This window comes from Ambystoma mexicanum, chromosome 6p (genome assembly GCF_040938575.1).
Source record: "Ambystoma mexicanum isolate Mex_15411 chromosome 6p, UKY_AmexF1_1, whole genome shotgun sequence".
In the NCBI taxonomy this organism is placed as follows: domain Eukaryota; kingdom Metazoa; phylum Chordata; class Amphibia; order Caudata; family Ambystomatidae; genus Ambystoma; species Ambystoma mexicanum.
The window spans coordinates 1076400171-1076544349 of NC_090935.1; the positions used below are offsets into that span (position 1 = coordinate 1076400171).

Sequence of the window (144179 nt, forward strand, 5' to 3'; positions counted from 1 at the left end):
TGAGGCCCTTAGTCTCCTAGGGGTCCGTAGTGTTTACTTTGAAAGAATTAGAGTGTTCAAAGCAGACTGGTTGCCTGAATATTTCAGCTAGGAATAATGGAATAGGACTTTGATTCAATTTAGTTGTTTTTCGGAATTGAGGCTATGATTAAGCGGGTGCACCAGGGGCATTTGTATTTTGCTGCTAAAGGTAACATTCTTAGATTGGCGCAAGCTGAACCAATAGAAAAGTATTAGTTAGGAATGTTTTTATCAATCAATAATTAAAGTTAAATGTTTGAAGACAATCAGATACTGTCACAGTTCCGACCATAAACGATGCTGACTACCGATTCGTCAGAGTTATTCCCATGACCCGTCAAGAGCTACTAGGAAACCAAAGTCTTTGGGTTCAGGGGGAACAAATGGATCAGCATGTGTCTACTCTTTGTAGACAGGTGCATGTAACCCACTGAAACCCGTTCCTAATAGGGATTGGGATTGTAATTATTTGCAAGAGTGAGGAATTCCCAGTAAGTGTGGGTCATAAACTATGGAAGGATCATTACTGGCAGAGCAGCTGGAGGGAGAGGAGAGGGCCTGAACTTGGTTGCATCACAGACATGCACACCTAGCTTAACCTGCTGGGAGAACCTCTGCCCCACACAAGCACAAGAAATAGAGGACCCGATCAGTGCCTGCTCTGAGCAAAGGCTTGATGAGGCCCCGGCCATCAGGAATGTCCCAAGTGGGGACAGCTGGGAGCTTAGGGAACCTTGGCTGTTCTCAAAGAAAACCCCATCAGGCAGATTGGGCCCGGTACACAGGGTGAGCTCTTAGAAATGGCAGAGTTAGGCCTACTCATGGGCAGGCATTGAGGTCCGTCCACCCACAACTAGGGCAGCGGGTACATTTTGCTTGTCTCCAGATATCTAGTGCACAGCTCATTTGACCAGGCTTGGGATGGAAGACTATAGCGATCCCACTCAACCTCCTAATGCCTCTATACCTCCTCTCCATCCTATGGTGGCTGGGAGTGGGATGAGTGGCTTCTGAAGGTCGGAGTCGGCCGGCAGCAGTGTTGCATGCCTCCATTGCCATGATAAGCCTCTTGCACTGCAGCAGATGGTGGGGAGCTGCCTTGGCTGAGCACCTTGAAACCTTTTTTTGAAACTCTGATGATCTCGGCTGACCCCCAAGTGGGGAAGCTAAATGGGGCACTGGGCCTTATCACCATGAGGGTGGGGCAGGATGAATGGCCTCCTGCAGTCTCTCTTCCCTCAGAAGGTCAGGCTGATGTCTGAAAGTTGCCTGTGACTCTTGGTGGTGGATCAATAAAGAACATAGCTCGCTGTGAGAATTAGTGTGAATTGCAGGACATATTGATCATCACACTTTGAAAGCACCTTGTATCTTCAGGTTCCTACTAATAATAATAATAATAATAATAAATCATAATAAGGAAAATAATAGGAAAACTCCTGTCTGGGGGTTGTTTGAACATCAGTGGCCTGGGGAAACCTCCCTTGGCACGGCTAGGGCCATTGCAGGGACCCTGTTCCCTTTGTCCCCCTAACGTTATACCCTGCTCAGCACTGATGTAGGATCCTTGGACCTGGCATGAAGGTTAGTTGCCAGTGCGCATCTGGCCCCTTCAGGGTTCATTTCTTGTGTGGCTGTGCACCGCAGTCATCTCCGGGTCAGATGGGAAGGCCCCAGGGTCAGGTGGCTCTCAGCTCCAGTGGAGAGTGTTAGAGCCCTGTGGGAGCAGTTTTGCCAAGTTCGCAGGGATGAGGGAGATAGACTGCTGCCGTGCTCTCCTCCAGCAACCGTCCCAGTTCCTCTCGTTTGTCACCAGGGCAGGAACCTGGGATGGGTCTCCTGCTCCCATTGCAACTGTCAACTGGGGTAGACTGTCCTCAGTCCATGTGATGATGTTGCAATCCATGCGGTTTGACCCACGAAGGGTGCAGGGCTCTGCAGTGATGTTGGTTACCCACCCGACTATACGGTTAGTATAGCTCAGTGGCAAAGTGCTCATCTTAGAAGCAATGAGATGCAGAGTAACCCAGGTTCGAATCCCGGGTCCTCACTAAGAAACGTCTTTGGTATTAAGCGTGTTATAAAAAAACAATTATAATAATTTTGAAACACAAACCAAGGTGTCTAAAACATGCAGGAGTTGGAGGTCCAAAAGCAACCCAGTAGCATAATGAAGATCAGGGCTAGGGTGCGCTGGCTGAGGTTGGATCCCATCATGGCTGGTGCACCAAAAGCCCATCTCAGGCCAGAAAGATGATGATCTATGCCTGGGCAGGGTGAAGCAAGAGGAAACTCTGGTGGAGGTCTGTAGCTGTCCTGACATGCAAATAGGTCATCCAACCTGGGTTTGCGCGAAACACTAACTGTATCTTCTTGTAGCTGGTTCCCTCCAAAAGTTCCCTCAGGTTTGCTGGTGCTTGGATACCCATGTTTTATCTGCTAAAGCAAATTATTAGAGGTTTTGGGGCCGAAAGGATATCAACCTATTCTCAAACTTTTAATGGGTAGGAAGACCAACTTCCTTGCGTGGCACTGGGCATCGAAAGCGAGTGCCCAGTGGACCACAATTGATAAGCAGAACTGGTGCTGCGGTGTGAACTGAATGCCGGGTTATGACGCCCAATGCCGACGCTTATCAGACCCCAGAAAATGGGTTTGGTTGATATAGAGATCAGGACGCTGGATATGGAAGTTGGAATCCACTAAAGAGTTTGTACCGACTCACCAGTCGAATCAACTAGTACTGAAACTGGATGTTGCTGGTTTGTCAAACCCATAGACTGGCCATCGCTGGCACTGAGAGTTGCAGTGATAAATAGGAGTGCCATTTGTGGTCATGGCGTCCCCCTGGAGAGGCCCAGAGATCTCCCAAGGGCTAGGCTCTAATGCCGCTAGGCCAGCGCCCCAGGGACCACTGTCTGCTGCAACCTCCTTCCTCCAGCCATGGGCACCCTACAACTGATGTTGGTGCGAGGGGCACCCTGCCCTACCTGCCAAGTATCTCAGTTCCAAGCATGACACCTCGAGCCAGTCCTGGTATGTGCTTCCAATTGCATGCTGTAATTTGTAGTTTTGTTTTTCCCATTATAAGGATGGGCCTACAATACCCTGTTACAGTGCAATACATAAAAATAAATAGGGCAGGCTCAAAGAGTCCTGCATGGAACTGAGAAACTTGGCAACTATTCATGCCCAACATGTTTTAGTGGTTTGCTTCTTAATTCATATTTGTAGGGGTACAGAGTTAAAGGTGATTTCTACACTTAACTCAATGTGTTGGTGATTACCTCAATTTGCTTTATAACATGCCACTTTAAAAATCAGTAACCAGGGAAATGATTGCTGATTTGAAGTGTTGTGTAATCCCTTCTGTGTAAAAATAATGTTTTCGTTTTTGTTGATGGTTGCTGTGATAAAGCCATTGGAATCAGGCAATGCATCAAAACTAGCCGGCGTTGGTGTGTTATGAAAATGTACTATACGTCTCTTATTGTCTGTTGTTTCTCTCTAAACTGTCCTTGTTGATGAGTATGAATTTTACATTTGCTATATAGAATGTCTTTTAGTTGTTAATATAAATGATACATTTTTTACACAGACATACCTGTGAATGTGTTTCTCTCTCATTTTCTCTTTCAGCTTTTATGTATGTTTTCCATTTTATTTGTGTTTGTGTTTGTATTGATATTCATTGATACTTTCAGCAAAGCGTGGATCATAAAATGGAGCAGTATAAACAATTTATTACATTGACGGAGTAACAAAGAATGCAGGTACAAGGCCAGGAGTCAGACAAAGAAGACAGAAGATGGGTTGTAAGGGTTCTACGTTAAAAGATCGTACTGGAAAAGCCCCCTGCAAACCCTGCAGCCCATAATGCTGAGCTAGGCGAGTGGGGGACACCCACACAACCCCTTATCCCCTTGTTTGGCATTATGGGCTATGTTTTTTTTACAGAGTCAAATGCGCAATAACAGCACATTTGGCTTTTTATTTACAAGCTTTTGGTACAATACCGTTTTAAGTTGAGCCTGAAAAATAGGGTAAGTAGTAATCAAGTGGATAGCAAGGGGCAAAGAATTCCAGTCAAGGGAGCCCAACAGAGAGAAAGAACAGAGGCGAGAGGAAGTACATGGAGGTTTGGGAACAACACAAGAGAAAGTGGATTGTGAGTGGAGAGAGCGAGAGGGGAAGCAAAGGGAGATTATAGAAGAAAGTTGAGAGGGGGCAAGCGCCTGAATGCATTTAAAGACAACAGATAGAACATTAAACAGTGTTTAACCTTTTCACATTTTTTTTTTTTTGTTTGGAATAGTTGTGTGTTCAAGATAGGGCCAATGTAGTGTCAGTAAGCACATTGGATGACAAAGCTCGAGAGTAAGGAAAAGACTTGAAAATAACACAGCAGAGACTGGATGAAGTCACAACTGAATAGAAGAGTGTGTTCATTACATAAATCACCTGTTTTGACCTTTAACAAGCAATAAATACTATTATATCATATTATAAATATCATGGTTAAGCATGATGCAGTATTGGAAGATTTCTTCAATATGGTGAATCCCATGGAAAGTTTGCTGACACAGTTCCTGCGGAAGGTTCGAAACGGGGTGTCTCAGCTGGTACAAGGTCACATTCCTTTGTATTTTTGTCATCTGATATCATCCAGCAAATGATGGATCAGATCACACAAAGAGAGGTAGAAACAAGTCAGGAGAAAATTGCATTTGACATGGGAAGTGTGATTCCCCTGTATATAGATGTGGAACGGATGGATATGGGGTTTCTGTTGAGCATTCCATATACCACCCCGAACTAATTTATTAGATTAAGTTGGTGAAAAATGTGGGTTTCTGGCAGAGTGACAAATATGTCAAAATTGTAATTCCTGAAGTGGTCGTTTTTCAAACTTGGCGGTTTGATTTATATCTAGTCCCAAAATTAGAAACCTGTGTAAAATTCCAAGAGCAGAATTACAAATGCCATAGGAAGGAATTTGTGCCTATTGCAACTAGTGCAATTTGTGGATTGCAGGTGGATCAGGGTGCTGCCAAAGGGTGTGCAGTATCTATAAGTAACCTGAAGAGTTAGCACATGCCAAATTGATAAAAAAACAGGTGGCTGGTTAATACTCTGCGATGAATTATACAGTTACCCATCTTACTCACGGGTCATTTTTTGTCAAACCATAACAATGCAATGTTTTCTACATGACAAAACCCAAAGATACTATGGTTACATTCTAGGGACCAACATTATTTCATGGTGATGGGGAGTTGTGCGAAGGTAAAGTGGGAAACATTGTGTTGTTTCCAAGAAATACGTTTCCTCTAGATCCTGACATTGAGCATTTATTGAGGCATAAAAATGTACATGCAATCAGGATGGGCATCCACCAAAATAATATCACAGTGAGTGATTTGCAACTGACAGACTAGTATGTTCATGTATGGGGAACCTGGCAATGGACAAAAATAATATGGTGGATAGTGCTTACGATAAAATTGCATCCTGTGTATTTTGGATTGACGGACATTGAAAGGATAAAGACACAGTTTATTTTTAGCCAGGTTTGGTGCTTCTTCAGAGTTCCATGTTTAAGCAGTGTCCTCCGCAGAACATGGGGGGTGATGTAGGGAAGTTGTGCTATGTTCTCTTTAGGGTAATATATGGGTTATTAACATGAATAACTGACATGTTACTATCAAGGGTGGTAGTTGTAGCATTAGGAATTGAAATAGGGGTGATTGTGAAACAAACAACTGATGTAGGGGTTAGATGTGTGGCCTGCAGGCCTTAACATTCTAACATGGTGTGGTAGGTGCATGAACAAATTCACTGGGTGTAACTTGCCAGCGAAGAGTGAAAACTTAATTTTCAGGCAAGTTTCTGTGAGGTTGCAATATGGGGCATTGAAGCTTAGAGTGTGTGAAATGCTTATTGTTTTGAGCGGAAAAGAGGAAGGAAAGAATTGTGTTACATTATCAGGTGATGTGCTGAATGCTGTTCAAAGGTTGTTTCTGGAAAATTACACAAGATGGGTGAACCGAGGAAGGGCTGGATGCTTCTCAAAGGATCTGTCACTTAATAAAATTGGGAGTGACACAAGAAAGGGGCTGGTTTGAAGGAGGTGACATTGATAGATAGGTGAGTAAAAATTCTCAGAATCTATATGTGAGATACAATACTGGGCTGGATTCTGGAGAAAGGTTTATAATGGGCTGTGAGCTGGAAGGCCGGCTTTTGCATTGGGTTTTTTGCCTGGGATTTTGCTGCATGGCTTGTGACCTGCTTTGGGCTGTTATGGAGTCCATGGCTGGGTGCTGGCCAACTGAGACTTTAAAACTGGCTGAGATTTAACAAGCCATAATTTCAAGCAAGGTCTAGTGCTGTTAGTTTCGGAGTTTTGAAAAAGATCTGGGGTTACCAAAAAGCATTTGCGAGATGCTGTTCACATGGAGTGAGAAAACCTATACGGCCCATTCTGCTCTGAGCCGAGAGGTCTTGTATTTGACAGGAGCTGACTCTATCTGTGTACAGCTGGCAGTTTGACAGACGTGGTGCGCTGGGATCCTGGCAGCTGGATGGAAGATGAGTGCGGCAGCTGCCGAGTGAAGCTCAAACTGCACACAGGCCTGAAGGGCTAGGGTCCCAAGAGTCTCAAGTGGAGTACAGACGAATGTTACCAGGGACCAATGTAACTGGAATCTCTTGCAGGGGTAATTTGCCATGGTGTCAAAATGACACGAAAAAAGGCATAGCTGCCTTTATCCCTAAGGTACCCATGGATCAAGGTAGTTTCCTGAATGAAAATTGGTTATGGGGATTGTTCTGCTATGCAGGAGAATGAATTATCTCTAATCTCATAGTAACTCCACCTTAGTTAAAGGGGTAAATGGGACTTCAAGCTTTATCTAAAATGCATTTACTTTCATAATCAACTAAAGGTTTTACCAGGGAGGCTCCTAATTTCATCCCCAATCTATTGATATTGAAATGGAGGGAAGCAACTAAGGGTTTCATACCGTCTTGCACACATTATCAATTAATGTCAGTTAGGGTTTTTTTTTCAGAATCCAAAAAATATTGTTATTGTGGAATTGTTTTTGTTTTTTCTTCTCTCCAACACCATGCACTGATGAAATTATGTTTTACTTGTTGGTACATATCACCAATGTGAAAGTTTGAAATGGGTGTCTCCTCTTGCTATGAAGTTTAAATCTTTTCAGATAAAAATATAAATGTGTGAGCCTGTGTGCTGGTTTGTTATTGTGTGGCCTGTTCAATTTATGGTATACAGTGTTACAAGATTCCGGTGTGCCAGGCGCAGTACTAAGGCTGTATGGTGTTTAGCCTAGCCTCGGGTGAAATATTGCAAAAAGGAAGGTTTCAGGGAATATATCTTACAGAAGTCATCACTTATGTGAGCCATTTGGATTACATCAATCAAAAACAGCGGACTCACTGGCCACTGTGATGCATGGCAAAAATAAAAAAAATCGGGACACGGCTGATAGGGTAGTGCAGCTGTAAAGTCATTTGGTCTTGGTCAGTGTTAAGCAGAGGATACTGGTAAGGGATTCTACTGAATACTCTCACACAGAACATGGAGTAGCGTGGGGGCAACAAGTGAGAATCTCCTGAATGTTGGGATCAATTGATGTGGGGAGTCAGTGAAAATGTAAGGTCATGTATGACGTTGGTTATATGGGAATGAACTGAGAGTTACATTTCGAGTATAAGGCAATTATTTGCGAATGTGTGAGATCCTACTGACAGGCATTAGGACACGGATGTCAAGAATGAGTCATGGTAGACTGCATCAGCAAAGTAGGCACTATTTAATATCCTTTTGACATGGCTTCAGGGTGGTGTGCATGCAGTATATGCAACTGATATGGCATAGCATGATGTATCCTCCATATCTCTTACTTAAACCCTTGTTGCTTATTTCATATTCTCTTCCCCCTTCTTTTACTCCACTACAGTGCCTGCAATTAATCATAGTGTATCATAGGGACTATAAAAACAATCAATACAATGTGATCATACATTATTGGACGGCCCCTTTAATGGACATATGTCTGGTACTTTTCAAGATCTGCCCTTTAAGTAAACAAGCTTTGAAAGTCACTTTTAAAAATAGAACAATGCCTGGCGTTTCACTGTATGAACACTGTCTAGTAAATCCTAGCGAACATTGTACCAGACTGATCCATTATAAAAACAAATCACTGTAAAAAACAATGTACTCTACAAATACCACATTTTGGAAGCCACTGCCAGTAGAAATGGACAGTAGGTGTTTTCAAGAAGTGAGTTATTTTCAATGCTGCAGGCTTCAGATCCCCGTGAAATGGAAGTGAGAGCAGAGTGTCCCAACTCCTTTTGCCTCCCTCAGATGCTCTCCACATTGAACACCATGACTGTCAATGACACAAGTCCACAGCGAAGGAAGTTCCAGGCACTTCAGGGTGCTAGTCAAACCCCTTCAACTAGGAAAGAGAAGATGTCACGGGTGATGTTGAGTCCGCTCATTCCATTTTGAAGACTGTAACCCTACTTTTGGGTCTTTTAGTTCTTCTCTGTCAGGTTGTTTACTTAGTATGAGTCTTGATTTTCTGCATATAGTCCTTCTCGGGTCCCAGTGAATGCTCTTTTCCTGAGCTCTGTTCTGCTCGCTGTTCTGGGTGCTCTTCAGCATTGGAATGCTTCTGATGTACATCGACCTTGTGAGATTCTTCCCTCAGTGTTTCTTCCCTCAGTGAAACCTGACAGTGTTTTTGGTACATAGTCATTCACTCAGCCTTCAATGTTCTGCCATCGTTCATCATGATGAAACAGTTGGTGGCTCATTTTATCTGTCTGAGAGGAGCTGCACTTTCACTGTGAGTCGGTTCTTCTGTGGAAGCTTAATCTTCAGAAACTCATCTTCCTTGGAACAGTGATCAGTACTGGACTTTCTCATTTCAAATATTTCTTTCGGGTGGTGTTGCCCTTTCTTCTCTCTCTCTCCTAGCCTGATTCGACAGATTCTGAGACACTTTCCTTCTGTCCATCATCCATGGTGGAGACACAGTGTTTTTGGGTAGGTAGTGAACCATAAAGGCTTAACGCGCATTGTGCTCTTTGGCGTAAGGCAATGAATCTCAATGGCATTGTGTACTTTTACCATGTGTATAATCCTGCATTGTGAGGTGCTTGGCCCATATTTGCGGGTTAATTCATGGAAACCAGCTTGTTCCCTGTCAGAGGTAAAGGGCAACTCTTCTATGAGTGATGATGCTTTATTAAATCAATGTTCTTATTTTGTTTGATTTAAATGTCACTATATTGTCCCTTAGTGGTGTTGAGCGGATGCTTTCCCTTTGACATACTTAATTAAATATCCTGTTTGCTTTCCTGTTGGAGTTATCTTCCACACATGTGACTTTTATCTACTTAGACATGTAGTGCACAAGGACAACTGTGTACCTCTCCTCTCTCCTTAACTACACAGGACCAATGAGGTCAATTCCAATCTTACTTCCCATGCCACAGATTTCAAACGTGTAGGTCTCTTAGCTAGCCTACTACAGCTCTCTCAATAGGCATGATACTTAATAATGTGTCAATCTATATTATATCTGCATCCATTTGAAGCCTTTACTACAGCTCACTCATCCTTTACTTTGTTAAGGACATGCTTGTATGCCCCTCAGGTCCCTGGTACATAAGCCTGTTCCTGATATCTGTATGGAGCACACAATTGTGTTTGTTATCAGGTGCTCCAATTAATAATATAGTTTAGGCCCAAACCTGATATAACTCTTTAACTCAAGTGGTACGTTTCCTCGCAGGCCGCTAATTTCTCACATATTGTTTTATTTTGTACTATATTTCAGTACAGAAATTAATGTTCTGCTCTATTTAGGAGTGAAGAGAAGATACTTTTATCTCCACTGTTGCATTTTTGTGTGCTTACACCAGTTATTAATAATCTGAAAAAAAGTGTCTATTTTGGCTCCTAGAGGGGTGATTGGCATACACAATCAGCCTCGTTTTTCTGCCATGAGGATATGTATTCCATGATTGTTAGGGAGATTTCTCACACAGGTGCTAAATTCCCTCTACCTTAGAGCCCTCCAGCTCTTTTGCTATATGTTGGGGCTTTGAACTTTTCATTTTCAATGTGTTTTACTTTTGTGTTCTTTGGTTATGGAGTTTTAAAACAACTCCATAGACATCATCTTTTTCTGTGTGTCACACAGCACCTTCAGTGAAGTGGCACAGGGGTGTCTTTCAGACTTCCCAAGGTTTAAATACCTTCTCTGGGACTGACTACTGTCTCCCAGAGCGTGTAAAGTTGAATTGGCTTTACTAGTCTCTTTGCCATTTCTTTTAGGAAAGGTCCTTCTTGTGTTTGGCTCTATGTGCCAAACCAGGTTTGGTCCCTTTGTTCATTGGTCTTTGGCAGGCTTCAGTGCTGAAGCCCTCCTCTGGTGCCTGAGCGTCTGGGGTGGACAGGATGTGAGGGAGGTGCATGAAACTCCCTGTGCTTAGTCTCCTAGAATGTTAGTGCATATGTCATATGCAACACGTGACTGGTACACGTGATTCACTGGGGATGTTTGCTGATGCACATCTGATATCCGGAAACCTGCGCACACGGCTCCTGACACCGTGAGGGATGTTTTCACTCTAGCAAGCAAGTAAGTACCTGCCACGGCACCGTTAGAACGAGTGCGCGGCAGCTGCCCCCTTTTTGAGTACACATCTCTGCCGTTTCTCGCGGCCGCTCGGAAACATAAGTAGGTTTTTTCCAACATATCTACTATGCGTTATAAGATGTAAATAGTCCCTATAAAAGATGTAATGGGCCGTTCACTTTGGCACCGTTGCATTGGACTTTACGATTTGACTCTTCAAGACACCATCTGATTCCATCAGGTCTGAGTACAATTGTTATAAGGGTCAAAATGGCACAAACACGGGCACCGGCAAGATTTAGCTTGGAGCTTTTACTTTGACTTTTACTGTGCTTGATCTTATATGTAGGCGTCCCCCTCAGGAGACCATAGACACACGCCGATACATATAGAGCTTTGAGTTATCCTTTGAGTATCCTAACCCTGGACATATAATTATGTTTGAAAATGGAGGGGATCTACACCTACCCATGCCATCTCTATAGTGACTCTACTCTTTGTCTTCACAGTAACAATACCATGAGGTTGCCACTGAACGCACGCAGACAGCAGTTTGGTCTTTCACCAGATTTTGCCATCTAACCTGACACACGGCAGATGGAAGGTCAGTACACTACTACATCTGTTCTACTTGTGACACTTCCATCTACATATAAGAATAAAAACGTATATGTTGGTAGCCTTGTGTGTGTGTGTTTTTCTACCATTTGAGCTGTTTCTCACCATTTGAGCTAAATATGTATTATGTGGATGTCTCTGACCCTCACAGAAATATATAGAGATACATAATCTACACTGTATTCTCTAAGCAATTGAGCCTGGAGCAGTGATTGAGGAGTGACTATGGATTATCTGTGTTTGTCCGTAGGTTCTTCTCTTGAACTTCCCTGTATATGGCGATAAGAAGCGGGGTAAAGTATATACCCTGTGGCAAGACTGGTCATCTATTGCTTGACATTACCAGTATTGTTTAGAAGACTGTCCTGAAGAAAGTGGTCTCACTTAGGTTTATAACACTGAAACCGGTAGACAGTGGTTGTGACATGGTGGAGGCAAAAACCAAACCTACGTACACCGTGAACAACCTTTGTGTGTTTTTTAACTTTCCCACACTCTGTCTAATACTTAGCATTTTTCAGACAGATGTTGTGGGTCGTTATATGTTTGTCTTCGTCTAAAAAGCTCACCCAGACAGGGAATACCTGTTACATTCCTTTCTTAGCACTCCGTCTGAGGCTCGAGCCATTAGTTCTTAATTTCGAGCTACCCTAGGACTGTTCAGCCTGTCTATGGGATATTAAAACATTATGTACCCAAAGTAGAAGGTTTACTCTTTTGCCTTAGGTGTTATCTCTTTTAACACTCATTTGCCCATATCCACCCATTAGGAACCAGTGACCTGGGACAGACAGGAGTATAACAATTCTTGGATTGTTATTTTTTCTTCAAAAATGATTTCTCTTTATCCTCTTTTCCTGTCCCTTTTAGATAAGGAGCCCATCAGCGCTTTCTAGGGCCTATTCCCCTTAGGACTAGGCAGGGATAGTGATTTATTCTATCTATCCTTCTGTCTTCAATACTTACTCTGTAACTCCCTGGTCACTGTGTTTCTGAGACCTTCTGGTAGAGGGAATCCTTACTGCATTTTTAAGAATCATACACAGTTGTGTGTTGCCCTCCTTTTTGTGTTAATCCACCAGCCTGTCAGGGCATCACCCTGTATACTGTATTCTCCGTGCCCCTTGTTTTGTGTCTACCTTTCTAATGGCGACAGCCGTGGGCCTTACGGGTTGATTCAGTCCCCAGAATATATACTTTAGGGATACCACCCTGATGTTGGTTTCAGTGATCCGTTTTGATACATCCATAGTTACACATTGATATAGACACAAACATATGCACACTGGTCCGGTGAATATTTAATACTAGACCTGAAGAGCATACATCTTGCCAAAAAGACATGGCAGATGTAACCATAGACATGATGACAGAATCGAACTTCCTGGCATATGCAGAAGATCTAGTTGAGACAATCCTGGCGGCACCATCACTAATAGGAGGGGTCCCAGTAGCACAAGTAGTGAGCAACAATGATGATTGGGATGAACTAGAAGGCCTTAGAAAAAAACGTATAGGAACAGAAATGCACCTCCTACTTATGACTGAGTATTTGCGAGCACAGGCAGCACCAGATGGCCTAATTATCCGTATAGAACCCCAGATATTTCTGGACCAAATCCAGTTCTGTAAAGACTGGAGTTGTATAGCCAACAAATGTACCAGGGACTGGTTAATTTTAATAATTAACACAGCAAAAACAGTGTCCCTAAAATGAATGGCAGAGATAGAACTTAAAATTGACCACCTAAAATCTACAGCTATTTTGCATACATTTAAGAAGAAATTAGAAGACCTGGATGCCTGCCATAAAGGAATTTAAGGAGATTAATCTCATGAAAAAATACAAAAACAAAAAAAAGATATTGTATTGTTCACCCATGAGCGTACTTACCCATATGTTCTTGACAGTCATTATGATGATATTCCCCAAAATCAACAATAACAATCATTTAATCAAACACGAAAATGGCGCCAGCCAAGAAGAAACCAGAAGTACAATACACCTACAGCCTGGATTTTCTCAAGTGGAAGTTCCGAAGACGATGTCAGATCTAGCACGTCAGGAGGGCACGAATGCAGCAACTCCCGAAACCGATAACAATCGGGAGACAGACAGTCCAATTTCAGGATCAGTACAACCAAAGAGGACAGGATAACACAAGGAAGCCTTTTTTCGGCCAAGGTGGCAGAGGGAGAGGCCAAAACAGAGGACACAATAAAGACTTTGACAGAGTCACAAGGGGCAGGGGGAGAGGATTACAGTAGATTTACTAGTGATTAACCTCTCGGCAAACCCGCTTACCATAAGTGAAATCAAGTTCTTACAAAAAGGGCTAAGTTTGGTGCCTACGGCATGACATGATGCATTTCAAACGAGAATTGATCTAGCGAAACTCATGAGGAAAATCCGACTACGACAACATTTTGGTGAACATGATGCTGAACATGATCTCAATAGACAGAAGGACACCAATGCACTCCACCCAAAATCGACTTTCTACCCACAGAACATATCTGCTGAATCCATCACCTTCGAAAAGGCTATCATGAAAAAAATCGAAAGTATGGAGGAAATTGAAGAAACTACTTTCCAGAACATCTCAAAGGAAGACTGTCAAGCCCTATGGGAATTAAATAACAACAAGGAAGTTATAATAAAACCAGGTTCCATTGTGGTTATGAACATCAATGATTCCGAACACATGGTGACCAAACTTCTTGACAATAGGACCCATTACCAAATTCTAACCTGCGACCCCACTGAAACTCTGCACACTCTGATTACTGGGATCGTGGAACAAGCAGCGTGTCAAGGCCATATCAGTACCCAAGAAGCAGCATTTTTTTGCACAAGATTCCTCAAAATTCCGGCTTTCTATGCACTACCAAAAGTGCACAAGTGAACTCTACCTCCACCGGGATGCCCTATTGTGGCAGGGATACAATCAATCCTGGAGCCACTATCTGAATTCGTGGATTTCTTCCTAAAAACCAGAAGTTCCTAAAATGCGGTCTTACCTCAAAGACACTTATGAGTACTCTAAAGATGGTTAATAACTTACCTTTTGACCCGGAGACACACTATCTAGTAACCCTCGATACCTTGGACATGCCTAGCCAATTAATTTTCCAGTTAACAGAAATAGCACTCACAAGGAACTTTTTCCTTTATAAAGATACCTTTTCCAGCAGTGTTATGGAACTGCAATGAGGGCTACTTTCGCCCTTCCTTGGCCAATATCTACGTTTCTCACTTCAAATAGAAATACATATACCCTGTTACCAATCCATTTCTGACTAAGATCACAGTATGGACTCGGTATATTGATGATATTTTTACAATGTTCACAGGCGACTCAATCACCCTTGACAAATTTATGGTGTGGTTGAATTCTAGAAATAGATACCTGAAATATACCCACTACACCCCAAACAGACAATACAATACGACAGTATTCAGAAAACCCACAGACTGTAACTCACTCGTGAAATACTCAAGTTTCGACCCCAAAACTCTCCGCAACATTGCATTTTGGACAATTTTTACAGTACAGGAGAAACTGCTCTAGATTACAGGAATATGGCACCCAATCACAAATACTCAAAGAACGTCTACTTGAGAGAGGATACCCGAACAAGTTAATCAGGTAAGCAAGAAAATATGCCAGGAATATCCCATGAGATATCACCTTTGTAAAGGACCGGAGGGGGGTGTCTGTACTTCAGATCTCTATACGGTAGAGGAGAGGCACAGAGGACCCCAGCCAAGATTCTCTATTATTGGTAACGTAGTCGAGCAATCAAGGCCTAGCATCCCAGGAAGGTGATGCAGGCTGGTTCTTAAGTACAGTGTAGTCCCCAAGCACCCACAAAGGAATGTCCGCACACTGTATCGGTTAAAACACAGTCTTTATATAATTAATATTCAAGGTTATGTACACTATCACAATAACACAATTTGTGCTCAGAAAATCAACAATGGTAAATAGATACAGTTCTGCAGTGGTACCACAAATATTATCAGATCTCAATAAAGTGCATCAACTATACTGTCAAAATGTCACAAAGATCAATAAAGAGGAAACCAGCAGTAGAGAGAGGAAGGAAAGCAAGATGGTTGAACAATTGGCAGAATACTGATCACCGCCGTTAAACACAGCTCTGTGTGTAGATCCCACCACCTGGGCAACCTGTAGAATAAAGATACAAGCCCATTCCATATATTGTTCACACTAGACTTCCCAATAGTTCTGCAACCCCAAAGTACCTGGCGTTGTAGCATTCCTCGTTGGGGAATTGAAGGCCCCTCTTGAGTGCCCTCCCTTTAAGGCAGGAGTCACGGGTCGTCGAACTTCCAACGGAGAACAGGATGAGCTACGATGGTGAAGTGGCAGCTTCGTTCCTAGTCGTGCTCATTGACGGGGAAGCGTAAACGTCCTGCAAGGAAGAGGTATGCGGGGCACCTCAGTGTCGATAGTTCTGGACCGCAAAGAGTTTGAAGAACTGTGGCCAAGCAATGACGTTGAGTCGTCAGCGTCTCTGTGGTCTTTGGGTGACGGGAAACCCACCGGCGGATGCTCCTCGGCGTGTCGATGGTCAGGCCTTCTCCAGCAGGATACAGCAGCCACGATGTGGATGAGAGCCTCCTTGGATTCGAAAGTTCTTAGGCAAACGGGAGCGCTGTGGCTCCAGTCGGCGACAGCAGTCGTCGACAGTGGCAGACAAAAGTACGGGCGCTTCTCCTTGGGATTCCGCAGCAGTCCCCATCTCAGGTCGGCAGCCTGTCGAAGGTCTATCTACCAGGGTGCTTTGGCAAAGATCAGCTGGTGCACGATGGTCCCTCTTAGCTCGGGAAGAGTGTGCCTTACCAGGTCCTCTCTGGGTCAGTCCTTGGAGACACAGCAGCTTTCAGATTGTGGCGGAGAGCAACAGCAATTCTTCTCATCCAGCAGGGCTTCAAGGTAAAGCTTCAGTTACTCCAGTTACTCGTCGTAGTGGACTTCAGCTTCTGAACACAATTCCTAGCAGCAAGAGGTCCCTAGATATACTGTTGATCTCCCATTCATTCCGCTGGGTCATACTCAAGTATCCAATCAAGGATAAGGGCATTCATGCAGGCAGGTAGCCAATCAGGCACACAGTGCATTCAGGCCATTCACTTCTCTCCAGACACTCACAACAAGTTATGTGTATTGGGACAAGTACCATGCCATTCAACACTCCACACTGCATTCATACCAGTTTCGGGCAGGGCTGTCTCAGTCATTGTGGCAAACACCAGATACTAGACACCCACAACATAGAATGCATATTCGTCATACACTCCATTCACCCAGGTCCCACCCACAGGCGTACCCACAACATACGGTTGTTGGGAAGGCTACAGCCAGTCTGGTCAGTACTTCCCCACACTACCATATATGGAACTTCCACCCAACGGCCAGTCAGGGGGATGGGACAGAGTCAGGGCTTCCGGGGACTTCGGGAAGATCAAAGCAACAGGCGATGAAAGGCAAGAGGCCACGGGAGCCATCTTGTCTCCATCATGAATCTACCGATTCCAATGACAGGGCCTGGGCATCCCAAAATGGAGGACGCCCAGGGCACCAGTCAATTCAGCACAGAGCTGCCACCAGCCCGTACCCTTCTCCGTGGGCCACACAAAGGTGCCCAAAAACATACACTAGGGGCACAAGGTTGTACCCCTACCCATGGGTGCCATTAGGATATCCCATGGGTCTGTTCACCAAAACCAAAGGAGAGAGCTGCACCGCCAGGAGTCCCACATGAACTCCTGCACAGAAAACATGACAGAACACATGGTAAAAAGCAGTAAAGGACAAGGATACGGAGGCTCTGTCCCTCCGATGCATTTCCAGCATCACAACCTTACAACAAAAAAAAGGACCAGAAGGACAGAAAACCATCACTGCAGTTTCTGGATACTCCACTAAAATCAATATGCTCAAAAGGGAATCCTCAAACTATGGCCGATCTTGAACGTGGGGGCTGTCAATCTCCCATGACCTAGGTTTGCAATAAGAAAAAGGAAGAACATTCGAGACACCCTAGTTCACTCCTATCAAGAACCGAGTGACAGCATGCAACAAACCACAATATGGGACACTAGGCCCACAGTTGGACACTCCCCCTGTGGGCATTGTAATGTGTGTACCTTCACCACACGTACCAACATTTTGTATTTGGGCCTACATACAGTATGGAGACAAAACTCGTTAACAAATTGCAATATGGCAAACGTTATATACATGATTAAATGCCCCTGCAACTTCATCTATAGAGGGATGACCAGCAGACCAGTAAAAAAACAAATACAAGAACACATGTCTTGTATAAGGACAAAATGAGAAAATGCCCCTCTCGTGGAACATTTCCTACAAGAAAGACATACAACACAGGACATAAAATGGAATATTGTGGAAAGGGTAAAATGCCAAAGGAGAGGAGGAGACGTTGCTAGCATGCTGTTGAAATGTGAGCAGAATTGGATTTTCCGCCTTAAAACAGATCATCGGGGACTTAACGAGACCATCCCGTGGCAAGCTCTGTCAGTTATAGAATAAAATCCCCCACCTCGCCTGATATACAAGACAGACTTCATCTGAGAGGGTACCCTACCTTTACACATGGGGCCAATGCATAACATCTACTAAAATCCACCGACACATGAGACAATAAATAATCAACTTCGCAATTTGGCATAGCAAAGTTCCTTAACAGTGTGTGTGCTTTTCAACCTGACCTCATAAGCATATGTAGTAACATGAGACTACCTTAAATATATTAAAACATATTTAAAATATTCACAACAAAATATTTTCTGTACAGATGTCCTTCCCACTAATATTTCTATGTGAAAGGTGTATCGTATTTTTATGCTAGCCTGAAGATTTCCATCACTTTTGTGGCATTCATGTGGTTTAACTGTATTGCCTGACCTGCATGGCCTACCATGGACCCATTAGGCAGAATGAGTTCAGACAGCATTTCCCTTTCCCTTTCAGACAGAACGTTAGCGCGTATGTCATACGCAACACGTGACTGGTACACGTGATTCACTGGGGATGTTTGCTGATGCATATCTGATATCCGAAAACCTGCGCACACGACTCCTGACACCATGAGGGATGTTTTCACCCTAGCAAGCAAGTAAGTACCTGCCGCGGCACCGTTAGAACAAGTGTGCAGCGTCTGCCCCCTTTTTAAGTACACATCTCTGCCGTTTCTTGCGGCCGCTCAGAAACATAAGTAGGTGTTTTCCAACATATCTACTATGTATTATAAGATGTAAATAGTCACTATAAAAGATGTAATGGGCCGTTAACGTTGGCACCGTTGCATTGGACTTTACTATTTAACTCTTCAAGACACCACCTGATTCCATCAGGACTGAGTATTATTGTTATAAGGGTCAGAATGGCACAAACATGGGCACCAGCAAGTTTTAGCTTGGAGCTTTTACGCTGACTTTTACTGTGCTTGATCTTATATGTAGGCATCCCCCTTAGGAGACCATAGACACACGCCAATACATATAGGGCCTCATTACACGGTAGGCGGTAACCATGGCGCTATTAGCGCCATGGTTGCTGCCAGTATTTTACTGTGTCCGCCTTGGTGGATGGCGGAATTACCGCCCTACTCCAAGGTGAGCGGGGGCGGTAATTCCCCATTCACCAAGGCCCTTCCCCATTCCCATGTTTGCCCCCATAGGGCATAATGGGAATGGGGAGGGCGCTAATTACGGTACCGCAAATTGCGGTACCGTAATTAGCACCAAGGTCCTTTTGCAGGTTCGTTTTTTAACGCCTGCTAAAAGCAGGCGTTAAAGTACCAACCCGCAAAGGGACCTCGTAATGAGGCGGTAAGGGTTAACGGTCACCGGTACCCTTACCGGTGACCATTAACCCTTACCGCCTACCATGTAATGAAGCCCATAGACTTTTGAGATATCCATTTGAGTATCCTTACCCTGGACATATAATTATGTTTAAAGATGGCGGCGATCTACACCTACCCATGCCATCTCTATAGTGACTCTACTCCTTGTCTTCACAGTAACAATACCGTGAGGTTGACACTGAACGCACCCAGACAGCAGTCCGGTCTTTCCCCAGATTTTGCCATCTAACCTGACACATGGCATATGGAAGGTCAGTACACTATTACATCTGTTCTACTTGTGACACTTCTGTCTACATATAAGATAGAATAAGAACTTATATGTTGGTAGCCTTGTTTGTGTGTTTTTTTCTACCAGTTGAGCTGTTTCTCACCATTTGAGCTAAATATGTATTATATGGACGTCTCTCACCCTCACTGAACCATACAGAGATACATAATCTGAACTGTATTCTCTAAACAATTGAGCCTGGAGCAGTGATTGAGGAGTGACTATGGATTATCTTTGTCCGTTGAACTTCCCTGTGTATGGCAATAAGAAGCGGGGTAAAGTATACACCCTGTGGCAAGACTGGTGATCTATTGCTTGACATTACCAGTGTTTTTTAAAAGACTGTCCTGAAGAAAGTGGTCTCACTAAAGTTTATACCACTGAAACCGGTAGACAGTGGTTGTGACATGGTGGAGACAAAAACCAAACCTACCTACACCGTGAACAACCTTTGTGTGTTTTTTAACTTTCCCACACTCTGTCTAATACATTTTTCAGATGGATGTTGTGGGTCGTTATTTGTTTGTCTTCATCTAAAAAGCTCACGCAGACAAGGAGTGCCTGTTATATTCCTTTCTTAGCACTCCGTCTGAGGCTCAAGCCATTAGTTCTTAATTTCGAGCTGTGCAGCCTGTCTACAGGATATTAAAACATTATGTACCCAAAGTATAAGGTTGACTCTTTTGCCTTAGATGTTATCTCTTTTAACACTCATTCGCCCATATCTACCCATTAGGATACCAGTGACCTGGGACAGACAGGAGTATAACAATTCTTTGTTATTTTTTCTACAAAAATGATTTCTCTTTATCCTCTTTTCATGTCCCTTTTAGATAAGTGGCCCATCAGCGCTTTATAGGGAATCTTCCCCTTGGGACTAGGCGGGTATAGTGAGTTATTCTATCTATCCTTCTATCTTCAATAGTTACCCTGTAACTCCCTGGTCACTGTGTTTCTGAGACCTTCTAGTAGAAGGAATCCTCACCGAATTTTTAAGAATCACACTCAGTTATGTGTTGCCCTCCTTTTTGCATCACCCTGTATACTGTATTTTCAGTGCCCCTTGTTTTGTGACAAATCTCCTAAGAGACCCGAATTCAGTCTGGCATGATTGGCCGGCTGGCTGCCCAGCAAGGACAGCCACCCTGATGTGTGAGTGACAGCCAGGCTGGAAAGAATGGGGGAAAACTGTTTAAAAGCAGGTCTCTGGGAGTTGGAAAGCAGAGTCGACCACTGGAACGAAAGAACCGAAGACGAGATGAAGAAAGAAGACTGCTACAACTCCTGCACGACCAGTGAAGACCTGCTGCAGGTCCGAATTGCCTCAAACTCCATCAACAGAGAAGGTTAAGTTCTTCCCTTGAGTTTGGTGGGAACAACCAACTCGCAAGCCACCTGGACACCGTCCCCATCTGGTTGAATTTTCAACAAAGTGTTGTTGAAAACCGGATAGCCAGAGGGAAGGAAACCAGCTCGTGGACTTTAAGGCACTCACACCTTAAACCAACGTCTTGCTAAACTTTTGGCCTCATACCTGGCAAGTGCAGGAACCTCTCAACGTCCTCCTTCTTGTCCCCATGACTGAAGCTCAGGAACAGCGAGATCTGCTCGAACTGCCAGGAACAACTGCCTCAGCTACAGCTCTTCTTCAATACAAAGGTAATGTGCAAAAGCGGCCCGGAAATCTTTTCGGCCATTGCGAAAGTTTGTGGAAACGTTCTCAACCTAGAAGGCTTGTCCTTCCCTAACCATTTGTCAAACTTTTCACCTAGCCAAATCCTCCTAAACTCTGTGGCAAAGACTTAACCGTTTACTACCAGAACTGCGCTATCCTATACAAAGACTCTGAACCATTTACTTTGGCCCAGGCCTATGAACTGAATGGCTGGTTGTAGTTTACTAAAACCCTTTGCCCTGCCTATGCAAGTATTTGTGCTGTCTATTCTGATAACCTTGTCTTTTTACCACTTTTTAAAGTATCTGAAGGGCCATTTTGCTCCCACTTTGGGGGAGCTAAACTTGTTCATTTACTTATGGGTTATGTATTGGTGCTTTATTAGTGTGTAATATTGAGCTGCTCTTGCTAGTGTAATATTTTCAAACTGACGGTGTAAATAAATGTCTATTCTTCTACCAAGAAACCTTTAGTAAGTGTTTGTTTGAATCACTGTAATTGTTGGTCCTTTGGGTAACTTGTTCTACTGCTCACTTTACTCTTGACATAGGTCTGGCTGCTCAGCCATCGCTACCACTTTACTGTGTAGTACAGGCTTGTACCAAAGATGAAACTGTACTTACACTTGTAGTCTTAATTGTGTGTAGTGTTCCCAAAGGGGCAAAAAAGGTAGCAGGCACCCCTCTCTCGAAAGAACACGGCATGATAACCTGTTCAGTGGTTATTAAACACTTTGAGAGTTTGAAGCCATCTGCTTTTTGCTCACTGTACCTTTCACAGATGGGAAATATCCATTTGCATATCAGTCTTTGTCCCACCCACATGGGCAGTCCAGCACTGAAATGCTATGGCAATTCCTCTCTGAACAAGAGTACCAACAGCAACCCCATACACGTGTTTCAGCCTTGTTGGGCCTCATCAGTGAGGTGAAGCTGTGCCTCTCTGAGCACAGTGAGCAGGGAGTCCATATCTGGTTGCCCCCACGTAACTTAGGGTGACCAACCCCAAGTTCCTTCCAAGAAAGCAAAAAAGGGTAGTGCACATGTTTCTAACACTGGTGTACAGTGGTGAGGATAAATTATAAGTGTTACATTTAGAGTGCTACTTTTGCCTTTGTTCAAATAATCCCCACAAGGCTAAGCAACACTAGAGAAACAATTGTTTTATCATGACTGATATGGAAAGCTACAGATAGGAGACCCTAGCCACTTTAACAGTTGATCAATTGAGAGATATGTGTAAAGCTAGGAATCTCACTGTAAAAGGCAAGAATGTTGATTTGATGGAAAAGTTGTTAGAATACCAAAGTCTGAGGAGTGGGTCTGAAACCCCCACCTCTGCGGCAAATGTGGAAAATGTTGATGAGGATGATAATATGTTAGAGCCCAGCTCTAATGTTATGGATGAGTTAGATGAGGCAGAAGAGTTTCATAATGTAGGCCCTGTCTTACCTCTACCTGCTCATAGGCCTCAACCTTTGACCACAGGGACCCCATCAGGTCCAACATTAAATCCTGAATGTGTCTCTTTAGAACAAACGAGACTTGAGTTAGAGTTTAAAAGCATCCTTGGTCAAACTGAAAGCAAACATCAAGAACTTACACTCAGAGAAATGGACTTGAACCATGCACTTGAAATGAAAATGTTGTCTCTTGAAACTGGTTCTCTCCCAGAGTCTTCTAGGTCTTCCAGTCCTAAGAGGCCTTGCATGCCCAAAGATGCAGTAGGTATGTATGAGGTTAAGCTTGATATTTTGGATTTGTTGGCTGCTTTTGAATATAACCATGGGATTCAAGACATTACAGGGAATCAACTGATTCCTTGGCTTTTTTCTAGGCTACTGCCTGTTGCAACTGATGTGGTGATGGAGTTGGGGGATAAAGACAGAAAGGAGTATGAAACCGTGAAGCTAGCTTTGATAGTTAGATTTGGGACGACCCCTTCTCAGTATCTGAAAAGGGTTAGTGCCCTCAAAAAGCATGATGATACCCCTTGGGCTACCTGGGTGTACGAATGTTTGAAAAACTTAGGTGGTTGGGTTAAGGATTACAGAGTTAACACTTATGAAGGTATGAGAAATCTGTTTATGTTGGAAACCATTTTTGATGCCTGCTCTCCTGAGCTGAGACAGCACTTGGCTGACTCTAAGGAATTAGATCCAAAAAAGTTAGCTTGAGCAGCTGACTCATGGGTAGCCAACAGGGCCACTCAAAAGGATTCTGAGGCAACTCCCAAAAAGGATGGGGGGAAGCAGCACAAAGGTGAGAACACAGATAAATCTAAATCCATCCAACCAGAAGAGGCCCTCAAACATTACCAGGGTAAGCCCCATGGGAAACCAAATAGGGCTAGTGAATCCTCTGGTGCCCAACCAGAGGGAGGTCAGCAGAAACCCCCATTCCAGAAGGCATTTGTTAAATGCCATGTCCGGGGGTGAACTGACCATGTGAAAGGAGATCCCAGATGCAAGGGTAAACCTGCAGGGATCAGCACTGCCTCCTTAGCCTTTTCCCCAGAGGAAGAAGTACAAATGGCTGGTGCCCACTTTCAACTATTTGCTGAAGCACCCTTCGGTCTTCAGGCCACTGTATCCTTAGAGTGCATGGGTCTGGGTAAGAAACAGAATATGGATGTGTACAACTCCATTCCAGAAAACACTAGAGGGTATTATATGGACAGTGTTCTTGTCAATGGCCAGGATACTCCTGCCAGGAGAGACACTGGGGCCAGCAGAACAGTAGTGGATGAAAGCTTTTTCAAGCCTGGGGATGTTGCTAAGGCACCCAAAGGTCCCACTAAATTCTCTGGAGGCCCTGTCCAGTTGGTTCCAATTCTACCAGCTCTCATTCAGTTTAATAATATGACAGTGAGGATTCCTGTCAGTGTCCAGAATGAGGTGCCTGGGAGTTTTCTGTTGGGGTATGATTTAAAAACTCTAGGAGTAGTATCCAGTACACCCAGGCCATCCAGTGAGAGAAAACAGAACCTAACCAAATTGGCTAGAGAGGAAACCAGGTGAGACCATTCTGAGCCTGTGGGAACCTCTACAGAGAACCCAACTACAAGCCCTGGTGTTAATAGGTTGACCTCTAACCCAGGCAAATCTGAGGCAAGTATAGTAGGGAATTGGGAGCCCCAACCAAGCTCCATCATTGCCCATCCGATTGTAAAGTCTTTGACCCCCCTGCTTCTGAGGAAGAGGTGGATAGACAAATTGAACCCCTCTCTAGGCCTGTGAGAACTGGTAATTCTCAAAGCTGGTGGAAAACCAGGAAAAATAGGTCTAACACCTTAAGACTGTTGGAACCTCTACTGAAGACTCAATGTAAATCCTAGTATTAGGAGGAAAACTTCTAAAATAGGTAAGGTCAGACCTCAGAGGAAGTGGCAGCATGCACCTTGCTTTAACACAGCCCCTCCAACCAAGATACATGAGACCCAACCTGCTCTTGTGAGAGATGTGGTGAGGAACCATGGAGGCCCCTCTAGATCTAAGGGATTCCTTTTTTAAGGACCCCTTGAAAAAGCCTATTGTAGGTTCAGAGGTTGTTACAACTTCTGAGGGACTTTGAGATCAAATCCTCTATGCCTTAAAAAAGAGAGATGTACCACAACAGGTTTGTAGGTCTTATAGCTTACCAAGGAAAACCACTGATAGAATGTTTTATAGCAAGGGTTACAAAAGGTTGCTGGTGTACTCAGCAGGCCATTTAACCGACTTGCAACAGGAGATCTATCCTGGTGGGGATTAGATCCTCCTGTCCCTTAGTAAGGGGGGACGAGTGTTAGGGAGATTTCTCACACAAGTGTTAAATTCCCTCTACCTTACACCGTCCCCATCTGGTCGAATTTTCTACAGTGTGCTGTTGAAAACCGGATAGCTAGAGGGAAGGAAATCAGCTTGTGGACTTTAAGGCACTCACACTTTAAACCAACATCTTGGTAACCTTTGGGCCTCATCCCTGGGCAGTGCAGGACCCTCCCGACTTCCTTCTTCTTATCACCATGACTGAAGTTCAGGAACAGCAAGATCTGCTCGAACTGCCAGGAACAACTGCCTCAGCTACAGCTCTTCTTCAATACAAAGGTACTGTGCAAACGCGGTCTGGAAATCTTTTCGGCTCTTGTGAAAGTTCATGGAAACTTTATCAACTTCGAAGGCTTGTCCTTCCCTGAACATTTGTCAAACTTTTCGCCTAGCAATATTCATCTAAACTCTGTCGCAAAGACTTAGGGCCTCATTACGACCCAGGCGGTAAGTTACCGCCTGGGTCGTATCCTTCCCACCATGGTGTAAACTACGTTTACACCATGGTGGATGGCGGATTTACCGCCCCATTCCAAGGTGAGTGGGGCGGTAAATCCCCATTTCCCATTTTACCCTTCCCCATTCCCATTTTTGCCCCATAGGGCATAATGGGAGTGGGGAAGGCGCTAATTACGCCACCGTAAATTACGGTGGCGTAATTAGCACCATGGTCCCCTAGCGCCATGGATTTTAACGCCTGCAAAAAGCAGGCGTTAAACTCACCATGGCGCAAAGGGACCTCGGAATCAGGCGTTAAGGGTCGGCGCCGTTTACGGCGCCGTTAACCCCTTAACGCCTGATTCGTAATGAGGCCCTTAACCATTTACTACCAGATCTGTGCTATCCTATAGAAAGACTTTGAACTATTGACTTTGGCCCAGGCCTATTAACTGAATTGCACGTTGTAGTTTACTGAAACCCTTTTCCCTGCCTATGCAAGTATTTGTGCTGTCTATTCTTATAACTTTGTCTTTTTACCCATTTTTAAAGTATCTGAAGTGCCATTTTGCTCCCACTTCAGGGGAGCTAAACTTGTTCATTTACTTATTGGTTGTGTATTGGTGTTTTATTAGTGTGTGATATTGGGCCTCATTCTGAGGCTGGCAGTAAGGGGTTAACGGCACCAGTAAGGGTGCCGTTAACCCCTTACCACCGCATTACGAGGTCCTTTAGCGGGTCCCGCTTAGGGCGGCTGTTTTTACCAGGCGCCCTTAGTGGGAGCCGCTAAAGGACCAGGGAGCTAATAACGGGCCCATTATTAACGGGCCCATTGTTAGCTCCCTCCCCATTCCCATTGCGCCCTATGGGGGCTCAAATAGGAAAGTGGTTGGGTAATTTGAATGAGGAATTACCGGGTCCTCCAAGGTTGGAATGGCAGGGTAATTCCTCATTCAAGGAGCCTGGACCCGAGTTTGGAGGCTACCATGCCGCAAATAGCGGCATGGCTACCTCCAAACTCGTAATGAGGCCCATTGAGCTACTCTTGCTAGTGTAATGTTTTCAAACTGACTGTGTAAATACATGTATATTCTTTTACCAAGAAACCTTGAGTGTTTGTTTGAATCACTGTAATTGTTGGTCCTTTGTGTAACTTGTTCTACTGCTCACTTTACTCTTGACATAAGTCTGGCTGCTCAGCCATCGCTACCACTTTACTGTGTAGTACAGGCTTGTACCAAAGGTGAAATTGTACTTACACTTGTAGTCTTAATTGTGTGTAGTGTTCGCAAAGGGTACTGCACATGATTCTGCCTAACAATGATGTACTTGAATTATTGGATGTTGGAGGCTAATCAAACTTTGTGCATTGTTTCATGAGTTTCTAAGACTTAAGATATCCACCCTTCATTTCTGATTAGACCATAATCTGAAATCTTTACCACACTTGTTTGTCCTGAAATGAAAATGTGCCCATGTGTGAGCAAGCATCTACCTGTCGCAATGTCGCATTAGTGTTGCAGTTCTTCGAACAATGAGGACCACGTTGCTCATCACTTGCCTGTGTTTTTGCATATGTGTATACACCTTTCACACTTGCATCTACCATGGGTTCCTCCTCAAATTCCATGTTTAAGGAACCCAAAAAGAGTGGCATTGCAATCTCAGTCTTGTTCCTGGTTAGGCCTAATCGAATTAAGCAAATTTCCTCAATGGAGCCATCAGGAACAACGTTTTTGCGCAATTCCTCAACAGTCTTTACATAACATCATTCCGCGAGTCACCTGAATGCCTCAAAGAGTTTGTTGTTCAGGGATTTTGAGGCCTCTTGTATGCTCCTCAGCGAGCTGTTTTTAGGCTTCACGTGCTCTTCTAAAATGAGTATTCCTGCAAGGCTAGCAGTTTTTTTTTTTAGGAACTTGAACTTTTCTCAGTTTAAGTGGACCACACATTTCACTAGAATTTGCAGGACTTTTACAATGGCCTAATTATGGTGACTCTCACGTTAAATTAGGATATCATTTCGGAAGTATTTTACATTCCTCATTCCTTTTAAAGTTAAGGTCATCAGCCTTTGATAGAATAATCTAAAACGGTGGGAATTACCCAGTGTGCTGCACGGCTAAGAGCTATTTGTGAGAGTAATTGCGAGTCACACTTGAGGCAGTTGGATGTGTTTCCCTGGCACACCATTAGAAGATAATAAAAACACAAACACACAGGGTCTCACTGGGTGCCTCGTTCCAAAAATGTAAGATCATGTACTCATGATTTTCCAAGTATTGGAAAATGTTTTGGACAAAATAATTAATCCTTTGAATTACAAAACAATTCATCTGACATATCTCCTAATGTATACATGATATGTTAGTCAATTGTGGTTCAGCAAAATAAATCCAAGGTACACATAGTCAGTCTAAAATGACTGGTTCAGCAATTATATACAAAGGGCACATGTATATAGCCTGCCAAATACATGATATTTGTTGGACAGTACTGTTTAACTAGGCTGAACACATATGTCCTTTGGATATTACTGTTTAACTACAGTCACAGTTGATTGACTATATATGCCTTTGGATGTATTTTTGTTGAACTGCAGTTTACCAACATATCATGCATTTATCGGGCTATTTACTTGTACCCTCTGCATATAATTGCTAAACCACAGTCATCTTAGGCTGACTATATGTAGCTTGGATTTATTAAGGAAGGGTGGTAACTTTTACTTCACTGATCTGATTTTATGAGCATATCCTTTAAGCACCCCAATAAAGGACATAAAATGTTTTCTGGTTTCTCCTTAAGATTCACTATATTGACTCCCATTACGTGCTTGTTTGGGGTCATGTTTTATAAAGAAGCCAACCCAGTATTGGGTGTTTTGTCCGATATATACACTTTTTCCATGGTTCACAAGCTTGTATGTCTGAGTCTGGTGCATCACAGGAATTCCTATGAAGCTTCTTTTTCACCCTTTGCAGTTCCCTCCTACCACCAAATTCCAAATGATTGCCTGGCATTTGATACAAAGGTTGACACCAGAATCCAACACCTGGTGTTTTTCCCATTCACTCGGATGTCTCAGTATGGTTTGGTTTGGGTTGCTCTAACACACTAAATACTTCCTGTTCTGGAGAGACTTTGTTTTAGTCAGATACATTTTCTTTGTCTAAGTCTTCCTATACTTGTTTACAGGCCCTTCCATTGCAGGCTTTGGTTACGGGCCCATCTTCTGACACGTGGTGGACTTCTTACCACTTTCTTGGCATTCCTTGTTGCTCTCCATGTGCAAGTGACTGCTGCATCAATATAACACTATGTGTGTTCTGTTAATTGGTCTGATTCCTTGGCCTTTTCAAGCCTTTAGGAACTTCTCCTGTGTGGTAGCTGCAAGGTCGTTTTTTTGGGGGGCTGTCCTGTCTACCTTTCCGGCTCTGTATGGATGCTTCCTCCATGATCTGGGCCAGTGAAAAGAATCTCTTCAAGGGTTCGCTTTTTGCTCTGAAACAGGTTCAACTGCATGTTTTTCAATTGCATCCCACCAAAATTCGGTATTTTATCATGACATGTTATTATCATCAATTCTAACTCTGCTGTTAGAAAGTCATGATGGACTCACCTGGTACTTGTAAACTCCTATGAAATCAGTGTCAGTGCCTCAAATATTTGAGCTCAACCTCTTCAACAGCCTTTGCACGGCTTTCGGTATTTGTAAGTGATCTCTATGTTATTTTCAGTGGGTCATATCAGGAGTATTTGCCTAACCTCCATTCCTGCCCATTCAATAAAAGGGCTACTTTATTTTTTCTTCGGATATCTTGCAACTCTGATCCATCCAAATATCCTTCAAAGCTGCCGTCCCACCACAGCCATGGAGTTGACTGTCCTTATAGGAGGGGTAGGGAGGCAGGAGATGGCTATCGATGCTGCTCTGATGGGAGCTGTGGATCGTCCCTGTCCCAAGCAAATGATCCTTATTGGCATGGGTGGAGCCACCCACAGAAAACATTGAGGGTTTGCGCAAAGCATTGCATGTATTATTGTATTATTGTGTTGCATGCGCTAGCACCATTCATGTATCTGTCATCGGGGCTCTATTTTCCAGTAAAGCATATGTGAAAAGGCCTTTCTTTCACCCTTTGTCTTGTGCTCTCCTCTCCATGCTGCCCCCAAAAATCAGCTATGGCAATAGTTCACAGGAAGCACAATTTACCGACACCTCCAGAGGCTTCTCACTCACACAGACACACACACACACGTACACCCACATGCATGCACACACAGACTTACTTTCTCTCTCAATCTTCCCCTCTTTTCCTCTCGCCCTCTCTCTAATGGGGTGTGCCCCATAATTGCTCATCAAAAACGTTTCACAATAATCAATTTCCTCTTTGAAAAAAAAAATATCTCCCATTTGATTAAACAAAAGTGTGCTACGTCTCTTTAAACAAACTGACAAACACGCACACAAGCAGCCGATTACAAAAACAGTTGACATACGGTGACTTTAGTCAATAAAAAAAGCTGTTCAGTAAAATCAGCCTGACTATTTGAATGTAGCAAAGAGTATGGTATCTTCTCTTTGTGTCATCTACTATATGGTGTCCTTCAAACTGGCTGAGCGGGATATAAGAGACAGGGATTCCCCGCGTTCCCGTTATTTATGAGGGTTGTGCATGTACTTGCCCCTACATCACATGTTTTCCTTACGTCAGACTGGCTGTCACCGTTCTACAACAGTATACATTAAACCAAGATGTGTTTAAATGCAATGTGAGGTTTACAAAGTTTTTCTTTCGGCATACCTTTCTTAAAACTTCACATTAAGGAACTGTTCTTTTTGGGGTAGAAGCCGGGTTGTATTTTGCTTCGATTCCTATCAAGGTGAGAAAGAAGCACGCCTCCCTCCCCTGCTCCCCTGTCTGCTGGTTATTTCTCCACTCTGTTGATGTCATATCCTGGAGTGATTGTGTTGTTCTAGCTGTCACGCTCAGGGGCAGAACTCCCTTTGTTTATGCCTATGTGCTTTGAATTAGCAATTAGTGTCAGGGAATTAAATAAGTAGCTTCAGAAACGCGATTAAAAGCGAGACATTAAAATAAGGCAAGCAGACGTTCTATGCCACCCTTGCTTTAAAAATCGATCCAAGGGGACTAAGTGACTATAACAAATGGAATATTTGCGGCCGATGTCGTACATGTTCTTCGTTCATTTTCATTATGGTGGAATAGCCTTTGCAGTAATGCTAGAACCACATGGATTTGTAGTGCGCATGTTGACTGCTTCAATGCTTCAATGAGGCCACAACATCTGACTGTGACAACATGACTTCTGCCCCGCAGTAGTACAAGGATGAGTAGTGGCTAAACCGCCTACTCACTTGTACACTTCTACAAAGCAACAGTGATCCCAATCACAAAGATGAAACAGGTACAGTTAAGAGACACAGCTCATTCCTCTAGGGAGGTAACAAGGCCAGGGGGAAAACTGTAATCTCAAGAGGGCTGGGAATTTGATCCATTAGCTACCCAAGCAGCACAATATAACAGTCCAAAATGAAAGGAACGTCCAATTGAGTGTTTATCAAAATATATACACATTTAATTAAACACACCATCTGTAATAATAACTAAATAAGAAACACTGTACACAACTCAACCCTGTTGAAAGAACAGCAAATATGCAAAGGTAGAAAGATGCAGCACTATGGGTAATGATGCAGGGTGAAAAGGGCAAAAATTACTCACAGTGATTTAAAAAAGGATATGGTCTAGCGTGAAAAGGGATGAATGGTGCCGTAGCCAGACTATAGGGCCTAAGGATGGACCAAAGGGTATGTTTCTAGTCAATAGTACCTTTCGCTGGTCTTAGTTGTTCAACAATGGTGAACCAGGACTCTAGGTGCCGTTTCTGCAGTTTGATTCGGCTCAAATGTGACAGTCAAGATGTTCCAGATGGGAAGCAGTGTGGAACAGAGGTTAAGCCAATGTTTTTTGCGCTTCAATCAATGCTTAAAGAAGAGCAAATCGTGAGGTCCACCAGGGTCGGTTCAACAGTTGGTTTGGCAGCGAAAATGTTGGTGACTGAATCCGCTGTTCTGTGACATCGATTCAATGAGTGGCTCGATGAAGTGCAGATTGGGAGAACCACCAGGGTCGGTTCTACAGTTGGTCTGATGGTACAGGTGCTGGTGATTAGATGCATATTTCAAGTTGGTCGGTTCAATGTGGTGGTTGATGGTTGCTGTTTGGTGAGGCAACCACGGTCAGTTTGACTGCCAATGTATATCTGCAGCTAAGATGCTGGCAGTTCAAAAGGCGATTAAAATGTGGAGGGTACACCAATGGACTTCAAGTTCGAGCTGAAACAATGACCCGCTCAGCTAGTGCAGTGTGCAAGTGAATGGATCAGGATGCATGAGATAGTGTCCCACAGACTGGTGAGGTGCCAAAGGCATCTCCAAAGGGTCATGTTGTTTCAAACAGAGTCGAATGGGGTCAAATCACAACTTGCAGTGGTTCATCAGTGAAAACAAAAGAATCCTGGCTTTCTTGGCTCTTCGGTGCAGTGAGTCGCACTCTGTGGTCTCAGGGTCAAATGTAGTCCTTTTTCTCAGGAGGCTGGTGCACACATCATTCACCACAATGGGGTCCTATGTAGCAGTGTGGTTGGCAGAGAAGCAACTCTTGTTCCAGCAGCAGGTCACACATAATGTACCCTGGATATGGGTAAGGAGCAGAGCTTGCCTCTGCCTTAAACTCTCAGTATTCACCTCACCGTCGCAGGGCTTGGGATAGTCAACTCTCTCAACAGAGTTCCAATGAATTCTTCCTCAGGTTTCTGTTAAAGAGTGAATCAAGGAAGGAGTGAGATACCCTTTTTCTCAAAGGAAAAGGTCCACGGTTGATGAGACTAAAGCATTCCTGCTTTAGGGGATGAATCCCTGTCCTTGAGACAAGTGGTTTGCCTTCTTATATCATGCACAAAGTGCTTTGTGTTAAAGGAAGCGGAGGGGTGAGGATAGAAAACATATATGGAGAGAAAACAAGATGGTGGAATCTTTATCCAATGCTGAGCTCAATCTGTACTAACACCTCCTCTTTCCCTTGCCTATACCCCTCCCAACCTTCTGCAAATAATTACAGAAGCAAGGTTTGGACCCTTAAATAAGGCTTGATATGGACCACTCGCTGTGACATACTGCCTATATAAGTGATGAGACCACCCCTTTAATTGAATTAGCTTTGAATATCAGAAGAAGAAAGTTTTACTCTGATCTTTTTTGTGGTAGTTTGTTCAAAGGATTATGTCTTAAAGACTCCAATGAGGGAGCAAGATCCTACACTCACCCATCCCTGGGGGAATATTTGGGGTGACCTTCTGCTGCAATAAGGCTTGCATGCTACAACATAGTACCCAGGACTCTGCATGCTAGGAGATGCAGCCCTGCAAGTGCTCTTTGGCAACCTTCCCAGCAGGGACGTGCAGAATAAGGACTAACCCTTTGAGAACCTGGCCTGTGTCTCACATCAACCCAGGGACAAAAGACCATCTCTGAGCTCTGGTTCCCACCTTGAACCGTTTGTAGGTTACACAGAAATGTACATTCCTTTCCTGTCCGAAGCTTCTGTGTGCCAAGTGCAGTTGCCAATTAATTAATCTCACTGTGTATTGGACTCAATCGACTTGCTCACCCACCCAATCAGCGCCTCCTGAAGCTCCCATACTACTAGATCTACACTGTCACATACACAGAAAACAACTGAAAAGTATCTTTAGTGGTTTTGTCCCCTGGCATGCTTTTATGTTCTGCATTGATATTTAAGACCCCACTATTACATTTCTAAAAGTCATATACTTGAGCACTGTTACAGAGCCACTTGTTTTCTACCCGTCTCTTTAGACATAGCATACCCCCTTTGCATTCCAAAGTCTGCATAGACTTTGTATTCCTTTACAGTGGTGAGATGCTTGTATTTTTAATATTATTGATGTTTTCTATGTTTAATAGAACCTTAATTAGAAATGTCCTTTTTGTAGGACTAATAATACTATGTTTGTTTGGAGGCTTGCTTGCTAGCACACGCCCCCTTGTGAAAAATAAAGCCTGCATTCAAACCCTGCCAGCTTAATGAGGAAAAGTATGATGCAAAATTACAGACAGTCTGCTAAAGTTATGTGCATCCAAGCTACTTTCTGAGAGGAAGGGCTCTTCTGATTTGTCTGTGCTGCAAAAACCCAGAAGGTCCAGACCAAACGAACTCTTTTTGCACACTAATGAAAAGAGTGGCCTAGAGTACGTATGTCTACTGAGGGGTACAGATGAAAGGCAAGGAGACTATGCAGTTGCACTGCAACAACCAGCCCCCCCCCCACCGAGTTCCCAATTCCAGAGGGAGCAGACCCATTAGCTTCAGAACTCCCTACTCTTACAGGAGAGGAACCTTAGTTGGCCCAAGCAGACCAAACCTCAGTCCTTGGGGGTGCGCCTGTTTTGACTTAGTTTCTTTCAACAGGAGGCTCAGATCAGGCTGCCTTTCACCATGTCCCAAAAGAACAGCCTGTCATGATGGATCTGTGCATACAGAATGTCCATTGGTGGGGGGACAGCACAGCACTGGATGTGGTGAGTGGAAAGGAGAGGAATCTTGTCCTGTTGGCGAGGTACCCCTGCAACCAGAGCATCTCAAGGCTTCTGCCTCAAAGGGTTCCAATGATCTAGGGAGATCCCTGGACAATCTGAGTGCAAATCTTGTGCTCCACCCAATTGATCTATGTTGCTCCTGCAGAGGGAACTGACTCTTGACATCTCTGTGGAGAGGGCAGTGAACTAGAGGATGTTACTCTCATATTGGTCCCTAAGCTGTTTGACTTTGAGCCGACAGAGAGCTCAGGAGATGCCTGCACCAGCCTCAGAGGGGTCTCTTATGGGTCAAGTTTGGCTACCAGAAATCTGGACAGACCAGCTGTTCTTTTGGCCTCAATGCTGAGACAGCAGACATTAACCAAAATAGGAGTCTCTCCTGAAGAGACCCCTTCAGATGGACTTCTACTTCTGAGGATCCTACCTGTGCTTGCTCAGTTGCAGTCATCAGGGTCCCCGGATCAGACGGATTCAGCCAAACAATATAAGAGCATGATGTCCTGGCAGGGATTTGCCCACAAATAAATATCCATACCCAGGGTGCCACCTCTAAAGTGGAGAAGGTGGTCAAGGAAGAAGGACAATTATGCCTTTTGGCTCAGGGTAATTTTCCAGAAACATGGAGGCTATTGTCTCAACTCATCCCGGTGATCACTGGCTGAGAGACACACAATGACTCTCTGAGTGTGATGGGTCAGATGATGTCTAGCCCCATTCCGGAGAAAGACTGGGTTAATCCAGTTGGGACATTATGCCCCTGTATAGGGAATCTACCCTTGACCTCTCTGAGGGGAGCCAGGACAGCAGCCCACAGAGTGCTACCCTCAAGTATATCTGCAGGTTTGTCGACCTTGGAACAAAATTGTGGTCTAAGAATGGTTGAACAAGAGAGTGCAAATCCCAGTTTCATAGAGACTATTTGTGAATCTAGATGGGCTAGCAGCAATTGGAATGAGAACACAGTTTCTTGGCCTCTCATATTAGAGGCAGGCCATTGATCTAGTAGTAAATTCCCATAGAAAGAATTCTGGGATGGATGTGGTAAGTCCCAGAAATGAATACCTATCACATACGGCTATGAACAGTCTCTTGAGATTTCCAAGAGGTGGGTAGTGCCTTTCATGGTTCCCATGGTTAACATCATAGGAACTGGAGATAACTCAGTGAAGGACAGGAATTGCTTAACCTTACTTAGCAGAGCATGTTACATGCCCATTGGGGTGATTCAGAAGGGCTGCTGTACTGTGATCATTCAGAAGAGAGGATGATCAGTGACTCAGAAGGGACATATGGTGGAGGGACAATCGCCCCCACACACACAGTGATAGTGCTCTTTACCCAAGTGAGTGGTGAAACAGAGAACACAAAGGGCTATGAGGTAATTCACTCAGCCAGGGCAATAGTGGATCCACCAAGAGGGTGTAGAGTAGGATTGTATCCTTTCAGTTCAATGCTATATATAAAACTAGACCAACTCCCAGCTAGATTGATCAATGTTCTTTAGTCTTAGGCTTGGAAAGAGTGGCTACACCAGCTGATGGCGGTCCCTAAGCAAAGACTGGACCCAGAAGTCACAAGAAGATACTTTGACCCACACTCTAGATGACCATGTACTGGCCACTATGGGTCGCCAGTCTACTTTATCTCCTAGTGGTAAGGAATTCTGCAAAAGGATACCAGCCTTGAACACTCTTTTCCTGAGCTTCCTATCACAGCATGTGATGGTCGGACACCATCCATCTGGTTTGGATGGAGTACTGTTCAAGGTCTGTCCCCAGCTTGAACCCCAGGTTGGGAAGACAGGATGAAGATGGTGAAGACATGTCACAATACCACTGAGAAAAGGAAGATGGCAAACGTATTGATTGAAGGATGCACTTGAATCACCACAGAATATACTGTACTGACAACCAGAGTCCCAGGATTACCCAGAGAAAGTTTTACCTACTAACTGTGCAGCGTGTGGTGTTGTGGTGATTGCAGTTTGCCTGGGAGAGCCAGAGCCCAACATAGTTATCATGGATGGGGAAAAGGGACATGCATGGCACATGCAACTGTCCAGATTCTTTCTATGGCTCAGTAGGGATTTCATGCTTGCACAGGGAAGAAGATATTACAGTACAGATGACTCTCCAACGTCATGTCACTGATTTGAGCAGACTGACCTACTAGTGGGTTAGCTCTGCGTTTTTCAGCTTGGGGACATGTTGCAGATTTCGAGCTGCTAGGGGGAATTACATTGATTTTCTTAAACCTTCAGGAGCTCTAGTAAATATAACTCTGCCGTGATCGGCTAAATGGACCCATTTTCTGACAGTGTTCTGGGTTTTAAAAACAGGTGTTGAAGGGTTTGTACCCAGATAACCCTTCTGGCCATTGGGTGCATAATTGAACTTACCAACATCAAAAAATGGACACTATATGTATACTTTCTGTTGAACATCAGTAATTTGCATGTCAGCAGCTGTTAAGCCACACAGTTCCAGCATACAATTGTACACATATGGAAATGGGCAGATAGACAAAGTAACATTTGTACATGTAGGTTTCCTTTTAAAAGCATAATTGACTAAGAAATCTCTACCACACAGAGGTCGAAGTGGGCAGGAGCGGTCGGGAGCAGTGCTCCTATACTTTTTATTTTTCAGTTTCACTGTTCCTATACTTTTATTTTAAAAAGAAGCCGTTCCGGAACGGTTTAGTTTTAAAATAAAAGTGTAGGAAGAAGTTGAAGCTTGCACTTCAGTGAACTGCACTGAACATTCCCTTAAATAATAGGTGTGCTTTTTTTGGGGGTTTGGACTGTGTGTGAGAGGGGGCGCAGTGATGGGGGTTGTGGAGAGTGGGGTAGACTGGCAGGGAACATAGCTCCACTACTTTGTTTCGTACACTTCGACCACTACTACCACATAATAAACCTGTTGACCAACTCACCTTATTAATCCAGTTTTCTAATGTGGTCGAAGGTCTGGTGTGGAATCACAAACAATCTGGTAATCTTTAATTCATACTTAGAAGCACTGCTGTGACAATTTTTGAAGTGCCACCGAAACTATCATCACAAAGATTAGTAAACCCCATATTGGTTTCGAAATGTGCTACAGAAGTGTTCAAAGTCGACAATTTGGATTGTAGATTGATCCTACTTCAGGACGAGGCCCATCAAACCTGACATGTATAGCATCAACATTATTCTAAAGTTTGCACCGACTATTTTTTGGAATAAACACAGGAACACCTTTTTAAAGTAAACAAGCAGTTTTCAGTTGGAGACTGATTTCATTGGAAAAAATAACCATAAAGCAATATCTGTTTTTTGATACTGTGGCCTATGGAAAGCTACAGTTATACTGGCCTAAGCATATTGATGAAATGGTATTGTCAGATTATATTCTAGTGAATTCTTCTCTTTTCAAAATTGGTGTATCAGCCTATCTGGGTTTGGGTCTCTTTGAGACAAATTGATTTCTGGCATGTAGAGGCCAACGCGCATGCTCAGCCCTCACACTTATACAAACCAAGGGCAAAAAACAATCATAAAGGTAAAACAGGCACAGTTAAGAGATATACCTCCTTCGTCTTTTGAGGTAACATGGGCAGCGGAAAGTCTATAGTCTCAATGTGGTTCAGTAGCAACCCAAACACTGAAGTGTAGCATCCAAAATTAAGGAATGTTCCATCAAGTTTCTATAATAATATGTACTTTAATCAAACACACTACTAATAATTGAAAAGAAAATACTGTAACAACCCACCCTTGTAGAAAGAACACAGAATTTGCAAAGATACAATACATGAAGCACTCTGGGTAAGAGACAGAGGAAGAACAGGCAATTCAAAGACCACAATGATCAATAAGGATATTTCTTGAGGTTGCAAATGGGATTAAAATTACCTAGCCAGTCTCTAGTGCCCAACGATGGACCGGGAAGCAGATACTAGTCAATAATACCTTTGAAAATGCCTTGGGATTTTGATGGCTTCGAACCAGGATTCTCTGTGTTTTTGTGGATTTTGTTTGGTTGAGGATTCTGCAGTCATGATGGTCCAGCAGAAAGCTGGTGTTGAGACAGGCTCAAATGGAAGGTAGCTGAGGTCTTGAAGCATCTACTTGAGCTGTGTTAATTTGGTGGTCACCAGTTTCAGTTGTCAGTTGATGTGCAATGGCAGTCCAGAAGATGCCAGGATGCACATTGGATACAGAGGCTCGGATGTCTCTGTTTTGGAGTGTGGTGAACCAGAAGAAGGTGTTAAGCTAAGATGTAACATGTTCAAGGTAGTTGATTTAAATATTAAGAAAAGTGCTTATGTAGCTCTACCGCTATGAGGGAAATTCCCTGTCTAACAAACTAAAATGAATGGTGTTCATGAAATGTCCAAAATAAAGAGTCCTTCGTCCAAACTCTATATAATATCTGTCCCTATGACTTAGAAAAAAACAGAACAAAAATTTGAACCAGAGCAAATATCCTGTAACTTTGCGTTTTGTTTGGCCCTGTTAAAGGGATCGCTTCTCAAGGGATGGTTTGAAAAGTTCTTCAGTTTGTTACAATGCAGTCTTCCAATCCCTCTACATGCTTTGAATGGCCAGTCTTACATGTGTATACAGTTCAGCCACATTGCCTTTCTTGCATGGGAAAAGTGTCTCTTCAATGCAATGCCGCCATTTTCTACTTGATGTTGGAAAATGTTCCTTTCTTTTGTTTGGGCAGGTGAACCCTCCTAGTACTCACTGTACCTGTACCCTTTGCTTCCCTTGCTCGGCCCTGCGCAACAACTAGAGTACATCTCTTGTGGGGATCAGGGCTCTGATCTCTCTGCTGTGGACACTTTTTTTCAAATGTTTCCGTAATTGCTATAAAATCAATTTGAGAAAATAATGTAACAAAAGAAACCTCCTACAATGTTTAACTGGTAAGTAATTGGACATGCAAGGCTGTGTAGTACCAGTACTACCATATTCAATTTGAATATTGAATATCATTTTCAGGCTACCTTCGGCCACCTCTTCTCCATCTCTCATCTCTGACTGTCGGTCTGCTATCCAGGAGTGGTGTGCCGTCAATTATCTCTGCCTTAATGGCAGCAAGACCGAGATTCTCCTCATCGGCACACCCGCTCCCTCCTTTCCTGTCACTCTCTGGCCGGCCTCTCTTGGCCCTCTTCCTGCACCCACCTGCGAAGATAAAAACCTCAGGGTCATCTTCAACTCCACACTCTCCTTCTCTCCTTACATCTCCGATGTCTCTAAGAAGTCACACTACCAGCTGCACCTTCTCAGAGGTATTCTTCCTTTCCTTTCCTTCCTCCAGAAGCTCAATGTCTCCAGAGCTCTAGATCTCTCTAGGCTGGACTACTGCAAAAGCGTCTTTCTATAAATCTGCCTGCTTCTACCCTCTGCCCTCTGCAACTCATCCAGAACAGGACTGCGAGACTTGTCCTTGACCTCAAGCCCAGGGATTGTATCTCTCCAGGACTGACATTTCTTCACTGGCTCCCAGTGGCTGCGAGGATTAAGTTCAAATCATCTGCATTGTCCACAAGGCCTTCTGGAGCCTGGGGCCTCAATACCTTCAACTCTCTCTTCCTAAATATCTTCCTTCTCGAGCTCTTCGCTCATCCGCTTCCAACTCCCTCAGGGCCAGTTGCTTCTCCAAGCAACAAGTTGGTGGCAGATCTCTTTCTTCGGCTTGGGCCTCCCTCTGGAACAGCCTCCCTACCTCCCTTAAACTTGAGGAGAAACATCTTCGGTTCTGGAAGCACCTCAAAACCTTCCTCTTTGCTTCTGCTTTCTCTCCTCCTCTCCCCTGCTGAATTCCTGTCTGAAACTGTACTGGTTACCTGGCCACCCTTTGATCTCAGGCCCAGGTCCCCTCCCCTGCCAGTTACACACCTGCACTGCCTGCCTGGCAACCCCCACACTTGGGGACTGTTTTCTGTATCCCTACAGTCCCCCACCTGCATTTGACACCTGATGTCTGCACTTACCCTTGCACTTGCCACCAGCTGGCCCTACTTCTCTTATTGTTTTTATTTATTCTATTATTCTATGTACTGCACTGTCCCCACCCTCTCCCACTACGCACTGATCCTCTTCCCCCTTCCCGTGCACTTGCGCAATCTGAATGACACTTGGCCTAGTAAGATCACTGTCTCTGTTTTCCCTCTGTTCCCCCTCCCTTGCCAACTCGTGCCTTGAAACACTTGTCTAAAAGTGCGTTATAAATGCCATATCATATCATATATTCCAAACTAGCCTGTGCAGTGCTTAAATCAATAATTTCATCTGAAAGGCTCAAATATAAAAGTTGCCTTTTGTCCAATATTTCTAACATCACCCTCCTGGCTTGCTCATTAAAATTAGAAACTGTGATTTTCTCCAATTTGGAGCAAATAATATTTGTTCCTAGAGAAACATATAGCAGAGGAGTCCTCAATGTCTTCCTTAAGATCGAGCCAAAATATAATATGCACTTTTAAGATATACTAATACAAATCCATTAACAAGGGTTCCAGTTCTATTTATGCCACTTGTGTGCCTGCCTTATACCAAATAGCTTTCTCAGAAGACTCCCTTCAGGAGATTGCAATTTCTCTTTATCAAACCATCCTCACACTGAGGCACTATATGCTACCCTGGAAAGGAACTTCACATTAAAATTTGAATGAAAGGGACCCCAGATTAACCACCAAAATGTGAATTTCAATTTCCACGGCTTTAATGCTAAGGTGCACAAAGTGCTTTTTCAAGTCAATGTAGTACCAAAGACCACACACAAATATGGATAAACAGACTAATCATCCAGTAGTTTATTATTGATATAGCAATATGATGAGATCTTTGAAAAATCTAACGACAGAATTTCATTTTTTATGCAGTTGTTAACCTATCCCTATCCAAATAGGCAGTTAAGACATTAATCAACCATTGGAGACCTAAGGTATTCTGAGACCATATTACAGTATGATCCCAAATGTACTTAAAGGTATCTCTACCCTAGCTAATTTTGGCAGTTGGAGTTCAGCTGTAGTTAAAGTTGATAGCTTATCCAATACATGAAAATACATTAAGAGTGGTACTAATGTACAGCCTTGTACTGTACGGATGTGTGTGAAATACAGATCTAGAAAATTGATCAATATTTCCTAGTCACACTTTTGACCAAGTTAGAATGCAACAACTTCATCATATGTAGTAGTTCTCGATTAATTGCCCAATTATGAAATGTATACCATAAATGTTTTTCAATCTACTGTGTGTGGTAAGTCAGTCATAAGAGAGCGATGAGAAGACATGTTTCAAGTGTGTTTATTATAGAAACGCAAAGAAAACCTGACCTAGTCCTATGTCTATGATGAGATTCTGTATCTTCAAGAAAATAACAAACAAGTGCTTGTCAGGGTGTCTCCATTCTATCCTATGCTAATCCTAACACTAAAAACTAAACAATATAATTAGTCTCAATAAGTTACCTGCACTATATGTATGGCTCAAGATGGCCTATTTCTGACCTCTGCCCAGTTCTCTCTTTGGTTCTTCTCTTTACCTCAGGTCCCGGTCTGTTAACAAAAACATCTTCAAAGAACAGTCTAGGTACTTCTGTTTTTGTTCCTGAACAAGACGTGGCTCTGGGTCTCCTGGAAAATTGTCCCAAGTATTTCCCCAAAACTTGTGTTTAGTTAACACTGATAGGTGTTCCACCTTTGTATTAACTTGCTCTTCAAAGTAAGTCTCTATTTCTGGTGAATACAATGCTTTTGCATTTGCTGTGGACATTGCTGTGGACATTGAAACTGCTGCTGGAAAGTCCTTTCCCTTTAATCTGTCTCCACCCCATGCAAGCATATACCAGCACCTGGCGATCGAAGCGCCATCATGGGAGTGGGTGCACAGTTAACCTGCGGTACTAGCGGGGAAAGCTTTGCATTTGCTGTAGACATTGCTGTGGACATTGAAACTGCTGTTGGGAAGTCCTTTCCCTTTAATCTGTCTCTGCCCCCTGCAAGCATATATAAGCCCCCGGGGCGCTAAGCGCCGGCACACGAGTTGGCGCAGAGTTAACTGAAGTTAACTCGGAGGGACGAGAGGACGTGAGAATGGCAGCTACTGGCCCGCAAACGAGAAATCAACTGAAAAGATGTCCAGCTTCATTGTGCAGTTCAGTCAATGCGCCAAAAGAGCAATGGAACCAGAACCAGAAATGTATTGTTTGCAGATTTGGACATAAACATTGAGCGGACAGTTACTACGTATGTGGATGTGAATGATACTGACAGATCGAGACACTGTGCGGATAAAATATTGAAATTGGGAGGGGAACTTGTGGTCCATACCTCCAGACCACCTGGCAGTCTCGATATTACAAAAAACTCTTGGGGCTTCAGCCTCAATATTCCCATAGAAAACGAGGGCCATGTGGAGAATTGGCCCGGAAATGAACCTGTGTAAATGGTAGTAGATTCGCACCTGAGAGTCCCTTTGCCGACGAATCACAACTTCACACCAAATGTTACATCTTCAATCGTAGTTCCATGCCTAAATTTGACAAGTGTCACCGAGACTAGTGTCGATACTATCTTGACTGCTGCTGTAACGGAAAGTGCGGGAAAACTTGATCAAGAATCCCATAATGAAGGACGAACGACGGAGAGGAATAAACAAGATCTCGGTCTGACTAATGTCATAACCCCAGCAACTGCTAATATCACACAGCCCACTGCCTGAATGCCTATGGATTAAACAGAAAAGAAATGGTTTACTGCCACCTGCCATTGACGGCAGCAAGAATCTTGGAAAGAAGAGCGGGGACAAGAGCGGCGAGATTGTCACTCGATATTGCAGAGATTGAAGATCTAATGCATAACCATCAGCAGAGAACTGCAGTGTTTCGATCTCCCCAACAAAATGAGTGCAGGTTGAAACCTCACAAATTGTCATCAATCACCACACCCACCACTTGCATTTACAAGGCAACATTTTTACCGCTGGACAAGAATGCTTGAGTTAATTGTAAGCAACAACAGCTAACAAAGTTCCCATTTCAGACATCTCATGAATCCTGCCTAATGTCATCCAGTGCTCAAAAGACAAATGAGACTGTATCCACTTTTATACCCACAGATTTACTTACGTTTCAGCAAACAAGTTTGCTGACTTCCCCTAATGAACTGCCCGCTGAAGATAAATCAATCTGGAAAGATTAATCTACACAGCAAGCAGTAAATGGGAAATAAATGAGAGAATGGCTCCCCTCTCCAACAGTTATGATGGATCTACAGAACACTGTGATGGTGACATTGGCTATTTCCTTAGCACCATTCATTAAGCTATATGAGGCAATTAACGATGCAATGAAGGACCAGGTGACCCTTCTAGCCATGGTGCACTCGAAACAGATATATCTAGAGACATTTGCAACAAAAATTCAATCTTGCCTAGATAGTGAGGTCGAATTGACGGCACAATGGCAAGCTAGACTCTTTGACCTGTCAAGAGGAGAACAGGCAAAGAAGAAAACCTTGATGAATGTGATTCTAGGTATGATGAATGCACTACATTATGAAAACCCAATGCTCCTATTCAGACCCTGCTTCAGATTCAACCTATGGGAGACACCAACCTACTTCTATCCAACACAACAACATCACATAGTCACGAAGTCTTGCAATCTAGGACAAACTCCATCCAGAAACAGTGTATTACTTACTCCCAGACAACTGTTAAAGATGTTAATACTAGATTGATCATACCTCCAATGCCTGAAACATTACAATCAGTTGACATCTCTGAACAGCAGTCTATATTAGATGAGACTTTATTTGACTCACTCTGAGAGTCTGAAACACACACAGATGTTAGACAGGGTGTGCTCTTGAACTCCTTAGTCGTAACTGACACTGCTGCGATCTCGTTACAACAGAGGGTGCTAGGGGAGGAGTCAACGGCTGCAGTGAAGAAACAGTATGTCACTATTTTCAGGATAAGAACCTCTAATAACAAAGGCGTGGAAACATTACCAAAGAAAACAAAAAATCAACCTAGAGGCCCGAAGGCAAAGCCTAAGAAGAGAATCAACCAATTACAGCCAAACCAATGGCAGGGAACAAGAAGGAGAATCCTGTATTTATATTCCAAGAAGAAAATCCTAATAAGAATAAAATCAGTGAAGAGGAAACAGAACAGACAGCGATTATTATGAATCAATCTGTTTATCCATCAGAAGAAGAAGATGAGGAAGAATTGACCTTGTCAAGAATTCAACCTCTGTTGAAGTAATCTCAGATGACGACTTATAACTATCAACTAGACTACCGCCTCCTCCATCACAAGATGCCACGGTCGTTGATGTGCTAGCAGCTTCTACTGAAAAAGTTGTTCTTACCGTGGATCAAAAGCATTGGAAATCCCTTGACAAAAATTAAACAAGTGGATAAGAAAATGGAAAATAAAGTCTTAAAAGATCCAAACTTCATCCTACCAAACTTTGATTAATCGAGACCTGCACGGTTACCCTGCACAGTAGTCATTGAAAGTATTCTCAGAGCATCAGATGGCCTGATCCATAACCAAGCTTATGTACTGAAGCTTTTGCAGTTCATCCCAGAACTGAAACATGTAGCATTAAGAGAAATCAAAATTATTCAGTTTGTGCAAGAAAAAATTAATTATTGAGTAATTATCCATCTTTTTTCAACTGCGGTGAAAGCAGCTATTCTCAATCAGAGTGAAGCCTACCATTGGGATTTGATGTAAGCCAGACGTTATCAGCTAAAGGATTACACCTGACTTTAGCACTAACTAAAGAACCAACGAGACAGTTGAGGGAGGCCCCCCCCTCCGACAGAAAACTGGTAGACACCCAAATGATTAAATTTATTTAAGGCGTTCTATCAGTGAACTTTGACAATGGAGACCACATATCTGTAGAGTATTGATGATGTTGGAAAATACAATTACTAGTGGAAATCTGAATTATACCAACACTAATGCAAAGCAAAGGAGACCTGCAATGCACACAGACTTGCAACCAGGAATTCATAAGGATTCGCCTCTGAAGCTGTTTTGCTGGAATACTCAAGGATTCAGCCATTTGGTTACAGAACGCAATGAAGTACTGCAGTTGTTTGACGTCATTTGCCTGCAAGAAACTTGGATTCAGTCTCTACCTGCTTGTGATGGGTATATTGCCTACTTAAATGCTGTACGCAGAGGAAAAATTGTGAGACCTTCTTCCGGTTCATTGTGGTGAAGTCTGCTCGAATTTCGAAGTACAAGAGCAGCTAAATCCCAATCCTTTCATCCAAATACTGGTAATTTGGACAACAGCAGTAAATAAGGAAGGGTAAACACATCTGGATATCTGTAATCTATATTGGAACCCAGCTAGAATTACCAACACCTTATTTATCAAGACAGTACTCACAATAACTGATGACCTACAGCTAAGTTACAAGAATCTCCAACTGATTATATGTGACAATTTAAACATTCATATGTTTGACAACACTGAGAGTTTGATACCCAACCAGATGCTACCCACAAAAATCAAACTGTGGGTCAAGGAACTCCAAGCAAGATCAATATTTTTGATGAATGGACAGCTTCCGGAAGATATCCCCTGATTACTACTTGGCAGAAAAGAAACTCGTTATCCTACTTGGATTATATATTTTCCTCTGAAAATCTAATTGTGGAATCCCTTACTCTGCAAGTTCTCCTAACCCCAAAAAGTGACCACAGCTAACTGGCACTAACTTGGAAAAGGAACCAGGGTGGTCTGACTATGAATACGTTTCCGATATTATGGCTTATTAACAACCAAAATAGACTCTGAATACATTCCTCAGATGTACATTTACGACTACAAAGTTCTTAAACTGTACCAAAAGCGGATCTGATAGACTGGATTATGGATAGATCTTGATTCCCTCTAAAATTGCAGAATCTAAAAGACCCATGACCATTCACAAGTCTGATCAGGCCTACAACACTGAATTGGTATCTCAAAGAAAAAGATATCGAGCAGATCTGAGAAAATAAAAATGAGATAAAAGGAGAGATAGATTGAGCCTCAACCTGAAAAGAAAACAACAATATAAAAATTGGCTCTGTATGTCTAAGGCTCATCGACTTCAATTAGATGCTGAGATGATGTTAAAAAAGCTGGCCAACCAAAACACCTGTGAACTTTGGGCGCTGCGGAATAATCAGCAAAATACATCTTTATCACTTACCACAGCTGTCCCTGAATCAGTCTGGGTCACTCATTTCTTTGCACTATATGCAAAGAGCTTTAATTGGGAAACATCTCAAGACGACCACATAGCCATGAAATGGAACATCAAATGGGTTTGAGATGACATTTTGACGTTAATTAGACAACTTAATACATCACAGGCCCCCGGGCCCGATGGACTATCTAACAGCTCATTGAAGCTACATCCGGAAGCCTTGTACTGATTTCTGTGTTTCTCTTTTTACCACCATTACAGAAACAAATCATATCCCATTTTTCTGGAAAAATGTTGTCCTGATTCCCAACTTTAAAGAAGGTGATAGAACCTCCCCTAGCAATTATCATCCGATTGCCTTATTGGACCCGTTGGGAAAACGTTTTGCTGCAATTCTTCACCGGCAACTATCATTGTGGACAAAACCGAACATCAGAGATGACCCTCGGCAGACCGGCTTTGTTAAGGGAGCAGGAACAACCATCAGTCTGATGCTACTTAAGGTACTAAAGCTGGAAGCCTTGGAAGCTAAAACTAGGATCTATGCAGTGTTTATAGACCTCAAGCTTGCTTTCGATAGTGTGGACGGCAAACTTTTATGGCACAAAAAAGTGAAATGAAAGTGTAAGTGTCCTGCAGACCTTGTTGCGGCTATACAGGCTCAAAATACAGACACGTCCATTCAGGTGAGACTTTCGTCCCAAGGCGCTCTAGCAAAGAAAATTAAAACGTGGAATGGCCTAAAACAGGGATGCCCTCTTGTGGTCACTTTCTTCAATTCATATATATATATACCTGACTTGACCACTGCTCAAGGAGATATAAGAACATATCCACCAATTCTAAATGGCACAGCTGTACCCAGGATGGTCTATGCAGACAATCTCATCCTTTTGGACAAAACACTGATCGGTCTGCAATGGAGCCTAAATGTTCTACTTACATATTTCCAAGAAAATGGTTTAACAGTCAACTCCACAAAGACTCCGATCATGTCCTTTCTTAATCTACAAGGCCAAATCAAAGAGAAATGTTCCTTGTTTCTGGGATCCACAAAACTAAAGCAACTTAATATAATAAAGTATCTAGGAGTCTGGAACAACTCTTCTATTCATGATCTGGAATAGGAGAATGCTCTACGGATAAAAGTTGAGTTTTTAGCTCGCCAAGGTTTGGTTTTACACAAAAAGTATGGAAAATTCTCTCTGCACCCAGTACTAATTTTTTTAACACCAAAAAGTGATCCTTATTTTATTATTTGGTGCTGAGGCAGCTCTAAACCTATGGAAGATTTGGGATATATTAGAAGGAACATTTTGGAAGAAAGTTCTCGCAGTGCTTAAACCCTTTCCAATAGCTCGGATCAGGTTTGAGCTTGCCATCCAATCAATCCACTCAATAGTGCTATGGAAAGCCATTGACTTCTACCGAAAAATTCTCTCAGATGATTTTATTTTACTACTAATCATTCTGAGAGCGAATCCATCTAAGCAGCAAAATGGAATTCTGAACCTTTGGAAGGCTAGATGCTCAGAGTGAATTGAAGCTCTGGATTCAACTGAAGAAAAGTTAATATCAAATCCTACATTGATAAAAAAAAAACAATGCTTCAATTGGATAGAGACTCAGAAGATCAAGTCAAGCTACAAACTCTCCTTAAACTGCACGACTGAATTGCGAGCAATACATCAACTTTCATCTTATTTGCTCAGATTCCCTTGCCCAAAGTTTAGAGACTTATTCTTGTGTCTACCATTGAATCTCTTGTCTACAAGAGAAGTACTAGTGCATCGGAATCAACCAAATGACAAATCCATTTGTTGTTGATTTTGCCTCACCCTTAACCAACAAGAATCTCTGTGCCATTTTTTGATGGATTGCAACGCTCTCTTACAATTTAGGCTTAAGTATCGAGATGTATTTCAATTGGAAGCAGTAACTCTGACTGCAGATGAGCGTTGGACTTCGCTATTTTTGGGCGAACAAAAACCTTTTATTTTTAGGATCTCGCTATTTTGGCTGGAATTAGCCACTTTAAAGGAGTTTGCAATCTAGTACATTTTAAATACTGTAAGACTATCTGTGATAAATTTGGAATGTTTATGTTGAAACTAAGTAAAAGATTTGTAATTAAAAATTAAAAATACTTGTCACTTTTAGTTATGTTTGAACTATCTAGCCCTTCCAGCCTTCAGCTTTCTGGCTTGCCTCCCCTTCTTGGGATATTGCTACTTCTAACCCCTTTGCAGGTTATTTTCTGTTTCAGCCCCTACTAGGCCTTTTGTGGTATTAACCTCTTGCGGGTTTCATTATTGTCCTTCACTCACCTGTAAGGGATTCTCATACTGGGCCCCTCATGGGTTTTTTGATTCTCAATTGAACTGGAGCTCTAAGCCCTTTAAGAAGAGGTAGCAATACCCTTGAGATGGATGGGGATTCAGAATTTATTCAAGCAACAATAATCGAAACGACTCAGGTAGTTGGCAAAAGTATAACTGTTTTAACTGTATAACTGTTTTAATATCAATTATCTAAAACAGGGAACACAACGGACATCAACAGACGTCACAGCATAAGAAAGCTCAATGCATCTAGAAATAAAACTGTCTTTTATAACAAAAAATCATCATAGGTGACGTTAACCAATCTATTACTAACATCATCCTACGTGGAAAACTAAAAAAACCTAGCAACAAGTGTGATAGGGTCTGAGGGAATATCTAAGTATATGATCCATACTTGTGTAAGGCAGTGTAAGAAAGTGATTTGTTTCTTAACATCAGGTGGGGCAACTAAGTCCTCCCCATAAACAGGTCACTATGAACGTCACCAAATACACAACGTCCTATTGGCTACACAAACTAAAGGACCCTTGGTCATGCGGTCCCCTACCATTGGTTGGCACTCTAACCTCCGCCAGTACTTTTCCACCTATGATAGCAGCATGCAGGCTGAGCTTCCAGGTGCTGGTGAGCTAGTCTTAAGCATAGCTTTCCACAAATTAGCATATTCATTGATCATCACCTCAGTGGTCTGCTGTCAATTAGGACTTTGAACTTGTCCTTCTGAGTGTTCTTAGCTCTGGAGAATTCAGGGGAGTGAAGGCACGCTCTGCCCTCTTGCGTAGGTGTGACCATCATGCTCATCTAACTTCATCCATCCACGTGACTGAAGACCTGAAAATTGAGCCTCTTGTGTATTAAAATACTATTTTCTAATAAACCTCTGACGTCGTCCTTGTTTTTTTCATGCCTCCTGAACAGGGGTTTCGTTTTTTCACACGATTTGTATCCAATGTCTACTCAGTCCAGCCAGATAAGACCTTGGCTTCTTGGCTTGGCTTCACTTTGTAATTCATTTGTTTTCTCACTGTGACACACTGAAAAAGAGGCCTTCCTCTTTTAGCTCAGCTCTGCTATAGTTTGTAGTGAAAACATCCAATCTTTACTCACTTATGCATATATGTATATGTTGGCGCATGTGGCAATCTATTCACTGTTAAGCTAACATCAAAAATACTTTGTCTGCTTGCATTTCTGTTGCATCTGTACACGTGTAAAGTAAATTGATATCTTCATCCATTTTGTAGCATAGGTTTCTACATCTTGATCCCAAGATGCCACTTACCTTCGATCCTTTCTAGATGATGTATACAATATCAGCATTCTTTAGTCTGCATCTCTTCTATGTATGTCAGTTTTGATTCTGGTGACGTCACCATTCATCTTGGCCATTCATTTGTTCTGCTTCTTCCAGGATTTCATCCAAATTGCCATCATACTTTCTTGTATGCAGGTATGGTTTTCTCAATGGGAACCTTGCTTTCATGATTCTCCTTGGTATCAGTATTTTCATTGGTACCGCACATGTCTCACACTCTGGTTCCCAACAGATAGGCAAGATGGGCGAGGCAATTGAGGTGGGGGTACTTAGCTCCTTCCCTACACAATGTTCTCCCCTTCCCAGGGCACATGTAACACCTTGCAGATGTTTCAGCTTTGACCTCTCCTAGGCCTTTCAAGGTAAGCACTTCACAGGCTCTTCAGCCAATTTGGTGCAGATTTTTAATATAAGCTAATATTACTTTTTGGGAGGGTTTCACCCCCGCCAAATTCCCATGAAAATCAATCTTCCAGCATCCCTCATCCTTTAAATAGGGGTTTTCACCCCTGAACAATGCTTTCTTCCTTAGGCCCCTCCCCGCCATTACCATTCCTACCCATACCCACCCTCCCCTCACAGACAGACACATGCACAATTACAAAGAGAAACACACACCGAAATGCAGAAACACACACTGTTACTTGCCCACCCGCCCCCATTCCATGCAAAAAACACTCCACCACACAAACACACTTACCTGCTCCCCAGCCTCCCCGCAAGGCTACAAACATCCCCTCTCAACACACACACATATATTAATGCACACTGTGATGAATCAAATTCCGGGGCACCAGTGGTCCAGGAATGAATATCGGTTTCTAAACCATCAATCAATCCCGCAGCTCTAGTACACCAGAAGGGATCTGAACAGATTGGAATACAAGTAAATTGGAAGACCTCCTTGTCCAATTTTGGTAACGTGAACGGAACAACAGGCTTATCTCGGCAAGGACGTGGATCGTTGGTTAGTCGCAGCACAGCGAAAATACAATTATTAACCAATAATAAAAGGGACTGTCCAGTCAAGGTTGTATACAAATATTTACTTTATTATTGCTACAACAGACAGTTCTAGCACTCTACAATTACAACCCGCACTGTAAAGGAACACAAAGGACAGACAGTTTCTCAAAGGAAAGGGATGCACTCTGGATACTGACAGGAGGGTAGTTGATAAAGTAATTAGTGTTATAGTTAAAGATTATTTGGTTTCAACTCTAAAGGGGCAATGTGCCATAATTGTCTCTAGGGGCTTTTAGAGAAGGGCCAGCGGGGCAGAACCACAAAGTATCTGGTGCTGAAGAAGTTATTGGTGCTTGACAGCGTCGAGGCAGTTCCATGGTGTTTCTCTGCCCATGAGACAGAGTTACTGGTGGAAGACAGCTGCGGGTACCAGGCGTCAGGCAGTTCGGCAAACAAGGCTGGGCGGACGTCTGCAGGCTGTCCAGCACAGTGGCTCAGGGCCAAGAATCGTTGTCTCTGTGCTGTTTGGCGGATCTGGAATGCTGGTTGAGGTGTCTCGGATGGCTCTGATGACTATGGGTTGACAACAGTCAGCGGTGCAGCCAGATGCGGTTTGAGGACTTGACTGTTTCAAAATTGTCCTTAAAAAGATGGATGCTGGATAATGCTTGAGTGGCACTCAGCCTAGTTTCTTTGCAGGGCTTGTGTCCTTTCAAGGCAGACAGCCCAAAGTTCAGGAGGGTGTTATCCGGCAACAGCCTTGTCCTTTGTCCGTAGACTCTCCTTGCTGTCAGAGCCTACCAGAGTACGCTGTGTGCTGGCTGGGTACTGGTTCTGGAGTGGTGGACAGGTCCTCTGAGTCCGGTATCTCCCTCCCTTCCCTGGGAGATGTTTAGGGGAGCTTGCTTCCATCTTGGAACTACTGGCCTTCCTCCACTGGCAGAAGGTGGTAGGTAAACTGTACGTTTAGCTCGGTTCCAAATTAGTTCTTTTGAAGTCTTCAGGTGATCTGATCAATGAGGGGCTCAGCCCTATTTTAAAGCCAAACGGGCCCCAGTGATTTGGTGCAGGCAAAGCCCACCTTAATGAACCAATCCTGGGTCCTCACCACCAATCTTCAGTGAAGCTTCAGGTCAGAATCAGAGTGCTTGGCGACAGACAGGGGAAGGATGACAACATATATTTCTAAATCCCACCCATCTTCCTGTCTGCTGTACATCAAAGTGTCTCCATAATTATCTGAGTTTTATGTTGCGCTTGGTCATAACATGGGCCTCCTTTGAAGTAGGGGGTTGCAGGCAGATGTTTGTCTCCTAAAATGCACATGCTTCCCTGCTCTGAAAGGAGTGGTTCCAGACAGGACATGCACTGCCATTTCATACCAAGGGGGGGTGTCAGTACCAAGTGGATACATTGCATTACAAGGCGGTGTTGGTCTCTGGTCTCCATTGTCACTTCCTGCACCCTGGCCTTCCCTGAGGCCTGCTAATTACCATTCTTCAGTATTCGCCGCCACCAGCAAGGTGTAACAATGGAGATGCTAATCCATAGTGCCTTGAAATGCTAATGCATCTGCCCACGGACACAACCTTTTAATATACCCACAGCTGTCAGGTGTCATCTACACGTGACAGGCGAGGGCAGCGCTGGTAAGCTTTGTCCTCTCAGAGTACATGATGATTTTTCTGCTGTGCGGTGAGCGTAGAAAATGTGTGCGGGAATGGCCCCACATATTTTCTGGAGGTTGATCCCCCATCATTCAGAAGAATGGCAAGATGTTTGATTAACCGAGGTGGATGTTCCCTCAGGAAATCCTGTTTGAAAGAAGTTATCACATGTTGTCTTCGCCTCACTGCTCCTGATGAAGCAGCAAACACTTTCAAAAAGTTTTTCTGTATATGTAAAAATGCTTTTATTCAGGATAGCCTTAAGCTCCATTTCTACTCACTGAGCATGTATAATGGCACACAAGAACAAACTAGGGATAGGACCCAGTAAAGGAAGGGACAGATAGAACTCTCTCTGTCCTTTTCTGGCCTACTACAGAGTTGCTTGATGACAGGCCCAGTCATTCTCGCTGTTTTCAGTAGAACACATAGCAAATCAGTGGTCTTTTCTACAGTGTGATAGATGAGCACTGTTTAGTTTAGTTTAGTTTAGTTTTATTTATTTGTATGGTGCTCCAAGCCTTTAGGCATCTGGGCACATGTCTTACATAGAAGGTTACAGATGGTACAGTGACTTGAATAAAGTTTACACAGATTGCAAAGAGTACATTTTAGTGAGAAAGAAGAACAGAAATTTACAGAATTTACATAATTACAGGATACATTTATTACACATTACAAAATAAAGATTTGACTGAGATATAATAAAAAATACAGAGTTTACAGGCAAGTCATACGGCAGAATGGTATCTAGGATTCTTGGGCAAGGAGCCAAGTTTTGACGTTCCTTCTGAATGGGTGGTAGGCATGTTCAGTTCTTAGTGGTGAGGGTAGAGTGTTCCATAATTTGGCTGCAAGGACGGGGAAGCTACTCGCTCCTGCCTTTTGTAGTTTGAAACAGGGGACTTTGAGGCAATGTGCTTGCACCGATCTCATAGGGCGGTCTGAGGAATTACGTGCAATGTTCTTGGTCAGGTATCTGGGTGCTAGGTTAGCGAGACATTTGCTGGTAACTAAAAGGGTTTTGAAGGTGATCCTTTGCTTGACCGATAGCCAATTCAGATTGCGTCTTACCTCAGATATATGTTGAGATCTGGGAATATTTAGTGCCACCCTAATGGCATTATTTTGCAGAACTTGCATCTTTATCAAGTCCTGTTGACTGGTTCCAAAGTAGAGTGTGTTACAGTAATCTAGCTTGGAAAGTACTAGAGCTCTAGCTATAGAGATGCATTTGGGTGTAGAAAGATACGGTCTGCAGGCTGTAAATTAACTTGCATGTCTATGGTGTAGAGGAGGCCGATGCATTAACCTGTCTTGATAGGTTTAGAGATGAGTCGATGTAGATGCTAAACATTTCACATCTTTAGAAACCTTGCTAGAGTTACCATCAATATTAAATGCATCAAATTGTTTGTCTAGTTTGTTGAGTTTGAGCTTAGAGCCTAAAAGGAGAAGCTCTGTCTTTTTGCCATTGAGACAGAGTCCATGTTTAACCATCCAGGCTTGAATGATACTGTAGATGTCGTTAAGTACTTTGGCATCCGTGACATAGGCCCTCATTACGACCCTGGCGGAGTGGGTTTACGCCAGCGTTATTCGCGGCGGACCCGTCCGCCCTACTACGAGTTCCCGTAGCGCCATGGAACGTTTTCCGCCTGGTTTTTCCGGGCGGAGAAATCCATGGCGCTACGGGACCTTGATGTTAATTACGCCACCGTATTTTGCGGTGGCGCAATTAACGCCTTCCCCACTCCCATTATACCCTATGGGGCAAAAATGGGAATGGGGAAGGGTAAAATGGGGAATGGGGATTTACCGCCCCGCCAAGGTCGGCATGGGGCGGAAAATCCGCCAACCTCCATGGCGCTATCGGCAGCTTTCCGCCGTGCTCCGCGGTGCATTTAGCACCGCGATTTCCGCCAGGGTCGTAATGAGGGCCATAGTCTCCAGTGACAGGTATGATTATCTGGGTGTCATCTGAGTAATTAGTGTATGTGACACCCAGATAGTCCAAGTCATCAAACAGATGCTTTGTAAATACATTGTATAGGGTGGGAGACATGCAGGAGCCTTGGGGAACACTGCACGTGACTGGTGCAGGGCTGGCCGAGGCTGATGGAGAAAAAGCTCTCATTGATCTATTGTTGAGGAATGACTGGATCCACGTGGTGGCTCTATCGGAAAAGAGTGCTGCTGAAGTTAGGTGCGAGCAGAGGACTTTATAGTCTACTAAGTGGAACGCTGCCAAAAAATCTAGAAGTAGAAGGAGGGCAAGTTTGTCTTTGTCTTTTAACTCCTCAATTTGAGTCTTTAAGTAAATTAGGGCCGTCTCGGTACCGTGCCTTGACCTGAATCCTGATTGTCTAAGGCCAAGGAAGTTGTTTGTTACTAAATGCTCTTGAATCTGCAGATAAGCAGCTGTTTCAATAATTTTCAGAAGAAATTGGACAGTAGTGATACGTCTATAGTTCGTGGGATATTGGGGTCTAGATTTGGCTTCTTAAGTAGCGGGAGGACCTATGCGTCTTTAGGGTTGTTAGGCACTATGCCTGTTTCAAAGGAGGTGTTGATTAGGGAGGTGATGAAGGGCACCAATTCTTTGGCTGCATCCTTGGTGATAGGCTCAGGGCAGATGTCTCCCTGGCATCTTGAGGGGATTATGTCCTCTACCTTTTTGGTAGTGAGAGGTGAGAAGTTGAAGAGTTTCAGAGTTTTGTGAGCGGCATAGAGGTTGTGTATTTGGAGGCAGCATCCAGGATTAAACTTTTTTGGACTCCATTTTATTTTATAGCATGGTTATTTTGTTCATTAATGCTGACTGTATGTAAGTGCACCATGTGGTGTCTTTAGTGCAAGTAACTGACAGTGGTGCCGGGGATTCCAACTCTCTGTGTATATTAAAGAGTTCTTTAGTATTTGATTTAGCTTGAATGATACAGGTATTGTAGGTTTCTTTTTTAGATTAAAGGATTTCTTCTTTGTAATTCAGGGAGGCTATTAGAAAGTTATCTAACTGTTGGATGACTTTTCCAAAGAACTTATGTGTTTCTTTTAGATTTGCACAATGATCTAAAGTGTGGCATGAACCACACGTTTAGATGAACAAGGGGTTTGGCCTTAAACAGTTTGAGGGGGGCAATTGTGTTTATGGCGTTGAGTACAGTCTGGTTAAACAAGTCCACTAGGCGCTTAGGGTCTGAGTGTTTAGTATCAGTGACATTAATAATCGGTTGAAGTAGTGGAAGCAGCTTTTCCACTGTTATATTGCAAATGTTCCTAGTTTGAGTGGGGGGGGTGAGGTTGTGGGAATTGTTCTTATTGCCTTCATCCTTTATCGTGAATGATATCAAGTGATGTTCTGTCCAGGCACATGATGAGTTGGATAGGATGGTAATATTGCAATTGAGGTCAGCTAGCCAGTCTAAGGTCCTACCTTTGTTGTGAGTGGGTTCTGAGATGCGGTGTATGAAGCATAGTTCAGTGTTTGAGCTAGCAAGGGTTGACGATTTAGTGTCTTTTGCATCTTGCAACCAAATGTTGAGGTCCCCAAGTAAGATAATTTGTGAGCCAGGCTTAGTGTTGTTTGAGAGGAGAAGAGTAATATCTTCTTCAAATGTGGAAACAGGCCCAGGTGGTCTGTATACGAGGTGGATAGTAGTAGTACGGGAGGCAGAGATAGGTAGTTTGACGGACAATAGTTCAGCTGATGTAAGTGTTTAGTAAGGCAGAGGCCTATAGCCTAGTGCAGTTTTTGAGATGAAGGCGATGCCTCCACCTTTTGCCTGATTAGAATCTCTATCAAGTCTGATGACGAAGTACTTCTCTGGGATAGCGAGTGAGAGAGGGGGCCCTGCTGCAGCATGAAGCCATGTCTCGGTGACTGCTAGGAAGTCAAGTTCGAGTGAAGTTATAGTATCGCCAATGTCAAGGGCATGAACTGGTAGAGATATAGCATTAAGAATATTAGGTGGGTTGTTGGTTTTGATGGGGGGTGGCATGGTCAAAGAGGTTTGATTTGTAGATAAAGGCTGAGAAAGTCTAGAGCCTAACCTTTCATTTCTTTTTTTCAGTAAGCAGGGTTGGTTCAGTGTGGGTTTCATGGTGAACTTTTTAATCCATAGGTCTGGTGAGTTGAGATAAGGATTGTTTAGGCACACTGATATGTTAGAAGAAGGTTTGGAAGCTGCTAGAAGGCATTGGGCAAGAATGGGGTAGGTGGTATGCCAACTGGAGAAGGTCACCTCATAGGCGCAGCTAGCAGGGTGTTGGGAGTACTGAACATGACGCTCTTGTTGATAGAAGGCAGCTGGTGGTGATACCTAGTATCTCTGGGGGTCATGGTAGGGTGGATAAGTGAGCTCAGCACAATGTGAAGGTTGGTGGGAGTGAACTGGAGCATAAGCATAGTTTCCTATTCAGGATGTTGAACTGAAGATCAAGGAACTAAGGCAGATTTGCAGAGGATCAGGTGAGATGAAACATTCAAAGTTAGCAATGAGTTGAATTGGGTCTGAGGTAGTATTGCCCGTTGGGACAAAATTTGGTAACAAAATTTGGCTAAAGTGCAACAATCAGCACTGGTACAGAATTAGGCCTGGTGCGATTTTCCCAGTTAGGGTGAGGAAAGGTAAAGTGGCATTTTAACGTTAGCACAGTGTTGGCATGAAGGTAACATTCATATTAGCAGAGCGTTGGCCTAGATGCAGGTTTCCTAATTGGGCCACATTTTGTTACAATGAAAGAATCAGCATTGGTACAGAATTAGGCTTGGTGCCATTTCGCTGATAGAGCAAAGTTCAGTAAAACTGTACTCATTCTCCCTCATCCCTCAAGACATACACAATCACTCACAAACATTACACATACTTGGTGAATGCAAATGGTTCTATGGTTTGCTTCCCCCCCTCCTTTTTGTGTTACCGCATAGTGCATGGGCATGACCCGATAGTACTTGCTAAGCAACTCACACCCGTTGTATATTTTCTAGCCTTAAGCTCCTCCATTTTGTTTCATGCAAAATTTCCTTTTTAGGGCTAAAAATAATATGGTCACTGCACAAGAGTGTTAAGTCACATATAAATGTGTTTACAAAGAAATTAGCTCATTGTTTATACAGCCTTAAATCTTGCACAGTACGGACCAAGCATGATAAATATATTCACGTCTGCAGCTTTTAATTGCATGGGTCTCACAAATGCACGTAATAATAATAAGAATAGTTTGTGACACAGGAGATGATCTGTTCTGTTCAGTTCTGTTCTGTTCTGTTTGTACCAGCAAAGGGTTATCCTAAAGAAACTGTAAAACATGCCGCTTCAGAGTAACTGTTGGTCATGAAAACAAAAGATAATGTTGGTAGGAATGTCTCCTTTCAGTAAGAACAGTTTGTTGTCTTGTAAGGTCAGATAGCTAGAATGTACAAGCATGAAATCACTGACAAATGTATGTTTTCACAGAAAACCCTAAACGTATCAGGGACATCGCACTCGCAGCAGAACTCATGTAAACTGGGGGGGCATAAAAGGCTGTGATTTTCTTTCTGTAAATTGCTCCTTCTCCACAGCTATTGTTGTGTAAGAACCTGGGTCTGCTTGAAGCAAATAAACTCTGTTGTTTATACTCATCTCTGTGTTTGCTGGTCTTAACTTGTTTGCAGTACAGTTACCCGATTTTGGTTTTACATATCTTGAGCAAAATATGTCTTTTCCAAGAATCACTTGAGCCATCAGTACACATTTAAATACTTTATGAAGGGTATTATCCCATATCCAGGGTTCATTGTGACAAGTATCATTTGAAAGACCACTTGAACCTGGTGCCCTTGATGGCTTTACAATTTTTATTATTTCTGTATTTTTCAGCAGGCATATGGGTAATCCAGGTTCTTTCTGGATGACTACATCTCAATTAGAAAATCTTCCACACGACTGTTGGGATGTGCTTTTTTACCCTCTGTGCTGGAGATGCTCAAATCTCAAGTTTCATCCAGACCAAAATGACTCTCTTTAAGTCACTGTTTTAATTATGTTATTAATGTGGATGTTTTTGTGGGCCATTGAGTTTAGTGTTGCATATCCCAATTTTAGTTTTTTTATCTCCTTATGGTCTGATAGTCTGCCTGTGCTCCTCTGGTCCTCCATCCCTACTTCAACTTATATTTGTACTAAGATTGCACTCATCCACAGGTTATACTTGATAGGCTGGTGACTGTGGCCTGGATCACTTGACGCGATCATCATGTTCAGTCCCTGGACATGTCCACCTGTGTCTCTTCATCTAGCAAGCTGCCCCTCAAACGTCTGCATCTACATGTTCCCCCAAAACACTGTGTAAGAACTCCGCTGGCATCTTAAATTTAGCCAGTTACTTAATTCAGCCATCTTGCCATGCCCATGAGCTTAGTATCAAACCTAGGCCTCTTACAACATATTTTATTGCAGTTTACTTTTCCTGCCAGAAAATATCTTCAGTGGCTCATCGTTATTTGACTCTTATGGCTCTTTCATGTTACGAAGTGTGTGTTCTCCTGGTCAGCTCCTCCTCTTTAGTGGCATAGTAAAGAATGATATTGTAATTCTATTAGCACTGATATTATATTATATGTTCACAGACACCTCAAATTCTTTAGGCTTATCTGGTCATGGCGATTCACTCAGGATATAAAAAAGGTTTTCAGGAGTATCAAATGTACCACAATCCATTTGGGTGGAGTCGCCATCATCTTTATAAAAGCCTTGTCCCCAGTGATCGAAGTGGAAAGTAGTGGAACTGTTGAGTTTCTTGAAAAAGGGTGTTATTGCAGGAGAGTTGGTAGGGGCGTGCCTCAATCATGCAGAAATGTTTTTCTGGTGTTTTTTTGGTTGCCTTTCACTTTGGGGCTTGTGTGTAAACAATTAGACATCTCAAACCTTGATGCATTTTTGGCTACATTGGATGTCACTGGAACATATTTTCTCCAAAGCAGATTTGTTGGCATGTCGGAACAACAAGACATTCCTAAAGGTACAGGGTAGTCTAGAAGCAGGCCTGTTGGACTAGGATAGATCAAATCATGTGCTTATCCTGCATTAGTAAAAAGGAGAGCAAAAAGAGCATCGCATATCTGTTTTCTCTTGACCCACCCTTCTCCCCATTATATATATCTTTGTTGGGAAGCTGGGTAGAACAGGGATGCCATTCCATGTTTCTCTCAAAAAAGAGTCAGATATTATCATCCCTGTTGTCCCAGAGCCCATCCAGGCCCCTGGCAGGGGGATCAAAAGGGCATTTAATGGAACTACCCAGTAAATTATATTTTTATCAAATGAAGATAATGCCCAGAAAACGGGGCAGGTTCCTGGGCGTGTGATGACATAGGCGAATAATGTGTACCTGGGCATAAGAGCAATAACTGGGAAATTGTACAGCACATACTTGGCCAATGTCTGTCAAATGGCAATACACATAGCAATAACTGACAAATGGTTTCAGTAGCTGGACATTTGATGCCAAAAACGGGCATAGGTTGTAAATTCAAGAGAAATATGGTATCCAGTGATATGAACGGAAACCATAACACCGAATCGCATCGAAAGTGATTCAATATGCTTTTTAAAAGCACACTTTCCCCAAATATTCCACAACTGAAGTTTGATTATATAATTGCTTCCGTCCTAAAATATATTGGGGAGGGTGTTTAGTGTCTTAAAACAATAAAATAAAACACATTGAATTACTTTCCATGTGATTCGGTGTTATGGTTTTCCTTAATATCACATGTATCCGAGAAATATGTGTGAATACCTGCCAATTGGTGAGTCAGTACCTAAGATGATAAAACACTGGAAAATGGCGTACCTTGGGATGCAAATATAAATGCTGATAAAAGGTGTGAATACCCAAGCATGATGCAAATATCTGGCACGATGTGCACCTCTGCATATTATTACGATACCTGGCAAATGTTGCGAGGAGCTGGGCATACAATGCTAACATAAGGCACATGGTGGCAAAGCCTTGGATATGGTGTGAGTGCCTGGGTTCGTTATTGTAATGCCTAGCAAAATGGCGCGAGTAGCTGGGTGCTTGAAAGCAAATTGTATGAGTCTACCTAGCTCCATAACCCTGCAATGATGACATGATGACACGAGTACCTTGCCCTACAATGTCAATACAGGGGTTATGATGGCATGACTTGTCACATGATGTGAATACTTAAGGATATTGTGGCACTACCTAGCTAATGCTTTCTGTCCCATTGCCTTGTGAATGCAATGGGTGTCATTTCATATCAAATGCTTAATGGTAACACAAATAAACCGTGTTGTTGTTGAAGTAGTGCGACTCTTGGTTAAAGGTTTGCAAACTCCCTGTTCATCACACTGTGAGTGAAGGGCTATTTTCTAATCAGATCTATTTTTTTAACACAAAAATGAACATGTTTTTGCAATTGGTCTTGCCTCAACTCAAAATGTTTTTAAATAATTATTTCAGATTTTCAAACGTGGGGCTTTATCACGGATGGTGTAAAATGATGTATTTCCCTAAAAAGTTATATTTTAATATTGGGCAAGCAATTGTCAACCATAAAGAAACTCCTGAGTGTTGCTGAATAATAGCACAGCCATCCGTTCTGCAGGTTGTCTCTCATGGTACCCACATCAGCTCTGGAGGCAGCTGAGCTAATGCTTATGTATCAGGTTGTATACCTACAGAGCAGTACGAAATGGTCAAACTAGTTATTTGAAAAAAAAAGAAAAAAACTGTGAATTGATAGTATTGGATCCTGCAGTGTATCAGACTAAAAAAAAACAAAAAAACATTACACAGAAGTAGTGCAAATGCTCATGAACAAAGGGTGGGTACAGTACTTTATAGTGAGTGGGCAGCAGTGTGTTAATATGGATAGGCAGCTGTAGCCTAGAGTTTACAAAGTTCACTTTGATGCTGCCATTTAATAAGGCAGGTGACAAATATCATTTTTGATCAGCACTTGCAATAACACAAAGTACTTTATGCTATCATGGCACGCAGTGAGCTTTAGTGTGGGTCCCGTGAGCATGGTAAGAATGTTCCCGTTTCCAAAATGCTTACGACCAAAGGGTTTACAAATATTCACAAAATCATGAATGTAAACATATTTAAAATCTTGCATCATTTGTGTGTAAGACTGCAGCTATAAAGGCTGGTTTCAATCCTCCTTAACATTAGAGGAAAAGAAAACGGTATGATTTGCTCTTATTGACCAGAGCTAGAATTTTCCAAGGCCATGTGTGTTCAGCCTATCCAGTATTGTTTTTATCCCCTTTGGATTCTGGGACTTGTATTATTTTCTTTAGCATTTGAAATGTAGGAAAACTACAAGTACCAGAATTCGAAACAAAAACAGGACCCAGTGGTCGTCTCAGTATGAACACGGGAAACATGAGAGCTCTGAGTCACCCCACTTGAATGAATGGTGGCAGGCAGTATTTTATCTTGGGCCTTCTGAAGCTAAAATTCTAACTACCACTAGATATCAGCATTTCAGGAGACAAGGGCTTTTAACATGCATTGTTTGCAACGATTACACAGAGGAAACCGTGGAATGGAAGGCAGTTAGCTCACCTGCCCTACTAAAGAGAGTTTGGCTGGCACCAATGCTAGGGCAGTTAGATCACAGCAAATCTGTGCAGATAGGAAAAGGAGAGAGTGTCAAAATGTCAAACATCAGGAAAGTGAAACGAAGCTGACAGGGACGGCATCAAAAGCCGTTCTGGGCTCTTAGTTCCAAAATGTTCAGCCAAGTAACTTTGGTGAAGAAAAACACAGGAAGATGACTCACCTACACTCATGCTGACATCCCAAGGGCAACCTGGTGGATGAGCTTTCCATCGTCAAAGCATGCTCGTGGAAAGGCATCTGTGCACCTAATGGGCACGTGCATTGTCTCCATCATCTAGTGCATAAAGCGCAGGCGTCTAGGCTGCAACATCCTGACCATCAACAGACACAGCACAACGAGGTGTCAGATTTGACTACTTCCTACACTTTTATTTTTAAAAGTAACCAATTCACCAACAAGAACTTCTTTTTAAGGAATGCCCCCTAATTGACAACACTTGTTCATCGGATTGCAACATCTGGCCTAACACCAAACTAAATCTAGTAGTGCAACCCAATAGGGATCTCCCTCCCATAGGCTCTCTAGGAATAAAACCTAATCTTATAAAACCTGCCTCAAATTAATTTGACAAACTCTGCTTGGTTGCTCCTCATAGGGTGAGAGTATTAGGACCTCTGAAGCACCCTAGGAAGGCCAAATAGAAGATTTACAGAAGTTTGAGGAATACATTGTTATCCTTCCCGAAACTGCAGAAGACCCAGTCATAATTAGGGACACTCAACCCAATACTAGAATGTCCACATTAGACACCCTACTGGAACGGCAAGTGGCTCACAAGACCCAGGCAGATACTTGGTTTTAAACTGGGTTAGAATTAATCATTTCTGCCCAACAAAGACCTATTCTCCCTCATGGAGTATTACAACCAAAAAAAGATGGGGAAGACTGGAATCTTTTTCCTTAATTTAGAAAGACACACTCAACAGATTCTCTGGAGGATGACTTAAAAACAAGTTGCTTGGCTCCTGTTCTTAAGGGAGAATCGCAGACGTCTTAGCAGATCCTGAACCCCCTTGGGACCGCATCAGTCATTGAAATTAAACTGCGTCTTGTCAGATAGGAAGGTCAAACCAAAAACCTTTACAGAAAAAAATATGGAGAGCTCTGTTTGAATCAAGGAGACACTCCAGTGGAATTGGGAACACAAGTACAAAACACTTTGGGCCTCATCACGAGTTGGGCTGTATTCCCGGCTGTAACACCGCCGACTGTAATAGCCCTAGCACAGACCGGCCCAGTGGTATTACCAAGGGATCACGGGTTGGCCCTTAACGGTAAATCCCCATTCCTGATTGGGTCCATTGGATCCAATGGGGAATTTTCGGTGCTAATACTGCGGGCTAATACAGCCGGCTGTAATACCACCAAAAACAGGGATTTTCACCTCCAGAAAAAACCTGGAGGTAAAACAGCCGATTTAGCGCCCAACTTGTGATAGGGCCAGCCCTTAAATGCAGTGGTAATACCGTTACACCGCATTTAAGGGCTACAGCCCTACTCCTGATGAGGCCCTTTGTCATTATGGGTAGGCAAGTAAACCTTAAACAAGCATCTGCAAACCATAGCCTTAGAGCGTTCATTAATTCCCTACCACCCTTTCTACAAAAAGCTATTCGCCATCTAAATAAACCAACCATGACTATAGCTACTGAAACCGTGCAAAACTTTGCGGAAGCCAATAAGCAATTGAGGATAATACATAAAGGGGAGGAGAATTTAAAAGACCCAGACATCTTTCCTCACAGTTATTAGTGGAAAGTGGAACTACACATGAAAGAATTCAAGAACATCTATACAAGGAAGGACTAAAGGAGCCCAAAAATCCTGAGGAAAGAAAACAACCCATTCCCAAAGAACGGGGGGAAGACTAAAGCTGAGGATGGGAGAAGTACTAGGATTCCCATGATTGGTTGTGTCTCCTATGGTCAGAAGGGACGTATATCATGACAATGTTCCTCCAACAGGAGGGACAAACACATGGAAATCGGGTGCATGACAGGACGGAACGGGAGGAATTAAGATACCCAGACAAGGAATTTCTAGAAACCCAGAGCAATTTGTGAAACCACCCCTTTTAAGGCTCATGCGTTTGTCCCTATAAACAGCACACCTGTCAGGGTATTGGTTGACTCTGGCAGCAGGCAAACGTCTGTTAGAGCTGACCTAATCCAGCCAAATGAATTAGGAACTAGAAGACCTGTAAGGGTTGTGTGTGCACTCTAGGACCAAGACAACTATCATCAAACCCCAGTGACTATACAAATCAGAGGACAGAGAACTTTTAAAGATTCCGCTATTATTTCTGGGTTACCGGAAGAGACCATAATCAGCACTGATTTGCCAAACTTCAAAAACCTTAAAGAGGCGGTCAACCATTCTCCAGACAGATAGTCCCCTGTAGACCTGTGGGAAGAAGGAGACGTTTTACCAATTAGTCTGTCTGGACTTGGAAGAATGTTAAAACCCCAACTTCCAAAACCAAAGGTGAAACATACTTTTTAAGGGGAAGGGTATGTTATGAATCTAGAAATGTCATCACTCCCTCCCTGGGGAAACTCTCTCCCAATATGGCCAGGGGAAGACAGCCACTACCTGATCCTGAACCTGCGGTTGGCTGTCTGAGGGAGATCCAAAGGGGCAGAGACAACCCTTATGGGATGAAAGTAGATTCACTGGTAGGAACATGGTATTCCCCTTTCCATTCAGGATATGGCATTAACCCCTGTATTCCCAATCCTGTATGGCCAATTGCAAAGTAGAGCCAGACCATTCAATTTGCACTGACAATAAGACTCTTTCCCATGCCTTTAGTAAAAAGGACTCAGACGAGAAAAAGCACAAGAGCAATGCTGAGCGCTGAAGCCACAGAACCAGAGATGCGCTCTAGTTGTTGGATGGATCCAATCCAGGAAATTTAAAATCCCTGCACAGCGAGGAAGAAAGAGACCACTACTCCCGATGTGGGTCAGGAAGCAGAGGAAAGAGGGTCAAAGACCAAGTACCTGAATGGGTCAAACTATTAAATGTTCACAACATCCTGTCAGGGAAGTATGCCAGGCAACCTATTTCTAAGTCTGAGAACCTCAGCCAAATATAAGAGAACATTGAGAAAGTCCTGGTAGGAGAGCATACCAAGCAATCTGTTTTGTGAGTCTGGGACCCACACCCACTATTAAGAGAGGAAAGTTAGAAAGTCCTGGCAGGAGAGTATAGCAGGTGAATTGATTGTGAGTCTGGGACCCGCGCCCAATTGTGTGTAATTAAGGGGAAGGGAACCATACCCCCTGTGCTGAAAAGTTGCATGTTGTGGAAATGAGAGATAGAGAATGGGAAGGACCCTACTGCATTAAGTACTGTGAACTGTATGAGAACTCCAAGGAAGGGAAGCCCCTCCTGAGAATTGTGAAAGTTGAATAAACTGTGAAATTGTGAAAGTCATAGCAACCTCTTAAGTGTGTGAAATCTAGGGGAAGGGAAAAATAACCACTGGCTGGAAGGTTGCATATTGTGAAAAAGAGAGATCACAGAAAGAACTATATCCCGCTAAGCACTTTGAACCATAAAGTACCTGAGAAACTCAGGGGAAGGGAAGCGCCTCATGAACATTGTGATTTTGAACTGTAAAGTGCATGAGAAGATATGTGGAAGGGGCAACCCCCCTTTTGAGGATTGTGCAGCTTTGATTATACATTTTTTCTTGCACTTTTTGGAACTTTTTTTGGAACTGTTGAAAAAGCCACTAATGGCCAGTTGAGGGACTTAATCCCTTTTCACTTTATTTTGAGTTTAGCTTGTAAGGGTCAGGTTAGGATTTCGGACACAGAACAGAAAACTCTTTACTTTTTGGACATTCTGACACTGACATCCTTTCGTTTTGTTGAGGCAGGGAAACCCTTGTAGTGATAGGGTGAGGTAGTTCTTTTTCCAACCCTCTTTTTACTTTAATAAAAGTCTATAACAACCATCATGAAACCCTGTGTTCAAGTGGTACTCCTTATTTTTTAAAGACCCCGATATTGCTTTCATTTCACAGCAGCCCAACACCAAGGTAAGACATATTTGGCTCTATGTCCTCCATAATCTCACAGTTTCTATTTAATGAGTGTATGTAGTGTGTGAACATTGTTGAGAGAACAGCTGCCCAAAGCCCAAACACTAACAATATTCCAAAATATGAAATAAACACTGCACCTCTTTGCAATGGAAAATAAAATCCACATCAATGCCTGCATTCTATTCTGTTAATTATGTACTAGGCCTGGGAATCCAATATGGTGACACTCCTGCCATGTTAAAGCACTGACCTTGCTCCTACCACAGTATCTTTCTGACTCCATCTTCTACCTGCTTCTGCTCTTTCATCGCATATCACTAACGAGAATAACTTTGTATACAACTACTAAATGTGGGGCGTATACACTGCTCTATCTCTAACCTCTGCAACCACAACAATAACATATCCATTGCTCCTTCTGTGTTGCTATATGTGGGTATCTAATATGTGTCAAAACTAACTATAAGTGATACCTGTGCCTTTCACTGTGCAAAACTCATCCTGCTCACACAGTGGTGAATGCTAATATGTGTTTCTCTGACTGAACCTTTTTGACTGGAAGGGACGCTGTACATGCATCCCAACTTTCCCTATTTAGTTAATACTCCATTACCTAATCCTGCTGCCTCCTTCTTTCTATAGTCATTATCTTTGGGTACCCATGTCCTACACACATGTTGTGACCCCACATCCCCCTCAAGCATATTCTTCATGTGTACCTGTCATAACGCAACATCCCCATCCCCACCTAGGTCAACCCAGTGCTGTAGATAGTTGTCTGAGTCAGGTGGGGATGTAGACATGGGCTAAGGGGCACTGAAATCCTGCTCTTTTTTCACCATCCGTGGTCTTACAACCCAACCCCATCTATCAGTGTGTGTGTGCTTGTGTTTTGTGAGAGGAGGAACTCTACCCAATGTTATTGACAAAATCAGTTGTGCTTTTCAGAAGGGTCTTCGTACAACAGCTCAGGATCATTTGACACAAACAAAAAAGCAAGAGCAGAAAATCCATGATGGGAACCAATAACTTTATAGCTATTTCCAACCACAACAGGGCCCATGAGAACATTGAATCAAACCAGTTATCTGCATTCACTCCTGCTTCTTTCTCCATGGCAATCCTGACATTTTGAAGGGCCCTTCTCACATGGGTCACAGACCCGTTGTCTGCTTCATTTGAGGGATGTGCGTGCAACAAGATAAGTCCATTTTCTTGTGCACGCCCCATCCATAGCTACGAGAAAGTCCAGAACACATCTGTTCCGGAGGGTCATGAGCCTGACTCTCCGTAATGCAGTCTTTATGGAATGAAGGCCCTAATCTGTCTGGTTTGCCAAGTGAAGCAATGCCCACCTGGCAATCTGCCACCACTTGGCATTTGCTGCAGTAGGGATAGATGGCACCAGGAGGGAGGTAAACATGTTTCGGTTTTGGCAAACAAGTAAACTAGTTTGGGAGTGCCTTCAATATATCATATGAGTCTTTGTGCAATTAATTGGATCTTTTCTGGTGACAAAGACTTGGTGAGCAGTTGACATGCTTGTTGGATCTGGGATTAGTTGTTTCTGGGAGTGGCACATTGATAACAGTTAGATGGACATCAGGAACTACAAGAAACGCTGAGTCTGGTGTGGTTAGTGAACATTTGGCCCTCCATTATCGTGGGTGGTGTAGGTATGCATATTGTCCACACACCCAATCAAGATCCATTAGCACTGCTGTGTCATTGGTCAGATTAGGGATAAAAAGTGTCTTATTACAATAAATGTTAATTCCTACAGGTATAGTACCATTTCCTCAGAAGCAATGGGAACACTCCACTGCCGTCTGTACATTTGCTTTATTCTCACTTAACTCAGTATATGTCAATTTTGGCACATCATTTCCCCCTGTCCTACAACAGTTCTTATTGATGTGTGTCACTACATCCTCTGAAAACTCCATTAAGCCCCCTGCTGCATAGCTCACTACCCCTGCCAACCATCTGTCATTGATATACAGTGCTCCTTCCATTTTGAACAAATGTCTTATTTTGCAACAGACTTGTTATTTCTTCTTGGCACACTATTGATCATCTCTGTCCGTTATTACTGCTTGGACTGTGTGCCTCTGGAAAATAACTCAAACTCTGCACAGGGCCAGGTGTACTAAATATTGTGCAACAAGAGGTGGCATTTCTTGAGGCATAAACAGCTTGGGTGCAGCCGTCACATGAGATATCAAAGAGCATACATAGAAGCTCTCATTTGGCCTCTCCCTCCCCACTTTGTTCATGTAAATGTACCACATGTTGGCTATCTTGGGGTGATGTACATCTGCCATAATATCCGGTATGAAGCCCTTATACTGATTATATTTTATCTCTGCCTAAGTTTCACTCATGGTTCGTGTCAACCCCAAAGATACATCTGTGTAATTTCCATACCCCCCTCTTTATATTCCCAAACCATATAAAACATCCACAGAGGAACAATATAGAAAATCCAAAAAGAAAACAACATATGCAACATGACAAATATATTACACAACGCTTGTAGTGTTAAACCTGCAGAGGGGTAGAAAAAATTGAAAAACATACTGATTAATCCAAACCTTTCCTCACAGTATAAGGGTTCATCAATGTTAACATCATGAGAAAACCTGCTGCAAAATACACTTTATTTAATATTACTGAGTAATTGCTTCATTCTCGTGAGAAGGTAGAGCTGCACTGGTTGCTTTCCGAACATCAGACAAGTCCTCCCAGTACCTCAACTCCTTCACACAAACCGCCAATGTGGTGGAGAAGACCACCATAAATAGACCCTGGAACTGCTGGTCGTACCAGCGCTAGACGAAGTTCCTGACAAACACTTGGCCCCGTGAATACAGGTGAAGGTGGTGGTAAATTCCCTGGATCTGATCTGCCAACAACTTCTCAGCTGCATCTTCTCTTCTAGGGCAATATGTTGAGTCAACATTTTTATGCTTTTTGTTAGCTCCCTCAAATACTTGTGAAGAGCCAGGAATGAAATGTGGACACAAGTTAGACATGGTATTGGCTAAAAACTTTTATTTAATAGAAATGGGGTTGAAAAGTACCTCACTATCCCCAATCTAAGAGGAATTTCCCTATTTCAACAAAAAGCTAATGTGTCTGTCAATGTCAAGATGTCCAAATAAAAGTAAGTCCTGTGTCTGTAATCCTATTCTAGCCCTCACACTCTAAAATAACTCTAAGGTACAAATGGTATTGTTCCTTATCTTCTTAAATTCTTCAAAAATAGTCAAAATCCAACAAAACGTGTTTTTCTCATGCACAATGTTTCACAGTTCTAGGCAGAACCTCCTTTCCTAGGCTCTTCGCAATTTCACCTCCAGTTTTAAAAGAATCACCAAGTTTCCAAGAGGATTTCCTCTCTCCCCTTAAAGTGCTCATGTAGTTTAAGGATCTTGCACCCTTCCCCAAGTTGTGTCTTTAGTTTCAGTTTCAAAGGCACCTTTCTCTTTACGGACCTTGCCTTCTCTTAATACACTTTTGTTCACAGTACATAATGTTATTGTTTTCCTTTAACTTCCTCTAGTAATACGTCACAACCATAGCTTAAGGTTTCCAAGACACAATTTCCCCTTGAGTCATAGTTCATAAATGGCTTTTTCGTTTCACAGTTTATACAACAGACACATTTGACTTCACCTAATTTTGTGCCAGGACTTTTATATCTAAAATATTCAAAGCTTTGTAGTATCAGGGGGAAATGACCCTCTTCCTCTGACATTTGACAGGCTGAATTCACTAACCTGCCCAACACCGTCACTTGTCTTGACTAAAGTTCACGAGGACAAACGGGATATTTTCTTCCCAGGCCAATCACAGGCATTGTCTTACCGTCATGTAGTTTGTGTTTCTCACCAGTTATGACTCCCCCTTCATGTATATTTCTTTCCTTTTGTTCTATTTTTAAGTAACAGCATCAGTTTGCCAGCCACCTGGTAACCCATTCACTTATGTTGTACTTACTGGTTGCCTTTGGCATTGCCTGTTCTTCATCTGTTTCATAGAATTGGCTTAGTGGATGCCCAGCTAAACGCAGTCTTGCCACTGTGCCTCTCACCTTGATGCACAATTCCTGCAGAGTTTCCCTTGCTTGCAGTAAACTGCCATTACTTCCTAATTGCCTTGGTGAGGTCAGATCGGCCTCCCTGCTTTCTTCCACAGACCGTCTTTCTCCAACATGGAATTTAGCTGCGTTAGTGACTGGCAGGTAGACATGCGTCTGCAGATCTCCCTGTTTCCCTCCTTCTCCCTCTCCTTCTCCTTCTCTCCATAGACTCTAATGGGTCTCATCCTTGCAAGGTAAGGCAACAAACTCTCCTGCCAGTCTGGTGAACTCAGTAGACTGCGAGCCCCAGCTGTCCTTCTCAGCTAGCTGGCTATCTTCTTCTCTTTCTCTCCATAGACTCTAATGGCTCTTTCTAAGCATGGTAAGGGAATGAACTCTCCTGCCAGCATGGATAACTCAGTAGGCTGTCAGTCCCAGCTCTCCTGGTTAGCTGGGCAGCATCTTCTCCTTCTGCTGGGCCAGTCTCTCCTCCTTGCCTCTATCAGGGATTCCACTGCCTCCAAGTAAGCGTCCGGGCTTCCATCTTCTTGGTTTTCTGGCCTGGCTCACTCCTTCTACATGGTTTACCCAGAGAGGCTTCGCTCACACTCCCTGAGTATTTCCTTGCTTTTATATTGACTCTGGCCAGTAGGATTTGGGGAAAGGCTAGTCCACTGATAGTGGGTCTCATTAGGAGTGATCATCGTTGCTCCTCGCCTCTTTCTCATCTCAGATGTTGGAAAGAGACTAGACTGCTGGCAGTGGTTCCCATTATTAGTGATCATCATTCTTCCATTCCTCTCCCTCGTCACAGTACTGAGAAATTGATCTTCATTGAGGTGACTCCTTTTCTTCCTCGTCCCAGTACATTTTAGGGGAATGGTAAAAGGGCTACAATTTATGAGTTTATTAGGGGATGTGCTGTTTTGGGGTTTTAGGGCAGTGGGCTAAGGTCATTTGACTGGTAGGAACACCACTTTCCATCTAGCGAGTCCACTTTCCTCCCATTAGTATTGCCTCCCTCACATGGTCCTCCCTCGGGCAGCCACCCCCAAGGACAGAATCAGGTAGAAGCTGCCCTTCTCTGGCCATATGGTGAGAGACTCTCCAAGGGCAAATAGTGGTGGCATTTCTAGATTCATCACACTCGTTTTAAAACTCCTTCCCCTATACTCCTGCTACCCTACTAGCATCTAATACTATGAGTGTTGGCTGCATTCTCAGGATGAACAGAGTCAGAGGGAGACAATGCAACCAATTCCTCCTAAACGTAGTGCATATCTGATATAACTTCACTTTTAACATTCCAATGAATTGTTCAACATTCCGTTGGCATGAGGCTGGTATACAGTTCATGCCGTACCAGTAGGGATGCTACTTCTTTAAACAACTCCTTAAAAAAATGGGTTCCGTTATCAGACTTCAGGACCTTATATACCCACTAGCGAGGAAAATCCTTGCATACCAGAAATGTAGCCACTGATTTATCACCTGGTTGCTCCTCATCCAAGGGGAAAATGGACACACTACAACAATAATGGTAACAGTAATTACTACACTGGTTAAGCATATCCACATAATGAATGTGAATCTCCTGCAAGGATACATTGCGATGGGGCAATGTGCAGCACACCAGCCTGAGAGTTTGGCCTGTAGTATAAACAGTTCTCTTGAATTTTGGCTGCAATGTGCTGTTTTGAAACATGCACTGCATAAAGCAGTTGCTCAAGAGCAACCATGAGTAATTCATGTGTCATTACTACTTTCCTGTAACAATGTATCTCCATATCAAATCAGCCGGTGACAGTGAGCATCCCCTTTTAACCCACAGCTCTTTCTCTTCCTGAGGTGCCTGACATTGGAGCTCAAAAATTTGTGTGAGCGTTACTGCATTGTATGCAATCGCTAGCTGCATGTTACTCACCACTCCGAGTAGGCCGAAGATACAGAGATAATGACCTTGGAGATGTTGGTGGTATAAGATTCCAAACTCAGCCTTCCATCCCAGCTCCCCTGAGTACAAGACTCAAGCTTCCTCAAAGAGGGGCTCTTTTCCACAATGTACCTCTCTGTTGTTTTAGTTAGAACAGACAGAGATGTCAATTGAATAAAAGAGCGGGTAGAACACACACCGCCAATACCAATGCTGCAAAAGAATACCAAGATATTAGACAGTGTTGATATTATGCAAGTAATTAGAACAGATGAAATAATGGGACAACTACCTCTATAGATATTGGAGTGGAGTTGAATTTCCCTGGGATTGATCTAAATAAAGAATAACACAAATGAATGGAATTGAACTAATTCAGTATCGGTTCCCACTATGGCTATAGGATTGATAACCACTGACCTGAAATAAGATAGTAGAGTAAGAGGAGACCAGGATTCTGAAGACAAAGACAGGAGAAAATAACAAACAGGGAAGTTAGTACAGGTAAGTAACCCCGAACGGCACGAGGGACGCACTAATGCCGGGTTGGTGCAGTTCAGGAGGGCGTTCATGTGCACTTAAGAGCAATCACAATAAAAGTCACTCAATGTCCCAGAATCCAACAGAAGACGATATCCAAGGAAGGCAATAGGTATGTACCTGAGTACACGAGTATAGCCAAGTAGCTGTTGAGATGATCCGGATAGAAGACGGCAATTGAAGAGCAGAGCGGCAGCTGGGAAGAACCGCCAAAGAAGAGAGCCGTGTCCAGTAGCGTTCCGAGTCCAACAACCAGATGAGAACGACAGGAATAAAGGATGAGACGAGGCAATCCAAAAGTCAGGCAAAGGGTCAAAACCAGGAGTTCAGATAAGGATTCGTGTAGGGAAACACGAAGAGGAAACGGTACAAAAACCGCATGTAGCTGGTAACGCTAATTAGCAGCAACAAGCCCCTTGGAAGGCAGTGGTTTTATAGTCGTAAAGGGGCGTGGCTTGCTGTGCGTCTTCCACGTACACGACATGTCAGGTGACCTGGAGTGCGTCGACGTTTGTACAGACGCCATGGTAACTTGTACCTGGACCATAGAGGAGCCTGTAAAGAAGTTGTATTTTGCAAGAATGCCCGCGAGGAAGTCTGAAGTGTAAGAGCATCCTCCCCCAAAGACACCGGCAACCCCCTGGCGGAATGGAAGCTCCTCAGAAGATCCGGACAATGCAAATTGGAGAGTGGCTCCCAAGTACGATCCTCAGGCCCATACCCCTTCCAATCCACGAGGTAGAACAACCTACCCCTAGACACCCTGCAGTCCAGGATACGCGAGACTTCATATTCCTCCTCACCATCCACCAAAATCGGCGAAGGACGAGTAGGCAGACGGGTCCCAGGGATGAAAGGCTTGATCAAGGAGACGTGAAAGACTGGATGTATGCGCCAAGATCGTGGCAGAGAAAGCTTAACTGCCACAGGATTGATGACATCAGTAATGACATAGGGTCCCACAAATTTGGGCAGAAGCGAGCGTTTGCCTGCAATTCGCAAATTGCGGGATGATAACCACACCTTCATGCCACTGCGATAGACTGGAGCAGGTGATCGATGTACATCGGCATACTTCTTGGCACGATCTTGAGCTCGGAGTAAATGACAGCGTACGTCCCGATGAATCTTATCGAGATCTCTGATGCAATCTTTTGCTGCAGGATTAATGGCCGGTAATACCGGGTCAAGTGGAAGTGCCCTAGGATGACCACCATACAGGGCAAAAAAAGGAGAAACTCCAGTTGATGTATGCATAGAGTTGTTATATGCAAATTCTGCATAAGGTAAAGAAGTAAACCAAGACTGTTGGTATTGAAGGCATAAACAGCATAGATACTGTTCGATGGTAGCATTAGTTCTCTCAGTCTGCCCATCCGTTTGAGGATGGTAAGCCGATGAATACCTGTCCTCAATACCCAAAGAAGTTGTAAGAGCCTTCCAGAATCGTGACGTAAATTGCGTGCCACGATCGGAAACAATAACCGAGGGTAAGCCAAAGAAACTAAACACATTTGTCAAGAACAGTTTGGCCAATTCTGGAGCTGCAGGCAAACCTGAACAAGGTATGAACAATGCATATTTAGTAAAGTAATCAACGATTACCCAAATAGTGTCATAGCCCTGAACGTCAGGAAGTTCCACAATGAAATTCATTGACAGCATCTGCCAAGGTTTGTACGGCACAGGAAGAGGTTGCAACAATCCAACTGGTTTGGCTCTAGAAGTTTTACACTGAGTGCATATGGAACAAGTCAAAATGTAATCCTTTATATCATGAACCATGGAAGGCCACCAAGCCCAACGCCATAAGGTTTCAAGAGTTTTTTGACTTCCTGGATGTGCAGCAATCAAGGAATCGTGAGACCACTGAAGAGCTAATTCTCTAGCTTGACCTGAGGGTATATAGACGCGCCCTTGAATGAATGGCATACCTTGAATGATTTCTAGATTGAGGTCAATGATCTCTTTTGGATGTTTTGAAACTCAATCAAGGATGATTGAACGCAAAGAGGGCTGAACCGAACAACCACAAACAACCTTGTTTGGTAGAAGAGGAAGAGCTTCGAGCTGTTGAGACTGACCATCCGCATGTAAGCGTGAGTGAGTATCAGCCGGAACTTGGGCTTTAGCAGGACGGTATGTGATAACAAATTGATATTGTGAAAAGAATAAATGCCACCGCGCCTGTCTAGCCGTAAGACATTTCATAGATTTGAAGGCTAACAGACTGCGGTGATCAGAGTATACAGTTACAAGGTGTTTGGCCCCCAAAAGATGATGCCTCCATTCCAAGAATGCGCCTCTGATGGCTAGAAGTTCACGTTCTGTGATGGAGTAATTCTTTTCATAAGATGTCAATTTACGAGAGAAATAGGCAACAGGATGGATCTCTCCCAAATGCGGACAAGGTTGAGACAATACCGCCCCAATGGCATAACCTGAAGCATCAGCTTCAACAAAAAAAGGAAGCTCAGGATCAGGATGTTTGAGGACAGGAGCAGAAGTGAATGCTGATTTTAATTGCTCAAAGGCTCTCTGAGCTTCTGACGACCATACAAATGGTACTTTGGCACTTGTCAGAGAGGTAAGTGGTGCAGATATTTCAGAAAAGCCATTGATGAAGCGTCTGTAGAAATTTGCAAATCCCAGGAATGATTGTAATGATTTGAGTGAATTGGGCACAGGCCATTCCAGGATCGCACTAATTTTGGATTGACTCATGCGCACACCATTGTTAGTAAGGTCATATCCCAGAAATTCCACCTCTGAGGCATGAAATATGCACTTTTTGGCTTTAACAAACAGTCTATGTTCTCTCAGACGTTGGAGTACTGTCTTGACATGTTTTTCGTGGTCTTCCTGGTTTTGAGAGTAAATCAAAATGTCATCCAGGTAGACAAGAACAAATTGATCAAGAATGTCGTAAAACAGCTCGTTCATGAAAGCTTGAAAGGTGGCCGGGGCATTACATAAGCCAAAAGGCATGACAAGATACTCAAATAGACTGTAACGTGTTTTAAATGCGGTCTTCCATTCGTCCCCTTCTCTCATGCGGACGAGATTGTAAGCTCCTCTGAGATCAAGCTTAGTGAATATTTTGGAAGAACCCAATTGATCAAGAAGGACAGAAATCAGAGGAAGAGGATACTGGTTCTTTATGGTTGCTGCATTCAAAGCACGATAATCAATACAAGGACGTAGATCCCCTTCCTTCTTAGGGACAAAGAAAAGTGGTGATGAAATTGATGATTTGGAAGGACGAATAAATCCCATGGTCAAAACCTTGTCTATGTAATCTTTAAGGACTTCGTCTTCTTTGAGAGTGAGGGAGTATACTCTGCCGGATGGTATTTTTACTCCCGGAATTAGGTCTATTGGGCAATCATAAGTTCTATGTGGGGGTAAAGTCTCCGCCATCCCTTTGTCAAAAACATCTGTGTAATCTGCATATTGAGAAGGTATCACAGAGGTAACGTTTTTAGAAACAGCTCCAATATGCATCGTAGGTGAAACTAGCGCCCTTACTGGACTATCATGTGTAATACCGAGTAATGTAGTACATCGAGTGTTGCACATATTGGAAGGAAACTGAATCTGGGATGTCGGCCAGTCGATGGCAGGATTATGGAGTTTCAACCATGGAATGCCCAGAATGACTTTGTAAAATGGTGCTTTAATGATATCAAATGATATGTCTTCAGTATGGCCTTCATCAGTACTCATATGTAGTGGAACTGTTTGGTGAGTAACCATTCCTGAGACAAGAAGTGAACCATCAACTGCATTCACTGTTTCAGGTATAGTTTTGCGAACCAGTGGTATACTTGACATGGCGGCAAAACGTTGATCAAAATAATTACCTGTTGCACCTGAATCGATCACAGCTGTTGTCTGGAATAAAACAGCATGATCTAAGGAAAATGTCACTGGTAGGCGGACTAAATGACTCGGATTCTGTAATGTAGAGTCCAAGGGTGAATTTCCCAACATAAGGACTCTGTCTACTGTCGGGATTTGGCGTTTCCCGCCTTTCTTTTAGGGTTTTTGGTACACTCAGGTAATAAGTGATCAGAGGCCCCACAATACATGCAGAGATTGTGTGATTGACGATATTCTCGTTGAGCAGGGGTAAGTGGCCCCTAACCACCCCAATCTGCATGGGTTCAGTCGCAGGAGATGACGAAGACGAGGCCTCTGCTGAAACCGTGCTGAACAATGCTGTTTTCTTTTCACCACGTCTTTCGGACTTTCGAGCATCAATCTGAAGGACTAGCAGTTCCCCGAATGCCGCGGGAACTACAGGAACAGTGGAGAGGATGTCCTTTAATTCGTCTGAGAGACTTTGTTAGAAGACAGCTGTCTTCTTTTCTTCAGGCCAGTCAGTTTCTGCTGCCAACTGATTGAATCGTGCCAAATAAACCAATAAAGAATTGTTTCCTTGTCGATGTTGTGCAGTTCAGGAGGGCGTTCATGTGCACTTAAGAGCAATCACAATAAAAGTCACTCAATGTCCCAGAATCCAACAGAAGACGATATCCAAGGAAGGCAATAGGTATGTACCTGAGTAGACGAGTATAGCCGAGTAGCTGTTGAGATGATCCGGATAGAAGACGGCAATTGAAGAGCAGAGCGGCAGCTGGGAAGAACCGCCAAAGAAGAGGGCTGTGTCCAGTAGCGTTCCGAGTCCAACAACCAGATGAGAATGACAGGAATAAAGGATGAGACGAGGCAATCCAAAAGTCAGGCAAAGGGTCAAAACCAGGAGTTCAGATAAGGATTCGTGTAGGGAAACACGAAGAGGAAACAGTACAAAAACCGTGTGTAGCTGGTAACGCTAATTAGCAGCAACGAGCCCCTTGGAAGACGGTGGTTTTATAGTCGTAAAAGGGGCGTGGCTTGCTGTGCGTCTTCCACGTACAAGACGTGTCAGGTGACCTGGAGTGCATCGACGTTTGTACAGACGCCATGGTAGCGTGTACCTGGACCATAGAGGAGCCTGTAAAGAAGTTGTATTTTGCAAGAATGCCCGCGAGGAAGTCTGAAGTGTAACACTGCAGCTGTTGATTCACTACCTTGTGATATGCAGAGACACCTGGTTCTCACAAATATACAGATTCATTGGCGTTCTTAGCTGCTGCATCACTACCAATTGAGACAGGGTCTGTTTTTGTAGTGTGGGCAGCACATTTAACAAACAACACTAGTGCTAGGTGGGACAGGGCATAAATCAATCTCTCCAACAAGGCTGCATGATGTACAGGCATGCCATCTGTCCTCCTAGATCCCCTCCTTTTCCATCTGGACAATCCTGGTGGTCAAGTACGCGGAGCGAGATTATATGGTCACTAATCATCCTTGAGATGCCTCTAATGCTTCAATTAATGCAATCAGTTCTGCTGTCCGGGCTGAACAATATGTTGGTTGCTTCTTTTGACTACAACCTCATAGTCCCCATCCACAAGGTGCACAACTGCTGTACCTGTGAGTCTCTGGCCAGTCCCATGATCCATCGCCGATGACCCTTCAACCAATAGAACATCTTCCACTTCAGGGCATCCTCCCTTGCTCATATCAAATCATCTTCAGGACCTTTGTATTTAACACAATCATGCACTTCCTCAACTGGCTAGACAGGTATTTCAATAAACGTGGCAGGGTTCACTGTGCGGCACCTCACAAAATGGATTTATGGGCCTGACAGAATGACTTCATATGCAGAGTCTCTTTGTGTGAAGAAAGTGTATTTGGATTGCTCAAGAATTACAAGCACTCTGTGCTCTATGTATAATGTCACTGAGCAACCTGGACTGATTATTGAGGATTTTTCAATGGCAAAGACCACAGCAGCCAGTGCTTGTTCCGAAGGAAAGTGATCCTGCATCACTGAATCAAATATACCACTATAATATGCTATGGGTTTGAGTCCCATGCACCCATGTATGTTTGTTGAGCCAACACTGCAATCATGACCTGGCCATTAGAATGTGAAAAGAAGTACAATTATTTCAAGTAATCAGGGTCGCTAGTACCGGTGCATTGATTATGGCATTTTTGAGTTCCTGTCCAAGGAAATGTTCCTTTTCTTTTATGTGCTGCCTTAAGTCCCTGCAGCAGAGTTTTTGTATAACTAGAATAATCAAAAATGTCATGCCCTACAATATTTACACAAACCCAGAAATTGTTGCATCTCCTTAACTGTAGTTGGCTGTGGTGTGTTCTTTACTGCAGTTGCTTTCTGGGGTTACTCTTTTCCCCCACCCCACTTGACCCTGTATACTGCGTCACTGCATCACTGTTCTATGTGGCAAAGCATTGTTCTCTCAAAATTGTGGTGATGTCTGTTTTTGCGCATACACTGGTGCACTATTGGGCACTGGGGGTTGCATCTGCTGTGGTAATGGTGCCTGCTATTGATACAGGGGCTGTTGCCCCTGGTATGGTACTGCACAGGGACTGTACCATACAGCGCGCCTAGAGGCGTCATTCCATACTGCTGTTGATGTGTACTGTGATGTCATCATTGTGCTCATTGGCTGCGGAACAGGGGTCACAAAGTTAAGGTGGGTTTAAATGAATTTTCAGGGATTTGTTGCATTAAGTTCTCAACTGAATGTCCCTTACAGCAAACGTTTCTTCCATGAATTTCAAGTTTTTGTTTTACACTATTCTAGCTAGTATACTCAGCGATGCTCAGGCTTTCAATCCCTCATAGGTACATGTAACATGGAGAAACAGTGTGGAATTGTATAAGGAACATATGCAAAACCCACCCACACATTTTCACCTTTGCTGAAATCTAGGGAAATGGGTGAGGTGTCCACATGTCATGGAGCCAGTACTGTCCGGAGGGTCATAACAGGTGAGTGTGCAATATTTGGTGAATATTGGTGAAACAGTGTGGAATTGTACAGGGAACATACACAAAGCCACAAACCCAGAGACTTTTGCTGAAATACGGTGAAAGGGGTGAGGTGTCCAGATGTCATGTAGCCAGTAATGGCCGGAGGGTCCTAACTGGTGACTGTACAGAATTTGGTGCTGATTGGTGAAAAGGTGTGGAATTGTATAGGGAACATGCACATGCGCAAAGCCACAAACCCACACCCAAATATGCACTTTTGCTAAAATCCGGGGAGAACAATGGGGCTTCCAGATGTCATCTACCCAGTAATGCCTGGAGGTTCCGAACAGGTGACGCTACAAAATTTGGTACAGATTGTTGAAACAGTGTGAAATCTTATGGGGAACATACGTGAATACGTGAATACGTGAATACGTGAAGCCACAAACTCACAAATCCATACATTTCCAGCTTTATATATATAACACAGCCACAGTAGTGGCTGTTTAGTTATGGTTAAATTGCTAATCCCATAGGAAGAGCACTTTTTGGGTGGCTTATAACTTCGCTCTCCCTGGATGAATCCACACCAAACTTTTCCAAAAAGTATAAGGCTAACTCTGAATTTTTTGGCAAAGTTTGGTGAGGTTTGGTCCACGGGGGGGGAAACTTATAGGGGGTCCAAAATTAATTTTTTTCCCATAAACTGAATGGGGGAAAAGCTTTGCGCACACCTACAGCCCAAACTGCTGGACGGATTTTCACCAAATTTACAGCAGGAGCAGCGGCTTGGTCTCAAAAGCGTGCTTTTGGTGAAAATCCGTCCAATAGTTTTTTTAGAGTCTTGGGTGCATGGCCGCAGGCCGTTGGCCATACACCCAAGACTCTAGGCCCTGGCCACAACCACCGCAGCATATCACACCCACACCCATAGAATCGAATATCTATCAGGTGGTTGTGGGCAGGGCCTACAGTTTTGGGTGCATGGCCGAAGGGCATGCACCCAAGACCGAAATTATAAGCACTGAAGTTATAAGCCACCATTGGTGTGATATGCAGTGGTTGTTGTGGGCAGGGCCTAGAGTCTTGGGTGCATAGCCGAAGCCAACAGCATGGGTGTTATATGCTGTGGTGGTTGTGGGTGTGATATGCTGTGGTGGTTGTGGCCAGGGCCTAGAGTCTGATATGGGTGGGACCATATAGACAGTTAAAATGTTTGATTCTATGGGTATCTATGGGTGTGATATGCTGCGGTGGTTGTGGCCAAGGCCTAGTGTCTTGGGTGCATGGCCGAAGACCATGCACCCAAGACCAAAGTTATAAGCACTGAAGTTATAAGCCAGCATGGGTGTGATATGCTGCGGTGGTTGTGGGTGTGATATGCTGCAGTGGTTGTGGCTAAGGCTTAGAATCTTGGGTTCATGGCCAAAGGCCATGCACCCAAGACTGAAGTTATATGCACTGAAGTTATAAGCCACCATCAGTGGCTTATAACTTCGCTCTCCCTGGATGAATTCTGACCAAACTTTGCAGAAAGTGTGATATGGGTGGGCACATATAGACAGTTAAAATGTTTACAGTTTCTGTACTGTTTGTTTTGTATAGTTTGCATGTGAAGTTTTGGCTACGTCATGTCATTAAGATTGTAGAGTTTGGTAACACGCACTGCAGTATAGCATATCCATGGAAATGAACATTTTGTATTGTGGTGTATGGTTACATGTTTGCTTCAATGGTTCTGCTATGCAGCAGTATTTATGCGTTCTATTAGAATATACTTACGGTTTGATTTTTTGAGATTGGATATATTTTTTTCATGAGCTTGTAACTGGAGTACATATTCTTTTTCAATTTCTGTGATAAATGAAAAGAGCATGTTAGTATATGTATTTTATAAAGACTTATTACATTACATAATAGACATTTCAGCTTGTTTTCGACCCTCATATTTAGTAGTTTCCAAACCAGTGTACTGTGCAATTTGCTCAGTTTCTGTATTTGTTTTTCAAATCATTGGGTCTGTGGGAAAAAAATCCATGTCGGATTAAAAAAAAACTTTTTTTGTTATGCTACAGTCTATTTGTTTGTTTGTTTTCAGTGTTCACTTATTGTCTCTGGCTAATGTTCTATCTGTTGGCTTGTTGCAGATTTTTAGTGGTATTCATTTATCTGTTTGTTTGTTATAGAATCTTGGGGCAGTTAGATACCTGTTGGCGTATTCTAACAGTATATAGTTTTAAATAAGCGTTTGTACGACTTGCTGTTAATCTCTGCTTTAGAGTAATGGCACTATCACTACATTCAAACCATCCACATTTCTTTTTTATATATGCAGTGTAGTGACCTGCATTGGTTGTGGCTCCTGCGGGGTAGATTATATCTATTGTTGTGAAGGTTTTCTTACCAAGTGATACTTGACCATGCGTGAATCCAGTCAGCTAGCAGTTGTTTTTGGTACCATCTGCATTGTAACGTAGAAGCATTAGTATTACGTATTTACTATGTGTTTGTATTAGTAAGTGGAGCGATTATCTGAATTGCAGCTAGTACATAATCTACCATGGTTTGCATTTTGTACAAGTTGCAGAAATGGAACTGATTCACAATTAGGTATGAATACATACACAAAGCGCTCATTAGGGATTTGTTCCTGTGTCACAATGTTGCAGAGAGTGCATTCTTGTGGGTCTTCTTGTGAGTTTATAGTGAATTTCACCATTCCAGCACAGTAGTTCAATTCTTGTCTTATTCCATGAACACTATACGTGTTATCAGGATTGTTTGTTGCGTTTCTATGAAGTACTAACATTTGCAAACACAATGGGTCTGTACTGTGTAAGTAAATGTCAACAATTGGACGCAATTGAAATAGAATATTCATTGCTACATGTGTGTAGCAATTTACACCAGTTATATTTCAAAATTTGAATGGACCAGATAGTTCTGTGTCCAAGTCATTTTTTCAGAGACTGTGGTGCTTCTTTGAAGAAGTACCTGAGTTACTTTGAGTAATAGGTTCTTCTTTGGTTGTGGTAATAGATGAAGTATTAGCTTCTTTTACTCTCTTTGGAGGATTTGCAGTGAGATCCTGTTGAATTTCTGTTTGAATTAGTTTTCTTTTACACTGTTTTCCTTTTTGTGGAACAGGATATGTTTTTAGATTGGGGGTGTATTGTGAACATAGTCTATTGTAAGATATAATGCAAGGAATATCAACGTTTACTTTACTTGCATCAAAGTTTATTAGAAATAGACTGTCAAGTGCACGTAAGCGTGATAGTGCTACGTAGCTCATGCCTTTTTTAAAGACTGTGTTACCAATATCTATCAATGCTTTTTCTAGGGTTCGACCTTGTGATTTATGAATGGTGACATCATATGCTAGAGTTAGAGAAAATTGTTCTCTGCGTACATTCATGTCTTTAAAGAGAAGGAATCGAGCTGTTGAGTGCCCTATCCCTTTTACTTCTGAAAGTTTGTCAAAGAGAATATTGACAAACTTAATGTTGTTGTCACGTGGGTATGTTTGAAAGCCAACAACTGAACCCAGTGCTCCATTAACTAGTCCTTGCTCCACGTCAAGGTTACATTTAAGCATTACTCTACAGTTTAAGGATAATTTTAATATTTTCTCCAAACCAGCTGTGTTGGAGATATCATTTTCTAAGGTATTTAGTCTTGTTGTGGCTTGTTGACACATGGGTAGTGTCATACCATGTACGTCCAGTTTGTCTGTGGAGTAAATTTCAATTATTGGTTGCATTTCTTTTTTAAACATTGTTTCATTGAATTTGGAACAGCTTGCAAGAGTTGGCATTAAGGACATGCAATTGACATTTGTGTGCGCTAATTGTTCCATGAGATCAGTAGCACATGAGTTATCGCCATAAAGTGCATGGATGTGCCTGGTTTTTAATATTACTTGTGCTTCTTGAGATAGTACACCAACTCTAATACTTTTTAAAATGTTGGCGTAAGTGAGGCTGCAGATTGGGGGATGTTTTCTGTTAATTCTCTGTATTGGAAATGTTGCCAAAGGTTGACATTTCCTATGCTGCCAAAACTTTTACGGCAGAGTTTGTGTCCTAAGGTTTTAAAAATAGGTTCACCTTTCACTGGTGTCAATTGAAGAAGATCTCTGAAAATGATAATGTGTTTTCCTCCAAAGAGCTCTTCGTAGTTTGTTTTAAGTACTTCTTGCAATCTGAGGTGAATCAAAGCCAACATTAGGTTGGAGACCATGCTCACTTCATCTATTAGTAGCATTTTCATTTGTTTTAACACTCTGCGTAGTTCCAATACAGCTTCTGTAGAAAGTTTGTAATAGTCTAGTTTGTTTTGGTGTTCTACTGGAAAGAGTAGTAATCAGTGTAAAGTGAGACCGCCTATGTTGTAGGCAGTTAAACCTGTGGGAGCAGTTACAACAGCTGACAGTTTGTTGTTTGTCAATTGTTGAAGGAACTTGCTGATGATTTTGATTAAGAATGTTTTGCCCGAACCAGCTTCACCACTGACGTATAGTAGTATAGGTTTGTAACTTTGGCAGGTACATTCTTTATTTTCATGTTGTACACCATGTGCAAATTCTTTTGTTACTTCTTCAAAATTAGAGCGCTGCTCTTTGTTCAGTTTTGATTGTAGTACAGTTAAGTCTTCTGTATCTTCTTCATAGTGACACATGGTGTTTTCTACTTCTGTCATAGCTAATTCTGCCTCATTTGCTATTAATGGATGTCCCACTGGTTCTGGGCTTCCTGTTACAGAAGGTGGACTACTGTCGGGAGTGTCCTTATCTAGTTGGGCCTGGAGTTCTTCTTCGTTTTGCTGTTCATTGGGCAACATTGTTTTGTACTGCGTAAACTTTACATCCGTGATAGTGCTTTCATTTGCTTTGAAAGCGTCTTCATAGGAGTCATAGTTATCTAGTATCTCTTCTTCTTTTCTCCATGGTTTAAAAAGTAGTAGCAGGGACATTGAATATATTTCTTTCTGTTGAGGAGTTTTGAATGACAATTTGATATGATTAATTAAGCATCGTTTGGTAAGTTTCATTAAGCTGCCTTCACGATCTGTCACTCTATATCTACCTTTTTTTTCATCGGGTTTTATATTATTTTTGTATGCAAAGTTTTGGGCTATGTGGTATAGACACATGGTTTCCAAAGTGGTACTCCTGTTCGGGTAGTATGCGTCTAGTAAATTGTATTTATGTCCTCATATGATTTGAGAACTCTTTTTCTAGATTTAGCAGGACCAAGACTTAGCCGTACTATATTTTCAGATTTCCCATACAAAGCAGTACTGGTTAAAAGATCTGCAGCTTCATGGGAGCCACATTCTCTATGAGAGAGCATTTTTATGCCTAAGCTGTACAATTTCTGAGATAGTGTTTTGTCTGATGATAGGTCATTCCAGAGGTCTTGAAGCTCTGTTTTTTCTGTTTTTGTAACATATCGTGCAACTGCAGTGGAATTGTCTGCAATGTACTGCACATCTCTGTTTGCATTCCATAAGAGGGCAATGATTGCATTGTAATCATTGATATATTTTTATTCTTCTGTTCTTTTTATGTAATACGTGTTCTTAGGTGATTTACCTTTAACACTATGTCAAACTGAAGACATGAAGTTGTTCACTTCACCTGTTTCTGTAACTGGTGTAGGGAAACCAAAGCGGCATTTGGTGTAGTATTTACCTTTGTTTTTGTATTTGTGACGACAATATTTGCCACATTTGTGTCTTTGAAATTGTATAATTCATGCATGAAGATAACTATTTGTTGCTTTTGATGGAATTTCACAAGTAACATATTTTTTGATAAACTGTAAAACAGTGGAATCACTGTCTTGACCAAGATTAGGAGCATCTTTAATCCATAAAAGCATGTGGATATGTGGTGCTCCTCTGGCTTGGTATTCTTTTCTCCAAAAGAAGTGTTGCAATTCTCCAAGGAGAGGAACAGTTTTATTACAAATAAAGTGTAGCATAGCAATGAAAAGATGGTGGGAATATCTTGAAACATTAACAGGATCTAACAGGATCCAGAGAGCAAAGTTCTCCAGGTGTTAGTATATCTATGTTTGTTTTGTTTTTGTTTGATGTGCGTAGGAAATCATGTACATCTTCCCATGCATATTCTGCACAACCTAATGTAACAAGCCAAGTGGGTGGGCCAAGGTTTCTTATCATACAACGTACATCTCTGTGACGTTGGAACCAGTACTCTTTCGTATACCACGCATGTTTGCAAACAGATTTGTAATGCTTGATTATAAAACATCATCATTTTCTTGCACGTTTTGTATTAATTGCATAGTGTTGCCAATTCTTTTGTCTTTTGTTGGTACACCATTTACTAAGACAATTAAAGATTGCTCTATTGGTTGTTGCACTCCTAGAGTGTGCACATTTTTCCTTTCAGATCTAATGGTAAATAAACTTTGCCATGAATGCCTTTCACCAATTCAGAGGGAGGTAAATTTGCTGTTTTTGGTTGAAGGCGTATTATTGCTTGAAATCGGTGCACTGTTTGAATTATGATGCTCTCAAATAAATTGAGTTGTTGCAGGGGTTTTGGTAGTGGGAATATTTTTGATAGCACGTGAAGGAGTTTAGTTGTTGTCAAGCTTTGTACTGCAGTAACTGCAAAGTATTAAGGGGTCAGTTATTTCTTATTTGTTTTCTGCTATAAGGTAGAGAGCTAATTCAAACCATTTGGAATATTCATTGTCTTCTATTTTGTATGTTACGTCTATAGTTTTTCTGTTACTTTTATAAAAAGTTCTGCGGCAACACACACACACATGGTTTGGAACTTCAGCGGATGTACTTTTACATTTTAGTATTTCTTTTTTGTATGTGTGTAGTAGAAGTTTGCCATGTGCAGAATTGTTGCTAGTCTGTTGTAAAGCTATTGCATTTTGTAAGTGGCTTTCACTTCCAAAATATTTTGTTATTTAAATTGGCTAGTTCTAAAGCAGGACTTTTAGCATAGTACAGTTTATAGACTAGATTTCTTATATTTGAATGATTTGTTGATATCATTTTGATATGATGGAAGGTGCTTTTGCAAATAGGTCCTGAAATGCAGGCTAATGAATGTCGTTGTAGTCCTCTGTATTTGCACACTGGACAGGTATCCATATTTTGCAGCACTTTCATTTTGATTTTGTCTTTACCTTTCACATACTGATTGAGGAACTGGAGTAAAGATTTGAAAGATTTTTTGGGAATGTTACACATTGACCTGCATGGCCATTTGTGTACTCGACGTTCTGATTGAGTTTTCTGGGGATATTTTTGTAAGCAGTATTTCTTGTTCCTTTATGGTATTATTAATTGTTTCAGAACCTCTTCCACTGCTATGGATGGCAATTGTGTTTGTTTGGTTTTGTTTGTATGCTTCTTCATTAAAATATGGTTCTGTTCTCGTGGTGTGACTCCATTCACCTCCACAGATATTTAAGAAGTTCTTTTCGTTGACATTCCGTTTATTGAGAAGTTTTTTTGTAATTTAGTACTTAGTTTTGTTAGTGCTTGAATTCTGTTTAACACTAAAATTAATACATTTCTTTTGAGAAGGATTGTACTGTCTATTAAAGCATCTAAGATTAATTTTCTATGGTAGGTTTGAAGGGTTGTGCATGATTTGTCTCCTGTTTTTATAAGATTCTGAAGGACTCTGTGGCGGAACATTTTTTGCTAAAATACTTTTTTTGGTACGGTTTCTTGCTAGTATATCAAGATTTATAGGAGCAGTTTTAGCAGTAGTGGTAGCCGAATTCTTGTTAACCATTTTTTGTTTTGTTTTACATTTTGATAGAGGAGGCAAAGTTTCTGTACTAGAAGCTTGTTTTGTTTCGCTAAATGACTGTATTAGCTGTTTTGTTTGAACGTTTTGTCCAAACTCTGGTAGAGATGGATGCTTATTTTGGACACTTTTATTTTCATTTGCTCTATTTCTGCGTTGCTTTCTGCGGATTTTTGGTAGGCATTCTTTGGGTCTGTTGAAAAAAAAAAGAAGGTATGGGTTGGCCCATTTTGCAATGTATGTGTGCTGTGTGCATGAGTGTCTGAGTATGATGGGAAAGATGTATGTGGGGGTGTGTGATTGTGCATTGGGCAGTTACAATGAGTTGGGAAGGCTATTCTTCTATTTGTTTGTTACTAAACTGCGGTTCAGATGAGAGTAGAAAGTGAGCTAGTGTTGAGGAGAAGCATTAATAGTAAACGTAATGGTATAAAATTAACACAGTTCTTTGTTTTGTAGTACTAACATTCTAAGAGTTCAGTATGTTATTTGTGTTCCATAAAAACAGGGCTTTGTGTGCCATTCTGCCTGCTAATCTCTGTTTAATAAATGGGGATTTGTGGGCAGAATGGTTCAGAAATCGCTGTTTTTTTGGTGCGCAAATTACATGAATGAACCACACAGTGTCTTTGAGGAACAGTAACAATATTAAGGTAGTATTGTACTTACTCTTGTTTTGTGGAATGAGCAGGTTTCTTCGGATATGTTGTTTGTAGTTCAGATGCTGCTGATTTTCAGGAGAGTGGTCTTCACTGCAATTGTAAAAGAAAGAAGTTAGTAATTTTGTGTGTTTATAACACTGATGTTAATCTAGACGTTGATTTTTATGTTTTTGTGGTAGTATTCTTGTTTGATATCTGATAATAGTGTATGCATGCATTTCATTTGACTATGTCCAACGTTTATATTTTATTTACAATATGTTAGTTCAACCTGCTTTGCAAATGAGTCGAATTTTAAGTGTATGAAATTCAATTGTTTTTTAAAGGTGTATTGTAGATAGCAGACAGGTTTGGAAGTGACAATTGATTATAGTAAATCAATGGGAACAATTTCAATAAATTCATTTTATAGATAGACATGACAACAATTGAGAGCCCCTGAGAGTGATATTTCACCACAGCAATCGGGAACATGAATTTTACCCTAGGATTGCAATGGGATTAGCATTAATTTAGGCGGGCGACAGTAAAAAATAGTGCGGTTTTTCAATGAAAAATCGGGAGTCTTGTGCCTAAATTGGGAGGGTTTGCATGTATGTATAGGTTATGCGAGAGACAGTAAGAAATAGTGCGATTTTTCAATGAAAAATCGGGAATCTCGCGCTGATATATATATATATAGCTTCAGTGAAAAAACTTTCTTAAAGGGACGTTATGGTTCCAAGTAAAACCGAAAAACCCCTGAAATTCGCCAGTTATGGTAAGCTAAGCAACCATAACTCGCGCCACCACCATGCACTGCTAAGACTAACACCCACAACATCAAAGATGACATCACAAATGTCATTGATGACATCACTGATGACATCACATGTGTATTTACTTTTCATAAAATATGTGTACAAGGGATTCTTATTATAATGTTGAGAAAAAAGTGTCAAGGATCATTGCAATAAATATCATACCCTAATTAGTGCATTGAACGATGCATTGATATAAACAGCATTCTATTATGGGGTTCTATCTAGTATACTAAGCTACTCATGCAGAGACATAGCATTGCATGCAGCGTACAAGATGAAGGTATAATATTCATAATGTTGATATGTTGAATAATGAAATGATAATTGTTTTATTAATAGAGTTTTGTGTACTGTGAAATATGTAATAAGTAGCTAATAAAACCCATGTATTACATAATTGCATTACTACAGACAAAACACAAAGAGACAAGAACACATACAAATATGGGAAAGTGAAGTTAGCAAAAAAGCAGAAGTAGTAGCAGAAACAATTCATAACCTAACTGATTATTATCATGCAATGTAATGATTGCTCTGTTTCAAATCTGCTATTTACCCTATGTATATGTATCACATGATGTGATTGGACCCTAAGGAAAGTAGAGTGAGTACAATGTATACAAATATGAGCATATACAGGGAAAGTACAGCCATAAAAAAAACAACAGAACTATCAGAAAGTGCTGATAACTCTATGGATTATCTTTATGCACATAAAGGATTGCTGTCTTTCAAGCTTGTGTCTTCCCCTATGTATATGTTTCATATGATGTGACTGGACTCTAAGGGAATTACTGTAAGAACCTACTTGAAGGATAGGTCTACAAATAAAATAAAATGTTTAGTTTCTGACTGTTACTGAAGAAAACCATGTGGCCTAGATATGTCAGTAAAGGAAAAAAGAGTGAGCCAGACATGTGATGTCATCAGTGATGTCATCAATGACATTTGTGATGTCATATTTTATGTCGTGGGTGTTAGTCTTAGCAGTGCATGGTGGTGGAGCCAGTTATCATTGCTTAGCTTACCATAACTAGCGAATTTCAGGGGTTTTTCGGTTTTACTTGGAACCATAACGTCCTTTAACAACGTTTTTTCACTGAATTTCATAGGTTTTTAGTAGCGCAACTTAACCATAACGTCCCTTTAACAAAGTTTTTTCACTGAATTTCATAGGTTTTTAGTAGCGCAACTTAACCATAACGTCTCTTTAACAAAGTTTTTTCACTGAATTTCATAGGTTTTTAGTAGCACAATTTAATAATGATAACTCTGACTTTATTTACATGTCAAATTTAACATACTGAACCCCCTCTACTGAGTTTGATGTCCGTGAACTCTTTTAATGTGCGCGGACATTTTCGGACAACAGCACCATTACCCAAAAGCTCTGGGGGGGTATATTTAGTTGTTATATCATAACATATTAACATTTTACAAATTCACAAACCAGCACACATACACATTATATGTAGTAACACATACGAAGTGTAACCCATATATGTAACGCACTAACCATTCATTTAAATACAATATGATCTAAAATGGAATATACCAAAAGAAGAAAGATAGGCTTCCAACATAATTACCTCACAGACACTCCACAACCAAGAACAACAGCAGATCTACAGACCACTTACAACATACCTTACCTGAAATAGTAAGTGTACTGCATTTTACTCATATATTTATAAACTTTCTGTATTAGATTAAAAAAAAATGATATTATTTTTTTTTCTCACATAAATGTCTAGTACTCTGGAGTGGCTAGAGGAGCATTTCCCACATGAGGAAATGTCAGAAGATTGTGAATCTAATGGTAGACACTTTACAATATATACCATTTAATTATTATTATTTTATATACATTTAACATATATATTTTTTTGTACAGAGCATACCAAAATAGAAAGTACTACAGAAAAAGATGTTATGGATAAGACTCTTCACAGCATACAAGAAAAAAATGGATCTACTGTTGGCTAATTTTAATAATTTAAAAAACTTTGTGGAAGATCATTTTAAACAAAAGACCACGTACCATTGTCCCACATGTACCTGTCCCCCCTGACCATATCCCAGTCAATTATCCCCAAACCCTCTCCATGAACCAAAACGTTTTGATGAGACTTCCATCCCTTCTTCACCTCATACAAATCCTGTTGAAACCCCTAATTCTCCTATTTTTGTTTCAGTTTCTGCCTCACCTTCTCTGTCATAAATTAATCATACATGTTAAATAAAGTTACATTTTTATATTATGTTCTAATTCATTTCATATTTTTTTTTTAAAGCAATTTAGGTGTCCGCGGACAGTGCGGGTGTCCGGAACGTCCGTGAAGAAACGAAAATGGAGGTGTCCTGAAGAACACTATACCTGTCCGTACTGTTCGCTAGCAAGTTGAAACTGTTCTAAGAACACTTGCGGTGTCCTGAAATGTTCATAAATAAACAAAATGGGGGTGTCCCGAGAACGGTATGGCTGTCCGTTTTGTTCGTAGGCAAGTTGAAACTGTTCTAAGAACACATCATGTGCCCTATAATGTTCGTAAATAAACGACATAGAGGTGTCCTTAGAACACTAAACCTCTACGCAATGTTTGCATGCAAGTTGAAACTGTTCTAAGAACACATGCGGTGTCCTGAAATGTTCGTAAATAAACAAAATAGGGGTGTCCTGAGGACGCTATACCCGTCCGTATTGTTCGCAACCAAGTTGAAACTGTTCTAAGAACACATGTGGTGTCCTCAAATGTGCGTAAATAAACAAAATGGAGGTGTCCTGAGAACGCTATGTCTGTCCGTATTGTTCGCAAGCAGGTTGAAACTGTTCTAAGAACAAATGCCTGTCCGTAACTGTTAGTTTGATGTGTGACACACTTTTAATTACTTCAGGACCGGAACAGTGTCTGTAGAACATCAACACACATGTGCAAACCAATATCCATGCCTTTGGTGTCCTGCGGACAGCCGCTCCCTTCGCGGAAAAATACACAATAATATGTAAAAGAGTCAAGTAATTATGATGCAACATCCAGTTACAAGCAACAAATCACCATGATAAATCAAGAAAATCATCATAATCAACCAAATTAGAGAGATTGTTGGCATCATATCAAAAAATTAAATAGAAAACAATAGGCCATACATTTATGATATGAACGGGGCAAGGAGAGAAAAAAGGGAGGGAAGGGGGAAAAAACAAACACACATACAGAGACAAAAGATGGATAATCAATTAGTCACGGTTTGTCTTAAGTTTGTAATTAGAAAAGAAGCTTCTTAATAAGCTAACTTACCCACTCCAAGGGTCAGAAGCTCCTATTGCAATAGAGCTGGGAGTCGCGTAACTAAATACGTTGGGCCAAATCCCATTTATATGTAGTCTATTATCAAAACAAATTGTGTTTTTAATTTCAAATCATACATCATATATTTATATCATAGAAATTATATTGTGTAGGGGCAGAACATTGTCCCATTTCGTATTTCTACATCGTTCAGACCATAGTAAATGTAAATGTACTTTCCTGGTATGCACATTGTAGCCAATTTATACTTTTGACACTATATTAAAAAATCGTATCCCGTTATACTGTGTTAAATTGGGCTTCAAATGTTGTGAGTAAGAATCTTCTAAATTAAGTATAAGCTAAATATTTAAGAAATCCTTGTATTAGGCGCGTAAATTGTTAAATGTTGTGAAAAGCTGCAAATGCGAGACAACAAGGTAACTTTGTTTAGTTACAAAAAACATAGCTCTCTATATTTACTTGTGTTGTAATCTTCTATTAGACAATTCTAAAATTCACCTAGCAAAATTAACTGGGCCCAAAGGCCAGCGTAAACCGATAGATCGATGACCGCACTTATCTTGTTTTGAGAAAGGCCACATGGGCCAAAACATGTGTCAATCATTGTAAGGGCGAATGTTAAAACATTGGATGTTCCTTTTTTGGAAAATTAAAATAATACAACAACTTTCACAACCTTAAAGGGCGCATTGTCCGAGATTTTTTTCTTATGTCTTTGACATACTTGTATCTTGATTTTTGACGGGTTTACCTTGGCTTACCGTCAATCCAGTGACCTGCGACGAAGTATTATAAATTCTTTGGAAGTAAGGGGTTATTCCTGTCCCCATCCACATTTAGGGGCCGATTCATGGAACAAACGTGCACCGAAAATCTTGGCGTAAGCATGAAAAAACAGGTGCACGCGTGCGATTCATGGAAGTCCCTGCGCATGTCATTGCAACAGCTCAAACTCTGTGTGTGACGTGCACAGGGAAAGCGCACAATGTCCGCACACACACCAAAAAGGGGACGGGACACGGGGCGTAACACGCAGAATGGGGAACGACGCGTGAAAAAGAAGGCGTAACTGGGGAAGTTCTGCTGGGAAGTACACAGAACGCCCACACGCACGCGAACCACACTCATGGAATCGAATAGGGCAAGCCCGCGCACGGGCAAAGACACGCACAGGCCTAAACACGAACACCACACGAAGGCAGGCGGTAGCGTCCCTGTGCATTACAAAAGTGTGCGCAAACAAAAAGCACATATATACAGCTATGATGAATGTCCCATACTGTGGCCCCCTAGGATAAATGACGTGCATGCAACACACAGGCACCCCATAAAAAGAAGAAAAAGAGACAAGCGCCCCCGAGTAGCCCACGTGCATGCAAAAATGACACACGTAGTACTGTGTGGCAGCCAGGAGCCCAAAAAAAATGTACGCAATCAACACACAGGCCAGTATGGCCGTGAAAAAAAGGGGTATGTGACAAACACAGACATCCGCTGTGTGAAAAATAGCGTGTGCGTGTATTACTGGGGTTCGCGGGAAGTTTCACATGCAAAGGGCCCTGTGTGAGTGGGGTATGTGTATTACTGGGGTCCGCGGGAAGTTTTACACGTGATTGGCCCTGTGCGAGAGGGGTACGTGTATTACTGGGGTTCGCGGGAAGTTTCACACGCGAAGGGCCCTGTGCGAGTGGGGTACGTGTATTACTGGGGTTCGCAGGAAATTTCACACGCGAAGGGCCCTGTGCGAGTGGGGTACGTGTATTACTGGGGTTCGTGGGAAGTTTTACACGTGAAGGGCCGTGTGCGAGTGGGGTACGTGTATTACTGGGGTTTGCGGGAAGTTTCACACGCGATTGGCCCGGTGCGAGTGGTCTACGTGTATTACTGGGGTGCGCGGGAAGTTTCACACGCGATCGGCCCTGAGCGAGCGGGAGACCACTCACTGTCTGCGTAGCCAACACCCACCCGCTGTGAAGTAATAGCGTGTGAACCCCAACGGCTGGAAAACACACGCACCGCACCCCACGAAAAGCACATACAGAGCAATGGAAAGCAACGTGGGATCTTCAACCCGTGCCAGGGCAACGCCTGTGCGCGATACGTCACAGACGTGCTTATGCGCTAAGGGCCTTTGGTCCAATGAAATCGCGTACGTGTGCTGACGCGCTTACGCGCTAAGGGCCTTTCCTCATATTTCACACTGACGTGCACTTTTTTCATGTGCCAATTCACTACGTATCAAGCTGGCCACGCGTACACACACGGAAGACCATGCTCCTGCCCTGAAGGCCATTTTCCTGCCCCCAGAGCCCTGAGCACGCTCCCACCTGCCATCTGCTGCTGCCTGACTGCCCACATGCCCTGCCATTTGCTGCCTGCACGTGCAGTTGCTGTGACCACCCCTGCTGGAACCGAAGACTCCCGACTGGGATTCCATCGCTCCACAGCCCAGCCCCAGGACCCAGTTGCCCACCCACTCCTGCCTCTGGGGTTGCCATGTCGGGCACAGCACCATCTGAGACCACTGGCAGCCCCCAGCCAGAGAGGCAGAGGGCCACCAGCTTCAGTGCCAGGGAAGTTGGTGTCCTGGTGGAGCAAGTCCTGGGGCAGTATGATGCCCTCTTCAGAAGTTTACACGCCGACTATGAAGGACGGACCAGGATCTGATTGGACATCATGACTGCCATCAACGCGGAGGGGGTAGCAGTCCGAGACTTACATCAAGTCAAGAAGTTCTGGGAGGACTTCAGGTCCAGGACCCTCAACAAGGCCCGGCGCCTCTTGAAGGCAGTGGATGCCAAGGGGCGCCAGGGCCAGCTGTCGGACCACCAAATGAGGGTCCTGGAATGCATATGCCCAGCACTCTACGTCTAGATCCTTGAGAGGCAGACCCATCTGGAGTCAAGTGGTAAGTGTACATGCATGTTGATTGGACGCTGTGCGTGTCGTGGTGTGCCACTAGTGTGCAGGTTGCACATGTGTTTTTGTAGGGATGTGTATGAACATGGGCGTGAGGCTGCCACATGTGAGTCCTCTCAGGTGTGAGACACATTGATGATGTATGTGTTGGTAAGCATGCTCGGCAAATGCAGGTGGGGGAGCAGACATGTTTGAATTTCTGTGTATGTACATTGGCATGGTTGTGGCATGGATGGTGGTTCATAATGCATGTATCTGCACTGTGCGCTTGTGCATGTATGTGCATTTGACAAGTGTGTAACTGTGATGCAACATGGATGCATGTGACACTGATATGTAGAAGGCTGAATGTCAGATGTGACGTGTATGGCGATCTCATCAATGCAACAGTTAGAGGAGATGTACACATGCATGTAAGTGTGGTGGTGTGTGTGCATGTCTAGTGCACTCCCAGTGTTTCATGTGATGTCAGGCTCACCTTTGGCTGTACATGCTGTTGTATGTGTATGGATGGTGCTGGCTGTTGTGATATGGCTGTGGAATTGCTCATGTGTGTGAGTTGAAATGACATGTGTGTTGGGGATTGTGATGCCATGTCTGAAGTTAGACACTGCCACTCATGTGCAACTGTAATGTGTGTATCAGTCCATTGTACAGTGCCCTGATGCCTGTGTCCTATCCCTCCCTGTCTGCAGCGTCAACTGATGAAGAGGGCGGAGAGGGTGCTGTGGAGCACAGCGGCAGGGATCGCACAGCCAGCCGGAGACGCAAGGCCCGGCTCCCCTCCCAGGTTGTCATCTCGTCAGGGAGTGAGGAGTCTGGTGCCGCGTCCCAGGCCGCAGCTGCCGAGGGTATGTCCAAGAGGCGGAGGTCGGAGTTGGACTCCTCAGCAGCAGAAGGGGCAGCTGAGACCCCACAGGGTCTGATGGAGAAAGATGGCACAGAGTCATCCAGGTTGGTGGGGGGGTTTGGTGGAGGAGGAGGCCGTGCAAGGGACAGACACAGGGTCTGGAGGTGGAGATTCCACTGGTGCTAGTGGTGCAGTGCAGGGGCAGGGACAGGAGGCAGCACAGGCCACACGGGCGTTCCTGTGACTGCATCATCCTGCACCAGCAGGGATGCATACGTCCAGACCCCTTTTCAGGGAGGGGATCCGCTTACAACAACTGGCCTTCCTCTCCCTGTGGACGTGGCTATCCGGGACCAGGTTGAGCCTGTCCTGAGTGGGATTGCGTTGTGTCAATGGGGCATGCAAGGTGACCTGCAGTGTTTTCGTGAGGACACTGCACACCATCTCGAATGCGTCGTTGACCGTGTTGACCTACTGGGACGGGCCACCATGGCCGGATTCCTCCGTTTGCTGGACCTTGTTCCGACCCCCTCCTCACCTGAACCCCCTATGCGCCAGTCGTCCTCCATGCCATCTTTCCACCCATGTATCACCTGGGTAGCCTGTGGAGCTGCCTCTGACCCTGCCGCCAGGCTGGTGGAGGACACATCCCTGCCACAGTCAGGAGTCGGACGTCCAGCAGGGGTGGCCACTTCAACAACTGCACCCCAGCCGGAGGAGGAGGTGCAGTCAGCAAGAGCCAGGGCACAGGCAGAGGCACAGCAGCAGCAGCAACAGGGTGGGAGTCATGATGGCTCGGGACCTTCAACATCGGAGGGGCAGGCATCGGCCAGAGGGCAGGAGGACCCAGGACTGGAAGTGTCTTCCGTGTGGCAGCGGTTGGGCCATGCTATAGATGCAGTGCGGCAGTGGACAGAAGAGGCACGGCTCACAATGGTCAGGGCGGAGAACTCCATGCGTAGGGCTCAGAGGCGGGCCAAGTGCCTCAAGGCAATTCGCAGGGTCCTGGAGGTCCACATGTCATCGTTCCTGTGAACCCTCAGGGCCATGGAAGAGGACCACCTCCGGGACATCGAGCAGGAGTTCTATGATGCCCTAGCCCGGGAAATTGGGAAGTGAGCCGTCGGAATAGCCCGCTGCCATTGTAAATAGTTTTTAGAGTTAGATTTCCTTTTCCTTTTCCTTTTATTTTTGGTCAATGGACAATGCCACACACATTTGTATATAGTTTTATTTTTATGTAGTTTCTTAGGTAGGTTTCATTTGTTTGGTTGGGCTCATGGACCCTTTACATAGTTGGACAATGGATTGATTTGATTTATTTTTTGGATTTTGCACATGGATTCATGGATTTTTCTTTTGGTCAATGGATTGTGAATAGTTTGATCATGGATTAATTAGAATATTTTTTTGTCATTATGGACATGGAGTAATGGATTTTTTTTGGGACAATAGAAATAGTTGGACTATGGAATAATTTGATTTTTTTTCTCCATTTTGAACATGAAGCAATGGATTTTTTTTTTACCTTTCCTTTGGATTTGCGTTGGTGGAGGGAGAGTTTGGACTGTTTTACTTTCAAATTTCTTTGGATTGTTTATAATTTTCATTCACTCATCTTTTGCACATGCTTTCATTTCATGTTTGCTATTTTTTTTATGATTTCATTTCATTTATTTATTTTTGTACATAATACATATTCATATTTTATTTCCATGTGTGGGATTCGCTCATTGGGTTGATGCATGTGAAAATGTGTGTTTACACAATCAATGCCAACCAGTGTATCTGTGTGACGGACATGTGTTGATGTACATAGTTGACTTTTGGTTTGTGTCTTGAGATAGGCATGTCAGTGTGGGGTGGATTGGGAAATCATTGCGTCTCAAGAATGGGGTGGCGTGATGTGGTTTTTTGGTGTAGAAGTGGCCCATGATTGTGCTTCTTTATTTTGTGTAGGGGGGACATGAGTGGGGGCCTGCTGGAAGGTGCCCCTCACTGCTTGGGGGTGGGGGTGCAGGGGGACATGAGTGGGACATGAGTGGGGGCCTGCTGGCAGGTGCCCCTCACTGCTGGGGGGTGGGGGTGCAGGGGGACATGAATGGGGGCCTGCTGGCAGGTGCCTGTCACTGCTGGGGGGTGGGGGTGCAGGTGGACATGTGTGGGACATGAGTGGGGGCCTGCTGGCAGGTGCCTGTCACTGCTGGGGGGTGGGGGTGCAGGGGGATATGAGTTCGTGATCACTAGTGGAAAATGACATGTGTGCTGGCTGGGGGGCATGCCCAGGGGTGCAGGGTAGTCCCCTGTGTTGTGGGTTGCCTGCAGGGGCCATGGATGGGGTGGAGGGCACACCTGGGAGGACCCACACTACCAATTCACGTGTGGGACTCCCCGTGCACCCCACTAGATACACATACCCGCTCTGACAGTGAAATCGCGTTTGAAACTTCCTGCAAACCCCAGTAACACACGCACCCCACTCGCACAGGCCCTTTCATGTGTGAAACTTCCCACGAACCCCAGTAATACACGTAGCCCACTCGTACAGGGCCAATCGCGTGTGAAACTTCCCGCGAACCCAGTAATACACGTACCCCACTCACACAGGGACTATCGCTTGTGAAACTTTCCACGAACCCCAGTAATACACGTACCCCAGTCGCACAGGGCCAATCACGTGTGGAACTTCCCGCAAACCCAGTAATACACATACCCCACTCGCACAGACACTTTCGCGTGTGAAACTTTCTGCGAACCCCAGTAATACACGTACCCCACTCGCAAAGGGCCAATCGCGTGTGAAACTTCCCGCGAACCCCAGTAATACACGTACCCCACTCGCAGAGGCCCTTTCGCATGTGAAACTTCCCACGAAACCCAGTAATACACGTACCCCACTCGCACGTGGCCAATCACGTGTGGAACTTCCCGCGAACCCCAGTAATACGCGTACCCCACTGGCACAGACACTTTCGCGTGTGAAACTTCCTGCGAACCACATTAATACACACACCCCACTCGCACAGGGCCAATCGTGTGTGAAACTTCCCGCGAACCCCAGTAATACACGTACCCCACTTGCACAGGCCCTTTCGCGTGTGAAACTTCCCGCGAACCCCAGTAATACACGTACCCCACTCGCACAGGGCCAATCGCGTGTGAAACTTCCCGCGAACCCCAGTAATACACTTACCCCACTCGCACAAGGCCTTTCGCGTGTGAAACTTTCCACGAACCCCAGTAATACACGTACCCTGCTTGCTGTGTGCTGTGTGGCGGCCATATATACTTGTACAGGGTTAGCGCAGCCCTTTGCACTGGATTGGGGATTTTGATGGCTTTTCCCTGCGCGAGGGACGTTCTCGGGGGCGTTACTGGCGCTGCTGCAGGGTCGCTGCACCACTGTGCGCCACAGCTGGATTTGGTAGCTAAAATCCATGAATACGCTGTGCACGGAAATGGATTTTAGCACACACGGCTGGCGCAGAGATTTGCACGAGCACACTGTGCGCCAGCCGCATGCGCCACTTGTGCGCTAAATTCTATGAATTACCCCCTTGGTCACAAAGAGTCATATTCTTTCTGATCTGAATATATAATGAGTCACCCAACCGACCAGTTGTACCAAGAAGCCTAGTTTTCCCTGTTCCTATATACAAACACATTTACTAATTTGTTTCATTTATAATTGCAGTGAAGACCATTATCCTGAAAAGAAGCAGACGAATTTGAAGTACAAAGAACAACTAAGAAGTAACCTGCTCATTTTAGAAAAAAAGTAAGTTGAATACCAGCATAATATTTGTATTATTACTCAGACACACTGTAAGGTTAATTCATGCTATTTCTGTGCCTAACAATAGAGATAGTGCACCATTCTGTCCAAAAATCCCCATTTCTTAAACAGCGATTTACAGCCAGAATGGTCCACAAATTCCTATTTTTCGACACACAAATTACCCAACTCAGCCGCTAGAATTTTGATGTTATAGAACAAACAACTGTGTTAATTGTATAGCATTAGATTTACTATTTGTATTTCTACACATCACTAGCTTACTTTTTTCTGTCATGTGAACTCCAGTTTAGTAACACATTAATTCAAGAATACCCATCCCTACTAGTTGTAGTTGCCCAATGCACAATCACATACCATTACATACATCTTTATCATCTTACTCAAACACTCATGCACACAGCACACATACATTGCAGAACACCCCAACCCATACCTTCTTTATTTTTTTCAACAGACCCTAAAGAATGCCTACCAAAAATCAAGTCCGTAGAAAGCAACGCAGAAGCAGAGCAAATGAAAATAGAAGTGTCCAACACAAGCATCCACCTCTAGCAGAATTTGTAATAAAGTTGAAACAAAACAGCTAATACAGTCATTTAGTGAAACAAAAGAAGTTTCAAGTACAGAAACTTTGCCTCCTCTATCAAAATGTAAAACAAACCAGAAAACAATTAACAAAAAATCAGCTATCACTACAGATAAAACTGCTTCTATAAATCTTGATATAGTGCAAAGTAAGCATACCAAGAAAAGTATTTCAGCCGAAATGTTCCATCACAGAGTCCTTCAAAATCTTATAAAAACAGGAGAGAAACCAGGTTCAACCCTTAAAACCTATCGTAGGAAATTAATCTTAGAAGCGTTGATAGACAGTGCAATTCTTCTCAAAAGAAAATTATTTAATTTAGTGTTAAACAAAATGAAACCACTAACAAAAATAATGACTAAATTACAAAAAAAGACTTCTCAATAAACGAAATGTCAACAGAAAGAACTTTTTAAATATCTGCAGAGGTGAATGGAGTCACACTACAAGCACAGAACCATACTTTAATGAAGAAGCATACAAACAAAAGCAAACAAATACAATTGCCATGCATAGCAGTGGTCGAGATTATGAAAAAGTTAATAATACCATAATGGAACAAGAAGTATGCTTACAAAAATATGCCCTGTAAACTTCGAATTACCTCTCCATTCAACTGAATCAGAACGTCTAGTGTACAAATAGCCATGCACGTCAATGTGTACCATTCCCAAAAAATGTTTCAAGTCTTTACACCAATTCCTCAATCAATATGTGAAAGGCAAAGACAAAATCAAAATTAAACTACTGCAAAATATGGATACCTGTCCAGTGGCAAGTAAACAGGACTACAAGGATATTCATTGGCCTGCATTACAGGAAATATTTGCAAAATCCACCTTCCATGATATCAAAAGGATATCAACACATCATTCAACTATAAGAAATTTAGTCTATAAACTGTACTATCCTAAAGGTCCTGCATTAGCACTAGCCAATGTAAATAACATTCTTCTACATGGTACAGCAAAAGACCTACTTGAAGAAATTGATTATATCCAGAAAAAATATTTTGGAAGTGAAAGCAACTTACAAAATGAAATAGCTTTAAACCAAATTAGCAACAATTCTACGCATGGCAACCTTTTACTACACACATACAAAAAAGAAATACTAACATTTAAAAGTACATCAGCTGAAGTACCAAATCATGTGTGTATATGTTGCCGCAGAACATTTTTATAAAAGTAACACAAAAACTGTAGACCTATCATACAAAATAGAAGACAATGAAGATTCTAAATGGTTTGAATTAGCTCTCTACCTTATAGTAGAAAACAAATACGAAATAACTGACCCCTTAATACTTTGCAGTTACTGAACTACAAAACCCGACAACAACCAAACTCCTTCACGTGCTATCACAAATAGTTTGGAATTATATCCACTACCAAAACCCCAACAAAAACTTAATTTATATGAGAGCATTATAATTCAAACAGTACACCCATTTCAAGCAATAATACGCCTTCAACCAAAATTACCTCCCTCTGAATTAGTGAAAGGTATTTGTGGAAAAGTAGTGTATTTACCATTAGATCTAAAAGAAAATGCGCACACTCTGGGAGTGCAAAGTCCAATGCAGCAATCTTTAAATATCTTATTAAATGGAGTACCTACAAAAGACAAAAAAATATGGCAACAGCTGGTAGATTTACATAAAGTTAGACAAGCCTTGCAATATATTAAAGAAAATAATGAATACTACCAAGAAATTAATATTGAAGAAAACTTGAAGGATACAACTGAAATAATTCAAGAGACACAAGAAGCTGGTCAATTTGAGCTCCTAGATCCTGCTACAATATCAAATACTTTAGAGCATTATGCAATTCATCCATTGCACTCTAATGACACCATAGAAGATGCACTAGAAACATACCAAATGCGTCAAACAAAAGGATCACCAATCAGCATATGGGAAAACAGTATAGAAGCACGTGCTTTGCCTCTACTCTTTCCTACTGGCAAAGGAGGAAGGTACGATGATAGACCTATTAAAATATCAGCATCACAATACCACTCATTACGGATGTATTCTGAAGATCCCAGATTTAGACAAAATGTGGAATAGATATTCCACCTACTCTTTGAAAGTGAACTAGCAACTTTATGTTACGGAGTTGTACACACATTAAAATCAGGATCCCACTTTCAAAATATGTCAGCTACACAATTATTACAAAAAGTGCAACAAAAAGATGAGTTTTTAAATCAAATATTACAAATCTATTAGCAAATTTACGTGGTACTAAAGAGTACAGGTTTTGACGTCATGGAGATGTACGTTGTATGATCAGAAACCTTGGCAACAACTTTCACAACCTTAAAGGGCGCATTGTCCTAGATTTTTTTCTTATGTCTTTGACATACTTGTATCTTGAGTTTTGACGGGTTTAACTTGGCTTACCGTCAATCCAGTGACCTGTGACAAAGTATTATAAATTCTTTGGAAGTAAGGGGTTAGTCCTGTCCCCATCCACATTTAGGGGCCGATTCATGGAACAAGCGTGCACCGAAAATCTTGGCGCAAGCAGGCGCAAGCATGAAAAAACAGGTGCACGTGCACGCGTGCGATTCATGGAAGTCCCTGTGCGTGTCATTGCAACAGCTCAAACTCTATGCGCGACGTGCACAGGGAAAGCGCACAACGTCCGCGCACACACCAAAAAGGGGACGGGACACAGGGCGTAACACGCAGAATGGGGAACAACGCGTGAAAAAGAAGGCGTAACTGGGGAAGTTCTGCTGGGAAGTACACAGAACGCCCACACGCACGCAAACCACACTCATGGAATCGAATAGGGCAAGCCTGCGCACGGGCAAAGACACGCACAGGCCTAAACACGAACGCCACACGAAGGCAGGCGGTAGCGTCCCTGTGCATTACAAAAGTGTGCGCAAACAAAAAGCATGTATAAACAGCTATGATGAATGTCCCATACTGTGGCCCCCTAGGATAAATGACGTGCACGCAACACACAGGCACACCAGAAATAGAAGAAAAACAACAAGCGCCCCCGAGTAGCCCACGTGCATGCAAAAATGACACACGTAGTACTGTGTGGCAGCCAGGAGCCCAAAAAAAACGTACGCAATCAACACGCAGGCCAGTATGGCCGTGAAAAAAAGGGGTATGCAACAAACACGGACACCCGCTGTGTGAAAAATAGCGTGTGCGTGTATTACTGGGGTTCGCGGGAAGTTTAACATGCAAAGGGCCCTGTGCGTGTGGGGTATGTGTATTACTGGGGTCCGCGGGAAGTTTTACACGTGATTGGCCCTGTGCGAGAGGGGTACGTGTATTACTGTGGTTCGCGGGAAGTTTCACACGCGAAAGTGTCTGTGCAAGTGGGGTACGTGTATTACTGGGGTTCGCGGGAAGTTCCACACGTGATTGGCCATGTTCGAATGGGGTACGTGTATTACTGGGGTTCGTGGGAAGTTTCACACGCGATTGGCCCTGTGCGAGTGGGGTACGTGTATTACTGGGATTCGCGGGAAGTTTCACACGCGATAGGCCCTGTGCGAGTGGGGTACGTGTATAACTGGGGTTCGCGGGAAGTTTCACACGCGATTGGCCCTGTATGAGTGGGGTACGTGTATTACTGGGGTTCGCGGGAAGTTTCACACGCGATTGGCCCTGTGCGAGTGGGGTATGTGTATTACTGTGGTTCGCGGGAAGTTTCACACGCGAAAGTGTCTGTGCAAGTGGGGTACGTGTATTACTGGGGTTCGCGGGAAGTTCCACACGTGATTGGCCATGTGCGAATGGGGTACGTGTATTACTGGGGTTCGCGGGAAGTTTCACACGCGAAATGGCCTGTGCGAGTGGGGTACGTGTATTACTGGGGTTCGCGGGAAGTTCCACACGCGATTGGCCCTGTGCGAGTGGGGTACGTGTATTACTGGGATTCGCGGGAAGTTTCACGCGCGATAGGCCCTGTGCGAGTGGGGTACATGTATCACTGGGGTTTGCAGGAAGTTTCACACTCGATTGGACCTGTATGAGTGGGGTACGTGTATTACTGGGGTTCGTGGGAAGTTTCACACGCGAAAGGGCCTGTGCGAGTGGGGTACATGTATTGCTGGGGTTTGCAGGAAGTTTCACACGCGATTTCACTGTCAGAGCGGGGTGCACGGGGAGTCCCACAAGATTTTCGGTGCACGTTTGACCCATGAATCGGCCCCTAAATGTGGATGGGGACAGGAATAACCCCTTACTTCCAAAAAATTTATAATACTTCGTCGCAGGTCACTGGATTGACGGTAAACCAAGGTAAACCCGTCAAAAATCAAGATGCAAGTATGTCAAAGACATAAGAAAAAAATCTAGGACAATGCGCCCTTTAAGGTTGTGAAAGTTTTTGCCAAGGTTTCTGATCATACAACGTACATCTGCATGACGTCAAAACCAGTACTCTTTAGTACCACGCAAATTTGCTAATAGATTTGTAATATCTGATTTAAAAACTCATCTTTTTGTTGCACTTTTTGTAATAATTGTGTAGCTGACATATTTTGAAAGTGGGATCCTGATTTTAATGTGTGTACAACTCCGTAACATAAAGTTGCTAGTTCACTTTCAAAGAGTAGGTGGAATATGTATTCCACATTTTGTCTAAATCTGGGATCTTCAGAATACATCCGTAATGAGTGGTATTGTGATGCTGATATTTGAATAGGTCTATCATCGTACCTTCCTCCTTTGCCAGTAGGAAAGAGTGAGGCAAAGCATGTGCTTCTATACTGTTTTCCCATATGCTGATTGGTGATCCTTTTGTTTGACGCATTTGGTATGTTTCTAGTGCATCTTCTATGGTGTCATTAGAGTGCAATGGATGAATTGTATAATGCTCTAAAGCAGTGGTCCTCAAACTTTTTAAACAGGGGGCCATGTTAACGGTCCCTCAGACTGTTGGAGGGCCGGACTATAGTTAAAAAAAAAAACTATGAACAAATACCTATGCACACTGCATATATCTTATTTTGAAGTGAAGAAACGAAACGGGAATAAATACAATAAATACAATATTTAAAATGAAGAACAAGTAAAGTTAAATCAACAAACTCACCAGTATTTCAATGGGAACTATGGGCCTGCTTTTGGCTAATGAGATGGTCAATGTCCGGTTCCATATTTGTCACTGCTAGTCGTAACAAGTGATGCAAGTGTTCATCCGTTAGTCTAGATCTGGTTGGAGATTTCAGATGTTTCATTCTGGAAAAAGTCTGTTCACAGACATAAGTGCTGCCAAAGATGGTTGCCATTTTGAGTGCATGGTTCCTGAGATGAGGATATGTCTCGGAAGGGAGAGATGCATAGAAACTATGAAGGCTGCTTGACTTGAATGCGTCTTTCAGAGAGTCACAATTCTGCAGTTCAGCCAGTTCCATTTGGTAAATTGTATCCACATTTTCAATGTCAATAGAAAATGGGTTACGGAAAAGCTGTATGTCCTGTTCATGGAGATGAAGCTCTTTAAATCTAAATTGGAACTCCTTTTGCAATTTTTCTAGTGAATCCACACATGTTTTGTTTGGGAATGCAACCAATGGTTTTTCCGCTAACAGATTTTGAGTTGTGGGTAGATGGCAGAAGTTTTCCTCCTTCACTTGTTTGATGAGGAGGCCTAATTTTACTTCAAATGCTTTGACATGTGATTGCATATTACAGATGAGCTTCCCTTTTCCTTGAAGTTGCACATTGAAACTGTTGAGTAGCTCTGTTACATCTGTTAGAAAGGCAAGGTGCCATTTCCATTCTGCATCATTGAGCTCTGGTACTTCTTTGTTTTTTGAAAGAAGAAAAGCTGTAATCTGTGGAGGTAAGTCATAGAAACGTTTCAAAACTCTCCCTCGACTCAGCCAACGGACTTCTGTGTGGTACAGAACATCTCCATAGTCAGCATTTAGCTCAGACAGAAATTCCTGAAATTGTCTGTGCTTTAGTGCATGAGCTCTAATGAAGTTAACACAAGATACCACAATTGTCATAACAGAGTCAAACTTCAGTGATTTACTACACAGCGCTTGTTGGTGGATGAGGCAGTGTATGGCTATTGGATGAGAATAATTATGTTTGTCCATCTCTTGGTTAATGCAAGCAATTACTCCTTTCTTAGACCCCACCATGCTAGGAGCACCATCAGTTGTCACACTGGCTAGTTTAGCCCAGTCCAGCTCCAAACCATTCAAAGTTTGGCAAACCTTTTCATAGATATTGTCTCCTGTAGTTGTTCCTTTGATGCTTTGCAGTGCAGCAAGCTCTTCTGTGACTTCGAAATTGTCATTCGTCCCACGAATAAAAATTAAAAGTTGTGCAGAATCACGAACATCATTGCTTTCGTCAAGTGCCAAGGAAAAATAGGAAAGTTTTTTTGTCAGGTTTTGCAAATGCTGATACAGATTGTCTCCCATTTCTTCAATCCTCCGTGTAAGTGTAGGTCCTGAAAGACTCACTGTACTAAATAAATCGGCGTTCTCTGGACACATCTCTTTGGCAACAGAAAGAAGGCATTCTTTAACAAATTCTCCCTCCACGAATGGTCTGCCAGTGCGCGCTATTAGCTTGGCAACTTGAAAACTTGCTCTCAGTGATGAAATATTTAGCTGCTTCTGCTTCACAAAAGTATTTTGCTGAGCTGTCAATGTATTTTTCAGTTTTAATATTTTATCTTTTCTCACTTCTCCGACCAAACAATCATATTTATCTTTATGTTGAGTTTCATAGTGTCGACGCAAATTGTATTCTTTGAACACAGACACTATATTATGGCATATCAGACACACAGCTCTTTCCTTGTACTGTATGGAAAAGTAATCATAAGTCCACTGTTCTTTGAATATCCTACACTCCGAGTCAATTTTTCTCTTTCTTGACATCATTGTTTGCTAGGGATTCCAAATTGCTATTAGTAAAATACCAATAAAAACAATATACCAGCAACATTCCCCCACATTAGGTGCAATATAGTCGCCCACATTAGGCTGGCAGTATAGTTCCCCCACATTAGGCTGGCAGTATAGTCCCCCACATTAGGTTGGCAGTATAGTTCCCCCCACATTAGGCTGGCAGTATGTTCCCCCACATTACGTTGACAGTATAGTTCCCCCCACATTACATTGACAGTATAGTTCCCCCCACATTGCGGGGCTTATGTACCGGGCATGGTATCGGGGACTCTAACTGAGTCCCCGATACCATAAAAATGCCTGGTATCAGTCCCGATACTGGTATCGGGACATCCCTTCTGACCACCGCTCCGGCCATAGCAGGACCGGTGGTCAGAACACCGAAGGGACGCGCCGCTGGTAAACACTTACCTCCAGCGCGCGTCCTTTCTTCTCTGCTTCTCCGCCTCGGTTTCCATGGGCGTGCGCACGCATGGGACATCAGTGACGTCGCTGCGTGCGCCTACTCCCAGCGGTCCCCGCGTTTTTAAAGTAAACGCGGGCCGCAGGGACTTCTCAGAGGCATCCTTGTGTTCCGAAAGCATCTTTCGGAAACACAAGGATGTCCTGAGGCTAAAACACCCGGCGGGCCGGGTAAATGCGCTCCGTGGGCCGCATGTGGCCCGCGGGCCGTAGTTTGAGGACCACTGCTCTAAAGTATTTGATATTGTAGCAGGATCTAGGAGCTCAAATTGACCAGCTTCTTGTGTCTCTTGAATTATTTCAGTTGCATCCTTCAAGTTTTCTTCAATATTAATTTCTTTGTAGTATTCATTATTTTCTTTAATATATTGCAAGGCTTGTCTAACTTTATGTAAATCTACCAGCTGTTGCCATTTTTTGTCTTTTGTAGGCACTCCATTTACTAAGATAATTAAAGATTGCTGCATTGGACTTTGCACTTCCAGAGTGTGCACATTTTATTTTAGATCTAATGGTAAATACACTACTTTTCCACGAATACCTTTCACTAATTCAGAGGGAGGTAATTTTGCTGTTTTTGGTTGAAGGCGTATTATTGCTTGAAATGGGTGTACTGTTTGAATTATGATGCTCTCATATAAATTAAGTTGTTGTAGGGGTTTTGGTAGTTGATATAATTCCAAACTATTTGTGATAGCACCTGAAGGAGTTTGGTTGTTGTCGGGTTTTGTAGTTCAGTAAGTGCAAAGTATTAAGGGGTCAGTTATTTCGTATGTGTTTTCTACTATAAGGTAGAGAGCTAATTCAAACCATTTAGAATCTTCATTGTCTTCTATTTTGTTTGATAGGTCTACAGTTTTTGTGTTACTTTTATAAAAAGTTCTGCAGCAACACATACACACATGATTTGGTTCTTCAGCTGATGTACTTTTAAATTTTAGTATTTCTTTTTTGTATGTGTGTAGTAAAAGGTTGCCATGCGTAGAATTGTTGCTAATTTGGTTTAAAGCTATTTCATTTTGTAAGTGGCTTTCACTTCCAAAATATTTTGTCTGGATATAGTCGATTTCTTCAAGTAGGTCTTTTGCTGTACCATGTAGAAGAATGTTATTTAAATTGGCTAGTGCTAAAGCAGGACTTTTAGCATAGTACAGTTTATAGACTAAATTTCTTATAGTTGAATGATGTGTTGATATCCTTTTGATATCATGGAAGGTGGATTTTGCAAATATTTCCTGTAATGCAGACCAATGAATGTCCTTGTAGTCCTGTGTAATTGCGCACTGGACAGGTATCCATATTTTGCAGTAGTTTAATTTTGATTTTGTCTTTGCCTTTCACATATTGATTGAGGAATTGGCGTAAAGACTTGAAACATTTTTTGGGAATGGTACACATTGACGTGCATGGCTATTTGTACACTAGACGTTCTGATTCAGTTGAATGGAGAGGTCATTCTAAGTTTTCAGGGCATATTTTTGTAAGCACACTTCTTGTTCCATTATGGTATTATTAACTTTTTCATAATCTCAACCACTGCTATGTATGGCAATTGTATTTGTTTGCTTTTGGTTGTATGCTTCTTCATTAAAGCATGGTTATGTGCTTGTAGTGTGACTCCATTCACCTCTGCAGATATTTAAAAAGTTCTTTCTGTTGACATTTCGTTTATTGAGAAGTCTTTTTTGTAATTTAGTCATTAGTTTTGTTAGTGGTTTCATTTTGTTTAACACTAAATTGAATAATTTTCTTTTGAGAAGAATTGCACTGTCTATCAACGCTTCTAAGATTAATTTCCTACAATAGGTTTTAAGGGTTGAACCTGGTTTCTCTCCTGTTTTTATAAGATTTTGAAGGACTCTGTGATGGAACATTTTGGCTAAAATACTTTTCTTGGTATGCTTACTTTGCACTATATCAAGATTTATAGAAGCAGTTTTATCTGTAGGGATAGCTGATTTTTTGTTAATTGTTTTCTGGTTTGTTTTACATTTTGATAGAGGAGGCAAAGTTTCTGTACTTGAACCTTCTTTTGTTTCACTAAATGACTGTATTAGCTGTTTTGTTTCAACTTTTCTTACAAATTCTGTTAGAGATGGATGCTTGTGTTGGACACTTCTATTTTCATTTGCTCTGCTTCTGCGTTGCTTTCTACGGACTCTGTGCCATCTTCCTCCATCAAACCCTGTGGGGTCTCAGCTGCCCCTTCTGCTGCTGAGGAGTCCAACTCCGACCTCTGCCTCTTGGACCTACCTTCGGCAGCTGCGGCCTGGGATGCGGCACCGGACTCCTCACTCCCTGATGAGATGACAACCTGGGAGGGGAGCTGGGCTTTGCCCCCCGGCTGGCGGTGCGATCCCTGCCGCTGTGCTCCACAGCACCCTCTCCGCACTCTTCATCAGTTGACGCTGCAGACAGGGAGGGATAGGACACAGGCATCAGGGCACTGTACAATGGACTGATACACACATTACAGTTGCACATGAGTGGCAGTGTCAAACTTCAGACATGGCATCACAATCCCCAACACACATGTCATTTCAACTCACACACATGAGCAATTCCACAGCCCTATCACAACAGCCAGCACCATCCATACACATACAACAGCATGTACAGCCAAAGGTGAGCCTGACATAACATGAAACACTGGGAGTGTACTAGACATGCACACACGCCACCACGCTTACATGCATGTGTACATCTCCTCCAACTGTCGCAGTGATGAGATCACCATACACGTCACATCTGACATTCAGCCTTCTACATATCAGTGTCACGTGCATCCATGTTGCATCACAGTTACACACTTGTCAAATGCACATACATGCACATGTACACAGTGCAGATACATGCATTATGAACCACCATCCATGCCACAACCATGCCAATGTACAGACACAGAAATTCAAACATGTGTGCTCCCCCACCTGCATTTGCCCAGCATGCTTACCAACACATACATCATCAATGTGTCTCACACCTGAGAGGACTCACATATGGCAGCCTCACGCCCATGTTCATACACATCCCTACAAAAACACATGTGCAACCTGCACACTACTCGCACACCACGACACGCACAGCGTCCAATCAACATGCATGTACACTTACCGCTTGACTCCAGACGGGTCTGCCTCTCAAGGATCTGGATGTAGAGTGCTGGGCATATGCATTCCAGGTCCCTCATTTGGAGGTCCGATAGCTGGCCCTGGCGCCCCTTGGCATCCACTGCCTTCGAGAGGCGCCGGGCCTTGTTGAGGGTCCTGGACCTGAAGTCCTCCCAGCGCTTCTTGACATGATGTAAGTCGTGGACTGCCACCCCCTCCGCGTTGATGGCAGTCACGATGTCCATCCAGATCCTGGTACGTCCTTCATAGTCGGCGTGCAAACTTCCGAAGAGGGCATCATACTGCCCCAGGACTTGCTCCACCAGGACACCAACTTTCCTGGCACTGAAGCTGGTGGCCCTTTGCCTCTCTGGCTGGGGGCTGCCAGTGGTCTCAGATGGTGTTGTGCCCGACATGGCAACCCCAGAGGCAGGAGGTGGTGGGCAACTGGGTCCTGGGGCTGGGCTGTGGAGCGATGGAATCCCAGTCGGGAGTCTTCGGTTCCAGCAGGGGTGGTCATAGTAACTGCACGTGCAGGCAGCAAATGGCAGGGCACGTGGGCAGCAGGCAGTCAGGCAGCAGCAGATGGCAGGTGGGAGCGTGCTCGGGGCTCTGGGGGGCAGGAAAATGGCCTTCAGGGCAGGAGCATGGTCTTCCGTGTGTGTATGCGTGGCCAGCTTGATACGGAGTGAATTGGCACATGAAAAAAGTGCACGTCAGTGTGAAATACGAGGAAAGGCCCTTAGCGCGTAAGCGCGTCAGCACACGTACGCGATTTCATTGGACAAAAGGCCCTTAGCGCATAAGGTTGAAGATCCCACGTTGCTTTCCATTGCTCTGTACGTGCTTTTCGTGGGGTGCGGTGCATGTGTTTTCCAGCTGTTGGGGTTCACGCGCTATTACTTCACAGTGGGTGGGTGTTGGCTACACAGACGGTGAGTGGTATCCCGCTCGCCCAGGGCCGATCGCATGTGAAACCATAAAAACCATAGTAAAACAATAGTAAACCATAGTAATACACGTACCATAGTAATACACGTACCCCACTCGCACAGGGCCAATTGCGTGTGGAACTTCCCGCGAACCCCAGTAATACACGTACCCCACTCGCACAGACACTTTCGCGTGTGAAACTTCCCGCGAAACCCAGTAATACACGTACCCCACTCGCACAGGGCCAATCGCATGTGAAACTTCCCGCAAACCCCAGTAATACATGTACCCCACTCACACAGGCCCTTTCGCGTGTGAAACTTCCCGCGAACCCCAGTAATACACGTACCCCACTCGCACATGGCCAATCACGTGTGGAACTTCCCGTGAACCCCAGTAATACACGTACCCCACTTGCACAGACATTTTCGCGTGTGAAACTTCCCGCGAACCCCAGTAATACACGTACCCCACTCGCACAGGCCCTTTCGCGTGTGAAACTTCCAGCGAACCCCAGTAATACACGTACCCCACTCGCACAGGGCCAATCACGTGTGAAACTTCCCGCGAACCCGAGTAATACACGTACCCCACTCGCACAGGGCCTTTCGCGTGTGAAACTTCCCACGAACCCCAGTAATACACATACCCTGCTTGCTGTGTGCTGTGTGGTGGCCATATATACTTGTACAGGGTTAGCGCAGCCCTTTGCACTGGATTGGGGATTTTGATGGCTTTTCCCTGCGCGAGGGGCGTTCTCGGGGGCGTAACTGGCGCTGCTGCAGGGTCGCTGTGCCACTGTGCGCCACACCTGGATTTGGTAGCTAAAATCCATGAATACGCTGTGCGCGGAAATGGATTTTAGCGCACACGGCTGGCACAGAGATTTACACGAGCACACTGTGCGCCAGCAAAGTGCGCCACTTGTGCGCTAAATTCTATGGATTACCCCCTTGGTCACAAAGAGTCATATTCTTTCTGATCTGAATATATAATGAGTCACCCAACCGACCAGCTGTACCAAGAAGCCTAGTTTTAACTGTTCCTATATACAAACACATTTACTAATTTGTTTCTTTTACAATTGCAGTGAAGACCATTCTCCTGAAAAGAAGCAGCCTAATTTGAAATACAAAGAACAACTAAGAAGTAACCTGCTCATTTTAGAAAAAAAGTAAGTTGAATACCACTATAATATTTGTATTAATACTCAGACACACTGTAAGGTTAATTCATGCTATTTCTGTGCCTAACAATAGAGATAGTGCACCATTCTGTCCAAAAATGCCCATTTCTTAAACAGCGAATTACAGCCAGAATGGTCCACGAATTCCTATTTTTCGACACACACATTACCCAACTCAGCCGCTAGAATTTTGATGTTATAGAACAAACAACTGTTTTAATTGTATAGCATTAGATGTACTATTTGTATTTCTACACACCACTAGCTTACTTTTTTCTGTCATGTGAACCCCAGTTTAGTAACACATTGAATCAAGAATACCCATCCCTACTAATTGTAGTTGCCCAATGCAACAGACCCTAAAGAATGCCTACCAAAAATCAAGTCTGTAGAAAGCAACGCAGAAGCAGAGCAAATGAAAATAGATGTGTCCATCTCTAGCAGAATTTGTAAGAAAAGTTGAAACAAAACAGCTAATACAGTCATTTAGTGAAACAAAAGAAGTTTCAAGTACAGAAACTTTGCCTCCTCTATCAAAATGTAAAACAAACCAGAAAACAATTAACAAAAAATCAGCTATCACTACAGATAAAACTGCTTCTATAAATCTTGATATAGTGCAAAGTAAGCATACCAAGAAAAGTATTTTAGCCAAAATGTTCCATCACAGAGTCCTTCAAAATCTTATAAAAACAGGAGAGAAACCAGGTTCAACCCTTAAAACCTATCGTAGGAAATTAATCTTAGAAGCGTTGATAGACAGTGCAATTCTTCTCAAAAGAAAATTATTTAATTTAGTGTTGAACAAAATGAAACCACTAACAAAACTAATGACTAAATTACAAAAAAGACTTCTCAATAAACAAAATGTCAACAGAAAGAACTTTTAAATATCTGCAGAGGTGAATGGAATCACACTACAAGCACAGAACCATACTTTAATGAAGAAGCATACAAACAAAAGCAAACAAATACAATTCCCATACATAGCAGTGGTCGAGATTATGGAAAAGTTAATAATACCATAATGGAACAAGAAGTGGGCTTACAAAAATATGCCCTGAAAACTTAGAATTACCTCTCTATTCAACTGAATCAGAACGTCTAGTGTACAAATAGCCATGCATGTCAATGTGTACCATTCCCAAAAAATGTTTCAAGTCTTTACACCAATTCCTCAATCAATATGTGAAAGGCAAAGACAAAATCAAAATTAAACTACTGCAAAATATGGATACCTATCCAGTGCGCAAGTACACAGGACTACAAGGACATTCATTGGCCTGCATTACAGGAAATATTTGCAAAATCCACCATCCATGATATCAAAAGGATATCAACACATCATTCAACTATAAGACATTCACAGGCCGATTCATGGAATAATTAGCGCGGCGCAAGTGGGCAAAAACGTGCGATTCGCAGTGGAATAGCGAAAATCGCAGTGCAATTGCGAAAATCGCACGAAAAGCAGCGCACGTCGATTCATGGAAGGCCGTGCGCGAGAAAACCAGCGGATGTGCGATAAAAAAGTGCGCGGCGCACGTTGGCGCACAGGCCATCTAACAGCGTGCGCCAGGTCACAGCGAAAATCGCACAGGCCACAGCGAAATTCGCACATAGCGCGGCGCACGCAACAAAAGTAGGCGGAACACGGGCGTAACACTCGGAATAGGGAACAACTTGCCAAAACGTGGGCGTCACGGGAGAAGTACAGGGCACAAGTGCGCGGAACGCCCACACGCTCGCCTACAACACGTATTCATGGAATAGAATAGGGGAAAAAAGCGCACGCTCAAACCAGCGCACAGGCACAAACACGACCGCCACAAGAAAGCAGGCGGTAGCGTCTCTGCGGCTGTAAGAAATGTGCGCCAAAAGGTGCGCCAACAAATAGCACCTATATACTGCCATGATGAATGTCCCATACTGTGGCCCTCCAGGAAAAATGACGTGCAAAGGGGTACCCACAAACACGGACACCCGCTGACAAAAAATACGTGTGCGTGTATACCGGGGTGCGCGGGAAGTCTAACACGCGATTTCAGCAGGGTACGTGATCACAGGGGTTCGCGTGAAGTTTCACACGCGATCGGGCCTGGGGGAGCGGGCTACGTGTATATCAGGGGTTCGCGTGAAGTTTCACACGCGATCGGGCCTGGGGGAGTGGGCTACGTGTATATCAGGGGTGCGCGGGAAGTTCCACACGCGAATAGCCTGGGCGCGTGTATTTCAGGGGTGCGCGGGAAGTTCCACACGCGAATAGCCTGGGCGCGTGTATTTCAGGGGTGCGCGGGAAGTTCCACACGCGAATAGCCTGGGCGCGTGTATTTCAGGGGTGCGCGGGAAGTTCCACACGCGAATAGCCTGGGCGCGTGTATTTCAGGGGTGCGCGGGAAGTTCCACACGCGAATAGCCTGGGCGCGTGAATTTCAGGGGTGCGCGGGAAGTTCCACACGCGAATAGCCTGGGCGCGTGTATTTCAGGGGTGCGCGGGAAGTTCCACACGCGAATAGCCTGGGGGCGCGTGCATTTCAGGGGTGCGCGGGAAGTTCCACACGCGATCGGGCCTGGGGGAGCGGGCTACGTGTATATCAGGGGTTCGCGTGAAGTTTCACACGCGATCGGGCCTGGGGGAGCGGGCTACGTGTATATCAGGGGCGCGCGGGAAGTTCCACACGCGAATAGCCTGGGCGCGTGTATTTCAGGGGTGCGCGGGAAGTTCCACACGCGAATAGCCTGGGCGCGTGTATTTCAGGGGTGCGCGGGAAGTTCCACACGCAAATAGCCTGGGCGCGTGTATTTCAGGGGTGCGCGGGAAGTTCCACACGCGAATAGCCTGGGCGTGTGTATTTCAGGGGTGCGCGGGAAGTTCCACACGCGAATAGCCTGGGCGCGTGTATTTCAGGGGTGCGCGGGAAGTTCCACACGCGAATAGCCTGGGGGCGCGTGCATTTCAGGGGTGCGCGGGAAGTTCCACATGCGACCGGGCCTGGGGGAGAGGGCTACGTGTATATCAGGGGTTCGCGTGAAGTTTCACACGCGATCGGGCCTGGGGGAGCGGGCTACGTGTATATCAGGGGTGCGCGGGAAGTTCCACACGCGAGTAGCCTGGGCGCGTGTATTTCAGGGGTGCGCGGGAAGTTCCACACGCGAATAGCCTGGGCGCGTGTATTTCAGGGGTGCGCGGGAAGTTCCACACGCGAATAGCCTGGGGGCGCGTGCATTTCAGGGGTGCACGGGAAGTTCCACACGCGAATAGCCTGGGGGCGCGTGTATTACAGGGGTGCGCGGGAAGTTCCACACGCGAATAGCCTGGCCGCGTGTATTTCAGGGGTGCGCGGGAAGTTCCACACGCGAATAGCCTGGGCGCGTGAATTTCAGGGGTGCGCGGGAAGTTCCACACGCGAATAGCCTGGGCGCATGTATTTCAGGGGTGCGCGGGAAGTTCCACACGCGAATAGCCTGGGCGCGTGTATTTCAGGGGTGCGCGGGAAGTTCCACACGCGAATAGCCTGGGCGCGTGTATTTCAGGGGTGCGCGGGAAGTTCCACACGCGAATAGCCTGGGCGCGTGTATTACAGGGGTGCGCGGGAAGTTCCACACGCGAATAGCCTGGGCGCGTGTATTTCAGGGGTGCGCGGGAAGTTCCACACACGAATAGCCTGGACGCGTGTATATCAGGGGTGCGTGGGAAGTTCCACATGTGATTTGACAGTGTGGGTCCTCCCAGGTGTACCCTGTACACCCTCCACGGCCCCTGCAGGCAGCCCACACCACAGGGGACTACCCTGCATCCCTGGTCATGTCCCGCAGGCAGCCCACCCACCATGGGCATGCCCCCCAGCAAAGGCACATGTCTCCTTGAACTAATGAACACCAACTCATGTCCCCTTGCACCCCCACACCCCAGCCACCAGGGGCACCCTCCACCAGGCCCCCACTCATGTCTACCACCACCCCCAAACCCCAGCCACCAGGGGCACCCTCCACCAGGCCCCCACTCATGTCACCCACCACCCCCACACCCCAGCAGTGCAGGGTCACCCTCCACCAGGCCCCCACTCATGTCACCCACCACCCCCACCCCCCAGCCACCAGGGGCACCCTCCACCAGGCCCCCACTCATGTCTCCCACCACCCCCAAACCCCAGCAGTGCAGGGTCACCCTCCACCAGGCCCCCACTCATGTCTCCCACCACCCCCCAGCCACCAGGGGCACCCTCCACCAGGCCCCCACTCATGTCTCCCACCACCCCCACCCCCCAGCCACCAGGGGCACCCTCCACCAGGCCCCCACTCATGTCTCCCATCACCCCCACACCCCAGCAGTGCAGGGTCACCCTCCACCAGGCCCCCACTCATGTCTACCACCACCCCCAAACCCCAGCCACCAGGGGCACCCTCCACCAGGCCCCCACTCATGTCACCCACCACCCCCACACCCCAGCAGTGCAGGGTCACCCTCCACCAGGCCCCCACTCATGTCACCCACCACCCCCACCCCCCAGCCACCAGGGGCACCCTCCACCAGGCCCCCACTCATGTCTCCCACCACCCCCAAACCCCAGCAGTGCAGGGTCACCCTCCACCAGGCCCCCACTCATGTCTCCCACCACCCCCACCCCCCAGCCACCAGGGGCACCCTCCACCAGGCCCCCACTCATGTCTCCCACCACCCCCACCCCCCAGCCACCAGGGGCACCCTCCACCAGGCCCCCACTCATGTCTCCCATCACCCCCACACCCCAGCAGTGCAGGGTCACCCTCCACCAGGCCCCCACTCATGTCTCCCACCACCCCCAAGCCACCAGGGGCACCCTCCACCAGGCCCCCACTCATGTCACCCACCACCCCCACCCCCCAGCCACCAGGGGCACCCTCCACCAGGCCCCCACTCATGTCTACCACCACCCCCAAACCCCAGCCACCAGGGGCACCCTCCACCAGGCCCCCACTCATGTCACCCACCACCCCCACACCCCAGCAGTGCAGGGTCACCCTCCACCAGGCCCCCACTCATGTCTCCCACCCCCCCCAAACCCCAGCAGTGCAGGGTCACCCTCCACCAGGCCCCCACTCATGTCTCCCATCACCCCCACCCCCCAGCCACCAGGGGCACCCTCCACCAGGCCCCCACTCATGTCTCCCACCACCCCCACCCCCCAGCCACCAGGGGCACCCTCCACCAGGCCCCCACTCATGTCTACCACCACCCCCAAACCCCAGCCACCAGGGGCACCCTCCACCAGGCCCCCACTCATGTCACCCACCACCCCCACACCCCAGCAGTGCAGGGTCACCCTCCACCAGGCCCCCTCTCATGTCACCCACCACCCCCACCCCCCAGCCACCAGGGGCACCCTCCACCAGGCCCCCACTCATGTCTCCCACCACCCCCAAACCCCAGCAGTGCAGGGTCACCCTCCACCAGGCCCCCACTCATGTCTCCCACCACCCCCACCCCCCAGCCACCAGGGGCACCCTCCACCAGGCCCCCACTCATGTCTCCCACCACCCCCACCCCCCAGCCACCAGGGGCACCCTCCACCAGGCCCCCACTCATGTCACCCACCACCCCCACCCCCCAGCCACCAGGGGCACCCTCCACCAGGCCCCCACTCATGTCTCCCACCACCCCCACCCCCCAGCCACCAGGGGCACCCTCCACCAGGCCCCCACTCATGTCTCCCACCACCCCCACCCCCCAGCCACCAGGGGCACCCTCCACCAGGCCCCCACTCATGTCACCCACCACCCCCACACCCCAGCAGTGCAGGGTCACCCTCCACCAGGCCCCCACTCATGTCACCCACCACCCCCACCCCCCAGCCACCAGGGGCACCCTCCACCAGGCCCCCACTCATGTCTCCCACCACCCCCAAACCCCAGCAGTGCAGGGTCACCCTCCACCAGGCCCCCACTCATGTCTCCCACCACCCCCACCCCCCAGCCACCAGGGGCACCCTCCACCAGGCCCCCACTCATGTCTCCCACCACCCCCACCCCCCAGCCACCAGGGGCACCCTCCACCAGGCCCCCACTCATGTCTCCCACCACCCCCAAACCCCAGCCACCAGGGGCACCCTCCACCAGGCCCCCACTCATGTCACCCACCACCCCCACACCCCAGCAGTGCAGGGTCACCCTCCACCAGGCCCCCACTCATGTCACCCACCACCCCCACCCCCCAGCCACCAGGGGCACCCTCCACCAGGCCCCCACTCATGTCTCCCACCACCCCCAAACCCCAGCAGTGCAGGGTCACCCTCCACCAGGCCCCCACTCATGTCTCCCACCACCCCCACCCCCCAGCCACCAGGGGCACCCTCCACCAGGCCCCCACTCATGTCTCCCACCACCCCCACCCCCCAGCCACCAGGGGCACCCTCCACCAGGCCCCCACTCATGTCTCCCACCACCCCTACCCCCCAGCCACCAGGGGCACCCTCCACCAGGCCCCCACTCATGTCTCCCACCACCCCCACCCCCCAGCACTGTGGGTCACCTGCCAGCAGGCCCCCACCCATGTCCAATCCATGCCCCCCTGCACCTGGGTCCCAACATTCCCCAATCATGTCCGTAATGCCCATCCTCCCCTGCCAAAAGGCCCAACCAACTATCACACCCACCCACATATCAAAGGCAATTACATGTTACACCCCCAATTTAAATAATGCAATTGAACACATGTCTGTCACACACAATGGCTGCAAGTGAATGACAAAACACCCAACATGACATGCCTGAAAGCAATGAGATGATACGACACATTGAAGATTAAAAAAATAATATGTATTTAACAGCAAGTAGAATGGAAATGAAATAAGAAAAAACACAAAGCAAATCAAACAAAACAAGATGAATGTCCAAGAAAATAATCTGAAAAATTAAAATAAGCCAATGAAGAAGATCATCCTGGGTCCATGAGCCCGACCAAATTAAACCTAACTATGACTACTAACTAAAAAGTGAACTATATACAAAAAAGTGGTGCATTGTCCAATCGCAACCAAAAAAAAATCAAAAAAACAAAGGAAACCTAACCCTAACTATACAACTATATACAAAGGCAGCGGGCTATTCGGACGGCTCACTGGTTGTTGTCATGGGCCAGGGCATCATCGAACTCCTGGTCAATGGCTTGGAGGCGGGCATGTTCCCTGGCCCCGAGGTTCCGCAGGGATAACGCAGTGTCAAGCTCAAACTCCCTGCAAAGACCCTCGAGGCACTCAGCCCGCCTCAGCGCCCTCCGCATGGAGTCCTCCGCCCTGACCATCGTGAGCCGTTCCTCCTCTGCCCGCTGCCGCTCCGCACCTATCCGCTGGCACAACCGCTCCCACACGGAAGCCACTCCCATTCCAGGGTTCTCCTGCCCTCCGGCCGATGCCTGCACCCCTGATGTTGATGGCCCCGAGCCATGATGCCTCCCACGTTGAGCCTGCTGCTGCCTCCGACGCAACTGCCTGTGCCAGCACGACGGCATCCAGGCTGATGGAAACCACCGACGCCGTCGTGCACGTGCCCTGCCCGATGATGCCGTCACATCCTCCATCTGCTGGGGTCCAGTTGCTCTGGTGTCCACCCCTGCTGGATCTCTGACTCCCGACTGTGGCAGGGATGGGATCCCCACCGAGCTGGCTGCATTGGTCGGGGCAGGTCCACAGGGGGCCCTGGTGGCATCTGGGCTGGAAGACGGCAAGGAGAACGACTGGTGGATAGCCTGCACAGAGGAGGAGAGGGCCGCCACATTGGCCAACACATGCAGGAAACCCCCGAACATGGCCGATCCCAATTGGGCCACGTCGGCACGGTGCACTTCGTGATGACGTGCGTGCTCCTCCCGGGAAGCACGCACGGCATCACGAATCACAGCCGTGCGCATCGCGACCCCAATCAGGACCTTCTCCGCACGGCCAGGGGTTCCCACGTCCGCAGGTGGAGGGGAGTCAGGTGACATGGACATCCCCCCTAACTGCGGACAGGCCTGGGACGGGGCATCCCTGCTGGTGCATGGTGGTGCACTCACAGGGTCAGGGACAGCGACATGCACAGGCCCCTCCACGGTGACCTGTGCTGCCTCCTGCCCCTGGCCCTGGACTGCACCACTTGCACCAGCAGGGATGCCCCCACCAGGCCCCATGTGTGCCCCAGTGGCGGCCTCCTCCTCCTCTGTGCAAACCACCAACCTGGATGGCTCCTCACCGTCTCCCACCGTAGCAGGCCCCTGTGGGGGCTCACCCACCCCTTCCGCTGCAGCCGTGGGGGCATCCCCGCCGCCTTGCTCCACAGCGCCGTCTCCGCCCTCTTCTTCACTAGCCGCTGCGTAGAGGGAGACAAAGAACACAAGCATCAGGGCACTGTACAATGGTCCCCTAGACAGGAAGCAATAGCAGATGAGCACCACTGTCAAAGTACACTTCCATCATGTCCCTCCACAACACATGGGTCAGTCCAGGCAAAACACACACAGTAACAGGCATGGTGCATGCCATGGACATTTCCATGCATGTCCAATGGACTCTTGAAACATTCAATGATATGTAACTCACATGCATCATGGCTCATGCCCATCACATGCACACACTTCACCTCAGTCACATCCATCTGGCCCCAAACACACCAAACACAGCGGATACAAGGGTAATTTGGCTGCTTTACTGAATCTGTGCATTGTCACACACATGTGTCATGCATCCATGGCATGCACAAGTCACAGACACGCAGGTCAGGCACACAGACATGGCTACCATATATGTACCTGGCATCAGCACCCATCCCTCACCCCCACCCATGTCCAGGTACAGAGACTGGCATGCTCTCATGTTCAAAATCTGAATAGGGCTCCCCATGCGGCATTTCAACACATGCAACAACCATGTGCATCACACATCACTGGTCGCACATGCATTACCATGATGTCCCTGCACACATACATGCATACATGGCCTATGGCACACATACAGGCAAGTATCATAGAACCAGCACACCGCAACATGCCCTGTCTCACACAGTAATGCATGGACACTTACCGCTCAACTCCAAACGGGCCTCCCTCTCAAGGATCTGGGCGTGGAGCGCTGGGCGTACGCGTTCCAGGACCCTCATCTGGATGGAACTCATGCGGCCCCGGCCCCCCTCCACGAGGCGCCGGGCCTTCACAAGGGTCCTGGACCTCAAGTCCTCCCAGCGCTTCTTGATCTTCAGGACGTCGCGGGTTGCCACCCCCTCCGCGTTGATGGCAACCACACAGTCGGCCCAGATCCTCTGCCGTCCTTCCTTGCTGGCGCGGGACGATCCAAAGAGGGCATCATACTGCCCCAGGACATGCTCCACCAGGACACCAACTTCGGTGACAGTGAAGCTGGTGCCCCTCTGCCCCTCTGGCCTGGGGTTGCCACTGGTGCCAGATGTGGAAGTGCCCGACATGGCAACCCCAGAGGCAGGTGTGGGTGGGCAACTGGGTCCTGGGGCTGGGCTGTGGAGCGATGTAATCCCAGTCGGGAGTCTTCAGTTCCAGCAGGGGTGAACACAGCAACTGGACCCCTGCAGATGGCTGATGTGCAGGCACCAAATGGCAGGGCACGGTGGCAGCAGGCAGGCAGGCAGGCAGGCAGCAGCAGATGGCACGTGGGAGGCTGCTCGGGGCACTGGGGGGCAGTAACTCGGCCTTCTGGGCAGGAGCGTGGTCTTCCGTGTGTTTTCGCGTGGCCAGCTTGATACGGAGTGATTTGGCACGTGAAAATCCTGCACGTCAGCGTGAAATCCGAGGAAAGGCCCTTAGCGCGTAAGCGCGTCAGCACGCATACGCGATTCTATTGGACCAGAGTCCCTCAGCGCGTAAGCGCGTCTGTGACGTGACCCGCACGGGTGTTCCCCACTCAGCACGTGATGACGGGGCACACGTGGAGATACTGCACGTCAGAGTGTCATCGCGTGTAATTGGACAAAAGTGCGCGTACACGCGATTGGCCTATGTACGTGTATTTAATGGGTGCGCGGCCACTTACACACGCAAGTACGTCAGCGAACCTGTATCCCGTGGTGCGTGTGAATTTCCACACGCTATTGGACTGGGAACTGGATTCCAGGGGTGCGCGGGTCACACGCTGTATCCCGTGGTGCGTGTGAATTTCCACACGCTATTGGACTGGGAACTGGATTCCAGGGGTGCGCGGGTCACACGCTGTATCCCGTGGTGCGTGTGAATTTCCACACGCTATTGGACTGGGAACTGGATTCCAGGGGTGCGCGGGTCACACGCTGTATCCCGTGGTGCGTGTGAATTTCCACACGCTATTGGACTGGGAACTGGATTCCAGGGGTGCGCGGGTCACACGCTGTATCCCGTGGTGCGTGTGAATTTCCACACGCTATTGGACTGGGAACTGGATTCCAGGGGTGCGCGGGTCACACGCTGTATCCCGTGGTGCGTGTGAATTTCCACACGCTATTGGACTGGGAACTGGATTCCAGGGGTGCGCGGGTCACACGCTCGCCTAGAACACGCGCAAAGCATAAAATTGCGGACTTTAACAATAACAAGCTCAGACGCCAGGATGAACATACCGTTCCTAGCAGCAGTGGCAGTGGGCTACCAAAGGAGGAGGAGGAGGATAGTCAGGGCCAGAATATTCACACCCAGAACCAGCCTTTTCGGGATGCCTGATGACCAGGTGTATGGGAGGTACAGGTTTCCACCACACATCATACTGGACCTGGTGAGTGAGTGGGAGGATGACCTCACATCACCCACCCTGTGCTCCCAAGCACTCAGCCCCCTGGAGAAGGTCCTCAATGTACTGCACTTCTTAGCCACTGGATCATTTCAGCGGACAAGTGCCATAGTGGGTGGGGTGTCACAGGCCACCCAGTCACGCTGCCTACACCAGGTCTTGAACATCATGACTGCACGCCCATCAGTCCGCAGGCACATATACCTGCCCAGAACACCTGCAGAAAGGCATGCTGCCGCCCTGGATTTTTACGCTGTGGCACGATTCCCCAAAGTGCTAGGTGCCATCGACTGCACCCATGTGGCTCTACGTCCCCCCAGGGCATCTGAGCACATCTATAGGAACCGCAAGCACTGGCATTCCATCAACGTGCAGGTAGCATGTAATGCCAAGGGAATCATCACCTCAGTATATGCCAACTATCCCGGCTCCACCCACGAAAGCTTCATTTACCGAATGTCCACCCTAAGCCGGGACCTAGAAGCTGGGCGGCATGGCGATACATGGCTGCTTGGTGAGTATGTATGCCACTGCACATGCATGCATGTTGGATACTGAGCAAGGTCACAACCCCACCAATGATACCAATCACCACCTCCACAGGGGACAGTGCCTACCCTCTCAGCCCCCACATGATGACGCCAATTCGGAACCCCACCACGCCACCCCAGGTAAGATATAACACAGCCCACATTACAACCAGGGGCATAGTGGAGCGCACATTCGGAGTGCTAAAGTCACGCTTTCGCTCCCTTGACCGTTCTGGCGGGCAGCTGTTATACGCTCCCCCAGTAGTGTGCAGGATCATAGTGGCAGCATGTGTCCTGCACAACGTTGCAACACGCCGGGGCCTGGCCGTGGACATGGTGGTGGCCCCACATCCCCAACCACATGCACAGCCGCTGCGCATGGGAGGGGAAAGGGCACGGGGGAGGCAGCCCGTACACAGCTAGTGGCTAATTACTTCACATAGAAATCACACCCCTGTGGAGTGCACACTGCCCTGGCACATTCCATCTGACAATCAATGATGACTCAACCTGACACTGATCCTGAATGTCTGGAGAATGAACCGGGAATACCATGTCAGCCTGAGATTGTTCACCTGGAAGTGTCACAATGTGTGCATCCCTACCCACACAGACACCACCAATGCAGTTTTGTGAAGTTACACATTGAAGCAGCTAAAATGAATACCCACTTGCAAAATGCAACAAGAGGACAGTGCCATGTCAGCCAACCCAACCCCAGCACCGCCACACGACACACCGTGCCATGTCATGCTAATTGCAGGTAAACAAAGTAATCCCCACAACATGACATCAGTCTCACTATGTACAGTGGCACTATTAGAAACCTGCAACACCTGAAATGCTCACAGCAATGCCGGACCAACAACATACTTGAGCACGTAGTACCATTAACATGACATCACAAATGTTACATATTAGTAGTCTTACCACCTGGAAATGCCTGCACTCCCACCACTACCAACTGTGCAGTGTTGTCGCCATGTAGAGTTGTAGGTGCACTGCTGCCAACATGGTCCCCATCTCCAGACTAGAGGTCCTTGTGTGGACATGAGGAAGGGACCTGCAAATTGGGAGGTAGACACAGAAGAAGAGTTACACATCAATGCAACATGCAGTGTACAACACAACAGCAATATGCACTATGAATGTATACACAGTATTGACTACAGACTGGCCACACAGCTCATGGGAGTCCAACGTCACTGTGTAATTCACTGTCACTTGGGCACACCCTTTGCAAGCCCATGGAAACGGGATGCAGGAGGGGTGTGTGTGACTCAAACCCAAGCATCTGAACCAAATACATTACAAGCCTGCATGTGCCCAGCCACAATGCAGCGTATGCCCACAGGAACCACGGAAGCCAACAGTTCGAAGCCAACAGATCGAAGCCAACAGATCGTCCCAAAAAAATTGGGAATAAAAGAAATAAAAATAAAAATAAAAATAAGAAACAATCAAAAATGGCCATTGATGGGCCCGGGGGGGTTGGGGAGGCCACCCAGGAGGTCCGAGGACAGGATGCACACCAGAACCCACCTGCGTGGATCCTGGGAAGATAAAACACCTCCATGGGCTCATGGCCCACACGGCTACCCTATTGTGGGAGTATCACTGCTGTCACTATTATCACCCTGTGCAGCTGCATCCGGAGGTGGTTGCACTATGGGAGGCAGCCCACGCAAGGCCCTAGTCTGCTCCTCCATGGCTGCAAGCATGCGGGTGTGGTAGGTCTGGTTCTGGAGGATGAGTGTGCGGAGGTCCCCATGCAACAACTCACGGGATGCCCGGACCTCCGCCCTCGTTGCCTGCATCTCAGCTGAGAGCGTACGGGTGAGACGCTCCAGCTGCTGTTCTGTCCTTTGGTGTGTTGAAGCCTCAAGCTCAACAAGAGTCGTCCTGAGGTGAAGGAGCTCCTGCCTCAGGGCTTCCCTGTGGCCCTGGGACTCAATGGAGATGGCCTCCTGCAGAGTCGCCAGTGCCGCCCGCCTGTCCCTGTTGGACCCCAACATGTCCTCCCTGTGTGACTGGCAGATGGAGTCGGTTGCCTGCTCTAGTCGCTCCATCAGCCTTTCTGGGGGGACAATGGAAGTGGCCACCCTATCCATGGCCTGAGCCATCATCTCGGATGATGCAGCCTGTTGGGTAGCCATACCGTAAATGGATTGCTCCCATGCGGTATTGCCGGGTGGCGTACGGCCACCACGTCGGCGGGCACCACACCTGTCTGGGGCAAGGCGAACTGCGCCTTGCTGTGCCGGCACTGCCTGAGGCTGCAGGACTGCATTCCCCCTCTGATCTGCTGGCCCAGGAACAGGATCAGATGTTGCGGAGTGTGACCCTGCATCCGTAACCACCGAAGGCGTAGCTGCCAACACTGACATCCCCATGGAGGGTACTGACCCTGGTGCAGGTGGGTGAGACAGAACAGAATCCCTCCCTGGAACACTCACCTGCGACGGCACGTAGGTCTCATCCGAATCAACACCTGAGTACAGCTCGGGGGAGGTGCAGCCAGAGACACCCCTTGAGAGCACGACCTGCAGCACTTGTGGGTTCTTCCCCACCACCACACCACGTCCCTCACTGGTGGTTGGTCGGCCCTGGGACACCTCCTGGGTCTGCACCATCTCCACAACCCCAGCAGTATCAGGTGTGTCTTCCCCTGCAAAGACATGAAAACAAAGAAATGGAAACAGGCATTAGCACCATGGCACACATTGAGGGCTGAGAAGCAAGAGAACCAGTGCTTGATTGACACATGTCCCACATGACTAAAACCCTCCCATGCATGCACCCTCACTGCGTATGAAGTGCAGGCAAATGGCATACACTGATGACACCAAGATGGAAGATGAACACATTTTCTGCATGCTGCCTGGCAGTGGCATCACACATTGGCCTGTGATTGGCAGGTGAAACACACATGCCATCACACAGATGGCATGTACCATTGCTATTGAGTGAAGATGGAGAGGAGGGCAGCACCTATTCATTCAGTCCAGTTCCCGCATGTAATTGCTTTTCTAATTCTAACAGGTCAGATTTTTCACCTGGAGCTGCCAGTCTGAAATGGTCAAATTGCACAGGGACATGTGTGTACAAATGATATCCAGGTAACAAAGTCACTCCACTTTACCATACCCATGTCAGACATGTGACTAGTGGACAGCGACATGCCTAGTGAAAGTGGTGGAATGCAAACAAACTGAGTGAATGAACAGTGAAAAATGAGCAAATATGTTGTGTCAAGGTGACACTTCAAGGGCAACTGGCGTGCAGTTGTGCTAGATGTCTACTGTTGGCAGAAGGGATACTGCTATGGCCAAATGCAGCTGCGCAGGAAGGATTGCATGAAGCACATGGCTGACCCATTCGACTCAGGCGCACACACTCTCACCTGGCACCCGAACAGAAACCCTCACACACACACCATGCACATGGATGACACACACATGCATGTGCACTCACCGGACAATGCCTCGTAATCAGCCAGATCTCCCACGCCTTGGATCTGTTCCTCCGTGACGTAGGTCCCAGCGACTGACTCATGTGGAGTGAGTTCCATGTCTACTACTGGAGACCCACCTCCAGTCACTAGAGTTGCGGCATGACTTGAGGCCAGCTTACTCTTTGCCCTGCGCTTTAGGTCATTCCAGCGCTTATAGCAATCATTGGCTGTGCGCCTCACGATTCCAAGGGCACTTACGATGTCCGCAACGGTCTGCCAGTGTGCCTGGCGTTGTGCAGGTGTGGTCTTGGATCCTGCAACAATGACCATCTCGTTGTCATGTCCGGACACATACTCGACAAGTGCATTCAGTTCGTCATCCGTGAAGCTGGGCTTCCTGGACGGGCCGGACTGTGTAGCCGTGTCTGGGGCATCAGCCTGTGCCGGACGAGCACTCTTCCTCTTCCGCTTGGAAGGTGGTGGTGATCCTGAGTGTCCTGCGCCGCTCTGGACACTAGGGGCAGGAGCCCTGGTGGACTCTGTATCAGGAGTGTGGGATTGCACACTCAGCATGGGAGTTGGTGCAGGCATTGGCTCTAGTGTGATGGTGTCAGGGGGAATGTCAGCAGCATGGACTAGGACCGACACTGTCCTGGCTGGGTGTGTGAGGGCTGGGGTGGATGGAGCCGCAGCTGCCCCTGCAGCCTCTCCGCCCTGCCTCCTTGGTGCAGCAGATGACCTTGCTGCCCCAGATCCACGTGGCATGATGGCATCAACGTGCACCAGCGCACGTGTCGTAGCCCTGCTGACCTGGAAGTCAGCCATGGAGTCAGCCAGGTCTGGTGCCACAATGGGCTGGTCCAACAAGGGCTGAGCATGGATGGTGTCAGCCACATCAGCCTCAATGGGAGGGGGAGAAGGGGGGGGATTGTGGGTGCCCGTGACTGGTCCTCCACACATGGGGGGACAGGCTCACCCTGCAAGTTACGACCACGTCCCCTACCGGATCCACCACGGCCACCACTTGTGGCTCTTCCACCTTTGCCACCCTTACGGAATCCTCGCCTCCCAGCCATGGCACTGATGTTAATGTGCGTATGGGAGTGGATGTAGACTATTGTCCTGGGCAATTGGGGGTCAAAGGGGTTGGGTACCAGATGGTAATTGTACCCTAGTGCTCTAGCAAGGCTGAATGTAACCCCTGGGGAAAGATGACGGGTCACGCAACGCACAGGAGGCCCAAAAAAGGGAGATGACGTGCACGCAACCCCTCCTAGACCACGTGTGCAGAAAGAAAAACCTGCACTACGCTGTGGCACCCAGTAACACAAGAATGAACGTATGCGTGTCACACGCAGCCTAGAATGACCTCTGAAGGGGTAGGCTACACACGGGGCAAGCACAGATGTTAGATACGTGCGTGACTCACCGTCTGCCTGGTAAACGAGCGTGTAAAAGGAGCACGTTTGGTTGGCAACACCCCCGCCAAAAGAAGATTTGTCCGCTGTCTGAGGAGACAGGACAACAGTAGAAGGGAACACTGTTTGAGGGAACAGGCCCAGGTAAACCAGTAAAAGAGAAAAAAGAGAAAAAGCTGTCAGAGGTAACAGGTGATACGAACTTGAAAAGCCGGGAAGTAAATCGCGTGTGAAACGACAAGAAGTACAGAATTCACCCACTCGCTCTCCACGAAAAGCACGTACAAGGAAAACGTGTTCTACACGTACCTTTTATACAGGCCCACACGTCCAGCGTCACTTACGCGGCGTGTACGCGCTAGGGCCATTTCCACCTATTCCATGCTTTGTCACTTCTGCGTGTAGGGCCATTTCCACCAATTACACGCTTTGTCACTTCTGCGTGTAGGGCCATTTCCACCAATCACACGCTTTGTCACTTCTGCGTGTAGGGCCATTTCCACCAATCACACGCTTTGTCACTTCTGCGTGTAGGGCCATTTCCACCAATCACACGCAATTGCACTCTGACGTGCAGTCTTTCCACGTGTGCTCTGTCATCACGTGCTGTGTGGGAAACACCTGTGCGGGTCACGTCACAGACGCGCTTACGCGCTGAGGGCCTTTCCTCAGTTTTCACGCTGACGTGCAGGATTTTCACGTGCAAAATCACTCCCTACCAAGCTGGCCACGCGTACGCACACGGAATACCACGCTCCTGCCCGGAAGGCCGAACTACTGCCCCCCAGAGCCCGAGCACTCCCACCTGCTGCTGCCTGACTGCCTGCTGCCCCTGCACTGCTGGGGGGTGGGGGTGGTGGGAGACATGAGTGGGGGCCTGGTGGAGGCTGCCCCTGGTGGCTGGGGGGTGGGGGTGGTGGGAGACATGAGTGGGGGCCTGGTGGAGGCTGCCCCTGGTGGCTGGGGGGTGGTGGGTGACATGAGTGGGGGCCTGGTGGGGGCTGCCCCTGCACTGCTGGGGTTTGGGGGTGGTGGGAGACATGAGTGGGGGCCTGGTGGAGGGTGACCCTGCACTGCTGGGGGGTGGGGGTGGTGGGAGACATGAGTGGGGGCCTGGTGGAGGCTGCCCCTGGTGGCTGGGGGGTGGGGGTGGTGGGAGACATGGGTGGGGGCCTGGTGGAGGCTGCCCCTGCACTGCTGGGGGGTGGGGGTGGTGGGAGACATGAGTGGGGGCCTGGTGGAGGCTGCCCCTGGTGGCTGGGGGGTGGGGGTGGTGGGAGACATGAGTGGGGGCCTGGTGGAGGGTGCCCCTGGTGGCTGGGGGGTGGGGGTGGTGGGTGACATGAGTGGGGGCCTGGTGGAGGGTGACCCTGCACTGCTGGGGTTTGGGGGTGGTGGGAGACATGAGTGGGGGCCTGGTGGGGGCTGCCCCTGGTGACTGGGGGGGTGGGGGTGATAGGGGACATGAGTGGGGGCCTGGTGGGGGCTGCCCCTGCACTGCTGGGGGGTGGGGGTGGTGGGAGACATGAGTGGGGGCCTGGTGGAGGCTGCCCCTGGTGGCTGGGGGGTGGGGGTGGTGGGAGACATGAGTGGGGGCCTGGTGGAGGCTGCCCCTGGTGGCTGGGGGGTGGGGGTGGTGGGTGACATGAGTGGGGGCCTGGTGGGGGCTGCCCCTGCACTGCTGGGGTTTGGGGGTGGTGGGAGACATGAGTGGGGGCCTGGTGGAGGGTGCCCCTGGTGGCTGGGGGGTGGTGGGTGACATGAGTGGGGGCCTGGTGGGGGCTGCCCCTGCACTGCTGGGGTTTGGGGGTGGTGGGAGACATGAGTGGGGGCCTGGTGGAGGGTGACCCTGCACTGCTGGGGGGTGGGGGTGGTGGGAGACATGAGTGGGGGCCTGGTGGAGGCTGCCCCTGGTGGCTGGGGGGTGGGGGTGGTGGGAGACATGGGTGGGGGCCTGGTGGAGGCTGCCCCTGCACTGCTGGGGGGTGGGGGTGGTGGGAGACATGAGTGGGGGCCTGGTGGAGGCTGCCCCTGGTGGCTGGGGGGTGGGGGTGGTGGGAGACATGAGTGGGGGCCTGGTGGAGGGTGCCCCTGGTGGCTGGGGGGTGGGGGTGGTGGGTGACATGAGTGGGGGCCTGGTGGAGGGTGACCCTGCACTGCTGGGGTTTGGGGGTGGTGGGAGACATGAGTGGGGGCCTGGTGGGGGCTGCCCCTGGTGACTGGGGGGGTGGGGGTGATAGGGGACATGAGTGGGGGCCTGGTGGGGGCTGCCCCTGCACTGCTGGGGGGTGGGGGTGGTGGGAGACATGAGTGGGGGCCTGGTGGAGGCTGCCCCTGGTGGCTGGGGGGTGGGGGTGGTGGGAGACATGAGTGGGGGCCTGGTGGAGGCTGCCCCTGGTGGCTGGGGGGTGGGGGTGGTGGGTGACATGAGTGGGGGCCTGGTGGGGGCTGCCCCTGCACTGCTGGGGTTTGGGGGTGGTGGGAGACATGAGTGGGGGCCTGGTGGAGGGTGCCCCTGGTGGCTGGGGGGTGGTGGGTGACATGAGTGGGGGCCTGGTGGGGGCTGCCCCTGCACTGCTGGGGTTTGGGGGTGGTGGGAGACATGAGTGGGGGCCTGGTGGAGGGTGACCCTGCACTGCTGGGGGGTGGGGGTGGTGGGAGACATGAGTGGGGGCCTGGTGGAGGCTGCCCCTGGTGGCTGGGGGGTGGGGGTGGTGGGAGACATGGGTGGGGGCCTGGTGGAGGCTGCCCCTGCACTGCTGGGGGGTGGGGGTGGTGGGAGACATGAGTGGGGGCCTGGTGGAGGCTGCCCCTGGTGGCTGGGGGGTGGGGGTGGTGGGAGACATGAGTGGGGGCCTGGTGGAGGGTGCCCCTGGTGTCTGGGGGGTGGGGGTGGTGGGTGACACGAGTGGGGGCCTGGTGGAGGGTGACCCTGCACTGCTGGGGTTTGGGGGTGGTGGGAGACATGAGTGGGGGCCTGGTGGGGGCTGCCCCTGGTGACTGGGGGGGTGGGGGTGATAGGGGACATGAGTGGGGGCCTGGTGGGGGCTGCCCCTGCACTGCTGGGGGGTGGGGGTGGTGGGAGACATGAGTGGGGGCCTGGTGGAGGCTGCCCCTGGTGGCTGGGGGGTGGGGGTGCAGGGGGACATGAGCAGGTGTGCAGGGTAGTCCCCTGTTTTGTGGGCTGCCTGCAGGGGCCGTGGAGGGTGTACAGGGAACACCTGTGAGGACCCACCCAGCCTAATCGCGTGTGTAACTTCCCACGCACCCCTGTAATACACGTACCCAGCCAAATCGCGTGTGATAATTCCCGCGCACCCCTGTAATACACGTACCCAGCCAAATCGCGTGTGATAATTCCCGCGCACCCCTGTAATACACGTACCTGGCCAAATCGCGTGTGATAATTCCAGCGCACCCCTGTAATACACGTACCCAGCCAAATCGCGTGTAAAACTTCACGTGTACCCCTGTAATACACCTACCCAGCAAAATCGCGTGTGATAATTCCCGCGTACCCCTCTAATACACGTACCCTGGCCAATCGCGTGTTAAACTTCCCGCGTACCCCTGTAATACACGTACCCTGGCTAATCGCGTGTAAAACTTCCCGCGTACCCCTGATATGAACGTTACCCGCTTTGCGTTCCTTGTTTGGCAGCCCTGTAAACTGGTCCAGGGTTAGCGCAGCCCTTTGCGATGATTTAGCGATTTTGATGGCTTTTCCTTGCGCGAGGGCGTTCTTGGGGGCGTTACTGGCGCTGCTGCAGGGTCGCTGCGATACTCTGCGCCACGGCTGGTTTGGGAGCCTAAAATCCATGAATACGCTGTGCGCGGAAATCGGCTTTAGCGCACGTGCCTGGCGCAGACAATCGCACGCGGACACTCTGCGCCAGCCGCTTGCGACACTTTTCTGCGAAATTCTATGAATTACCCTGTCAGTCTATAAACTGTACTATGCTAAAAGTCCTGCATTAGCACTAGCCAATGTAAATAACATTCTTCTACATGGTACAGCAAAAGACCTACTTGAAGAAATTGACTATATCCAGAAAAAATATTTTGGAAGTGAAAGCCACTTACAAAATGAAATAGCTTTAAACCAAATTAGCAACAATTCTACGCATGGCAACCTTTTACTACACACATACAAAAAAGAAATACTAAAATTTAAAAGTACATCAGCTGAAGTACCAAATCATGTGTGTATATGTTGCCGCAGAACTTTTTATAAAAGTAACACAAAAACTGTAGACCTATCATACAAAATAGAAGACAATGAAGATTCTAAATGGTTTGAATTAGCTCTCTACCTTATAGTAGAAAACAAATACGAAATAACTGACCCCTTAATACTTTGCAGTTACTGAACTACAAAACCCGACAACAACCAAATTCCTTCACGTGCTATCACAAATAGTTTGGAATTAAATCCACTACCAAAACCCCTACAACAACTTAATTTATATGAGAGCATCATAATTCAAACAGTACACCCATTTCAAGCAAAAATACGCCTTCAACCAAAAACAGCAAAATTACCTCCCTCTGAATTAGTGAAAGGTATTCGTGGAAAAGTAGTGTATTTACCATTAGATCTAAAAGAAAATGTGCACACTCTGGGAGTGCAAAGTCCAATGCAGCAATCTTTATTTATCTTAGTAAACGGAGTACCTACAAAAGACAAAAAAATATGGCAACAGCTGGTAGATTTACATAAAGTTAGACAAGGCTTGCAATATATTAAAGAAAACAATGAACACTACAAAGAAATTAATATTGAAGAAAACTTGAAGGATACAACTGAAATAATTCAAGAGACACAAGAAGCTGGTCAATTTGAGCTCCTAAATCCTGCTACAATATCAAATACTTTAGAGCATTATACAAATCATCCATTGCACTCTAATGACACCATAGAAGATGCACTAGAAACATACCAAATGCGTCAAACAAAAGGATCACCAATCAGCATATGGGAAAACAGTATAGAAGCACGTGCTTTGCCTCTACTCTTTCCTACTGGCAAAGGAGGAAGGTACGATGATAGACCTATTCAAATATCAGCATCACAATACCACTCATTACAGATATATTCTGAAGATCCCAGATTCAGACAAAATGTGGAATACATATTCCACCTACTCTTTGAATGTGAACTAGCAACTTTATGTTACGGAGTTGTACACACATTAAAATCAGGATCCCACTTTCAAAATATGTCAGCTACACAATTATTACAAAAAGTGCAACAAAAAGATGAGTTTTTAAAACAAATATTACAAATCTATTAGCAAATTTGCGTGGTACTAAAGAGTACTGGTTTTGACGTCATGGAGATGTACGTTGTATGATCAGAAACCTTGGCCCACCCACTTGGTTTGTTACATTAAGTTGTGCAGAATATGCATGGGGAGATTTACATGATTTCCTACGTATATCAAACAAAAACAAAACAAACATAGATATACTAACACCTGGAGAACTTTGTTCTTTGGATCCTGTTAATGTTTCAAGATATTTTCACCATCGCTTCATTGCTATGCTACACTTTATTTGTAATAAAACTGTTCCTCCCCTTGGAAAAGTGCAACACTTCTTTTAAGAAAAGAATACCAAGCCAGAGGAGCACCACATATCCACATGCTTTTATGGATTAAAGATGCTCCTAAATTTGGTCAAGACAGTGATGCCACTGTTTTACAATTTATTGAAAAATATGTCACTTGTGAAATTCCATCAGAAGCCAAAAATAGTGATCTTCATGCACAAATTTTACAATTTCAAAGACACAAATGTGACAAATATTGTCGTTGCAAATACAAAAACAAAGGGAAATACTACACCAAATGCCGCTTTGGTTTCCCTAGACCGGTTACAAATACAGGTCAAGTGAACAGCCTCATGTCTTCAGTTAGACATAGTGTTAAAGGTAAGTCACCTAAAAATACATATTACATAAAAAGAACAGAAGAAGAAAAATATATCAATGATTACAATGCAATCATTGCCCACTTATGGAATGCAAACATAGATGTGCAGTACATTGCAGACAATTCCACTGCAGTTGCACAATATGTTACAGCATACTTAACCAAAGCAGAAAAAAAAAACAGAGCTCCAAGACCTCTGGAATGACCTGTCATCAGATAAAACAGTGTCTCAGAAATGATACAGCTTGGGCATAAAAATGTTCTCCCATAGAGAATGTGGATCCTATGAAGCAACAGATTGTTTAACTGGTACTGCATTGTATGGTAAATCTGAAAAAATACTATGGCTAATTCTTGGTCATGCTAAGTCTAGAAAAAGAGTTCTAAAATCATACGAAGATATAGAAACAATAGCCAAACATGATCCCAACAGCCAAGACATTTTCAAAAACAATGTTTTGGGCACATACTACTCAAACAGAAGTAATACTTTGGAAACCATGTGTCTATACCACATAGCCCAAAACTTCACATACAAAAATAATATTAAACCTGATGAAAAAAAAGGTAAATACAGAGTGACAAACTCTGAAGGCAGCTTAGTAAAACTCACCAAACCAAATTTAATTAATCATATCAAATTGTCAAAGGGTCATTGTCAGAACTATATTACATGTCCCTGCTACAACTCTTTAAACCATGGAGAAAAGAAGAAGAAATACTAGATAACTATAACTCATATGAAGACGCTTTCAAAGCAAATGAAAGCACTGTAACTGATGTAAACTTTACACAGTACAAAACAATGTTACACAATGAACAGCAACACGAAGAAGAACTGCAGGCCCAACTAGATAAGGACACTCCTGACAGTAATCAAACTTCTGTAACAGGAAGCCAAGAACTACTGGGAGAACCACTAATAACAAATGAGGCAGAATTAGCTATGACAGAAGTAGAAAACACCACGTGTCAGTATGAAGATAAAGAAGACTTAACTGTACTACAATCAAAACTAAACAATGAGCAACGTAGTATTTTTCAAGAAGTAACAAAAGAAATTGCACATGGTGTACAACATGAAAACAAAGAATGCACCTGCCAAAATTACAAACCTGTAGTACTGTACGTCAGTGGTGAAGCTGGTTCTGGCAAAACATTCCTAATCAAAATCATCAGTAAGTTCCTTCAACAATTGACAAACAACAAACTTTCAGCTGTTGTCACTGCCCCCACAGGTCTAGCTGCCTACAACATAGGCGGTGTCACTTTACACCGATTACTACTCCTGCCAGTAGAACACCAAAACAAATTAGACTATTACAAACCTTCTACAGAAGCTGCAATGGAACTACGCAGAGTATTAAAACAAATGAAAATGCTACTGATAGACGAAGTGAGCATGGTGTCCAACCTAATGTTGGCTTTGATTCACCTCAGATTACAAGAAGTACTCAAAACAAACTACGAAGAGCTCTTTGCAGGAAAACACATTATTGTTTTTGGAGATCTTCTTCAATTGACACCAGTAAAAGGAGAGCCTATTTTAAAAACATTAGGACACAAACTCTGCCGTAAAACTGTTGGCAGCATTGGAAATGTCAACCTTTGGCAACATTTCCAATACAGAGAATTAACAGAAAACATGCGGCAATCTGCAGATCTTAAAAAGTATAAGAGTTGGTATAAGAAGCACAAGCAATATTGAAAACCTGGCACATTCATGCACTTTATGGCGATAATGCATGTGCTACAGATGTTATGGAACAATTAGCCCATAAAAATGTCAATTGTATGGCTTTAATGCCAAATCTTGCAAGCTGTTTCAAATTCAATGAAATAATGTTAAATAAAGAAATGCAACCAATAATGGAAATTAGCGCCACATACAAACTAGATGTATATGGTATGACACTACCCATGTGTGAGCAAGCCACAACAAGACTAAATAGTTTAGAAAATTCAATCTCCAACACAGCTGGGTGGGAAAAGATATTAAAATGATCCTTAAATTGCAGAGTAATGCTTAAACGTAACCTTGATGTGGACCAAGGACTAGTTAATGGAGCACTCCGTACAGTTGTTGGCTTTCAAACATACCCACGTGACAACAAAATTCAGTTTGTCAATATTCTCTTTGACAAACTTTCAGAAGTAAAAAGGATAGGACGCTCAACAGCTCGATTCCTTCTCTTCAAAGACATGTCCGCAGAGAACAATGTTCTCTAACTCTTGCATACGCAGTCACCATTCATGAATCACAAGGTCTTACCCTAGACAAAGCAATGATAGACATTGGTAACACAGTCTTTAAAGAAGGCATGAGCTACGTAGCACTATCATGCTTACGTACACTTGACGGTCTATTTCTAATCAACTTTGATGCAAGTAAAGTAAATGCTGATATTCCTTGCATTTTAGAATACAATAGACTTCTCTCACTATACACCCCCCATCTAAACACATGTTCTGTTCCACAAAAAGTAAACCGTTGTAAAAGAAAACTAAATCAAACAGAAATGCAAGTGCATGTCACTGCAAATCCTCCAAAGAGAGTAAAAGAAACTAAAATTTCATCAAGTACCACAAACATAAAAGAACCAATTAGGGAAAGTAAACCGGGTACTTTGTCAAAGAAGGAAGACAAACAAAAAAAAAAATCAATCCGATACAGAACTACCTGGTCCAATTAAACTCTCAAATATAGTTGGAGTAAGTTGCTATGCAAATGTAGCAATGAATATTCTATTTCAATTGCCACCAATTGTTGATAACATTTACTTACACGGTACAGACCAATTGTGTCTGCAAATGTTAGTACTTCATAGAAACGAAACACACAATCCTGACAACACGTATAGTGTTTAAGGAATAAGACAACAATTGGACTACTGTGCTGGAATGTTTAAATTCACTATAAACGCACAGGAAGATCCACAAGAATTTCTAATGTACTTACTACAAGTACTGGAAAATAAAAACATACCTATAAATTAAATCTTCCAGATTTCATACATGTGGAGACATACATGCACTCTCTGCAACAATGTGACACAAGAACGCTTTGTATATATATCAATACCTAATTGTGAATCCATTCGATTTCAGCAACTTGTACAAAATGCAAACCATGGTAGATTATGTACTACCTGCAATTCGGATAATCGCTCCACCTTATTAATACAAACACATAGTAAATACGTAATAGTAATGCTTCTACGTTATAATGAAGATGGTACCAAAAACCACTGCAAGCTGACTGGATTCACACATGGTCAAGTATCACTTGGTAAGAAACCCTTCACAACAATAGGTATAATCTACCACACAGGAGCCACAACCAATTCAGGTCACTACACTCCATATATAAAAAAGAAATATGGATGGTTTGAATGTAATGATAATACCATTACTCTAAAGCAGAGATTACCAGCAAATCTTTCAAACGCTTATTTAATGTTCTTAAAACCAACATTTATTAACTAAACTGTACTTAAACCTTAACTAAACTTGTAGCTAACAAATATAAACTGTTTGAATAATCCAACAGGTATCTATCTGCCCAAAGATTCTACAACAAGTAATCAGATAAATGAATACCACTAAATTAGACCAAAAAATAGAAAGTTAGAATACACCAACTGGTATCTAACTAACCCAAAATTTTACAATATCCAAACTAATTAATCAATACCACTAAATTATATTAAAAAAATAGACAGTTAGAATATGCCAATTGGTATCTAACTGCCTGAATATTTTACAATATCCAAACAGATAAATCAATACCACTAAAATATATATAAAAAAAATAGACAGTTAGAATACGCCAACTGGTGTCTAACTGCTACAAAATTTTACAATATCCAAATAAATAAATGATATGTAACTGCTCCAAAAATCTGCAACAAGCCAAAATATAGAGCATTAGCCAGAAACAACAAGTGAACACTGAAAACAAACAAACAAATAGACTGTAGCATAACAAAAATAGGTTTTTTTTTTAATCCAACATGGATTTTTTTTCTCCCACAGACCCAATGATTTTAGCAACAAACACAGACACTGAACAAAATTGCACAGTACACTGGTTTGTAATGTACTAAATATGAGGGTAAAAAAAAAATGTTGATTATTCAATGTTATAAGTCATTACAAAATACCAACACTAACATGATCTTTTCTTTTATCACAGAAATGAACAAGAAATACATGTACTCCAGTTACTAAACCACACAGTAAGTATATTATAATAAGTACAACCATCGTAGCATATCACACCCATAGTGGCTTATAACTTTGTTCCTTATAAATTTGTTTTTGGATCCCAAAGTTATAAGCCACTATGAATGTGATATGCTGCAGTGGTTGTGGCCAGGCATAGAGTCTTGAGTGCATGGCCATATGCACCGAAGACTCTATGCCCTGGCCACAACCACCGCAGCATATCACACCCATAAAGTCAAACATTTTATCTATGCCTTATGGGAACTTTTAATGTGCGCGGCCATAATGAGTGTTCTTAGAACACTTTCAACTTGCCAGCGAACAATACGTACAGCGTCCTCAGGACACCCCCATTTTGTTTATTTACGAACATTTCAGGACACCGCGAGTGTTCTTAGAACACATTTAACTTGCCAGCGAACAATACGGACAGTTTCCTCAGGACACCCCCATTTTGTTTATTTACGAACATTTCAGGACACCGTGAGTGTTCTTAGAACACTTTCAAGTTGCCAGCGAACAAAATGGACAGCGTCTTCAGGACACCCCCATTTTGTTTATTTACGAACATTTCAGACACCGCGAGTGTTCTTAGAACACTTTCAACTTGCCAGCGAACAATACAGACAGTGTCCTCAGGACACCCCTATTTTGTTTATTTATGAACATTTCAGGACACCGCGAGTGTTCTTAGAACACTTTCAACTTGCCGGCGAACAATACGGACAGCGTCCTCAGGATGCCCCCATTTTGTTTATTTACGAACATTTCAGGACACCGCGAGTGTTCTTAGAACACTTTCAACTTGCCAGCGAACAATACGGACAGTGTCCTCAGGACACCCTCATTTTGTTTATTTACGAACATTTCAGGACACTGCGAGTGCTCTTAGAACACTTTCAAGTTGTCATCGAACAATACGGACAGTGTCCTCAGGACACCCCCATTTTGTTTATTTACGAACATTTCAGGACACCGCGAGTGTTCTTAGAACACTTTGAACTTTCCAGGGAACAATACGGACAGCGTCCTCAGGACACCCCCATTTTGTTTATTTATGAACATTTCAGGACACCACAAGTGTTCTTCGAACACTTTCAACTTGCCAGGGAACAATACGGACAGCGTCCTCAGGACACCCCCATTTTGTTTATTTATGAACATTTCAGGACACCACAAGTGTTCTTAGAACACTTTCAACTTGCCATCGAACAATACGGACAGCGTCCTCAGGACACCCCCATTTTGTTTATTTAAGAACATTTTAGGACACGGCGAGTGTTCTTAGAACACTATCAACTTAACTACGAACAAAACGGACAGACATACCATTCTAAGGACACCCCCATTTTATTTATTTACGAACATTTCAGGACATCGTGTTCTCAGGACACCCCCATTTTATTTATTTAACAACATTTCAGAACACCGCAAGTGTTCTTAGAACAGTTTCAACTTACCAGCGAACAATACGGACAGCGTCCTCAGGACACCCCCAACTTCTTTACTTAAGGACATTTCAGGACACTGCGAGTGTTCTTAAAACAGTTTCACCTTGCTTGCGGACAACACAGACACATATTGCATCCTCAGAACACCCCAATTTAGTTTATTTAGAACATTTCAGAACAGCCGTGTTGTCCGCAGACAAATCGAACACAACAAGAGGGTCTACCACATAGAAAAAATACAACATTTAACCAATCTCATACTCCTCCACCCTCCCCAAACACTCTTACACACCAACACACTCTACTAAATACAATTTTTCAACCAAGTTTCACTGCGCTGTCCGCGGACGTCCGCAAATCCAAGATGGCGGGTGCTACCGAAAATCTGACTTGCTTCACGCTCTACGCCGTCCAATCAGCAAACACGTTGCATGTCCGCGGACATGACGTAAGCCGATTGGCCAATCAAGACACTGTCCGTGGAGCGAACAGGGAAGTGTGTTCGCGGACCAAACACAGATATCACTAATTTCTTTTTTCCTACTTTTTGGTCATTTTTAAAAAAACTACTGGACGGGTTTTCACCAAATTTGCAAAAGCTTTCGGGACCAAGCCGCTACTCCTGGTCCAAATTTGGTGAAAATCCGTCCAGCGGTTTGGGCTGCAGGCGCGACCAATGTTTTTTCCCCATTTAGTCTATGGGAAAAAAAAAGTTTTGGGACCCCCCTTATAACTTTGGACGAATCCTCACCAAACTTTGCAAAAACATTCAGAGTGGGCTATATACTCGATTCGATTCGTCAAAGGGGAGTCAAGTTATAAGCCGCCCAAAAAGTGCTCTTCTCATGGAAACAGCAACTTAACCATAACTACATGGCCACTACCGTGGCCATGTAATAGATTACTCACGTTAACTTTCCTGCAACTAAGGGTTTTTCCTTGAATTTCAAGATTATTTTACAAACTAATACTCACCTTAACAACCCTGCAAATAACGTTTTTTCCTTGAATTTCGTGTTTTTTTTCAATGACTAGCCCGACTCTATGAGCCTAGAATGAATAACACTATCAACTTAAATCTTCACTCTAAGTTCAACACCAATAGCTTTCACCCTGAATCAATAGTAGGATCTGTTTGCGGGGCCCTGCCCAAAACCCCAAACCTCACCTATTGCCATCCTTTAACATCCTACACTAGAACCAATCAACCTAGCTCTAGTCCAACCGACCTCCAAGAACCCAAAAACAAAACCACTATCTCTGGAGCCGTGATTAACACAAAATCCTTAGTGGTACATGCCACTGAAATAGCAGACCTCCTATCCTCTGAAAACCTAGACTTCCTAGCGCTCACTGAATCATGGTGACATGACGCGGCTGGCCCTGCCCTAATGCTAGCCATCCCAGATAATTATCAGATACCCAGAGTGGATAAACCCAATGCCAGAGGGGGCAGTATAGCTATTATAGGCAAAACTAGCCATGCCCTAAGACTTGTCACCACACCACCACTTAAATCCTGTGAACTGTTCACAGCCAAACTACCTATGTCCAATAACCAGACATTAACCATCTACCTGCTATATAGACCCCAGGACCTATCAGTACCTTCGTGGACGACCTATCCAGTCTTCTGGCCAATAATACCAAAGACTCATCACAGATATTAATGCTGGGTGACTTTAACTTAGGCTTTAATGACCCTGAGGATAAACAGGCACATTCTATAGCAACTATCCAATCAGAGCATGGACTTACCCAAAACCTCTACGCCCCAACCCACGACAAAGGAAGGACCCTTGACTGGGTTAGTGAGCTGAACTGTACTACCACTATCATGAATATAAACATGCAACCATGGACAGATAATCACCTGATAGACTTCTCACTAACAATAGATAAACAAATGCCAAAAGCCACTGTTATGGCACCACCACTGCCCACCAGATGCAAAAAAAGCATTACACCTGACAAACTATTACCTCATCTCTCAACTCGCTACCAAGCAACTCCGACCCAAACCTCTTGACTAATGCCTTAGACATCATTGCACCAGTCAATCTCCGCAAAAGTAAACAGAAGCCTCACCTTAACGCCTAGTTCACACCCGATCTTAAAGAGCTAAGACTTCAGAATAGAAAATTATAATCCCTCTGGTATCACTCCCCCTCAGAGGAAAACAAACTACAACTGACCCAGCTGGCTAATAAATATAAGAAAGAAATAATCTGTACCAAAATAGACTTATTCAACGACAGAATCTCCAAAGCTAGCTCCAACACCTAAGAGCTCTTTGTGATCCTCCGGGAACAACAATCCCCTATACTCCCTCTATACAATGCACCGAAGGACAAACACTGGTGCACTAGCATCCAGACTTCCCTATCTAGCAGAATAACATCTCTCCAAATAAAAATTGCACCAAAAAAAAGCCTCATTGCCTCCTACTGAGCCACAAGGTACCATTCCTACTGAAGTCCCAAACATGCCAAGACCTTTCAGATTAACTAAAGTCTCCATACAGGAAATTGAGAAAATCATCCTATCTCTAAAGCCATCCAACTGTCAGGGACACAACTGTCCTGCCCAAATAATTAAAGATGCTGCGAGAGATCTAGCGCCATTTATCTCAAAACTAAAGAATGCCTCCTTCAAAACCAACACTGTCCCTAATAGCCTAAAAGTGTCTTGGGTTCTACAGCTCCTCAAGAAACAGACTCTTGACCCATCCATCCCTACCAACTACAGACCCATCAACACTGTACCCTTTCTCCTTAAAATAATTGACAGAGTAGCATATCTGCAAATTGAGGACCACCTTGAAGCCTACCACCTACTAGGAGCTCGCCAATCCGGATTTAGACCATAACATGGCACTGAAATGGCGTTAATTGACCTAAAGACCCAAAAAGACAAGATTAAGGACAAAGGCAAAACTGCCATGCTACTCCTCCTCGTCCTGTTGGCGGCCTTCGACTTGGTGGATCATGCAGTCCTCTGCAAACACCTAGCGTCGGCAGCCCACTTCTTGAGTGACGCAATAGCCTGGGTCCAGTCCTTTTTAGCAAACAGAACAATGAGAGTCTTCTCCCCCTTGCCATCGGCAGACCCGATTCAGACCTCCTGTAGTGTTCCACAAGGATCTTGTGTCTCGCCTACTATGTATAATATATTTACCAAGCCCCTGTTTGACAAATTGGAAAGACTGGGTGTCACCTACACTTACCATGCAGAGGACACTCAGATCCTCCTTCCCCTTTCGGGCAATTTTGACAAGTATACAGCCTTGGTAAATGATATATACCTCCTCATTCAGGCATGGATGTCATCCCATGGCCTCTGCCTGAATGACGACAAAACAGAG

The 144179-nt window shown here is 44.8% G+C and overlaps 1 long non-coding RNA gene across 1 annotated transcript; it reads left to right on the top strand.

Moving 5' to 3' along the window:
* Positions 1-18410: 18410 nt before the first annotated feature.
* LOC138511012 (uncharacterized) lies at positions 18411-91745 on the top strand. The gene is made up of 3 exons (XR_011280537.1): positions 18411-18500; positions 19410-19504; positions 91287-91745. It is a non-coding gene; the product is annotated as an uncharacterized lncRNA (long non-coding RNA).
* The last annotated feature ends 52434 nt before the right edge of the window (positions 91746-144179 follow it).